This window comes from Pelecanus crispus, chromosome 1 (assembly GCF_030463565.1).
Source record: "Pelecanus crispus isolate bPelCri1 chromosome 1, bPelCri1.pri, whole genome shotgun sequence".
NCBI lineage: Eukaryota > Metazoa > Chordata > Aves > Pelecaniformes > Pelecanidae > Pelecanus > Pelecanus crispus.
This window is the reverse complement of record NC_134643.1, coordinates 121,073,561-121,217,739: the sequence shown is the minus strand read 5'-3', so window position 1 is coordinate 121,217,739 and position 144,179 is coordinate 121,073,561. Positions and strand designations below refer to the sequence as shown.

General features: G+C 41.0%; 1 protein-coding gene across 1 annotated transcript; it reads left to right on the top strand.

The window, feature by feature from the left end:
• The first annotated feature begins 28,933 nt into the window (after positions 1–28,933).
• Positions 28,934–104,427, top strand: GRIK1 (glutamate ionotropic receptor kainate type subunit 1). The gene is made up of 15 exons (XM_075721060.1): positions 28,934–29,021; positions 31,449–31,706; positions 39,163–39,344; positions 49,296–49,349; positions 51,041–51,214; positions 54,763–54,906; positions 70,095–70,202; positions 74,472–74,585; positions 75,785–75,988; positions 76,611–76,834; positions 82,093–82,211; positions 86,330–86,547; positions 92,373–92,598; positions 97,000–97,250; positions 104,272–104,427. The coding sequence occupies exons 1-15, from the start codon at positions 28,949–28,951 to the stop codon at positions 104,425–104,427; spliced, it is 2,505 nt and encodes an 834-aa protein (XP_075577175.1). The 5' UTR covers positions 28,934–28,948.
• The last annotated feature ends 39,752 nt before the right edge of the window (positions 104,428–144,179 follow it).

Sequence of the window (144,179 nt, the reverse complement as noted above, 5' to 3'; positions counted from 1 at the left end):
TCTCCATTCCAATATCCTCTGCTCTGGCAGGGCTCCCCAGCAGGGAGGTGGGCAGCCGCCCACAGCCAGGGCAGGCAGCACCTGGCCTGCCAGCTCTGCCTCCCCGCGCTCCTGGAGCTCAGGTCTGCCTGCCCTGCCTGCCCTGCCTGCCCTGCCTGGCCCTGCCCTGCCCTGCCTGCCCCTGCCTGCCCTACCTGCCCTGCCTGCCCCTGCCTGCCCCTGCCTGCCCTACCTGCCCTGCCTGCCCTACCTGCCCCTGCCTGCCCTGCCTGCCCTACCTGCCCCTGCCTGCCCCTGCCTGCCCTACCTGCCCTACCTGCCCTGCCTGCCCTACCTGCCCCTGCCTGCCCTGCCTGCCCCTGCCTGCCCTGCCCCTGCCTGCCCTACCTGCCCTGCCTGCCCCTGCCTGGCCCTGCCCTGCCCTGCCTGCCGCAGGGCTGCTGCTCTTCTCTCCCTGGCAGCTACTCCTGACAAAATTCACAGGAGAGGAATTATCTTGGAGAAAGCTGCTGTTTATTTGCGAGGACGGATGGAAATGACTGACAGATGGACAGAGGGCTGCTTCGAGTCTTCTTGTCCTCAGAGAGAAGCTAAAAAGTCTTGGTTCCATGTGGCATGTGTGAAGGATATTATGGCAAGCGATATGCTGGTGGAACCAGCACAGCTGTGTGAATTTATACCGACAGGACATACTGCTCACACCTATTTACTGTACCTTGTTACAGCATGTATTGCGTGAGGTGCTGGGCAGACAGGGGGTTAAAGCAGCACCAGCAGAGCTCTCCCTGGGTAAGGGCTGAGGAAGACTGTGCTGCTTCATCCTTCATCCGCTGCTAACGCTTGCAGTATTCTGCGTTCTGCTTATTTCTGAAAGCTTTCACGCGACACTAGCAGCAGCAAAACCAGATGAAGGGGCAGGAGAAATGGATGCAGTGTGATCTATCAGCAAGACGGTCACAGTTTGGTCGTCAGCCCCACAGACTGGTTTCTCCCTTTTTTACATCTGAGAGCAGTCTGCAGTTGCCCCATCACCAAGAGATTAGTTTTGTTTGTTTGTTTGTTTATTTTAAATTGTGGTAAATTGCATGCAGTGGTATCTCAACTTATAAAGGTTTTTGTGTACCCTTTTGAACACCAACTGTGCTGCGCACCCCCCTACCCTCCAAGACACAGCCCGTTTTCACCTGAGGAGCTTTCCAGACCCTTACGCTGCCAGCAGATGGGAAGCTTTACAAGTCCCTCTGGAAAGGTGGGAGTCCGTGGGTGCAGCAGGAGCAGGCGGTGCCCTGCCACCTGCTTCCCCAGCTGCAGGCTTGCATCCTGCAAAGGGGGCTCCAGCCCCCCCAACAAGGAGGTTGAAGAGCCCCGGGGGGGAAGGAGGCCATTGCCCTGTGGTGATCTGGCAGAGCCTTCCTGTGTTTTGCTCACTCTTGCCATGCAGTGTTTGCAGGGGAAGCTCCCAGGGGCACTTCTGACTGCAATGACCTCTCCAGCTCTTAAGACTGAAGAGTGGGAAATCAGGCACAGAGGAAGGCTTCTGCCAGAAACGCCATTAAGTTACTTTTCCAGGCCATTGAGTGACCTTTCTTTACTATTTGGGTAGGAAGCCTGAACACGAGTAACCAGCTCTGCTTAGGAAGAGCAGCTGAGCAGATGCGCATGCACTGGGAGAGGGAAGCGCAAGGGGCGAGAAAAGGAGGGTGGGAAAGGCATTTTAATTAAAACTCAAAACAAGGGGTCAGGGAAATCCGCCTGCATGACTTTGGATCATCACATAAAGACATGTTTGTGCCCCACGGTGCAGTACAGTTCAGCACACAGAGCCTGCGCTAATGCCACAAAGCTGAGCTGTGGGACTGGGTGCGGCAGAACCATGTCGGTGGGGTGCTGCCGAGCGGGCTGCAGCTCCTGGCCACCTCTGCGGAGCAGTGAACAGCAAAAATCTAACAGAGCTAAGGGAGCAGGCCTTTACTGCGTTTCTCAGTTTCATACCTCCATAAAATGGAGTTCATCCAGACCTATCTACGCTTTCTCTGTTTTGTTGCGGTTTGGTTTTTTTTCTAGTGCTGATAATATAATTTCATGTGCTAAGGGGAGAAAACTGTCTCACTAATAGGACATCAAAGAAAACCCGGGCCATGCTGGGTTTTAAATAAAAAGGCAAAACAGTAGTTTCTCCATCTCATTTTCCTCTTTGCTGTGAACCTGCATCAGCAATATTCAAAAGGTGGGAAACCCTTTTTTGGCAAATAACCATAATGCTGCTGTAATGTTAAATTATGCATATGGAAAATATGAGACCCTCAAGGCGACTGAGCCCCTGCCTGCATTCCCAGCAGTGATACCCTGCAGTCACAGCAAGAAATGCAGTGAATCCACCGAAAGGAGCCGTAGCCCTTAAAAGCCCCCTGTGGTTTACCTGGGTGTAAACCTAACTCCTTAGTGCTCTACTTGGGTTTGCTTTTTAAAGGCCTTAACGTTGACTGTAAATTTCTGTCAAAGCAGCTGCCTTCTTTAATGAAATGAGTTCCTATTTTGTGGATGGGCCCTTTGATCATTGAGACACCAAGAGAACATGCACAGTCAAAAATAAAAAAAAAAATGCTTGTAATACTAAGAGCTTTGCTATAATTTAAGCATGGGAAAAACCAACCAAGCAAATGTCCAGCCTCTGTGCATTTTCTTTGGGACAGCAGTGACCCAAAACTGAGACTCCAGAGAAAGAGTAGAGGGTAAACTGAATTTCACATGCATGTCAAAGAGGACTGTCGCCAGTCAATCCTATCACCATGTTTGCAGATGTATTTGTAACCCTTCTTGCTCAGTTATTGTCTTTATTTGAGGTACCTATAGTACAGTAACTCCAAACCTTTTCTTGTCTCTTTCTGGTTCTCTTTTTCTATTTAGAATGAAGTAATTGTTTTCTTTATCAATCTACTTCCTAATCTCAAGTCTACAGTCAGTGCTCTCCAAAGTATCATCTCCTGCAGTGAGACTGTAGTTAGGTCTAACTTTCTGAGCACTCAGTTTTTAAGGTAGATTGTTATTTCCATTGAACTGGGAGCCTCGTCACGCTCTTGTAATAGCCCTTTATAAAGATTTTCTCAGGCACAGACCTGAAAAAAGTGAGAAAACTGCCCTCCTTCTATCTAGAAAAAAAGTGGCTGATTTTACACACACATATAACTTCCGAGGTTTGGAGACCCATGCTGTGCATCCATCTGCATAAAATCTCTTCTACCAAGATGAGAATATTTTAGCTTTGTAACATCTACCATGCAAAAAAATATGCACTGGCTTAGTTTTAACTTTAGTCCCATTGAGCTCAGTGGGAGCAGTCATGTGCATAAGTTTAGGCATACGAGTCTTAGCATAATGATAGACAAAGAAAACATTTCTTCAGAAACCACGTATGAAATTTTCACTCATTTGGATGTCAATAACAAAACCTCCATGAGCCAGGTCTTCAACCATGACTGCTGTGTAATGTGTGATTCAGGCTTATTCTGCAAGTAATTTATAAATATGTCACCTGTCTTGTCTTACTAAGAATTAAACCTGGTAACAGGAAAAGAGTATCCCACCATTTTTAGATAGTTCTCACATCTCTCCATTTTCAGTGAAAAAAAGAGGAAAACAACAACAAAAAAGAATTAACTTGTGTTTGCATTGCTTTTGTGCAAAAACCTGGTTTTTAATTTTGAATTTGATGAATATCATAGAGAAATTTAGGTAAAATGCATGTCATCATTTCCTAAATTCATCTGGCTTTATGTAGGGCATATGGCAAGATTCCTTCCAAGACAAAAACATAATGAAATTACTTTTGACATGTTTTTGTAAAAAATGCAGAACCTTCACACTAAAACATTTACAAACATTACATGGGGCTTTCAGAAAGAGAGCTTCATTTCTAATTTTTTTTACTGCCAGAAAATGCCTTAAATGAGGAAGCTGTTCATTCATAGGGTACACATGGAAGAGTTAAAAGAGATCACTGCTGAAATAAAGCTTTTGCCACATTAAGCAAGGAGAAATAGGTTTTCTTACATCCTGGTGAGCTGGACATGATTAAACGTGTGGACTCCACGCACAGCTTTCAAGAGGAGGCATTTGCAGTAATAAGAAGAACTCTTAGGCAGCACAAGTGTGATCCATTTACACCCAAAAATGGGAAAAAGGGATCATGCAGCTTTGTCCTCAGGAGAAGACTCCTGAGGACACCTTGTCCCCTGACATGCTAACTCCTCCTTGCTCATTGCTCTAGAGGGAAACCCACCCAAGTGTCTCAGCTGGGACACCAGCTGGCCTATAGCTAATGCAGTGAGTTGCAGTGCTTCTCCTTTTCCCTTTGCTTTTTTCCTTTTCTTTTTTCCTTTTCTCTTTTTTCTTTTTTCCCTTTTTCCTTTTTTCCTTTTCCTTTTCCTAGGATCATAGAATGCTTTGGGTTGGAAGGGACCTTTAAAGGTCATCTAGCCCAACCCCCCTGCAGTGAGCAGGGATATCTTCAACTAGATCAGGTTGCTCAGAGCCCCATCCAGCCTGATCTTGAATGTTTCCAGGGATGGGGCATCTACCACCTCTCTGGGCAACCTGTTCCAGTGTTTCACCACCCTCATCATAAACCCTTTCACCACCCTTTTCCCCTTTTTGTTTTCTTTTCCCCTCTTCCTCTTCCTCTTTCTTTTCCTCTTCCTCCTCCTTCTCCTCCTCCACGTTCTCCTCCTCCTTCCCTTCCCCTTCCCCTTCCCTTTCCCCTTCTCCTTCCCCTTCCCCTTCCCCTTCTCCTTTTTTCCCTTTTTTCCGTTTTTTCCGTTTTTTCCCTTTTTTCCCTTTTTTCCCTTTTTTCCATTTTTTCCCTTTCCTGCTGTCTTTGGCGGAAGGCATGGCGGTAGGAGGTGTGGCTGCAGTGCCTCTGCAGCTGGCAGACAACCTGCTCCGGGCTGTCACCAGCTGGCAGAAGTTACCGCAGCCCCCTGAGGCTGACACATGATACAGAGCTGGGGCCGGTGTCACACCAAGCGCAGACACGTCCGCTTCCCTGGTTCCCCCCACCTGCATCTTCCTCCAGCGGCAGGGATATGGGGCAGAATAAAAGCAACCTCCAACATAGTAAGACCCCAATTTTCAAAGCCAAGCGAGGGTTTGTTATCAATTTCCAGGTCTGTTTGACAAGTGTGTGGAGGGACTCTCTGCCAAATAAAAAGAAACTTTCATTTGGGGGTGTTGCTGGATGAAAAACTGAATATGAGCCAGCAATGTGCACTTGCAGCCCAGAAAGCCAACCATATTCTCGACTGCATCAAAAGCAGCGTGGCCAGCAGGTCAAGGGAGGTGATTGTGCCCCTCTACTCCACTCTCGTGAGACCCCACCTGGAGTACTGCGTCCAGCTCTGGGGCCCCCAGGATGAGAAAGACATGGACCTGTTGGAGCGGGTCCAGAGGAGGGCCATGAAGATGGTCAGGGGGCTGGAGCACCTCCCCTTTGAGGCCAGGCTGAGAGAGTTGGGGTTGTTCAGCCTGAAGAAGAGAAGGCTGCGGGGAGACCTTATTGCGACCTTCCAGTACCTGAAGGGAGCCTTGAGGAAAGATGGTGAGGGACTCTGTCAGGGACTCTAGTGATAGGATGAGGGGTAACAGTTTTAAACTGAAAGACGGTATATTTAGATTAGATATTAGGAAGAAATTCCTAATTTCCCAGAGCTGTGAGGGTGGTGAGACACTGGAACAGATTGCCCAGGGAAGTCGTGGATGTCCCCCCCCCGGAAGTGTTCAACACCAGGTTGGATGAGAGTTTGAGTAACCTGATCTAGTGGATGGTGTCCCTGCCCATGGCAGGGGGGTTGGAATGAGATGATCTTTAAGGTCCCTTCCAACCCAAACCATTCTGTGATAATATGATTTTATGATTCTGTGTTTTCTTGCTGCCAGGAGCAGGGCTGGCTGCATGGGGGCTGAGCATGCCGTACACCTCTGGCGGTGGCAAGGTGCGTGCACCGGTGAGCACAGTGGCACCAGGCGCTTCATGTGTTTTCTGCGTATGGACGACAGAAAAGCTGTTAGGTTGGAACTGGTGTCCTGAGATACAAGGCTGCAAAACTCCCTGCTAAGGAGCAGAAGTGCTGCTGCTCTCGTTCTGGGTCTGCCCTAGGTGGCTGGAGCGGGCGTCCTGCGGAAGGGCAGCACGTGGTGCCAAGCAGGCTGCAGGGCCAGCCTCTGCTGCTCCAAGTCAAAATGGGGTTGCTCTCTGGTAACGATGCACAAAGTTGGGCTTTAGATACCACAGCAGCCAGAGGGATCTGTCGTTGCTTTTCTCAATCTAAAAAAATAGGGGCCATGGCATGAATTTGTGCCCTGCTGTGAGAGTGTTGCTACTCTGGTCTGTATTGCTTCTCTAAAACTCTTAACACTACTTGCTTTTTTGACTTTTGCTGCATGGTGCGCCAATATTTTCAAGGAAGTATTCACAGTAGCTTTGAGGTACCTTTTCTGAATGGCAAGAGTTAATGTAATTAGTTTAATTTTTAAATTAATCTTTAAATATATATAATTCAGGTTATTTTCATCAGCCATTTTATAAATTCCATATTGTAATTTATCCTTTCAATCGATCTTCCAGGTAGTGAATTTGCTAGTAATTCTCAACATCAGTCCCAAGCACCTTTTTCTAAAAACTAGTACAACAATGTTTGCTACCTCTGAGTCCTCTGGTAGTGATTCCTACACTAATGAGAAACTGCATATTTTGTTAGCAGCTCAGTGAGCTCGCTTTTCTGCTGTTTCCCCCCCCCCCCCCCCCCCCCCCGCAGACTTCTTGAATACATGCCATCTGGGCTCATTCGCTATTTAAAAAGTGTCTAGTTATCACAGAAGAAGATTTTAAAGATATACACACCTTTGAAAAGATCCAAATTATGCTCTAATAAGCTAACCAGATAACACTTGAAAAAAACAAACCAAATATTAAGGAAATAGGGATTTCTTAGTCAGGAAATTTTTTATGACCTTTTTCATTTTAATTTTCTTCTATTTTCTCCTGCTTTTCATTTTTGAAAATTCTCACACACTGAATGAAATGTAGCAAGCACCAACGGCAATTTCTCACATTAATAAGCTTAGTCAGCTTACTGCTGAAGCTTTATTGAATAAAAATGAATTCTAAATACCTAACAATGCATTTTTACTGCCTTTTCTAGAATTCAAACCTTCAGTCTACCTCCACTCACAAAATGATGTATACAACAAAAATTTGGCCACAATAGAGAAAAAACATCTGTCAGAGTTCACAAAGGACAAATTTAAGAAATCATTTCTTGGCATGCTAAGACCATATGTTGAAATCCTGTCAAGATCAACTGGTATTATTTTTGGCAGGATTAACCATATGAAGGCAGAGATTAAAAAGTAGAATATCCCATGATTATGGACAATGCATGTGCTATCTGAAAGAACAGGCAAAGCAGCTGAATTCCTGACATGGCAATTTTGTGCATTGTGTCCTTCATATAGCAAACAATCTGAAGAGGAGAAATTATTTATAAAAATAATTTTTGTAGAAGAAGAGTTATAAAAATGGCTTTATAGTTTTTTTTCATTCCGCATCTACACTCAGAACCCACTTTGTAGCTGAACTCTGCTTCTAGGCAAGTCAAAAGTCAGAACTCCAGTATGAATGGGAACAGTAAGATTCAGATTTTCATACCCACATCCCACCCCAAACCTCTTGCCTATGTTTGGGGTTTGGTCAATTTTAGGGAGCTGGATTTCGGATCCAGCATTTCTGATTTGCATAAATTTTTAATAATATTCTGGAGGCTAGTGTGATTATGGTTTATGTATTCAGCAAAATGCTCTGAGGAAGATATCTTTTTATTTTAATGGAATAATTTATTATACAGTCACTATTTATATGCAATTGACACTTCAGTTATACTAATTTCCAGTATTATTTCCTGAGACTCCCTTTTTCTTGATGCACATTGAAAGTCAGTGGTTATCCCTAGGATTACAAATTACTTTTCAAGGACCAGGACTGAGCGGAGCATCGCCTAAGGGGGTGCCCCCAAACTCCCCAGAAGGAACACTTCCACCAGCAACTGTCCAGGAGGTGCCATAATATAGTAACTTGCATTTTTTTTAATTGATAGTTAATACCATAAAACTATAGGCTGTAGTTTAACTGTCTGAAGCAATTTAATATTTCAAAGATAGTGTTTGCTACAGTGAATATAAAGTCACATGTGTGTCCCAGGAATACACCGTATTTTGTGAAAGGGAAAAATAATAATCATTAGAGAGCAAAGAAAAATCAAAATGAAGGTATACAAGATATCCACACACTGAAAAACATAAAATTTCACATGCAATGTTGTCCTGGTTTTGGCTGGGACAGAGTTAATTTTCTTCCTAGTAGTTGGCATGGTGCTGTGTTTTGGATTTAGTAGGAGAACAATGCTGATAACACACTGATGGTTTAGTTGTTGCTAAGTAGAGCTTATACTAAGTCAAGGACTTTTCAACTTCCCTGGCTCTGCCAGGTGCACAAGAAACTGGGAGGAGGCACAGCCAGGACAGCTGACCCAAACTGACCAAAGGGCTATTCCATACCATATGATGTCATGCTCAGTATAGAAACTGGGGAGAGTTGGCCAGGGGGCTGCAATTGTGGCTTAGGAACTGGCTGGGCATCAGTCGGTGGGTGGTGAGCAGTTGCATCACTTGGTTTTTTTTCCCCTGGGTTTTGTTTCTCTCTCTCATTGTTCTCCTTTTCATTGCAATTTTTATTACTAATTCCTCCCCCCCCCCCCCCCCCCCCCTTATTAAACTGTTCTTATCACAACCCATAATTTTTCTTACTTTTGCCCTTCTAATTCTCTCCCCCATCCCACCGGGGGGGGGGAGGGTGAGCAAGCGGCTGCGTGGTGCTTGGTTGCCGACAGAGGCTAGAACACGACAAATGTGTGCAAACTACTCTAACTATTTTTCTTAAAAAAGCTTAGCATTTGCTCTCCTCTCAAACTCATTTAGCTAATTTCTGTTTAATACTCTTTTAAATCACAGGCTTACGGTTAGGGTTTCAAGGAGCTTTCAACCTGTATTTTCCATCTTCTTTAGCCACACATTCCTGGACTACCTGCAAGAAATGTAATATACCCAGAAGACATGTATAATTAGCTTCAAGTCAGCATAGGGGACTTCCTAGTTCTGAGTCGGAGCGTTTATTGGTACATGGACTCAGATTGCAGTGATGACTCTGGCGAGGGGACTTGCAGTTCTCTGCAACCGGCTAGCACTAGTCCTGCACACTACCTGTAGAGGGTTTATGTGATGCACAGGGCTTAAGCTAGCTCACTTCCACCTAAGGAAAAAGAGTGGTTTTGGAATGTTTGTAGGCTAGTAAGGAGTGCAAACCTTCTCTGTACAGGCTGGGTTTTAGAAGAAAAAGGGTCATTGGCACAAACAATCTGATTTAGATGCAAAGTTCTGCAAGCTTTCTGGTCGTTATTTGGACAAGACAATGCAGCGCAGCACTTTGAGTTTCTGTGTTGCACTGTCCCGCAATGCCATCACTCTACCACAAGCGCTACCAGGTTCTTTCAATACAAGCAGCCAACAGCTGGAATTTTTCCCACAAGGAATTAAGGGACTAATTAATATGTGCACACTCCCCTTTGGACATTTGGAGAGCCTGTACTAATAGAGACCTGGAAGACTAACGCACTCCTTCACAGAGCTCCTAGAAACTAGAACAGAACAGCCAACTACCTGACAAATCTGAAGAGCATCACCAGCCATCCAGTTTTCAAACAATAATGAAATAACCATTGCTTCAGTTGCCCTCAGTCTTTTCCAAGCCAGCTGGCATTGTGCTACAGGGAAATTACACATTCATTTTGATTATTTACTCTCATCTGCACTCTGTATTCCCCACCCTCCCCCTGGATTTAACAATCATTACTGTTAATAAGGGCCAGACCAGTGAGTGCTGAGGGGCTAATCCAAAGGCCAAAAAAGTTAATGGAAGACCTTTACATTTTTGGATCAAAATCACACTTTCACACTCAAACAACTTCAGTGGAAGCTATGCTCTCAACTCCCATGTCATTCCAGCAGGAGATGCGCATGTGTATCTGCAGGTGTTTTATGGAGAGCGTATGGCTGCAAGACACTGCTTAGTGGAGTTTATCAACATGGGGAGATAATATCACAATGCACAGGGAAAGTTAGTGGTAGCTGCATACCTCACATTAAGTTACTACCAAATTTGATGGTGACACCTCTGCATCCAGAGGTTCCTACAGTCAGCAGTTCATTGATGATCAATGATACAGATACAGAAAAGTGGAGACTTGAAAAGCTTCTTAAGGGGGTGGATGACCAGTTCTTGCTAATTTTAATTGGAACTAGACATCCAAAACCTGTTTCCAAAGGAAATAGATGGGAATGCCTTAAAAATTGCAGACCTAATAAATAAATAAAAAGTCAGATACAAGAATTCATCAATTTTGTTCTCACATCTGATTTTACAACAATGGCTGATTGTGCTGGAAACTGGTTAAACACTATGTATGGAGAGAGAAAACTGTGGAAAAAGCCCATGGTTTAGATCCCGCAAGAGATAAATGAAATGTACATGTACTCAGCAGATCATCCTTAGCTGAACACAAGCTGCAGGGTAAAACATAAGCTCCAATCAACTCTTGCAAATAATTTGAGCCCGATGCCATAAGTGCCTTAAATTAAATCCCTCTCAACAGGAGCCAATCTAAATCATTAAACATATGTCACATAGAGAGCTATAATCACTAGAAGTGTCATCTACACAGCATTTAATTTACATAGAAAATGTATTGCGGTTGTTAATTTGACCATTTTTCAATGTTCAGTATCTCACAGAAAACATACATAGTTAGAAGCAATGCTTGTTTTGTCACCAAGTGAAAACCACATGTGCACATAATTCTGTTACCCAGTTTGTTGTGACATATATAAAAGCGAAAGAAAGCTTTCCTGCCACATAGGAGCATCCCCCTTCGTGTTTGAGATCTCTGGCATAATTTATTACTGCCTTTAGAATTTCATAAAGTTTTGGGTCAGGCAGGATCATTAGAGGATCCACACCTATCTTCCATCATAAGCAAGCAGCAGAATTTTGTCCCCTTACCTCAAAACTGAGCCCGTTAACTTCTGTGTGACTGTAGCACGTCTTTCAGAAAGGCACTCAGGGTTAATTTGAATAAATGACAACCTGTCAAGGAGTAGCATTCTGGCTTACAGTCTTTAAAATTGTCTCTGTTTTTTAAAATCATACAGCACCCTGTCAAGTGTCACATCATTGGGATAAAAACCAACCCGCTCTCTATGTGACTCATGTCCTTAGAAACTTTTGGTTATCTATGGGCACCCAGGTCTTTGGAGGCTTGCCCATCCCTAGGCGGCATGCCCATTGGCGATGTTCCAGCTTTGTATGTCAGGGAAAATAATAACTAGAGCCATCTCTATGTTCACTATGCTTCCAGCACCGAGTGCATCTTTTGCTACAATAATCAACAAGCCAGGCTCACTTGTTATCTTCAGTGTATGTTGGAAGTCAGTCATCTGGGACGGTGACTAGAGGTAGCCTGAAAAACTTCAGTGATACTGAGATCAGAGGCATGCCCAGCAGGCGCCAGCGTTTTGTAGGCACAAAATAACTAAGCAAACATAAAGGAGAGAAAGGATGCGTCAACAGAGTAAATGCGAGCAGCCACTGCCACATCTGCACCACTCAGCAAGTGTTTAAATAGCAGGGTTTTGCTGTAAAGCTTATTTCTTGAGTTACTGAGACCAATATGATAATACTAAAGAATGTGCATATGGGGTCAAATGCTAATTTTGTTGAATAAAGGGGGAAAAGTTGCATTCACGTCAGGGGGACAAGAATCACATACTCTGAGACAAACAGTCTGTTTCTTCCATCAAGTTCCTGACTGAATCTGAAGTGTATATGATATTCTGCAGGACAGGGCTGCCCCAGTTCAGAAGCCCCTTTAGTCAGCCCCTGTTTTATACCCTGCTTTCCTCGAGCTCTGCTGCATTCCCCTCAGAAGGCCTTCTTAAGTGACGTTGGGCATCTGAAAACCTTAGTCCAATATTTCTTTTAGAGCGGCTGTTCATGCTTAACAAGAACTGGTGAAGTTGCTTAGGCAGTTCTGTTTCTCCAGTTTCAAGAGCCACAAAATGCAACAGTTTCAGCAACCTGAAACAATCTCCATCCTCTTGTTATGGTAATCCACCCTGAGGTTTTCAAATGTGTTGACATGACGAACTCAATTCAAGCTCTGTTACATTTTCAGGGGAAGACTAGCCTTGGTGTCACTGTGAAACAGACTTAATACATAGCTTCCAAAAAAATGTAAGCCTGTTCAAATGTAGAAAATGTCAAGAAAACTCAAAGTCACAAAATGAATATGAATTTTTACACACAGAAGGGAAGAATGAGTCGCTGAGCAAGGAAAATAAATCTTGTCTCTCCTGAGCTGAAGTTTTAATTTTACTTTGAAACTTAAGTTTTTCTCTTCTGATTGATGGTAACGCATTGAAATTATGGCCGTGTAATGGGTTTCAAGCCATACTTTATGCACTGGACTAATTATAAGCAATTACAGTTTCTTCTTCATGGCAAGGTTATTTTATGGACTTTTGATCGAAATTTCTGACAATGAAGCTATGAGGCTAAAAAACCCCACATAATAGCTATGCCTAGTAGCCTCAGCTTTTATATTTTAAAAATCTGAGGAATGATTTAGTAACTCGGATATTCACCACCTGGAGCCCAGAGATATATCCAGTTTTTCAGAGAATTGTCTGTCTGTCTTTTATTTTTTTCTTATTAATTTAATATTATGCCACAGTTTTAACCCATTTGTAAAATTTTCCACAGCCAAATTTTTCTGCCTTTTAAAAAAAACAACCCCTACATATCTAACTTTCCTATCAGTAGCTATGATAATTGCAACGAATAATTATAAGAAATGTTTGATATCTGTAATAACTAGCATCTCTAACTGGCGTTAATAATTCCTGATGAAGCTGTTCCCACTGAAGCTGTTTGAGTGTTTAGCCATGAGGAGGTGGAGAATCTAATGCCGTATCACATCCTGTAAGAATTTTTCTTCTAAAATTTGGGCTTGATTTATGGCTCAGAGAAGTCAATGGAGAGACATGGGCTTCAATCACATTGATTGTCTATAACAAGTAAGGCTAGATCGGGGGGGGGGGGAGGGTGGGGTGGGGAAGGAAGAAAATAGTCCTGCAGAGACAGAATGTTGGATGAAACAACCAAAGAGATCTAAAATCTGAAAGTATATTTTCAGTGCAACACTATTTTAAGCGTGCATTGTGCAAGCATGCACAACTGCTAACATACTCAGTAAACATAACAACCAAGTTTTTTCAAGAATGTAAAATTTGCCTACATATGACATCTTTGTACAGGAAGCAGATAATGGCCAGTGGACTTTGCACATCTTCATGTTGTTTCAGCCAAATCACTCCTACTGAAATCTTTTCTAATGCAAGAACAGACTACCTAGGCTTTGCAGTAAAACTCCAAGGATCATTGTGTACAGTCATGCTACCATAATTTCATTTGCAACCAAATATAAACTAGGATATATTTTGAATTTTCACTTAACACTTGCTGGTAAGCAGGGATGTATGCACATTTGAGGGGTTTTGTTTGTTTTTAAGAATTTTACGAGCCTTTCACAGACCCCATTCAGCCAAATTGTATCTGTTGCATGTAGCTCTTGGAAAACAGAAAAAAGTGCTATCTGCCAAAACACTCTGGAGAAGAAACAAAGAAGAAAAATAGATGTAGCTACTAAAGGCTTTTCTACTCAGTTTTATACTGAATTCATCCCTGAGAATCGGGTAGTAAGTCGCAGCACTGGAATGCCTCAATCCGAGTATGATTGCTGGTGAAAGACATTTCTATGTATGCATCAGGTATGAATGTTAAACATTTCATGTTTGGTTTTTATCTGGTTATAACATTGCTGGCTCAGGTAACCTGAAATTTGCCTACACAGCATGGAAGTGGCTTACCTAAAAGATACCACTTTTACAGGTTTTGTGAGTGATTTGAGTAGGAGCCTCTCAAATCCCCAGATTTACAAACAAATGAAAAGTTTGGTTCCAAAGAACCTTTAGGGACAGTGATGATACTACCTGGGAAGTTCCCCCAAAGCAAGAATTTCTGGAGTTAAGGGTCTTACATCCCCTTTAATTTAGACCACATTATGCATAGGAATTTCAGCACCATATGCTTCTTCCTCAGATGGTTTAACACTGCTGGGAAGTCTTGGTTTCTTCTATGCATTCCAAGTATTTTCAAATCAGTCTCGCTAGAATATGGATTTTTGACGAATACATGTACTTTGGGTGGGGGGAGCAGTACAAGAATACAGTGTTCCTACAGTTCCTATAGTTGTTTGGGTTCCCATTCCAAATTTCTATTGAAGTTGCATGATTTAACACTTCATGTAAAGTTGTGATTAGGTGCAGATGCATTCTGTTTACACTTGTTACTCTAACATTTGCAAATGTAGATGTGAATAAGATATTTTTCAGACACAAATGGCCCTCAGTAGATTGAGGAGTGGAAATGTTCCAGATTGATAATTACCAAGAAAGCTTTAAATTGCAGGCACCTCAACTAAGTGTCTTTTCAAGAGCCAACCATCAGTATTATAAAGAAATATGGCAACTCAAAGTGCAGGTGCTGATTAAACATTACTCGTACGAGTGGATTGGTTGCAAAATCTGCAACCCCCACCCTTAATCCTCGATAAGCCTACTTAGACATTATACTTTCCAAACGTAAAAATGTGTCCTGGTATTTTTCTTTGAAGCACCTGCTATGCTGAGGCTGCAAAATAAATAATACCTTGTTTAGAAAAATGTCAGCTCATTGTCTGTGTGTTCCTTTTTGATACTTGAGGATTTAAGGATGAAGCTATGTTAATGCTAGTAAGAGAGGGTCAGAATAATCTAACAGGATGGAAGAAAATCTATTTTGATGAAGTTTAAAGAATAATAGGTAAATCCTGAGCAAAATCTGCCGATTTCCTTGTATCTCAAACTGTGGGGGACTGATAGTGAAGCATCCCATCCCAATGGTGTGCTTGGAGTTTCAGGAGAATCAAAACAATTGATCCATTGGGAAACCTGGTAACCTGGTAATTTGGTTTTATATCCTGACTTTATATCAATAAAAAATTAAGGGGGAGGGGGATTTATTTATTTTAATGAAAATCAATTCACTTTGATTCACTTTGCAAATCAAGACACTTAGGTCTTTTTTTAAGTTTCTCTGCTTAAACTTCAGGCTTATACTTTCTCAGTTACATATCTGACATGATCTGAGTGGCTTGTGTCACTCTTACCTGTATTTTGTCACTCTTTCTAGAAGTCTGCAAGTCTTTCTGTCACATTGCAACAGGCTCAGCTGTGCACAAGAGCATTAAAAGAGGCTTGGGAAAATCTTCCACTAGGTTAGCTGCAGCATGAACATGCTCTGTTCACAGAGGGGCTATGCAGGGTGCTGGTCCTTAGGCTTTTTTTGTCAGAGGAGCTCAAAGGCTTCTTCCACAGAATAGTCTTTTCCTAATAGACATGTTACATAGTTCCCCTGTAAGTCGAGACAAGCTCAGCAAGCAATATGTCAAGCTGTCTGTGTTTTATTAACGCACGTCTTCTGGGTTCTGAGCATCCACCTTTATCTAACAGCTATAAAACATAGCTGATGCCCTCCTTTGCTGAGATGTTACAAGAAATACCATCACTTCAGTCTGATGGGGACTTGAAGCACACTTGGCTCAATGGTCTGTTTCAGTAACAGCCGTATTTAAATGGCTGTTGGGCCAAACCCAGTTTGCATCTAAAGGAAGCTGAACAGACCTGAGGAGAAAAAAGGCAGCAAGGCTGGGGCTGCACGTTGAGAAGGTGCAAGTGAGAGACAGTGCTGCGGGAGGAGGAGCAGGGAATAACAGCTTCCCTACACTGATCCCCTTCCTCCATGCTCTGCTGGGAGCCTGCATCTCCAGGGTTAGGGGTGTGGACAACAGAGGAAGGTGCCAAGAAGTTCCCAAGTGTTGTCTCTGGTGTACTTCTGAAGCTGAATCAGGAAGATATCTGATTCAGTTGCTTGGTGTTAAGAGTACAGAACATGTTGCCTCATGTAGAGGCATTGGAAGACCACACAGGTCTTGGGCTCAAATTGGTCAGGAATATTTTTATTATGCTTTTCACAGAAACAGATCCATACTGTTACCATTTTGTTGACAACATTTTTGGGGGTATAGACTGGCATTTCCCACTGTCCTAGTCCCTGTTTATTGGTTGCCCTGAGCTACACAAGTCTCTTATATTGCCATAACAAACAAAAAAATGCTATGAGAGATCCCATTTTCCCCTCCGATGAGAAGGATAAAGACACCAGAACTGAAGCAGTTTTCTTGTTTTCTGGCTAGTCCTACCCCACTGACTGCATCTACTACCTGTAGCAGTGGGGCCAGAGGCTCCAGCCATGAGCTGAGACTTTGGCAGGGTTAGTGAAGAGCCCTGGGGATGCTACAGCCACCATGGAGGAAGGAAAGGGTGGTGCCTGTAAACACGTAAAGTCCTCTGCATTTTAGCTGAATTATTTTAAGCCTTTCCTCCAGAGTGAGAGGACCAACTTCAGACTCAGAAGTCTACCATAAACAGTAGTTGCATATTAGAAGAAAAGCAAAGTAAAAATTCACTGTTACTTCATGCACAGTGTGTGACAGGAAAAGCTAATGTAATCCTTGTATCCTTAATGTTTAAACCCTTGATTAGGATACTATTTTTTGCATGCTCAAAACATGAAATGTCTATAGTAATTTACAAATGAAGATCACTGCTGTATCTTGTTAGCTATGGGCTCCTTGGCATCCCCCATGTCAATCATTCCTGGATCAATAGGCAGCACTGCCTGTAGGGGAATTTTAACAGCTGGATTTCAGAAAGAAAAGAGCGATTGATTAAAATTAGAGTGTAAAATGTCCCCTCTACCAACTTTAACCTCCTTCCACCACCACCTCCTTTATGGAAAGGATGTACTTTTGGATAGTCTGTGATCTGAGTTTATCCATGCTTTTTCAGGATAAGCTGAGATTTCTTCAGCTTTAATAAAGACCTTATGTTCCAAAGCATCTTACAGATAATAGTGCTTAATGGGCACTTGTTTAAAGAAAAAGTATATAATTTTTAAAGATATAACCCTGATGTTTATGCCTAAAAATGCTGTATACTGAATAACGCACATTTCAAAGTATAGTCTAGGATTTTGAAATGTCTCTCTAAATAGAGAGACAATGCCTCTTTATTTAGAGTCTAACAGCTTGAGAAAAATGGCTAATCTTGAAGTAGTTTCATTGCATACGCAAACTCACCATTGCTTTATAGCAGGGCTATTTTCTCATGCCTCAGGACAGCTCTCCAGCTAGAGTGACTACTTCAGGACTTCAGTCAAATCTTTCTATGGGTCATCTGCTGTCATAGTGGAGAAAAAAAAGTAAAATGTCTGTGCATACTGTATTGATTGCTACTTTCCGGAAAGTGTATTATCTTGTAACCACTACCAAGGAAGATTGTAAAGCACTTTTTGCACAGATATACCTCCTGGTTTAAAAAGGTGCCTCCATAAAAGCAGATGGCGAAACCACTCTGAATTCTATTTTCCTTGCTATTCTTTTAGATAGTGTCTCCATTGCTCTGTTTGGTTCAAGGTTTCCTCAAACATAAGGTACAGTTGCTTTTTTTTCTGCAACAAATCTTACTATATTTTTGAAGCAATCTAATACTTTTGAGATGGAACCAGATAAAATCAGTAAATAAAACTTCTGCAAGTTCCACAGATCAATGTCATCAGTCTTTCAGTCTTTATTCAAAAAACTTTCTTTCAATTCTCGTCATCTGCTTTTTATTTCTATGAAATTCTTTTCCTTTCCTTTATTCCTTAATATAAACATTGGTTTTCTTCTATGATTGTTCTTTCCTTTCTACCTTTGTGTTGCCTTTCCATCCCTTTTCCATTTTCAGAAGCACCTTGTAGTCCAGCACATGATCAGCAATTAATAAGTCAAGATGTCTGGATGTCTCAGGGGGAAATCCTCTGACTCAGATAGATATGTAGGCAAAACATATCTGTGAAATGGCACTCTGAAAGATTTAAGACACCACAAAGTAAATTTCTCTTCCAGTGAGACTTTTTAAGTTGTTACATCATGGTGGGAGAAATGCTCAGCCGTGAGAGTTTGAACAAAACCTATTGAAATCAGTGGAAACACTTACCTCCTTCAGTAAAGTCTTATTCCTTTTGAACAGAATGATGGGGAGGGAAGTTTTAAAAGCCTGTTACTTTGTTGCTGGGGGTCTTAAAAAAACGTAATGAAACCACTGTTTCTGCAGAATCCTGGAGCGTTTTTGCCACACAAGTTAGGAAGCAGGAGGATTACAGCAAAAGGCACGGGACTATGCATGGATCCAGCCACATAGCTGCAGCCAATGCATGGTTAACAAACACATTCACCAAGATCATTTAATTAACTAAAAGAATGGCTTTATTGCTTTATACTCCTAACTATCCTTATGAGCATTTTGGCAGTGCTCACACTGAGCCCAAACGTTTGCCTGAAGCACTTCGCACAGGAGCTGCGTTGGGTGAGGGCTTCCTCGCTGTGCTGGAGGGAGTGCATCTCATGACAGCACTACCCTGTTTCACTGGGTTACTGGGGAGCTCTAAAGAGAGCAGCTCTGTACCACACATCCTGATTAAGATGTGGTTCTGTTGAAGGTGGAGGCTTGATCTGCCACATACTTTTGCAAAGAACAGCATGCAAGCCATGTTGTGCAAAGCAGGCCAGATCATATGCATAGGCAGAGGGAAAGCGGGGCGCCGAAACTCTGTGTATGCTGATTTAGTCAGTGTCCTGTTCCTGGGCAAAACATCTCACACAAAATCTAACCCTGGTCTCTGCAAGGCTCATCTGCCTAACTCTAACTCCAAGAAGAGAAAGGAAACAATTCTTATTCCCTCCTCCTTACTGCATGGCCAGTGTTAGCACCTGATGGGACCCAATGTTGCATGTGTAACTGGGTCATTAGAACCATTTTTCTCCCTCTCCTGTTTTTGTTATGTGTGAAATTAATGCTGCAATGCATGGAGAGCTAGTTTGCCCAAATAGGTATGGTTATTTGGGGGGAAGAACAGCAAACAATATAAATAACATGTATTATCCTGCATTTTCAGTATCTCCTGACTAGCCTCTGCATCAAGTGACAACAATAAAATAAAGGCAAGACAATAGTTTTTAAAATTTCTATCAAATTGAGAGTTTGCACCTCTAAAATGATCCTTTAATTTCTGGCTAGTACTGCCACCGTATTGCAAGAGATCCCTAAATCAGGTCAACCAGTTTTTCCCCTTTAAAAAAAGAAAAAGTTCATTACTTCAAAATTCTGTAACACAAATCATGCCAATTGAGCCTTTGGGAAATATCTCCAAACTCACAGGCTGAACTGAAATAAATCCCATTGGAAAAGGCAGATCTTTGTATCTGAATAAGCTCTACTTTTTATATATGTACATACACACATATTTTTATCCCTCTGCTTTCCAAAGGATAAAAGCATCACTGAATGCAGTACCTTGCTAGAGTGCAGGTAATTATAAAAACCTGGCCCTGGCTCTCATAGAGAATGTTTCGGATAAAGAAATGCTTTAGCATTTTCTATTTAAGATCTTTTCCCTCTTTTGTGCTCTTCATCTCAATATTTAACTAGGTCTTGTTTGCTGTAAGTTATGTATTCAAACCTGGTATAAGGGGTTGCAGCTCTTCAGCAGTCGCAGACCTTTCTGCACGAGGGCTGAAACCAAAATGTGATTTCCACTGGTTTCATCACTGTGTAATTAAGCACTAACCATGTTGCATGAAAATAACAGAAAGGCTGAGTCCCTGTGAGAGTTCAGTCTAAATGAAGCAAATTTTGAGTCAGACCACAAACCTTGACAAACCGTACCTCACCTCTTGTTAAAGCTGACAGCAAAATCTTCACAAAAGCAACTAGAATACAATCACGTCCTAAACACGTGTCCAGAGGTAGGTTTCAGATGTGCAGGTTTGAATCTAGGAGATACTCAATTTGTCAAATAATCAGTGACCTTTCTATGAACAAACCTAACCTTCTTAAAAACCAGTCCTCACATTTGCTGAATTTGACACTTGGGTTGCATCCCCTTCCACCTTTCTTTGTCAGGTTTCAGGTCATGAACCTGTCCCAGGTTTCAGCTTCCCAGTCCTACCATCCAGCCATGGAAAGGAAAACTTTCAGTAACCATCACCCCAAAACCTAAAGCCAGCCCTGCTCTAAATTATTCTGTTTGGTCGCAAATTTCTTGTAGTCTGGAGAAGCTGGCAATCTACAGAGACAGCAGAGCAAATAAATGCAGAGATGGGGATAAGGGAGGCAGGAAATCCAGGTGAACACCAGAGCGAGATATTTGCCTTTCTGTGCCCACTGTCTCTTCTTTCATTTTAGATTTGGATGGCTGAAAAAAATGAGGGTAGAGTGTAGAGGGAAAATGATCCAGGCCCAGGATCTGGCATAGGCAATGAAATGCCAGTGACATTTGGCAGGGTATAGCAATGAGGGATAGAATCGAAGGCATGCTGGACAGGAACCAGGCTGGGTGAATGCAAAGGTGGTGAATGCCGAGGTAAGGACAGGGGCTTGAAAAAGGGCGGGAATAGGCTGAAACAGAGCATAATGTATGGAAGGTTTCCAAAACAGCTTTTCAACAGATTGAAGAGGGAGTGATGGTAGGAAAGCCACTCAAGCTCTCAGTTTCACTGTCTATAAAATGAGGATGATAATAGCTGCCTAACTCAGAGGTCCCTGTTGCAACGCTAAATTCACCCATGCAAAGAATGCTAATGTGTTCAGTTTGCTTTCTGTGAGCCAAATGCAAACCCCCTGCATCTAGTTACACAAAAACCTAGGGGAGTAAACCCACTTTGGTCTGGATTTGTAAATGTAAAATGCAATTACTGTTTCTTATAGGATTGTGATTGTTAATGATTCTTCCTGAGAAACTTTTTTCCTTTTTTTTTAATACACACACACACCAGAGTAGTTTATAGGTCATGTATAAATTAGAGGTAATAGCCAATTTCTGAGCTAATCTCACACAGTCAGTGAGCTAACTTTAAAAAGAAAGATACTATTAAAATATCTGCTAAAGGTAAGCCTCTAAGTAATAACTCATTTGATTATTCTTTTCCTGTAAGATGAATGCCCAGACTTAGCTCTGTAATGAGTGCACTTGCACTGGCTCTCAGTTGGACGCCTCATGGCACAAGAGAATATGTCCTCTGGTAAAAGGCAAGGATGGAAAAAAATGCTTAGAGGGGGTTTCCAGTAGCAAGTGCTTTCACTCCAAGTGGCAAGCTCTTTAATCTGTAAGTGGACATTATCTGGAGAAAAAAATCTTCATAAGCACTGTTTTGCTCCGCTCTGCTCCTTTTCGAGCCAGCAGGTCTACCCTTACCACTCTGCCAGCCCCACTGAGCTTCAGAAGTGCGTGCGAGTCCATAGTCATCCCGGCAGCAGAGTGGTGTGAGTCCGTATCTATATTGAGAGAAAGCTAGGGCAAACTGCATGCTAATTTGGCTTTATGAATCTCCTACATTAACTTGGCATCAGCAACAGCTTCTCTTCCGGGAAACCAGTGGCACATAGCTGCACAGTCACCAGGATTTTAACTCTCATTTCTCTTCAGTGACTGACAGGTGGGTTTTAATGAGGTCTCATGGACCTCCTGGTGCTCAGATGGTGCTGTGGAAAGGAGGGGAGGCTTCTCAGAGCATAAATCCCTCCAGGAGACAGATGTTCAGACATTTCTGGAAATCCTGCTAGCAAATCACCTGCATGTCGTGGCACTGGATTGCTTGAAAGCCATCAGTGGCTCAAAGCTTCAGGGATGGAGGAATGATATCCAGCAGGCCCCCATGCTTTCACATTTCTTGTTCAATGTGCCATCCTGTGCAACAAACACCTCCCCAGACAGATGAGAAGGTGCATGTCTTACGCTCAGGCTATGAAACTAAGATATCCTTTGAGCAAGGAAAGGAAACCTGGACATCAACCATGTAGAAAGAGGGTTTTATCCTTAACTGGAAAGAGTCATAAACCATAGAAAGTCCCCTTTTTCTCTAGTAAAGGGAAAAATACCTGTGTCTTTATGAAGAAGATCTTAGTTGTTAGTCTTAACTATATTTTTCCTCTACCATCATTCTTAGTCTGTATGTTTTAATATTTCAAACTTTTTTACTGCATGGTCAGTACGTTTGTTTTCAGACAGCATTCTTTTGACATGTAGAACCTGAATAAGAATGTAAACAACACACAGATTTCGGTTTTTTTACCACCTCCTGTTTCCCCCTTTAATTTCTGTCAGAATATCAAATTCCTTGGTGTTAGTATTAATATGGCTGCTCCTGGAGTCATATGCATATATGAATAGCTGATCTATTGTCTTTAAGTTGCTGGTATTGCTGGATGTAGGAAAGAGATGGTATGCTGGGAGACAAAAATCTGGCAGCAAATAAAAATCCCAGCAATATATCTTTTAAATCTCATTGTATCTGGTGGCTCGACTTATGGTCCTTGAATACTGTATCCAGTATTCAGCAACACTGTTCTCTATTTTAACAGTACAAGCAAATTACTTCCCTTCCCTGCCAGCATGTTCCACTGGTCAAAAGTAGAGAAAATTATGTTAGTAATAAAAAATATTATTAAAAAATGTCTGGATGACAGTTAAATAGCTGATACACAGTGGAATCCCAGCATGAGAGGAAGGTTGACTGCTGGTGCACTGTGTAAGCATGGACATGGGCCTGCCATAGAGCTGCCTCACATAGCCACCAGTAAGCTGGAGAGACTTTTAACAAATTTAATTGGGAAATACGATATTTATCCACCAAGATAATGAACATGAGAATGTTCCAGAGTAAGATATACATTTGAAAAACAACTGCTTTTTTGGCATGTCTGTGATGACCACTGGGTCTCAGGCTGGCTTAAGAGCAGAACACATTTTTTCTCTTTCAGTCTCCTTTACGTGTCAGAAGGGAACATAGACCACCCTAGAGAAGCATGGCATTTTCCCACCTCTGTTTTGCAGGCTATCAATGCTGTCTTTCTCTGTAAGCCTACCTCCATTTCATCTGGCTTTCTGTAGTATTTTAACAAAGAGTAGCAAATAACAAAAAAAAACCCCAAATGCAATGCAGTAAGATGCTGTTCTTATGTTTGCTATGGAGTAGGTAAGGAAAATCTCTCCACAAGTGGGATATAATTTTTAAAAGTATTTTGAAAAGTTAGCATTTTACTTTGAAAGCATCAAAGTCATACCACTGACTGAAATCAGAGAAATTTCCTCAAGGCTACTCAGGCAATTCTATGTATATGCAGCTAAAAAAGTGTACTACATCTGCTGTACTGGGACTGAAATAAGTTAGTGAGATATTTTGCATTGAGGAAACATGACCAAAGAAGCCTGGAGAGACAGGTTGATAACTGCCATCAGAAAGGTCAACAATTTTTAGCTGTTGCTGTTTATGACTGGTTTTAAAATAGGGATAGAGAATTTTTCCAATAACAAGCTTTTGCGCTCTGCCTTGTCTTGAAGCGAAACGTTGAGATCCATTGAGAGGTATGGAAATTGATTCAGCCATGACCTTTTCTAAAACTTTCTCAGTCCATGATGACCCCTTTAAATAGAAACATTTGCTCGCTCAGAAGGACTGGAGCTGCTTTTTCAGGTGTGCCTACTGAGGTGTGCTTTTATATTTTTGACATTTTACTTGCTGTAGAACTTTTTTATCTTCTGAGGATGCATGGGGATGATGCTTTGTCATATTTGTCAGTTTGACTCACACCCTGCACTCCTCTCTGAAGAGCAGTCATTCGTGTGGCTCAGCCCTCATTTCTGTCAGAGCAACATTAGCCAAATAGTAATTTTCCTCTTACTTTCCACAGCTAAATTCAAAGTAGGGGCAGATATAGCTTTTTTTCCTTCATCCTCACAGACATCACTTTATAAAGTAAATGCTGAAAGTGAAAGGTTTCCTCACACACGTATGCTGAAGCAGGATTATCGGTTAAGTGGAGATGAATGCTGGGTTCTCCTACTGATGTCCTCACACATGACTGGCAGAGTTACTCCCTGCGTGCAATAGGATCAGGTAACCTACGTCTGGCATTGCTCCTCACCTCTACCTGGTGAGACAGTGTCTTGGAGGTGTTGACATCCATGTGAAGCAGAGCAACCCCTGTAGCTCTGACACTCACCTGGTTTCGGGTAGGCAGCTTCCTGCTGACTCAGGTGGACAACCCCACTCATCATGGGGGCAGACATATCGCCTGTGCAGAAGAAAGGTCTGCCACTGACCAGGATTAAGCAGCCTTTGGTTGGCCAAAGCTGTTGCACTGGATTCACTATCTGGCTGAGTAATTGGAGGAAGGGAGCGAGGTGAAAGGGAGGACTCAAAAAGTTAAGCTTTGTCCCATGTATGTGCTACCAGCAGGCTACCTTGAAAACCAGTGCTTGTTTTCATGCTTAGCAATAATAGCCTCATTTATATCTTGAGTTAACATCATTTTTTTTCTTTCCCTTGTAGAATCCTCTGGTTAATTTGTTTTTAAAATTTTGTACAGTAATTACTTTATTTAAATGAATCGTCTGACAAGCCGGTTCTTCATCAAACTTGTCACTTACTCTGCTATTTCTCTTTTAACCTGGACCTTACAATAAATTCTAGGCTTGACTGTCAGTGATCAGCAGAACACGGGAGAAGAGAAACTATTTATTAAATTGCTATATTTCATTAAGGACACATGGATGAAAACACTAGAGCACAGAACAGCCAGATTTTGTCTGCTGGCTTGTTTGTGATGCAAATTTATAGACTGATTCAATTCTTCTTTACACATATAGGTCCCAACAGAAAAATCAAGCTCAAATAGGTAGCAGTTCAAGCTTTTCACAATGCAGTGATTCCAAACTTCCCTCACTGTAAGCAACAACTTCTTCCATAAACTATCTCTTGGACTTTGTTCATGGGCAGCAGGGCACAACTCTTTGTTGGGTTTAATCAGGAGAACATTCAGTCAAGTAAACATTTGCTGACTTGGAAGAATGACTTTTGAAGTCTCAGAACTTTCCCATCCTAGCGGGGAAGGGAAGAACTAGCTTTCAGGGACTCTAAATGGCACCCTATTCAGCATCTCCAGTTCAGCTGAATGAAATTTCCTGTGTAAAATTATGAACCTCTTGACTAGCTGTCCCATTCTTACTCAGATTTATCCAGAGTACCTTACCAGAAAATTAAAACATGTAACCGAAGTTCTCTGTAAGTGTTTTACTGCTATGTTAACGTGTACAAAAGGAACCTGGAAAATATGTTGAAGGGGTACCAACATATTGATTATACAGCTGACTTTCAGAGACACCTATCTGAATACACTTGAAGTGTATGTGATGGTGCATATGCAGTTTTGATTAGTTTGCTTAGGAAATGCATCTGTGCAAACCTTTTACTCTTTCAATCACTCCTCCTTTCCCTCCACTCCTTCCCTCTGGCCAGAGAGCTTCTACTCTTTTTAAAGGGGACCAAGAAAAAATTCTTCTGCTAATGAAGTATAAATAGTTCATGGATATTGTTGTGGTTTAGCCCCAGCCAGCAACTAAGCACCACGCAGCCGCTCACGCACTCCCCCTACCCTGATGGGATGGGGGAGAGAATTGGAGGAGTAAGTGTGAGAAACACTCCTGCGTTGAGATAAGAACAGTTTAATAATTGAAATAAAGTATAACAACAACAACAACAATATAATAATAATAATAATGATGATATACAAAGCAAGTGATACACAATGCAATTGCTCACCACCCGCCGACCAATACCCAGACAGTTCCCAAGCAGCGATCACTGCTCCCCGGCCAACCCCCCCCCCGGTTTATATACTGAGCATGATGTCATATGGCATGGAATAGCCCTTTGGTCAGTTTGGATCAACTATTCTGACTGCGCCCCCTCCCAGTTTCTTGTGCACCTGGCAGAGCATGGGAAGCTGAACAGTCCTTGACTAGCATAAGCAGTACTTAGCAACAACTAAACCATCAGTGTGTTATCAGCATCCTTCTCCTACTAAATCCAAAACACAGCACTATGCCAGCTACTAGGAAGAAAATTAACTGTATCCCAGCTGAAACCAGGACAGATATACATCAATTAAAATTAATCTCCATTTAATAAGCAACTGATTAGAGGTCTGGAAAAAGTTCTAGTCCTAGAATGAAAATGCTTGTGTATGTATACATATGAAGGTTACCTCAAGGATGGTTGAATGATGTTGTTTTTTAGTTAAAAAAAAAAAAAGTAGAAAGTAATACAGGCACAGCACAATAATTGTTTCTAAGATGGAGAAGATTTTTTGCCAAGATCAAATGGTAAGAGACTCATGTTATTGGAAGTGGGGAGAGATGGCGGTCACCCTGTCTTATTAAATAATTATCTCAGGCTATCCACCATTATACTCAGTGACATCCACCTTGCCTTATGAAACAATGTTCTGCTAATTCTAGTAGGGGTCCAAGCAAAACACAACAGTTATATCTTGCTGGCCCAAGACCAAACTGGCATTATAGCTAACTGAAAATACTTGTCTTCCTCAGGTGAAAGGAAGGAAAGCAAATTTTGTTTAATCAGATTAGTAGTAAACTTGTTATCATCACTGTGATGTGGAATTATAAAATCTGAAAGAACAGGCGTTAGATTTTTTTCCTTCTGGTGATCCAATAATTTGCAAATCTGGAAAATCCTACTGACTCTTAGCATTCCACATGAGGTTTTAAATTTGGTTCCAAACCCAGCACTTAAACTTTTTCCAGCTATTTCTGTGTGTCAGAGACTCCTGTAATCATTTGTATGTTTTATGAGGGAGAGAAAAAGAAAAGTGGAAAGTCTTTAAGGTTCTAATACATGCATATAGTAAATGAGAAATACATATAGTGAACAAGAAAATTGCTTAAGTTGGCAAATAGCTTAAGTCATGTTAAGGTATTGTTATGTATGGGTTCAAGAGATAATATAACGCTGCGTATTCAAGAGTAACTAGAGATCACATTGCCAACTTGGATTTGACAGCCTCCAGTGTTTTCATTGCTGAGTTAAAATTTGAAACAGGTTTTAATTCCACTGTGTTCCTGTTTCCTGACTGTCAGCTAATGACTGCACTATTCCTACATTGGTGACATCAAAATTGCAAGAGATTGCAGTGCATTAGCTGAATACATTCTGATGCTCAGAAAATATAAAGCAATATCTAGGGCTTAAATTCCACATGGGGAAGTGTGAAAATATGTAACTGAGAAATCCAAAGTATTCTCTAGTGACTTGCACTAAATGAGTAAATTATACTTGCAAAATCAAGTACTGAAGCTGGAGATTGCTGTTTAAAGGAGCTATTTTTTTTCAAATTAGCTGTGTTTGTTATGCATTCATCAAATCCCAGTGCTTCTAGACAGTCTGAATGTGTTGTTGGCATAATAAAGTCTCTAGAGGCTAGAGGGAGTAGACATCCCAGTATAAGTGGGACAGCATGTTGACTTGAAAAACAGCCACCTTCCCCATCTCAGAATATGTGTCAAAGAAGTTCATTATGCTCCCAAAATTCAGATTGGTTATTTACAGGTCCTCTCTGGAAAACTTGCTTCCAGGTTAAAGCTCAGACTCACCTCATTTGTTTTAAAAAGGAGCAAGAAGTACATAAAATTTCAGTTTTAAAGGTAGAAAGTAAGTTCTGACAAATTGAACACCACTCAAAGAGCAGTTGCCCAGCTGGAATTACACTGAATGGGTTGGCATACCTCTTGGGTCAAATAGTTAAGAGCAGATGTTGGAAGAAGAGTCTAGAGGAATGATAGGAAGTTGAGAGCAATTGTGCTAGATCCGGCACTGTCTTTGCAAGGAGACTTTTGAACCAGTGCCATGATGATACTGGTAGACACGACACCACTGGAGACATCACTCAACACTTTGGAACAGAGGTGAAATCTTCTGTGGGAGCAGCATGTGGCTCAGCTATGTTCTATATCAACAAGTTCAGTTCATTCAGCAATGAGCTTTGAAAAAGTAAAAATATTCACCCGTCCTTGAGCAAACTGAGAAATGACGAACATTGCCTTAGGTTTATAAAAAAACAACGCCCTACTAAGACACAGACCTCGAGTGGAAACTTTCAGTCCATTTCTACTCAAGCTCCTAAGTCACTTCTAAATGTGGATCCTGTACTGCCAAGATCTGCAGAAACACTTCAGAAAACATCTCCAACACATCCAAGTTTAATCTCCAAACATAGATTACACTAGAGCAAGGGGAACAAGACCTATGGATGTCAGTACTTTCATTAGTTAGGAACTCGATAGAAGTTTTCACAAGCATTTAAAAATTTTACTTTGAAAGGCCTGAATAATAAACGTGCATCATCTTTCACAGATGTTTGTCTAAGCAACATTCATAATATTGAGTTAACCTACAGTGACATTGTAGATAAAAACTAATGATCCAATATGCTTTTGCTGCAGTGCTTTTAACAGCGATTTTAACTGTTCTTCTTTATGAACACTCGGATTATTATTTCTCATAATTTATTTTTCTCTTTTTATGTACAGTGATGAAGAGGTGAATAATACTTCTCATTTATCTCTGTTTCAACAGGAGGGATATTTGAAACTGTGGAAAATGAACCTGTTAATATTGAAGAATTGGCTTTCAAGTTTGCCGTCACCAACATTAATAGAAACAGAACACTGATGCCTAATACCACATTAACCTATGACATCCAGAGAATTAACCTTTTTGATAGTTTTGAAGCCTCGAGAAGAGGTAATTATCTCAATTACTGTGTCAGTAACATGTATGTTCTATACTACCTTTCCCCAGCTTGGTCTCCTTTTTTGCTCCAACTGTAAGATGTGCATATGAACAGTAATACAAAATTCATCTTTCAAAGTTATTTGAACTAAGAATCAAGCTGGACTTGGACTTGTCATCTAGTTTCTGATAAAACACCTACATCCTGTCTGCATGCTCAGAGCCCCAGATGGAAGGTGGCAAGTCCAACCCATTTTTCTTTCAAAAAAATAGATTTGCCACCTGGAATTCTGCAGAAAATGATCACGGACTAACAGGGAGCACAGTGGGATGTCACAACCCATAATTAGCACACACACGGGTATCCATTATTCATAATATTATTTCTATTGTGCTTTAAAGAACAGAGGCCAGTGGCGTCCGTGTCCTGAAATATTAATGCTTCAGTGGCTTAGAGACAGAAGTAAATTTCTTTGTTATAAACAACTATAAGAGTTGGAGTGGACAAGTTTGGAATTTTTTTGCCTATTCTTTTATTTTTCTCAGAGGGAAAATTATGGTCCAATTTACTTGCATCTACTTTACTTGCAGACCAAAACAGAAAGGGGAAAAAAGTCACAACTCTCCTTAAGCACCATGTATTCCTTCACCTCTAGGAGGCAACCTTGAAGTTTCATAAAATTTTATATACAGCAATCTAGTTCCTGGAATTACGTGGTGCGCACACAATCTTATGCAAACAAGCCTGGAGAAAGACACATAAGTCACTAAGACTTTGCAAGTGTGCTTTGCAGTTCACTATAACATCTGTAACTGTAAATGGTACGAGTTATGCTTGCAACAAGGCAAAAGATGTGTCTGCTATAAGGCAAATGAAGGCTGGAAAATAAATATGCTTCACATCATGAATCATGCTAGAATGCTGGTGAGCTGTCACCTTTCAAACATCTAAGTTACTAAATTCTCCTCATGGTACTTTAGTTTCTTACTAAAGATTGGAAAAAAGGAGGACACTTTCAAAGAACATCGAAAATCACTTTAAATTGTATTTATTGCATTCTTTTTCAAGTATCAGATATATGCTGGAACTCTATGCTATCAAAAATCATGTATGCTGGATTTCTAACACATATAATCCAGACTGAAACAGGATTTTAGATTCCCTGTAGAGTGAGAATCTCTTCTGTGACTACTGTGAAAGTACCTTCTCCATTTAATCTGTAGGAAGGAATTAATTCTAAATATTTTTGTAAATCTACATGCAAAGAATCCATGAAGACAGTAGTAATTTCTTCTCATCATGAATTATTGATATTATTTATGCAATTTGCACATTAAAACCTGTCATCCTTTAGGAAGGCTTCTGAATTAAACCTTGAAAGCCTGTGCATTTTATGCTGTCTATAAAACACTCATCTGTAGACTGAAAACAGAAAAGAATTGATTTTCTGTCATATTCTATTACTATCAGAGAGCTAAATATTAATTTTAAAAACCTCAGCTCATTGTAGATGTTTGTGTACTTAGTATTTCACCCAAACGCAGTCATTTCTAAATTTCCCACCGAGAACTACCTTACAAAGAGTACAGCATTGCAACTCAGTGCAGGGCTTTGTCCCAGTTGATAAACCTTATTAGGAACATTTGCAGTAAATTTTACTAACGGACAAAAAGAATTAATATTACTTCATCTTTTGTCTGTTAGCCTGAAAAGACATGGGAGGGAAAGAAAAAAGAAAAAACGCTTACAGGAGGCATTCTTTTGGCTGAGATATAGGCACAAGGAGAAAGAAACCTTTGTTGACACTAGCATTTGACTGATTTGGAAAGGTATTAAAATGTCAGTGTGTGTTGGTTTTTTATTTCCCTGTGCCATTGCTGAGGGCTTTAGGCTTTACTGCCTGTTTTGTAAACACAGATTATGGAGTGCCGTGAATCATAGTGCCCTTTACTGTTTATATTCCTTCAGTAGCCTGAAATTAAAGCAACTCACATTGGTAGAAGCTTGCCAGTCACGGAGGGAATCCGTATAGTGTCTGTTGTGACTCTATGAACATATTTCCTGACACGCTGCCATGAAACTTAATTCATGTGACATCCCTTTGACAAGCCCGTAGCCAGAAAGCTCCTGGTTTCACCAGAATAATGCCATTCTGAAAAGGCAATTCAGGAATCAATGTGATCTGAAGGTAATGAGCAGAGAAGTTTCTTTGGTTTTTTATTTGTAGCAAGCAGGTTCTACGATACAATGCTTATCAGTAAAACCATTTTCAGGAACCGTTTGCAAATCTCTCAATGGGTTTGGGAGCAACATGGTTACCCATTCTCACTTTGAAATGATGGGGATAGGTGGAGAATAAATGATCTCAGTACACATCACACAAGTTACTTGCTTTTACCAACTAACAGCTTTTTCCTCTCCCTTCCTCTCTTGCTCAGCATGCGACCAGCTCGCTCTTGGTGTAGCTGCTCTGTTTGGACCTTCCCACAGCTCCTCCGTCAGTGCAGTGCAGTCCATTTGCAATGCACTTGAAGTTCCACATATTCAGACCCGATGGAAGCACCCTACAGTGGATAACAAAGATGCGTTTTATATCAACCTCTATCCAGACTATGCAGCCATCAGCAGAGCAGTTTTAGATCTTGTACTGTACTACAACTGGAAAATAGTAACAGTAGTATATGAAGACAGCACAGGTACGTAGTACTGGTGCACTGCAGGTCATGTACTTCTATTAATGTATGTATATGAATAAATTCTGTGAGAGAGAGTGCCTGTGATAGTTCACTTTGGCATACGTACAGCAGTTTTCCTCAGCATATAGAAGAAAAACATTTTGTAAGGTGCAGCTGTCCTTCTGCTGCTGTGGCTTTTGGAAAGCTGTTCACTTCATCAGACCTTAAGAAGTCACCAGGTTGCTCCTGGATTCTGAATACTCAATCACGTTTTGCTTCCTATTTCTGGAACCAATAACATGGCTTCAAACTGATAAATATTCTAGTGAGGGGCTGATTAGGGATTCCCCTTCTCAATGAGAGTTTGATCTTAAAAGGGATGCACCTACAACCCAAAAGTTCAAGCTGCAGCATTTTTAATGTAAAGACTACCTTGTTCCTTGAAACTGTCTCAGAAACAGTCAACCCACTTGTCAGCTGGGTACCAAAGACTGAATCTGAAAGTTGCAATTAGTGTAAAAGTTTCCAGCCTGGGACTCTTAACTTAGAGAAGATCATGCATTCTTTGCGACAAGAACCTCCCCCTGGGGCACACCGTAGTCATAGCTGTCCAGCGACATACCATGGACAACCAATATCTGCAACACATCCCTTTTTATTCACGGAACAAGAACAACAAAAAAAGATAAAAATAAACTCATTCCTGGGAACAAATGATTTAGAGGCTTATCAGAGACTAAGACTTTTTTTTTAATACAGAGACTATGGAAGAGTGTTGATATTATAAGGAAGTGCAAGCCACTCTTGCATGTCTTTACATATCTAGGCTTTACATATCAACCCCTGTTGCTGATACCATATGTTGTACCAACAGCCAAAGTATTTCAGGCAGTGTCATTTCCCTCACTGGAGTGGGAAGATATTGTTTCTGAGAAACTTATTAGCTGCTCTGGTCATTGAAAGAACTGTGTGCCTAAACTGCTCTCAGAAGGAGTCCTGTCCAGCAGGATTACACACCAAAATTTATTCCAAGCATGACTGCAGAGAACATAATCTCTGCTACAGTGTAGACTCAGTCATGGATTAAGGTTCCATAATCTGGCTTCACAAGAAAAGGTTTGCATGTAAACAAACCATTAAAAGCTCAGAGAGGTCTATAGCTCACCTGTCAAAACAAGGAAATGCTAAGCAAGGCCTGCCAACTGATTGCTTTTTGCAAGGCACAAAGTTACAGGTAAGGGCAAATTCTAAGCAGCAGAAAAGATTTTCCCCAAGGTATCATATCTGTAGAGATGAAGAAAATATAGCCAACGAAATAAGACTTACACTGACAGTTATTCCACTGTAAACTCTCATCACCATCCTTCAATGCTATCTTTTTATGGTAAAAGTATAGCTGAACCATACACATTTCTGAAAAATCCTGTTGCACATTAGCCATCATTGGTGCAAGCTGAGAACTTCACTGTCAACCCCACTCTGAGACTTGCATTCCCCTTTCTTTGCCCATTGACCACAAAAATATAGCACCTTCTGGAGCTCTACAGATGTGCAGGTAACATTTAAATTGATTCTTTGATAATGGCATAAAACAAACCTAGATGAGCCATGACCTCAGGCGTCTGCCTAAGCCTTTAAAGGGAGAATGCAAAAAAAAAAAAAAAAAGCCTTTTAAAATCATATTGTAAAAACTTGTCTGAAAGACACAATTCTGCTAAAAAAAACCCCAAAACTCAATTTAAGGCTAAAAATGATGTATTTATTTCTGCACTGTTGACAGCACAAAAGGAGCATGTTTCCTCCTGGATCCAAGAGGCAGGTCTCAGTGCCAATATTCTGCTCACCTTGGACTCAGGGTACACCAGAGGGATGGAGGTAGAAGAGAAAGAACAAGTCAGGCTGGGCTTACTGCAGCGGTCTTCTTGCATTTCCATTACAGTGATCTAGCTCAGCAGGATTTCTGCTGGACTCCTAGCACTGTATGCTAAAATATATTCATGGGTAAACAAGTAGAGGTCTTTTTCAGCCTACTCTATTATCAAATCAGCATTCAAAAACACTAAGTGCTGTGTATGTGTTCAGTTGCAAAAATGACTGATATTGAAGAAACTTCATCTGCAGAGATATTTACAAAGTAAATTAATCATCAATCATCTTACTAACTTGGAGTCAGGAAAGTAAACAGGTCAACTTTGATCAATATAAATAGTCTTTGGATTTTGGGTTAGAGTGATGCTGTTTAGCTCAACCTCTTTTTATTTCTCATCTCTCATGTTTGACATTGTTATAGCACAAGAAGATAAACCATATTAACCCCATTTTTTTCTTAAAGACTAATTATATGTGAAGAGCAGCTTCATTCCCAAACAAACAATGAACTCATAGCTGTAACAGTGAACTTCCAATGATCCATACCCAGATTATTCAGGTTGACATTAGCCCTGCTCCAGGTTAAGAGTCTATTTTGAACTTTATGTGTGGAAAATCCTGCTTCATCCTTCCCACTACAGCACTGCTCCAAGCCCACGTGCCATCACGGCCAGCTCCAGCATAGAGGCCACATAATGCACCAGTTTGCTAAGCTGTAGTTGCCCAGTTCCTGTAGCTATGGTTTTCACTGCTGCATGGAAACATCCATCAACAGAAATGCAGTTACAAGTGTGGACTGAGCAATGTTAAGAAAACACAGTTCATCTGAGTGAGCCCATGTTTCCAAATGATCCAAATCACTTGCGCCTACCCTCCTTAGCTCAGACACTATTTACCATGCTGCCAGCTTTTGTTATCCAAATGTTCTTTAGCCATAACTTTTTTCCAGTCAATGATTTTGGAGTGCATACAGAGACAAGAGCACTACAAATGTCTAACGGCTTAGCACCAGCCTTCACAGACCTCCGCTGTTTAATGAGGCTTTCTCATTGACGTCTGCTTTTTGAGATCTGGTAGATGATTACTTTATAGTCCCACATTTTTTATGAGCAGGTTGTATGATATATGAAGATGGACAACTCCCAGGGGCAAGTGCTTTACATCGAGGAAGCTACCTGCGTCAACAGAACTTGTAACACCGAACAAAGGCACTTGGTGTGATACGGAGATATCTTCCTTTGTCATCCTTCCTTAACATCTCTCTTAATTATAGTCCCAATTTTTCATTCTTCAGCATTTTACCACCATATCAGCTTTACTTTTTGCTTGTCCAGTGCTTACATTGGGGTAAGCCATTCTATGTTATCTCACATATCGATGATATTGACCAATAGTGCTAAAAATTACAATTGGAATAGGAAGTACTTAGTCATCCTGCTTCTTATCAAATATTATATTAAATGGTACCAAATGTACCATATTAAACAACTTTACTGTCTCCTCCAAAGGGACCTACAGCAGTTATAATGCTTGCATTTTGTTCCTAAAATACATTTGCAAAATTTCTTCATGTTTCCTGAGTTGAGCTGATCAGATTTTTACCCTCTTGTCTCTTAGACTTCAATATAAATAAGACTATAATAAAGCACACTACAGCTGATTGTGATTTCTAATTGCTGTCCTTACTGTGTCATTGAAAGATGGACATTCAGCCAAAGACATCTTTCTTGATACTAAATTAATAGCTTCTGGCTAGAGAGTTAATATTTATTTCAACATCTCTTAGTTTTCTCTTTCTGAAATTCTCATCCCGCTCATTAATGCCTATAGCTTTCTAATGCTAGGGAAAAAAAAAGACTCCTAAGCAAATGTATTTATTTTTCAGGTTGAGACCTTTTTTCAATATTAAGCATAATCCACATTATGTTCAGAGTCCCCAGGCCATAATCAACCTTCATTCTGATTATTAATTCCTCTTTATTTTTCATCAAGGTGTTAAAAAAGAGTTAGTTTCTATCAAGTGCAATGTCTTTGCGTAAGGCAAAAAATTGTCTCCTGAAGTTTAAAGGCAATCTAACAAAGCCTTGCAATAAACTGCATGACACATCAAGCATGCATTTCCCAAACTTTGGTACCATAAATTATGGTTTATATTTCCACATGCTAGGACTGGGTAGACATGCTGTTCTCTGGTTTAATTTAGTGGTTTGTAATACATCCCTTCCAATATCCCACTTTTGCACTTTGTTATTTGGCACATTGATCTGTAACAGACACATGACTTTGTCTCAGTTGTCAGCAACTCAAACAAAAGAAATAACACTGCCTTCAGTGCAAGTTTGACTCTGCTTTTGATCTACCTTCCCTGAATTCAATAACTTTAACCTACCAAGTGCTGAGAAGGGCAACTACATCAAATTCCTCATCTTCTATAAGAATCCCTGACTTTCTCCACTTGTTAGCCTCCTCTCCCAGCATTTGTTTAAGGCTCAGGGGAACAAAATCTTTTCATCATTTCAGTTCAATTAGTTTGCACAGGGCAGAATTTGAGTTCTTACTGAATTTGCTTTCTTTGAACTTGCGCTTACAAGAGACAGCTAACTTTGCTAAACCTAACACAGTTTTCTAATAAAAAGGAGTACTTTCTCCCAAAGCAGTAAAAGCATTTCTTCAATTTTGTCTGGTTAATTACATATACGTCTTTTTAATTAAAAAAAAAGGAAATAGGGAGGTGAAAACTTTCTCCCAACACACACTACCATGTTTACTGCCAATGTGTATGATTATTTGCCTGCTGGAACATTGTGTTTATGTTAGGCATGTTTGAACTCTTAAATAAGTCACATAGAACTTGCAGTAGTTCTAGACATCATGAAATGATATGAAATATTCAAAGACTCACATATTTTAACATTTTACTCAAGTATCAGAGCAAACAATTTCTCTTGATCAAACCACTAGCTGAAGTTGGAAATCCAACCCCAAAGCTTACTGCATCCATCAAGGTTAGAGATTACAAGATACTTCCTCGACAATACAGAAAATTCCCAACCCTGTTTCCAAAGGAAAACAGGAAAGTGTTAGATGTCTGGGTAAAAGGCAGCAGAATACAGACAGTAGGCTAAGAAAGTTAGTGAAACAAGTCTGGTTTCCATCCTTATAGATTTTGTTTAAAAGCCTTAAATTTTCCTCCCAACAGTACTGGCTAACACTCTCTACAGGCCCTTCACAGTTCATGCTCAGCCACCACAGCTTCCACCTGGCTGGACTCTACAGCATCTTTCCTACCAAGTTCCTGCTCCAGCGCAGTGCTGTGTTGCTGTTCAGGTCACATCACCCACTTTGCAGAGAGGGGGCCGATGCCCAGGATATGTCGCTTCTGAGCCCTTCCCAGTTTGGCTGCTACTTCCTTCCCAACCTCATGTGCAGTCCATGATGCCTCCTGACTGTTGCAGGTAGAGCTTCAGATGGTCTCACCAAGCAAGAGAAAAGTGACGGCCCTAGGCACTGCGTTTGCCCAGGCCTTCCCCACTCCCCCCAGGAGTCAGACTAAGCACTTCACAGTTAAGATTTGTCCCAAATCAAGACTTCGTGGCATCATGTCCAAGGCTTTAGATTTGTTGAGCAGGAGGAAGAGGAAGGAGAGCACTGATGGCTATTCTCCTGTGCTACTAATTATGCTGGCAGTCAGTTGATTCAGGCTTTTGCCTGGTTCTCCAGAAAAATAACGGCAGTTCTTTTCACTACTTCTTTGATTTCTTCAGTACACTATAGCTAGGCTTTACCTTCATTTCATGTGGTGGTAGGAAGTGATGGGAAGTGCAAGGTCCAAGTCTCAGGTGTCTGAAGTAGATATTTTAAGGCACAGAGCATTTTCTTTCCCCCAAAAAAGAGTTGGAGGTGGGTGACCAACCGCTTCTGCTTTTTCCCACACTTGCACTTAAGTACTTTCTGTTGCTGGAAAGAGAAACTACAGTACTCAGTCTGCGGCTGTGGATAAGACGCAAGATTCCCTGCATGCTGGACTCTTCCTCCCAAATCTCAGTTTTCCCTCTTAGAGTCGCCATTTGTTATAGTGGCCAAGACACTGCAATCAAGGGCTGAATACTTGAGTGCATGGTACAAGCAAGCTACAGCTTTACAGCCAGATTACACAAAGTCCCTTACTTGTTAGTCAGTGTTGGAAGCATGTGCCCCATTCTCATAATAATGAGCTCAAATTGTTTCATATTTACACAGGCTGGCTTCCAGCCAGGCTCCGCTCTCACAGTGTGTGCAGTAATTTACATTTGAATACTTATAATGCTTAATATTCTATATTGATTGTTGATACTTGAAAACCTGCAAAGAACAGACCCAGCATTACAGGCGGAGGGAAAGATTAGTTTTTTCAAAACACATTGCCAGTACTTGAGTGAAAGCCAACAGTCCTCAACATAGCAATCAATCTCTAACCTCAGAAGAAATAGGGATGCTTCATCTTGCCTTATGTGTACCATTGGACCATTCAACCAAGGACATTCACTCACAAGACAAATATATACACACTCCCAGCAGGAGAGCAATGAGTTTTTTCATATTAAAAATTTGTTTGATTATTGTTCAAGAAGTGCTTCTTGCCTGTATTCTCTCTCTCTCCATGCATATTTTAAGACAGACTTTTACTTTCACTCAGCAGGAGATCACGAGTTTTTTGTAAGTAAATTGCATTCATGGATAATGAGAAAGAGACGGTAATCACACACCTCAAAGAACTCTTTACCATCTTACTTAGGTTTTGGAGGCAGTACAAATTACTTAGGAGTGCTGAATTAGCTAGTAGAATTGCACTGTGTTTAAATACTTGGGCAAATCTTCAACTGGTTGAGCTCCGCTGACTTCAAGTAAGCCATGTAAATCTGTACCAGCTGAAGACATAGCCTTAGAAATCATGTTCTTGTGTTTACAGACGTAGAGCTGAATCTCAAAATATTTCAGTTCTTTATAAGATCTCAGACTTGCTGAGGCTTTTTGTCTCTAAATTGATGATAAGAAAAATTTAAGGCTCCTCCTCTGGGGTATTGCAATGTATGCTGAAATGAGGACAATGAGAGCCATATGGATGGCTATTAAGAATAATTATTGGTAAGTGCCACTCAGGCTAACCACTGGCTTCTAAGTGAGCCACAATGGAGGTGCTGGCCATTGAACATTTTTCTCCCTCTGTCTCCTCTCGTCTGCTCATGCTTCACAGTAGTCAGGAAAGTTAGTAAAGAGGTTTCTTCAATTCTATGTGCTTGTTGTTTAATATTGAAATAATAATTAGCTGCCAAAGAAGAAGCATTATATCCTTTTTGTAATAAACTGTATCAATATAGCATCAATACAAACATAACCTATGGTCAACCAATTAAAAATATGTTTCAGAATATTTAGATGTTGAAGCCAAGTATAAGTATGAAAAGGAAAAGCTATAACAATATTAGTTGGGAGGCTGGTAAATATGAAGCTAACAACTACCCACTGGGTATGTGAAATATGTTGGGTCCGATAAGAGACCCTGTTTAAGTGACAATAAATGCTCATTGCACAGAATGGTTAGTTGTATAACTGCATATAATTTTTTCAGGTCTAATTCGCCTGCAAGAGCTCATCAAAGCCCCTTCTAGATACAACATTAAAATCAAAATCCGCCAGCTGCCCTCTGGGAATAAAGATGCCAGGCCTTTACTCAAGGAGATGAAGAAGGGCAAGGAGTTCTACGTGATATTTGATTGCTCACATGAAACAGCAGCAGAAATCCTTAAGCAGGTAAGGGGAAGGGGGTGAAAAAGCATGACATTCATTTTGTATCCTGAAAGTTTTCAGCCTCTCTGGTCTTCATTTTCTGGGACACACTAAAACTGAATGCATTTACCAATTAGGCCATAGGCTTGTTAATTCCAGGGACAGAAGTTGTTACAGAATGTGCAGCAGCATCTGAGCACTCCACAAGACTTCAGGGTTTCACAGAGCCATAAGGACCAGCAGCAGTATTGATGTCTGAAGAGAAGCCCATAGATATCCCACAAAAGGAAATATGCATTTCTTTGTAATACTTCAGGTTCTGCTTGACTATGAAGATTGCTGCATTTATTTTAGTTTGTCCTGGTTTAATCAATAGAGTTTGTATGTCTCCCCCACGAAAAATGGAAGAGCCCATTTTGGAGTGCTTAGGGAGTGGCTCGCATTGAGCTATTGCCTCCACAGAGGCTGCACATCAGGCTCAGTGCTGACTACAGTAACAACAGGGCATTAATCCACTGCAGACAAGAGTGTAAGTCTGCATTCACATTCCTGTAACAAAGCAAGATTTGGTCTGCTGGCACTACCTCATTACGTTTTAAACTCTGGTACATCAAGAAGATGAAGCAGAGACAGTATCAGAAGAAAAACGTATACTTTAAAATGGGAAGAGAGGTTATTGTACAAGGGTTGACATAGCCCTGACCTAAGAATGAGAGTTGGACAGCCACACAAGGCAAGGACAAAAACCACAAAGCCTGATGTTAATGGGCTGGGACATTACCAGGGGCACACCAAGAGTAGTGTAAATTGGAATTTACTGTTGTCACTTGCTATATATTTCTAGACAATCAAAGTCTAAAGCACTGGCTCCTGCAATTCATTGACCTACAGACAATAATTCCAAGCAAGTAATACATTGTGAATGTCATTTCCCTTTTTGCTACACCTGTAGGTGTGAGGGGTTGTTGTTTTTACTCTCAGTCAGAGAAATGGGAAATAGTGATCCCAAAAGACCACCAGAGAGTTTCCACTGATCTAAATGCACCCATATGGCCTGTCCCATAAAGGTTAAAACCTATGCTTCCATCCCAGAATGTTTTGCTGAAATATTAAGTTATGCAGAGTAGCATTCTATATCAAAGTAAGACAGCTTACAGGTTGCATTAGTCTGCGGAGCCAGAAACCATCGTCTCCACACTGGAGAATCTTGGTCCTGTGAATACAGACTTGCAGGATGGTGTCCTAAATCAGACACACTACGGCTGAGAGCAGCACACAAATTCCCATGAGCTAGTAGGGTTAGATTTACTGCTGTCAGGAAAGTTGGCCTGTACTAGATTTTAGGATTTTCTTTGTGCAAGTTATATATTTAAGCTACGGCAGGGCCAGGTGTGGGCATGATGTTGGGAATGTGAGGGAAGGGCAAGGGGAGGGTGTGCAATCACATGGCTGCTCTCTCACGTGATGGGGAGTACACTGTAGAAAGCGACATTAATTGGGACAGGGGGTGGACAGGAGAGCTGCTGCCCCCTCACTCTGCTCCCTGTAGGGCTGTCCAAAAGCATTAAAACATGACAGCAGGAACAAGCTGCTCCAAAATGAGATTTGTGGGGGAAGAGTTAAACTGACAACACAAATTTTCAAGGATCTGCAGGAAGAAAGTACAGATGTCTGCCACACTGCAGGAAGCACAAAGCTTCAAATATACCAGGCTGAGTATGAAAAAAAAAAAAATAACCTTAGTGTCAAAAGAAGAAGAGGAAGTGCTAAAAGATGCACTAAGACAGGGCAAAGTGGCAGAACAGTTGGTGTGGGGAATGGATCAGGGAGACAACCAACAAGCTGCAGATGAAGATAATGCTCTCCAATGCCTTAAGGACTCAGAGAAGGATAGTGAATGGCAGTGCGGGAGGAAACAGCAAAATTAAGAGAGGTACACCTGTGGGGCAGAGCTGCTGGAAAGGAAGCAACATAAATATAGGCTAGAAAGAAAGGAAAATGGCTTTTATAGAAGATAGTTCTGTGGCTGAATCTAGATGCTGGCAGCAGTAACTCAGGTGTTGAAGTTCCTCACTGTCAAAGGCAGCTGTGAAATGTGAAGGTGTGGAGGGCTCTGAATTCACATGGGACACATCTGATTGTAGGTTAGCTATATGAAGTACCATGGTTTGTATTCTCATCACTGCACACACAAACCCCTGTATAATTTTACACTGAATGAAAACAAGATGCTAAAGAGAATACTGTAGAAATTATTTTAAGAAAACTCTGCAATATTAGTAGAAAATATTTTTGACTTTGTGAATGACCCAATAGATATTATGGGAAAAATACATATCATTGTTTAATTATATAAGATTTCTGATAGGAGTAGGAATCAGAGCCAACAGTCACCTAAACCTGTCCCCAAAGTGAAAATTTCTTGTCTGCCTACAGTATTTGCAATAATGTAGTAGGTGTTTAGTAGCCCGTGCAGGAGAAGATAAATAAAGGAAGCGGAGATTTGTAGCGGGTTGGGGTGCTGAGGTTATTTTACAGGTTAAAAATGCAGCAGGGTCACACAGGGACATACCCACCATTGCTTATGCTTGGTTCTTGTGTCCTGGTCACCCTCCAAGCCTACACAGGTTTCCCCCCTCCAGGTTTTGCACAAGGTTCTGCATTCCCCGCCTCCTCCCTCCAAGCCCAAGGGTGCCCCCTCTGCACCAGGATCTGCTCCACCTCCTTTGGACAATCCCCCAGCACAGGTGGGCAGCATCCCTCACCTCCTTCAAGCCTCACCTATGCTGGGAAAGAGGCAGAAGGCCACCTCTCACCTGCTCTGGCCACGTTTGCCTGCTGGGGAGCAGCGAGGCATACGGCCAGCAGCATTTCTTCTGCCAGCCTGCCTCTGAGCTGAAGGCACAGGCAGGGCAGAAGAACTGCTGCCCTTCCTCCAGCAGTGCCCATGCCACCGGGGTTGGCAGCAGCAGCAACGGTTCTGCAAGCAGGGGCCACTCGTGCCAGCACTCAGGGGGCACCGGCTGTGGCACGGCTTGTTTCCCAGGAAGGGAGGGCAAGGAATGCCCAAAAGCTCTTTCTGGGAGCGAAAGGATTAGCACATCCAGAATTATGGATGAAAGGTCAGCATATGGATCTGTGAGAGTGTGGAGCTACCTGACCCAGCTGCATCACGGGGCTGTGGGACGAGGGCAGGTGACCTCTTCATTTGCCTCCTTCAACCTTCTGTTTACAAAACATCACAAAAGACAGATTTCTTCTCTTAAACGAGACCATCTTTTGCTTATTTATAGCTTCAACTAAAATACCATTGAGCCACACTTCTTCCTTGTGCACAACAAGACAGGTGAATCAATAACCTAATTTAAACAAAATACAAAGCCTGCACACAGCTGAATAACCTATTCCCTAAACTCACACATTTCCCTTTCTCTCTGACATGCTGCAGAGAGCCCAGGCTTTCACGGTCCCTGACCACCTTGATGAGGCCTGGCCCTCTCCTCACCTAGATCTGGAAGGAGCAAGAGGAAATTGTGATTATTAATTGCTGCCTTTTCCAATAGTCACTTTGAATTTTCTCTCCATATTCCCTCATGAGGGTTGGTAACCTCATGCGACCAGTACTCAGCAGCTAAGGGAGTTTTCCAGCTCTGTTGCCTGTACCAGGTAACCACTGTCCAAAGTGGGAGCTCCACAGGGATCAGGATATTCTGAAATTACTTGAACTAGGAGGTTATGCCAGCAGGGTTTTCAAACAAGATGTACCACACCAGCAGAGCTGATGGAAAAAGTTGCAGCTGGTCTGTCACTCCCATAGTCTACTTGAAAATCTTGGCTGCTGGAGCTTTAAAGCTCATGAAGACTGAACAAATCATCTGACAAGGAGTGAGATCTAGTAGAGAATTAGATGCCAAAAGCAGCGGCTAAGTGCAGCTGTGGCTTCTTAGGGTAAAATTGTGATCTCCAAAGCCCCGCTCAGGATCTGCTTAAGCTCTATAGGAACCACTCTGACTTCAGCATTGCCTTTCCTGCTCTGCTCCGAGGGTGCCTAACATCTCTCTCCTTTCCAAGCCTAAAAATAGATATCCCTGAAAGAGCGTGAGATAATAAGGCACCCTCCAAACTTGCCAAAGACCAGCAGGACTGAGTCCCTTACATAAGCAAGTTGGACACACTTTATTAAGGAAAAATCTGGTCATTACAACATTTACCTAAAATATTTTATCGGCAGAGATTTGGTGCTCTGTCTAGACTAGGTAAGAAATCCCACAAGTCAGCTGAACCTCGCTATTGCAAATTGCAGTCTGTTTTATTCACAAATCTTCCAATATGTCCTGTGCATACTGTATTTAGTCTGATATTGTCTTTTTGTATGAGGAGCTTAGTTCAAGAGGTTAAGTTTTTATGGTTAACCTTCAATTTATTCTTCTAACACACCAATAGTTGACATAGATTTTACTGCTAGGCAAACTTACCTCATAAATTATGTTGCTACTAGCCTTAAATTATCTACTTCTTCCTCCACACCTCTAAAATAAATTTTATGAAAAGCACTACATATTTAATCAGGTTTAGGACACTCACAGAGCATTTTATAAAGACTTCTACGTTCACTTTCACTATGTGACAGACAAAGAGCAAAATAATTAATTCAGTTCCTACAGAAGTATGAAAACTAAGTGTCACAATAGTATACATTCCAGGTACAATAATAAATGTGAGAATATAAAACTTCAGTTCCTGAGTATGCCTCTTCTGGTAATTTGACAGGAAGGCTGAAGTCCATTCTCTGCCAAGAAAAGGCAGGATTAGCTCTGTTCTCACTGCCGCTGGAGAAATACCAGTGGCAGACCACCCCCAGATGCCCCCAAGCCCCAGGGTGAGAAGCAGAGACATACTCACCTCACTGGTTCTCCTCTCTCTTATTGATTTTATAAAGGGGTTGCTGATCAGAGGCCGTCTTCTTCTGGCCCTCTGGTTACTGCTGAATGGTATCAGATGGCGAGAGCGTTGGTCCCTAGGGCATGCATGGGTTAAGACATCAGCAGACTGTGGGCACAGAAATGGTGCGGCAGGGGTAATTCATCCTGAAATTTCTCAGTGCACTTCAGTTCCCAAATCTAAATGTGGGTCTCCATAGAAGTAAATGTGGCCATTGCTTTGGAAGCTTTATTCTGAGATTAAATTATATACAGCAGCATGGGCTATAAATCTGAGTACAGTCTTTTGGGATCCTTGCTGTGTAACATCATAGCTGCACTATGCTGAGACCTCTGCTTCTCTGTTCTCGTTAGCTGTGCTGTCCAGATGAAAGTTAAACTAGTTACATAAGCTCAGTGCAGTGCCATCCATGCTACATCTTGCACATGCAGTTGTTCTTTGCTTCCTTGGAAGATTCACTGGGTGGTGCAAATGCAAGTAAACTTTCAGACTGAAAGAGTGCTTTCAGTCTTGGTACTGTGAGATGATGTCCATGCTGGAGTTTGAAAGGTAATACTACTGCCCTAGCTCTGTGGGATCTCCTCAGGAAGCAGAAGGAGCCAGCCACAGCTGACTGGGACCCTGGGCCAACACATTTGTCCTGCCCTATTGCTATGGCCCTTGCTTCCAGCTGGGCTCCAATACTAGTGAAGTACTTACAGAATACCTCTTGCTTCTTGACATGGCTCATGTCCATGTTGGAGGAGCTCTATAACACTCCAGCTGTACCCCTGCTGTGACTGAGTGGGATGCAGATTTCCAGTGAGTTAAGTCATGTCCAAGTAAAGCTGTCTACATAGAGTCCAGGGAAGCACTGTAAGCACAATATAAACCTTTTATCTTCAACACTTGAGAGGCAAGGAGGCAGAGGGGCTTTTGTTCATTATGGTGTATCTTGCTGATCTTAGAAAACAGTGGTGGTACTAATTAATTGGATAATGAAATGCATTCATTTAATGGTCATGAAATTAAATAATAGCATAAGTGAGGAAAAGGCAAAGTGAAAGCAAGCAAAATATTTGATGCAGTTCCCACCAATGTGCTTCACCATCATTCTGGTTTCAGCCAGCCTTGAAGGAAGACTGACAGTAGCTCTAAATGAGGTGGTGACTTTTTTACAAGATGAACAAACGCAGGTAGGAGCTGGGATATGATGCAAGGCAGGAACAGGGCACCCAATGAGATTTACAGACAGAAAAGAGATTATTTTTATCCAGTTTCTGTCAGTTTGCCATATATAATTTGACCACTGATACTTTTTCAGATTCACATTGCAGTTCATGACCCATAGGTAAAAGTACAGGTCTGTGAAAGACAAGGCCCAAACCTCTGATCTGAAATGGATAATTAGAGATGGAAGTCTCTTTATCTTATTTGCCAAGATAATCCATAATCCATAATCCAGCCATATCTGAGTTTGGCTGAAGAACAGATTTTATACAGGGTAGGATGGGTAGGAGAATGGAGAATATTTTAGCCTGGTTTCACTAGCTCACATTCATCTAAGTTCCACAGTAAGTAAAAGCTGTTATTATTTAAATAGGACATTTGTATCAGATGCATAATTATTTAAATAATTACATGCAAAGTTATTTAAATAGGAATGTGTAATGAAATCTCATTCTAGTTTCTTATGGGCAGCTATATATACATAAACCAATCTTGTTGGCCTCCCTTCTCTCTTCTGGGCTGCTGTGCTCATTTTCTCTAGTGGGGAGGACACTTGCTCTGTGGCAAGACACTGTGCAAGACACTGCTTTGCAAGGTACTTCAGAGGTGTCCCAACCTGAAAGAAGTTTTTGCTCCTAACATGCTTTTATTATTGCCTTGCTCCTGGTAGTTCCTAGAAGCTGCTTTCCCTGTATCTGCTGTGTTGCAAACACATAGCAGAAGATGAGTCCTTGCAGCTCTCCTATTTACGCTAATAGGAGCATCCAAACCATTAAGGCTTGGGAGTCATTAATGCTTTGGGGTCTCCAGCGTGATACTTAGCATTCCTCTTGCTTTTGCTTTAACTTTTCCCTGTCTCCTGTTTTCCTAACACCATCCATCAGAGTGGGTGTTTGGTACTGTCATTAAGTGGTCATTCATTGGGAATTTTACTTAGTGACCATGTTACCCTAAATCATAAATAAGTTATTATTACAAAGTCTTTATGATTCATGAATAAAAAGCACCCTATTTAGGTCAACCTACTGATCTAACTCACATGTCACAGTGAAGGCTAAGTGCTATATAATTGTTAACTAATTATCCTCCTTAATGACTGTTAGAGGGGAGGACAACCAGTTAAGGCTGTTCTTGTGACCTGTGCTAAGTGAGAGGGCAGAGCTCAGTGGCAGATCAGGGCCCAGCCTGGGACAGGTCCAACATCAACTCTTATTCCTTAACCAGACAAGGACATTATTAACGTGTGCGTGCCACTTGCAAGTTCCCTTCCAGCTGTCTTTATGTTCATATCTTAATTGAGTCATCATTAATATAGAAAATACAAAAGTGACATGTTGATTAAGCTTTCCCGGGCTGCTGCAATACTTTCTTTGGAAGAATTTCAGCGACCATCTCTCAAGGAGCCCTTGGGTGCAGGGTCCTTGGCAAATCCATGGCACACTTCCAGCAATTCCCACTGTGAACCTGTGTCTTGGTTATGGCAGATAACATTGCTGGCTGAACCTCGCTTTTTACATGCAATTGCCTTCGGTTTTCAGGGGTTTTGGTTCTGGGCTTTTTTTTCAAAGACAATAGTGTAGCACGACTTTGGAAATCATTATTATTCACAGGTATGTGTGTGTCCTGCCAGCTCTGTTTATAGCATATTGCTTGGGAATCAATATTCTCATAAAAAATTTTAATAAAAAAATGTGTTCAGGAGGCAAACACTCCTCTCCGGCTACTACCCTTGGATTTGTGAAGAAAGCAATAACTGGGCTTGGATTGACTAGCTGGTTACACATTAGCAATGTAGCTGCAGCAGCGCAAGCTAGGTAATGCTTCCCAAACACCCAGGCTACACACTTTATAATCATTCTAGTTAATGTATCTGTCTAGTTAATGTAAAGTTGTATTTTAAGGCATTATATGGCTTAGCATTGTCCTGGTTCTCCATTGTCTTATTCTTTCTGCACAGGCAAATTGCAGTTTGTATCTTCTGATAACAGAAGTGCAATGACTTGATGTCAGCTCTTCTATCTCAAACTAGAATTAAAACTGTAATGAATCAATAAATTAAATCTGGGTATTTGTATCCTCCTGTATACACTTATTAGTATGAACTTGCTTTCATAGTAATGTAACACCATGGACTAACTGCAAACCTCCTGTAAAGGACCAAATAAATTTAGGCGTACAGAGGATTACCTGGGCTCAAACCACATTTGTATAACCTAGCAGCTGGTCTGTGCCCCATATGAAGCAACTGGGTTATTTCAACACAGTTTCAGCTCAAAAAATACCTGTATCATAAAAATCCTGACTTGCACCTTCTTCCCATAGCAGGGATCTTAGACACAGAAATCCAATGGCTCCAGGGAGCAGAACCAAGTCCAGCCAGGCCAGCTGGGAAACACAACACACAAAAGTTTCCCTTGATGCTACCATATAACATTTTCTGAGTGTAAATAGGAAAGGAGCATCAGTCTCCAGGATTGTTAGATTGCTCATTTCTACAGGTAATAAAATAACTCTAAGAAATAGAATAGAAAAGGATTTTTAAAAAAAGAAATAAAAAAGGCAATTTTGACATGTAAATTCAGTGGAGCATTTCAATAAAATACTTGCCTTCTGTCTTGATTTGCAGTGGCTGGAAATGGATTGGTTGTTTGTGATTAACACTGAGCTGTTTTTATTATCTACTGCAGCTTAGAAAGTTTAGGTTCTGTCCTTTTTTGTGTGTGAGGAATTGCAGTACACAATTACACAACTGATTTTCAGAGGCTTTTGTCATAAAAGGGAATTTTGGCAAGCCAAATCACACTATTTCCCCCTGTCTTTCAAACAGCTATTCAGGCACTGCTAAAACTGTCATAAAATATTATTAATAGCAGATGCTTACATTACTGTGATCAAGACTGAATAACATTTAACCTTTGTCTGTGTTAATGAATTCTCCAGTAGTTTCCTAGCCAATAATTTCTCCTCCTCTTCACAAGATCCCAGAGAGGGCAAAATGCTTGCATCACAGTAATAGTGTGCGTGGACGCAGCAACAAACGTAGGTGATGCTGAGCTGAAACTGTAGAGCATCCTGTTATACACCATCAGGGATGTTTTATGTAAGCATTGCCAATGATTTTTGGAGAGGAACTGAGGGAAAAAAACACATCCCTCTCAAAGTTTCCTGCAACATGAGGGCTGGGAAGAAAAACTTCATCCTCTTCCATCTGAGGTGGCCAGTCAGTATGCCTTTAAATGCCATCCTTACCTTGCAGACCTTCAAAAGATCAATTCTGGAAAATTAATCCAGACCAGAAATCCTTTCATACTATTTGTTTTGACAACCTCCTGTGGACCTGCATTCCCCAGGTGGAACAAAAGGCTTTTATAGAAGCTTTTTTCTTTTTGTTTTTCTGGTTTACTTCAGTGAGCACTCTCCAGGTGTCTTGTTCTCACATGGTAATGCAGAATTAAAAAAACCCACATCTAAGCACTTTTCCCTACAAATTCTGTTGTCTGGCAGTAAATTCCTTTGTAACGCTTCTAAACTGCAGACTAAAGAATTTCCCTTTTAAAAAATCAGCTCCTCGTTATCGCTAGTCATTTTTCTTGTCCTAAAAGTTTTGCAATCTCTAATCTCTTTCCTGAGCAGAGGTGATAAAAACATAATTTAAATACAATATGATATTTTTTGCTCCTGAAGAAAAATGTAGGGATTATTGTAATCAAGTTTTCACAACCTGTAACGTATTGTTCCAGATTAACTCACACTTTTCAAAAGACAGTGCAGTACACTGAAAGCATCCAGTGTAAAGTACATTTACCTTTCAACCTCTTTCAACAGATTCTCTCCATGGGAATGATGACCGAATACTACCACTACTTTTTTACAACGCTGGTAAGGAACACGAAAGATTTTGGGGGTGAATTTTCTCCGTTACAGAAAAGGGAACTAAAAATTTACACTTTTTCTCAGAGATCTTTGCCATGGTTCAAGGAAACCCCTGGAGGATGAGTAGTAACACTCCTTAGTAATAACAGGAGTCACAATTTTGTAAGGAAGCTGTTTTGCAGTGTCTGTGGTGCTGGCTAACACTTTAATACAATGAAAATTAATTGCAGCATTGGGTTTAAGGAGGAGCCATTGGTAGAGGTGGATCAGAGTGAAACAAAATAATGAATGAATGGTTTTGCAGTGGAGCCAAGGGCAAGCACCGTGGGCAGTGTGGTTCATCACCAAAATGTGTAATTTACTAATAAAAACACAAAATCACCTATGTATAAAATCACTTGGGAAATGTTATAATAAAAGAAAAACCCTAAATTTTCTTTTATGGTACAAATCTATAAATACTTATTTCCTATATTTTAACTTACATGCTATATAAAAATATAACTCAATCCATGCTTAAGGTCCATTTGCATTGTAGACTAGAAAGACAGCAAAGAACCAATATTGCTAGAACAATCTTAGAGGGCTGGATTATATCTGTTAATGTGCATCAGCTTATTCTTTATTTCTTTTCCATATAAGATTTTATGTGGAAGTGAAAATTTGTTTTGAATCCAATAGTCAATTCATTAGTTGGAAAAGACTCTCTAGCTGTTTGGAACTTGAGGGAGTAGCTTGAAATAGTTCTCTTTAAGCCCATTTTAACATGAAGGAAAATGTGAAAATTTAGGATTTACTGTGGAACTTACAGTTTTAAACAAGAACAGTGAATCTAACACAAAATGGTAACCACCATCAACGATATGCATGAGATAGTATAGAGCAGTAACCAGTGCTGGTGGTATGTCAGCATTGTGGTATTGTAAACATTGACATTTTGATGGTTACTGTGGTATTAAACCATAACCAATGCATTTGTCATTTTACTGGCCTACTGGGATCAGCAAAAATTTGTTTTAAAAAACAGCCTTCAGGCTTTGAAAAGCAGTTATCATATTTCCACTGCCTGATAAATACAGCTGTGGAGTGTGCCACACAATTATTTCACTTAGAATATCCATTATTTTCCTGCCCTGTAAACACCAAGAACTGAAGCGTGTGGACTTACTGTGCATTGGTCTGACACGTCCATTAGACATACTGGCAGCAAGTCACCTGAAGGAGGCAAGGCAGGAGAAAAATGTGATTCATAAGTAGTAAAAGTGTATCGCTCTTGACATCTCTTGGAATTTTCCTTCCCTGAGAAGTTGAGAAATAAGCTTGACATTGGCCAGCTAATTCCTCATGTTGGTTTGTCACAGCTGTAACACTGTTAGAGGACTGCTGTAAATAAAAATTAGATACTGCTGTGCAGATCGGTTGCAAAATAGTGTTGTTGTGGGGAACTGATTTTTACGTTCCAACAAAGCAGATATGTGGTTTGTCATAAATTTCACACAGCTTTGGTTTATTCAGATTTATAACTGAAATGGTCATGACTAGGCTTTGAAGTCAAGCAGAGTGTTCACTGGGAAAAAAACCAGCACTCGATCTTTGGATTGAAAATCAAATACAATTTTGGCCTAATTGTACCTTCCAAATATTTTGCGTTAAAAATACTACATCTGGTTTTGTTTGTTTTCTTAATGGTGATTTAGGATCTGTTTGCATTAGACCTGGAACCCTATAGATACAGCGGAGTAAATATGACAGGGTTTCGCCTGCTCAACATTGAGAACCCGCAAGTTTCATCGGTCATTGAGAAATGGTCAATGGAGCGTCTGCAGGCACCACCGAAACCAGAGACTGGCCTCCTCGATGGCATGATGACAGTAAGTGAGCAACCACAGTGATGCAGGGCATCTACACCATGCTTTGCAATGCGGTTCTAGCAGATGTGAACCGATCCCATTGCTGCTTTATTTCACAATGCAAACGCCGAAGCAGCATCCCCCAAACAGATTTCCTTTTACCTGCTTCTACCCAAAAGGGCATTTGCCCCATGAACCAATGTTGTACTCATCTGTGTGACAAACCACTGCTGGGCAGCTCTAGAGATGAGTGACAATTCTCCACCATGGTGCCATCCAGCTAACACCATTCATCTTATTGTTGTCAAATGTATATACCGCTGCCTCGTTTCTCTAATAATGTTCTGGATGGAGTGAAGAACATAACAGGAAATAAAAACTTTCAGAGCAGGTATACGATTTATAACCTGCAGGGAAAGATATTGTACATGGGGACAGGTAATAACTTTTTTAAATTGGAAAAGTGCCCTTTCTCTTCATTTCCATCATCTACAGCAACTCTGGCTTTTAAGATATAATCTAAAGGTAAATGAAAGGTATCATCAAGCCAAGAAATTAGGATTTCCTCCCTATCACTCCCCCAAGAAGTAAAGGAAAAAGTGGGAACAATTACATGAATAGCGTGACTCCATTCAGTTTTGCGGGGTGAAGGGTTGCCATCTTTTTGCAATATAAGATAATGTATCTTATGTACTGAGTAGAGTTCGAAGTGATACGAAATAGACTTTATTGCAGATGATTGCAGGGAAAATGTTGAAACATCCTAACATCCTGAAGAGAAATGTATTATGTGTGCTATCTCTAGCATTTCAAAAAATGTTGCTTGTTTGGGCAGTGCCATTGTGCTCACTCATACGCAAAGCAGGGGAGAAAGCTGTCCCTGGGAACTTCTGATGAGAATATACAAGACCTGCAAGTGTACCTATTCACACATAGCTATTCACCTGCATTCACCCAGCTGTAAAACTAGGAAAAACCAAGTTCTTACTAGACTCGTGCTCTCCTTTGTGTCTCTGGCTCTTATTATCTGCTTTGCATCTCTATAATCTCTTAGTGTTCTTGGTGCTATGAAACAGCATGAGCACCAAGGAAAGCATCTTCCTAGTTGGCTGTGTTCATTTAAATATTCATAGCAAGTTCTGCTTATTCAGTTTGATGGAGAGCTGCAATACTGCTATATTTCATTAGACAGTAATGCTATGACAAGCTGCACAGTATAAGGAGATCAGGATTACATGTCCTGTTGTTAACTCAGGATTTCTCCCTTCTGGTTCATGCTATATTGTTTGCCCTGATGTCTGCCTGTGGAAGTCAGCTGGACATGACCAAGACAGTTTTGAGTTTGTGTCCCACTTTATCCCCAAACTGCACACAGAGGCATAGTTGTTCTAATGAGATCTTTGGGTTTCTTTGCAAAAATTTAAATAGAATACAAAAATCAGAAAGAAAAGTTCCAGGAGTAACTCTTAGTCCCTTTCTTCTTATGCACAAGTACAGACATTAATATAAGGCAGTTTGCTTCAGAAAATGGGGTGACCTTTTGTTCTTCCAGGCAACCTTGTGCCCTAAGCAGAACAACAGTGAGGGGAGAAATAAAAGGCTAAGGGAGGTAATATAACCTCCTAGTTGCTGCACAGCAGGATGGATGAGTAACAAGTTAGACAAGCGCAAGATTCAAACAGCCGAGTCTGGCAATGCTGCCAACATACAAACACTGTGGGATGCACCATGTTATCAAGTAAAAGCATCAGTGATCTCAGATAGGAGTGCAAAGTGAGGTGCACTGAGGCGTTTTCATCAAGTAGCTCCAGAGCGTCTAGGCCTGGGACGCAGGCAGATTGGGACTCCAGTGATCAAGTAAAATTCAATCCTGAATGGACATGTCCCCAGTCTGATGTAAAAGCTGATCTGAAGTCCATTGACATTGATGGGAATCTTTCCATTGATTTCGAGGGATTTTGGATCAGGCCTTTAGTCTCCAGGTCAGCTTGGAACAACTACCTCTTTTAAGACACTTGACACTGAGAACAGCTGTTATTGTCTCCTGATTGCCTCACCATTTATAATGTTTTCAATTTGCTCTGATTGTGGGAGCATCATTTTGGGCAGATCCTGACTAGCGTGTCAAGAGCGATTCCTCATCTGCAGTATATTAAGATTAGTTGATAAATTCAGATCACATTTGATTGCCAGCAAAAACCTCCAATGCTGATAAGACTGATGCTGTTGTAATTTACTTAGGTAAATGAAACAGACAAAGAACCAAATCTATTAATTTCCCAACGGAACTGCATGGGAAAGGAATAAAAAATGGATTAGCTTTGCAGTTCATATAAATGAGTCCGTTTTCTCATCTGCAGAGTTAGTACTTTTTTTTTAAGGCCCCTGCTTAATTATTTAGTAGCTTTACAAGAAAGGTAATCACTTTATTTTTACATCATCCCTGTGCATTAAGCAAAACATGGCCATTCCCACCTCACATATGAGAGCGCTGAAGCATAATGCAGGTGAGGGTGAGATTTTTCTAAAACCTCCCAGTGATAAAGGATGACAGGGTGTGCAATCTCAATTCAAAGCTTATTGGGCATGCTTTTACATCAATAAAACCATTCTTAAAAGAAACACAGACGCACAAACAGCATCCAGCAATTTTAGTAATATTTAATCATCTAAGGGCTGAATTCATCTGCCCAGTCTTAGACAACTAGAAGTTAGATATGTAAGTCCAACTTAATCACCAAAAAAGACACCTCAAAAGGACAGTTCACCTCTCTCTAAGACGGCATGGGAGGTATGGCAGGGGAACAGCCCCAGCCAAATGTCAGTGGGTCCATTTCACACATTTGCACCAAAAGCCAAGATCCTTGAGGGCAGTAGACACTTACAGACAGTAGATGCCTGTCTGGTGCGATACCTACCAGGTGCTCAGTGGGATTGACTTCCCTGGAAAGCAGACCCTGCCTACCCCATGGGGAAGAAAGCAATCCCACAAGTGCCATGAGAAGAACAGTGATGGGGAGCCAGTATGGGCCCCAGGTGGGCAGCCCTCCCACACACCCCCATGCCATGCCACCATGACATACCAACCTGAAGGCTGGGCAGAGACTGGCTTGAGCACCTGCATGGTGCTTTTGAATGACACAGCTGAGGGTGCTGAGAGTCTTTGGCAAATCCCATGAGGAAACTATAGGAGACTGAGTACTGCAAAGTGCTGGGCCTTAAGACGTGCCTGGAGGATGGGATCTGGGCTGCTGTATCACCTGAGGCTTCTTAAAACTCCTCTCTGTGCCACAGAGCTACCCACACACTCCTTCCTGCACTGGACCCATGGACCTCTCTCTTCCTTTCGCTACCCAGTGTAGTTTTCTTCCTAATGCTCACCTGAAAATACTCTGAAATTAATATAAACTGCAAAAAAAATGGATTTTGTTACACCTCAGATTTCCATGGAGAGCCTAGTAGTGGCCTTTTCCATAAAAACAGCCCAGGGAAACAGTTCTCAATAGAGAAAAGCAGGGACCAGGCACAAAGATGCACATTAAAGAAAGCCTTTCTGTTTTTTCATGCAGACTGAAGCAGCTCTGATGTACGATGCTGTTTACATGGTAGCAGTGGCCTCCCAGCGTGCCTCCCAAATGACTGTCAGCTCCCTGCAGTGCCACAGACACAAGCCGTGGCGTTTTGGACCCAGATTTATGAATCTGATAAAAGAGGCAAGTGTAGACCATCTGCTTATGGTCAGCATAATCCTTCCTTTCTTCTTTACTGCACTGGCTTGTGTTGTTGCTCCCTGCTCTCTGTCATATGCTATGCTCTGGTTTCTGGCACTCCGATATCCAATTCTTCCTCACCTTCCTAGCAGAGAAACATTCATTTACAGACACAAGGCTGTGGCTTGCATTCTGGTGGAGACTTTACCTGGTCTTTCAAATAAAAAAAACTGCTAAACCCTAGGTGTGATAAAATCTCAGACTAACACACCATAAGACTTAGCAGATTTTTTGCTTGGTTAATGTTTATTATGGATATTTATAATGTCTAAAAATATGAGATAACTAACAACAGCCATTCTAGAAATTGAAAGAAAAGTGACTCTGTATCTCTGTCTTTGTTTCACCACTTAATTCCAATTGTTTTGCAGATTGATCAGTAATTGATACTTCATAAGAATCCATCACTGAGCTAGCTTGATTCACAGATGTTCTAAAAAATACACATTTTAGCTGAAATGCCTTCACCATTCCAAAAATGCAGTTTTTATTATGAATTTCAAATGGCAACTTTTCCTTTAGGGGAAGAGTGTGGAAATGAAAATTGGAAAATATGTGGAGTGTCCTATATATACTTAATTTTTTCCCACAGTTCTTGCCCATGGCAGTGTGATTCCTATCAAAGCCACATTCATTAGCACTTGTGTAGGTGGAACAGGACTTGTAGGCTGAGGTACAAGGTAAGTGGTGGCAACATGTCAGGACATACACCTGAATCCAGAAATACAGTAGGAGCATACTGAAAGACAAGACATGTGGTGGTTACAGAACATGTAGAAGAGCTGTCATCACCTTCTCCAAACCTTTCCAAGTAAATTTTTTTTAAAATTGCCATAGGCAATATGCGACATGGTGATTCACCTACACAGAAAACATTGAAAGTTACTGAAAGAGTACTCTCCACACAGGGTGTTTCATGAATTTTGAGGTTTCCTTGTAAGCTTCTCTCTTCGAAAGTATAAAGAAAAGACAAGAGTTACCCCAGTACTCAGATGCCTGGCTTAAGAATTAAGGAAACTTTGACATACTTTCGCCACTGCAACACAATCATGGGAACACCCAGAGGAGTCAGGAAAGCAGCACTGGTAAAGATTATTTCTCTCTCACTGACATCAGCCATGCTGCATCCAGCTCCCCCACTGGGGGGCAGGAGGGAAGACTGTAGCAGGAACAGTAAAAGACAGGAGAAAATTGTCTCAGAAGTGTCTGTAATAAAGATGAACTTCTCCTTCCCTCCCTTCTGATTTGATCTAAGTGGGAACCTTTGCTCTTCTACTTCTCAACCTCAAACTAAACAAGGTAACATTGCTCCTTATACAATTTCTGGTGCATTTTAAGAATAATTGTAATGAAATTGAAAGCTAGCAAAAGACTTTGTAATGGTGAATGCACCTGCATAATTCTACAGTGGTGACCTACTTATATTGGGTGATGCTAAGTATATAATATAGCATAAGGGTCCTGAATCCTAAGCCAGAAATACTCTGACCACGAGTACCAGACGTATCTTGGCAGATCTGATTCAAAGCTTAAACAGGTATACAGTTCACATTTATCATGTGCAGCTAGCTTCCCTTGCACGGAGTGAGAGATGTGAACTAATTACTGATCGTTTTGCAGATAGTGTCTTTCATGGTCAGTAAAACACTGATTTAAATATCTTATCTTCCTGTTTCTGTTGTAGCCAAAAAAGAGGTTGTTAAAAGTAGACAATAAGGTTTAATAAGACAATATTACATTTCCTGTAAAGTCTATAACAGCTTTTGGAAACTAAACAGCAAAAGCATTTGGACCTCCCTAGTTCATGTTAGGATCTGGTTTGCTCAGCAAGGATAGATGAACTTTATAAATTAGGAATCAACTTCATAGGTATGGAAAAAAAAGTCAAACAGGTGGAATGATAGTTTGGGCCCACATAAATACAATTTAATTTTGCTATTTTGTGATATGGTACTGACAGTCTGCGAAGGCATTTTACAGACTGGTCTGAAGACAAATATTGTGTACTGCAGTCTAAATAAACAACTTTCAGACAAAGAGGTTGCCTGCAGTGAGTCCTGCAGGTGCTAGAGCTTAGTAAGTACTCCAATGCCTTTATGGTAGGTTTCTGTATTTCATTTTAGTGGTGATAAGAACTGCAGCCATATCATTTGCTTTGCGGCCCAATGCAATAAAATGCTAGGCTGATGGTAATAGGACCTCAAAACCCACCTGGACATGAGCAGAGGTTAAGATGGAAAGCCTCTGACTTGTATAGCAGCTCATAGGCTGCTCCTCTCTTCACTCAGGAGATGGTAAATTAATTTTTTTCAGCTTGTCACTGTCCTGTAGGGAAGTCAAGGTTCAGGTCATATCTGGTCCTCAGGTACACGAGTTAGCTTCTTCCTGAAAGCAACAGGAAAGTGGACATCTTAGGGCAAAATATTACCTTTTGACTCCTTGGAGAAGAAGAGGCTGAGGGGAGATCTTATCGCTCTCTACAACTGCCTGAAAGCAGGTTGTAGTGAGGTGGGTGTTGGTCTCTTCTCCCATGTGGTTAGCGATAGGACGAGAGGAAATGGGCTCAAGCTGCGCCAGGGGAGGTTTAGATTGGATATTAGGAAAAATTCCTTCATGGAAAGAGTGGTCAAGCGTTGGAACAGCCTGCCCAGAGAGGCAGTGGAGTCACCATCCTTGGAAGTGTTCAAAAAATGGGTAGACGTGGCACTTTGGGTTTAGTGGGCAGGTGGTGTTGGTCTGATGGTTGGACTAATGATCTTAGAGATCATTTCCAACCTTAACCATTCCTAGTTTTTACTTTCATTAAAAAATAATCCAGCCAGGAACCAAGCCAGGAAACATGAAATTATTACTCTACCCTTAACTGATTTAGTGGTGGACTTGGTAATGTTAGGTTAATGGTTGGACTGGATGATCTTAAAGGTCTTTTCCAACCTCAAGGATTCTATGATCCTATGATTCTGTGACTCATGTTGATCTGGATGCATGCACATTGGAGTCAGTTTCTGAATTTTCAGAGTACATGAAAACAAAAGATGGGTAGTTTAATGTGAGAATACTCCTCTCTTGACCTTAGGACTTCAGGTAAGTGTACCAGGCAACATCAGTAGCAGATCCACTGCCTGTTTTTCTTAATGACCAAGACTTGAAGTGTTCCTAGGGAGACTATAGGAGAAAAGCACTAACAAAAATTTGTGAGGTTACAGAATAATCAATTACAGCAACAAAAAGAGTAGTCTTCTATGCTCTAAAGATCTCATGAGCTAATGTTTATTGTAGGAAACATTTGGAAATTCGCAGAGAAAAGTAAGCCTTACCAAAGCCCCCCAGCCCTGAGGACGGCTTTAGGGTCAGAGAGGTCATCAGCTAGTTCCTGTGAAGGACGGTATTACACGAAATACAGCATGTGGGATCAAGAATCTTCTACAATAGTTCATTAAGGCCTTTTTAATGAAAAGTAAATCCTTGTCAGAAGGTTTTGTCTCTCAATGACCTAATGTGATTCATATCTAAATAATATTTTAATCTTTTAGCCCTTATGGAAGCATTTGCAGGGAGTACATCTTACCTGCACCCAGAAAGAAAAAAGAGGTCATTATCTCTCTTCACAGAAGGAGTAGGGAGAGAAAGGATGATTCAACCTTTCTTAAAAGGAAAATGTGTGTAAACATGAAACAGGTGTTTATAATTGAATGATCAAATTCCCTGGTCATGTCCCCTTTAAAACATGAGATAAGCCACAAAATAATGATTGTCTGTTATTCAGTTATCATCTAAACCAATGTGAGCTCCCCTCACTCAAATCCAGTAACAATTAAAAGAACGACTGCAGAGAAGTATTTCAGAAGATAGAGATGCAGACTTTATCTTGAGTGACTTTCTCAAATCCCCTCAAACAGAATCACACACACAAATCTCAAAGATTAAAAGAAATCTGAAGCATTTATATCTACATTTCAGTTTATGTTGTGTTTTTGACAAGACACGTTTCAAGCATGTCTAGTTAGTAGAAACCAGGAGTGAGAGCAATCCATCTAGATTCTGCATCAAGTAATTGAATACAGCCTTCCTTTTGTGGTGTGACATTAAAAGCTCTCAAGAATCATCTGAGCTGAAACAAGTCTTTGTGTAGGCTAATGTAATGACGACAGAAAGCAACAAGATAAGTGGACGTGGTCATTCAGGCATTACCATGTCTGTAAAACTTTCAAGCCTCTGTCTCAACTTATTTGTAAGAATTCTTCTGAGTGAAGATGTCCCAGTTAGACTGGAAAGCCCACAAAAAAAAAACCACAAACCCCACCTTATCCTATATACAGAAGAATGTAATTCCTGGAATCTTTTATTCCAAACTCAAGGCATTTAAGCAAACGATAGCCTTGCTCTGTAGAGAAAGAGGCCTCTCCATCAGCATAATTAGGAAGACTGGGAAAGAAGGAGGCTTTATAATTTCCAGTCACCACAAAAAGAGCTGGGAAGACCTACACCACAGAAAAAAGGTCCCGACAATCCTCTGGGCTGAACCACTTCTTCATGTAGACTAATGACCACAGAAAGCAACAAGATGGGTGGACTTGGTCATACAGGGAATTTCATTACTCTATATATTTCAAGCCTCTGGCTCAACTTATTTGTAACAATTCTTCTGAATGAAGATGATTCAGTATGTTAGTCACTTGCTAGCCCATACTCACCTCCAAAATCAGCTGCATGTCTACCTCACCTGCACTGCGAGTGTACAAATGATTTCAAAACTCCTGTCTGTCCTGAGGTATCTGCTATATACAAGCTTATTTTAGACCCGATTGATCTACAATAACGAAGTAGCAGATTTGTCTGTTTTCTCACATTTCTAGTGCTGTTTTGCAGCTCTCAGATCTTGGGGCTTTTTCAGCACATAAATATTTAGAAGTTTATGTCCTTTAAAGCTCTGAACTGTTTGACATTTACCCAGCACTTCAGATGGATGGCAAGTTCCTACTCTCATTCTGATCAACTGGTGCAGGTGAGATCCTGCCAGTTTGTTTTTCTCTTGGCACAGAGGAAGCAAGCAACCATCCTCAGGACTGCTAGATTTCCTGGGAAGCTCTGGTGCAGGGAACAGAAGACAGAATTAATGAGTTCACAATGGCACAACCACATCCCAATTGATTTTGTTCAAATTTGATGGGCTGATTAACATTTTGAGAAAGGGACAGGAATGCACAAAGTCTTGTTTAACTGGTAGCAAATCACAGGATGTAATTTTCAGAGGATATTTGATAATAACTAAATCCAAACAAACATAGAACATCACTTGAAGAAGAAGGAACTCAAGATTTTTCATTACAGGAAAAGCACAAATTTAAAATAAGAGAGAAAGGAAAGAAATCCATCTGGGGAGGGTTGGTTTTTTTTTTTTTTTGGTTAAAATTGGCAGCATCTCCAAACAAAGGAGCACAAAACGTCTTGTAAGAGAACAGAACATTTCTTTTGTTTCATGGTCTTTTATTACTACCAAATTCAACATGTAAGAGGATTTTCATGGGAATAAAGATCTACAGAGTGGAACAAAAAAAGAAGTGAGCAGTACAAGACTGGATGTCAGAAGACCCAAGAACTCACCATGTCCCCTGCTGTCTGAGGAAGGATCTGTGTGTCAGTCACCCGATCTTTCTGCTGCACAGAAATCTCTATGCATGTGACTGGGGAAAGATGACAATATTTCAGCTCCCAAACATTAAATAGCATCTCTTCTGCTGCATCTCTTTCATTGTGTTTTAGTGTTGAATCAATTACAGCATCTATAGATACTGGCTGCAGTTATTCTCTGGGTTCCGATGCTGCAATATTTAGTTAATTCAAAGAAAAACAGTTATTTACTTTGGTAGAAATTCTCTCACCAGATAATTTGATATTAGGATTTGATCCACTCTCATTAAACCAAACTTTTTTTTGTTTTACTTTTTAAAAACTTACTTTTAGTCCATGAAGTAACGGATGCATTTCTGATATAAGCCTATTACTGTCTGTTACTTTGAACTGAAAACTCTTAATTAAAAGAGCAAACAAAACAACTGCTAGACTTGTATCCCATGATGATTTATTAGGAAATAAAGGTCAGCTTTCCAAGAAGATGAGGTCTGGCTGAGGTTAATGCCAATAGGGATTCCTATTCTGAAATCAAATTTCAAGTGCAAAATCACTTAATTTTTGGGATGATCTATGCACAGATTGCAAAATAATGGTCGTAGAACTTGCATACTAAGAATAAGTACATATTGAATTGGCAAAAAATAATCTGCAAGGTTCTGATACTGTGATATCTAAAATTAAAACAAGAAATCTGACAAAAAGATTGTATATATTTGTCTTCCATTCCATTTTTACTTCCTTAAATATTACCTGGAAAGTAGATTTGTTTATAAAAAATGAGCAAGAACTGCTATAAAGTGATTTTATCTGGATACATGTAGGATATTTTGATATTTGCTACACAAAACCTTTTTTCAGAACATATTTTATATGTCCTGGCCTACCAAAAGTGTTCATGATTTACTCCACACAGATACTTCGATTTAAGTGTTAGTGCATGGCCTAAACTGGATGATACTTTTTTGTACTGGAAAAGCTCCCAGGAGTCCTAGTCACATCACCACTGAGCCATTCACTGTGCACAGTCTTTGCTCCAAAGAGCTTACAAGATAACTGTGAAATGCAGATTTAGGTTTTGGAGCAGTGTACTCTCATTGAAACAATCTGTTTCTGAACTACACAACTTCCTTCTCACTCATTCACGGATTTGTGAGCACTTAGGTCCCATTATCTCAGGTGGAAATGACACAGTGCTTTGCACCACACGAAGCCCCCACAGGCTTCTTGTCATCCCTGTTTTTCAGTGGGTCAATGTCACTGAAATAGGACAACAGCTCAGTTTGGGGAGGACATTTCCCACTCAAGATGATGGGTGGGAATGCCAGAGCTTTGGCTTGAATCCTGGCTCTGCCACGAACTGTGGAAAGTGCAACCATGAGCGAATCACTTCAGGACGGCTCCAAAACTTGTGCCGTGGTTACCTGCTAAGGCAAAACTGGTCATTGTTTGGTAGGCACTTCCAACACACTGACATGATCAGGCTGTTCACCATCCATGCTTATAGCTACCACATCACTCTAAAACAAAAACAGCAGGACCTAAAATCTAGGTGAAGAAGTCCTGTAGGTGGAAATGCTGTGATTCCCCTCTGTAAAAGATGGATGATGGCTTTTGTCTAGTTAGTGTATTTAGTCTGTTAGCTGTGTGGAACAGGATTTCCCTACATACTGTCTCACCTATACAAGTAGTGTCTGTTACAATGGGATCCCAATCCCCATTAACACAGTAGTGTAAAGTCATGGTTTCCAAGTTCATAGTCAACAGTAATCCCACTCAGACACTTCAGTGACAGTCATGTTTGTGCATGGTAAGATAGACTCTGCTCTTACTAGGAAGAATAACTGGCGAACTTTGACCTTCCCTTCCGATACTTCATGTCTACTCCCTCACCTCTGGTACTGATATAAAGCAATCTGGTAGGTGTAAGCTTTAAAGGAACTCAAAGGTTTTTCAAACATATGCTCTGAAATGAATCCACCTAAGCCGTCATCCCCAAGTATTCAGGGCTCATTTGTCAAATTTGTCACACCAAAAACCTTTCATATGACTACCCTGAACATCATTAAGCTCAACCACTGCTCTGGAAATGAGTGCTCTTGAGCGCCTCACTGAACAACCTGTGACTTTCCTAAGAAATCCCCCTTTTCTATTTACCCACCATTTCTCTCTCTTGTTTCAAGGCAGGGGTGTGCTCAGTCTTATAACTGCTGCGTAAACCCCTCCCTAAGAATAAACCTCCCACACGCCTCCTTTTTTCAATTCCAGTGCTGCTTAGTAAAATCCTGGACTCTTCCAGTCCTGGACCTCTTCTGAGTAAAAAGACTATGAAGCGTCAAGATTTTCAGTGGGGTAGATAAAACCCTGTAATGGTGAATGCTGAAATTCTTTTTATTACATCTGTTATGCTAGATTTGGACCAGGATAATGGAAAGGTCATACACTAACTCACTATTTTCCATAATCCTTGAGGATCTCTTTTAATAAGAGGATTAATTGTAAGAGCTGATAAGTTGATGTGTGGCTCAGAGCACATTACAATTTCTACTGCAACTAGAAGCAATATCACTATCACTTAAATCTATCAACTGTCTCTGCAATTCTGATAAACCAGGAGCTTTCACTTCCAAAAGGAAAGACAAATGAAGAAAAAATAAAATAAACTTTTTCCTTGGTCATTACCATTTTGTTCAGTATATAGTGGTATTGTTATTTATGGTTTTGGAAGATTTTGTTGTAGAAAAGTGATTTGTGGTATTCTGAGCATGTGGCCACAGTAGGTTTAAGTATGTCTATGTTTTATAAATTTTTCAGATATCTGATTTTGTAGTCAAGAAGCAAAAGTTTAGAGTGGGGGGAAAAAAAAAAACCATGAGAAAAAGAGCTCACTAACTGTCTTGTTCTTTGCCGTCAAACATCACAATCAATGTCCTCTTTATACATGCATTAATCATTATCAATAATTCTGTAACTATCAGAGTTCTGCTCTGTTAATAAGTCTAAGACCCAATGGAGGAGACATCATCGCCCACCTTTGCATTTGGATGTCAGTTAACACCACAGCCCTCATCAGAAATTTTGGATTATCAGTTTAAAACTAAAGTAGATGTTCACCTTCTTTATAAGCAGGTAATGCTGACTAAACAGAACAGGTTTGTCACTCTGGTACACCTGATACACCATCTGAGATCCCCATATGTACTCATCTGCCACCTTTTCTTAAAAGCTGAAGTGGCATGGAGACACTAGCACTTATGGAGGTTGCTTTGCTGTCATTCACTCTAGGTTGCTAATGCTTAACTGAAGTAAATAGTTCTAGTGAGATGGTGGCTAAAGGAAATTGTGATATAAAGTCTCTCTTCAGGACAAGACTGGTTTCCTTTCAAGGTGCTCATTTTGGTAGACCAGCACAGAAGCACAATGAATTTCCTAATCTCAGTCCAAACACATAATGTATTCATTTTAGAGGATATATAGGTCCAAAAAGGCTATGACATTAACATGTCTCTGGCACTGTGCAATAGCAAATGAACAAGCATAATTTGGGGAGTTAAATACTAATGCTTCCTGAATTCCAAGTCAGATGATTGCCAATATGTTTTTTCTATTGTTTCATTCATAATTTAAAAAAGAAAGAAAAACAATGGCACAATGATGGTGTAAGTTAATGCCTTTTACTTCACAGCTGTGGTTAATTAGAAATGTACATTAAATTAGTAACTGATGTTCAGTTTTGCCTAGTAACTTCTGATAATAAATAAACAGATTGTAACACCAAGAATTAAAAATAATTAAAATAAAAATAATTAAAACTAAAATATTTAAAATAAATTAAATATATTTGGCCTATATATACATCATTAAAAAAAAAAGAAAAAAAAATCAATCCAATTACTTGCCTTTGTAGGTTACCTTTAACATGCTTGGGAAAGCCACCCACCAAAGGTCACGATAATCCCATTGACAAAACTGAGTAGACAGGAAAATATTCTTATCCTCAATTAGACTTCACTCTAGCTTCTGAATGTATTTCTTCCATACTGAAGAGTCCAGCTAACTAATTTCTGTTCCAAGCTCCCATTAAATCTGTAGAAAAACTCTGCTGGTTGCATATCTTTAGGATAAGGTTTCAAAATGTTCAAGTTACACTAAAACAACAAGAGAAAGGAAAAAAAAGAGAGAGAGAGAAATAAAAAAACCCAGAGACTGTTTTACAAAATAAATGACTAAATATGGCCCATTGTCTACTTTGGGAATCTCTCAAGTCAATTGCAGTAGGGTTTCTTTTGTGTGCCCAGATGCATCTGTAAGGCTTTTGAATGAAGACGACTGTCATTTAGCATTGCACTTATATCCAAGAATAGTCTTCACATAAGATGTTGTTTATCATCAATTTGTGATACTTCCGTATTAAACAATAATTCAGGCTTCAGTGGCAGACGCAAAGTGTCTGAATATCTTGCACAAAGTCAGGCTTGAACCTGGATTGTGCAGGGTTTTGGAGCTGACCAACAGAACAGTTCATTTTCTGCCACAATACTGTGCTAAAATAGCTTTTCTTCTTGGCTTTTCGCTCAGAATTTTTATCAGCTCCTTTTGTCTATATATTTTAAAAATTTGTTAAGAGTTATGACAGCTTCTCCTTATACCATTTAAAGCAGATTCAATATCTACCCATATTTTGCAAGTGATATAGTCACAGTTTTATTTGCATTTGGGTGTGCATATTTGTGTCTCAGATGTTTTCTTCTAACATTAGCTCTGGGCATATGTTCAAAATGGGGGTGGGTCTTATTTTTTGAACAGGAACAATAAAAGGTTAAAACTTGAGTTTGAAACTCTAACGAGATTATTTGATTAATTACAAGTGGAGGTCTAAAGAACAGGTTCAGAGAAACTGTTTTATTTCACAGGTTATTGGAATAAGTGGAATAATAATAGAAGAGCAGAAATGCCTGCACATTATGAAACATTATTAAACATAAAAGTTTAAAAAGTTAAAATAGGCTTGTGCCTTTGCATTTTTGTATTGCCAGGGCACTTTGAACACTTTAAAAAGGACCTTGAAAAATTTAAGGTTTTCTAATCTGAAACACAACTATCCAGTGTCTGTCACTGCAACACTGGACTCAGGAAGAGAAAATACGCCATAGGCAGATAAATGGTTGATTGAAATATTTGGATAAACTTATATTCAGTAAGAAAAAACAAATACATAATAAAAACACAATCAATTTTTCTGAGAAAGATTGACACTTTTGTGTGCAGTAGTGCAATACAGTATCTACAAAATCGGCTATATCCCATTAAGGCTATATCATAAACCTGAATATTTACTCAGTGCATTCTCTACACTGTGCATTATGATTTCTTGATCTAGTTATACCTTGCTAATATAAATCTGGAAATGTAAATGAGGTCTGGTAGAGACAAAAGAAACAAAATATGAAATGTACCTGTTGTTTTACCTTAGTAAGTCTGGTAGCAGCTGAACTAATTGATTCTGTAATTGAACTGTTGATGGGCTTTGGCTGAAACTAAGGCTGCTATAGTAATTGATTCAAGATGATGAAGTAGAAATTGATATAAAGACTGTATGATTGTAGTTTGAATTGATAGCAAGCTGAGTCAGCTTTATTTTCCAGTTGTTATAATTTTCCATCAATATATTTATATGGAAACCAATATTGTAATTTGAATATTTAACCCCAGATTTCAGTTTGTAGTTTACTCACGATCTTAATTTTTTAAAGTAGTAAGAATAAAAAGTTTCACAGTTTTAATTAGGTTGCTTTGGATATTTTTGCCATGTCAGATACCTGACAGCCTTCAGAGATGACTGAAGACTTGTCTGTAATCTATTCTATCTACTACATTTTCAATGCTTAGTAAGAAAGGGTCTGAGTAGCTGCTGGTCCTGTATGGTTTGCTTCTCAATTACCAGTTGAAACCAACATATTGGGTTAACTCCCCATTTTGTTTAATAAACAGGAGAAAGTCATCAAATGTTTAAAACTTAGAAATAGGAATAATAGTTATCTGATAAAACATGGTATTGAAGAATGTCAGACCTTATTTTGAACATCAGATGAACACTGCATTGTCCTACTGCTGCAAACCAAAGTCCAAAAAGAACAGCATTTCCTTACGGTTCTGTAGTCAGAGGCAGCCTGCAACCTTGCATAAATGAGATCTAAGACAAGCAAAGGATGTTAGAAACAGAAGCCACTGAAAATCACATTTTTTAATTAAGCTGCAAGCTCTACTCAAAATTATACAAACAAAATCGAAAATACATTCTCTCCCTAAGAGTTTCAAATTGTGCCCTTAGTTCCTCTAATATTAAAGCAAGGACAGAGTGCAAAAAAGCAATTTCTTTTGATGAATTACATGATTAGGTTCCAATTCAACTTTTATGATATCCTGTAACATTTAACACGGAGTGTCACTAGAAACATTAAAATTGCTATAAAACTTGCGTATAAAAGCATGAAATCTCTTTGCTGTATTAAACAGTTGTGCGGTTTCTGACTATTCAGAAAGTGCTGCTTCATTTCTGTTCATTAATTGCATTTGAGAACTGTGCAACTGCTGCCTATTCTATTTGCCTGAACATGGTGCCTAATAGGCACTCGCATCCATGATTTACCTGACATGCATCTAGAAGTGGCAGTATACAGCCATGATTTCGAAGCAATGGCAATTTCACTTTCTTTGCATGCAGCAGGCAGTGGTGTTTTGGGACTCAAATCGTATTAAAAGCTTGGAAGTTTCACATAGACTTTGGAAGGCCTGTAGGTTCCTAGCTCATCCTTCCCTTTGTTTCTTAAGGAAAACTTTTGTTTCTGATCAGGCAAGAAACATCACTTGTCTGTCTAGACATGCTACATACACAGGCACCACAAATGTCTTGAAGTCAGAAATAAAATTATGCTCACTGGACTCAAACCCAAATGTTTTATTTTTATTTAGAGTAAATAAAATAAACCCCAGAAATTAAATTTAGAATTCAAATGGTAGTTGAAGCCTGTACCTCACAATTAGAGTCTGGAAAACCCCTTCAACATTTAAGTTTAACTCTTCTGAGAAATCCCCCCTGACTCCTGTTTATAATTTAAGTCATATTTGGGTCATTATTTGATGGTCTAAGTGGGACTTAAGTTAGACAAAGGCTATATGCACTTCTCTGCTACCTTCAAATTTAAGCATACACCTATGCAGCTTGTAACATCTTTTCCTTCCATTTTTTTTAGTGTGGGGGTAGAAGCACCACTAGCTATTTTCAAAAGTGAGCTAGCACTTCACCATAGAAATTTTTTTTACAAGAATGGAGATGCAAGCTCCTGATACCATTTCCAAAAATAACATATTGGTTCCTTTATTCAAGATCATATCACGTTAGCAGAGAAGCTGAGCATCTGATATGTAATCAATAAATGTGAGCATTTCACAGAAGCAAATTGCCCTCTGAGGAGGAATTGATCTCTAAAGATCATACTTTAAAAAATGTTCCATCTTTATGAATAAGAGATGGGGGTCATGTCAGAGTAATAAAAAGACAGACTAGAAAAGAGATATTATATAATGAAATGCATTTATATGTGTTCCCTCCTGCTATCTTAATTATATCAGCATACAAAACCACAAGTGTTTCACCATTTGCAGCTGAGATTTTCATATGTTCCCTCGTCATTAAGATGGAAAGTCTCCCAGCAAATTTGTTGCATTTGTGCTTTTCCATTCTTATTTTACTTAAGTATGCTTCAAAATCCTGCTGTATTTCCACAAAATTCTAGATGCACCAGATTTGTCTGAGACACATGGTGATACCACCCCAGCATCTCAGATTATATCCTGCTAGAATTTAGATTTAACAGGAAGGGGAGACACCATTGTGTAAGTCTGCTGACTTTTAATATTTTCCTTATGTCATCCGTCTACAACAAATTAAATGAAGCAAATAACAATGCACAGTAGAAAAAGCTTGTGATTTAAGAATTATATGGCTGACACATAAAGAAATTATGCCATCATTTATCATCAGCCTTTCTTGTATCTTTGAAGAATTTAATCTAATGTGGGAGCTCCCAAAAATAGGTTATAAAAATCATCTGCAGTTTGAAATCCATCAAATACTTTCTTTCATAGATAAGCTTCAGCTTTGGGGACAAAATGGAGGTTATATGAGAGACAGATATATCTCATTTAAAAGAAAGTGAGCTGGCTGGGAAGCTTACAAGATACAGAAAACTTCAATTGAGGAAGAAGTTAGTTGTGGACATTGATCCTGCTGCACTGTAGAAGCATTCGCCAGCACAGGGAATCATCATGGCTATACAGACTGATGTACAAAGTCCACCACTTTGACTCGCTCCTGTTGCTAACATTTAAAACAAGGAAAATGTGATTTCACTTAATAATGATAGAAGAGTAAAATGTTGCCTGGACCAAAACCGATCATATGCAACTTGTATGCTGTACTTCAAACACGAATGTAAGACTTGCGTGTACCTTATACTACAAAGTTTTTATTAGGTCTCTGTGACTGGGTGAATTTCTCCTGAAAGCCTGCTTTTAGAGCCATCATCATTGTGCCATCAACACCTGTGAGCACAGGCAGTGGCAGCACTCCTATGAGGAATGATACACCTCATTTGCTTACTTGGGAACTTGTGTCTTCTTCCTTGGGGATGCAAACTGAGTAGGGATTAGTGAAACAATTCCGCAAAGTCCAGGAGATTAGGAGTCCAATGCTGGTGGGGGACATTTAACCACAACCTGACCAGGAAATCAAGCAAGAATGACAAAAGCCCTTCTTTTGTTTATCTCTTCCTGGAAAAATCTGGGTTTCTGGACCCGAGTAGCAGAGGCAGTATCTGTCACATGAGACTTGGAAATGCATAACTGAAGTGTTGAAAAAGCTTTGGTGATTTGGGATGGTTAGCTACCTTCCTTCTTTAAGGGCCTTCTGGGGACTCCCATTCAGCCATTTGTTACCCATTCATCACAGAGAACTTAAAAGGTCCTGGGCTGGGGTAAAGAGGACCACTCCAGCGAGGCTGGTGGATTTAGGCTGTCGTACTCCAAGGTTCAGACCCAAAGCTTGGACAAAGCAGACTCCTTTTTTAATTTCTTAGTGAATCCTTATGCAGTGCAAAACTGCCCTGCCTTTGGGCACATGTAGTACATGTTTTATTCTCTCTTTGTCTCTCTTCAGTATATCTTTTTATATACAGTACTAGGCATATGTAAATCAATATATATAAACTGTCACAAACTTGTGCCTGATTGTAAAATGCAAAACATATTGAAGAGAAACTAAATAACAAAAAAGTTGAAGAAAGTTTTTTTTTTTTATCGAAGTAACAAAGCCACATATGTTTAAAAAGCTGTTTGGAAGTGATTCAATGTTACGGTTAATTTAAAATGCAGTATTTGTTACGGCTTCAGAGTATTTCCTACTAGTTGTTACAGGAAAGAGTGGTTTTGTGTTCACACAGGCACGGTGGGATGGCTTGACAGGGCGCATAACCTTCAACAAAACGGATGGCTTACGGAAGGATTTTGATTTGGACATTATTAGCCTCAAGGAGGAAGGAACAGAAAAGGTAACCAGATCTTTCATAAAACAATGACAAAAATCTAATCTGGCAGGGGTGTAGGAAAGTCCATTCTCCTCAGCTTGAACCTCCTGTGCTTGGGGTACAAACTGCTATTCATAAGATTATTTAAGTCAAAGTTAAAACAGAGCTACTAATATTTTTTTTAATTATTTTACAATGTGTACCTTGCATTTTTAAGTGTGGGATAGGAATTTGGGACTGGCAATAATTATCTGAATGGAAATAATTATTTTAAGTGCACATTATTGACAGTTCTTGCCACTGCAACTTGGTGTGGTAAATTCATATATATAGATAAAAGCTAGACCTATCTTACATGTACTGTTTCTGATAAATGTGGCATGAAGGAGAGAGGAAAGAAGGTGCTTGAGTAATAACCTCATCAAGAGTTGAGATATTAAAAATGCCTCATGTTTTTGAGATTAGATTGGTTCTTTTTCCCTAACATCCCTAACTGCTTGTCATAAATTGTGCTGATATGGTGAGACTACAGGGGACTGAGTGAGTTGTAGCATCTTTGTTTGAAAACAGAAAGTTCTGCATGATACAATTTCAGAAACTGGTTCTGTGTTCAAACAAAAAACAAATAAAATTCACATTCCTTCAGGACACTAAGGGAAGCATGCCTCTGGGAAAAACAAACAAACAAACAAACAAACAGAAAACTGAAAAACCCGTGTCAAAATATCTTGTTTTCCTTACTTTACCACTTATAAATTCTGCTGAAGATGCAGAGGTGTAAGGCAGGGAGTGCTCCTTGACTTGCGGAGACCACAGGAAGGAGCCCAAAGCTGGACGGCGCCGCTGCTGGCATCTGAACACTGCCACCACCAGCTGGGGCCCATGCTGGAGACTGAGGGGGACTTGGCAGGGTCCTGGAGGGAGGCGGGATGGCCTTGCCCCAACCCTCAGCCAGCAAACGTGGCCTCCCAATGGACACCGCAGGGCTCCCTCCACCACAGCCTGGGAGGTGGCTGCTGTGGGTGTCCAAAAATCCCTAACACAGGTAACACCACGGGCTCATGTCAGCTGGAGGCAGCATTGTCCCTTGCTCTCCGTACACTGGCTTGACTCCGAATGATAATTGCTAATGGGTTAATTGAGACTTTAAATGTAATTGCTCCCACACAGCTCTCCAGACTGGTTTTCTTTTAATTTTTAATGAAGCACTCTGTTTATTTTTCTCTGTACCAAGGCTGCTGGCGAGGTTTCTAATCATTTATATAAAGTGTGGAAGAAGGTTTGTACACAGATGGGTGATGCAAAAAACCTTTGGGCTGGGTCTTCAGACTCATCCTTTGGGTTTTGATAGTGACCCTCATATTGCAGTTTAGAGACAACAGTCAATCCGAGAGTATGAATTTTTCCAGTAGAATAAGTTTCATCCCAAGTCGAGACACTGGAATTCCAAATAGTAAAAGCATCTTGTCAGGATTCAGCTTTTTCACAAAAATTTTGTTTTAATTATTATTTTCTTTCTTGGGAGCTGTGCTTTTCTCCTTTTAGATAGAGGCTCCTGGCTACAGCAAAAGCAGTACTTTTCTCAGCTGTTATCATTTCTGATTCACCTAAGATTCACCATGAGTGGTATATTTGCACCGTTTTGAATGTGTATTAGCATCAGCAGCAAGGACCGTTTTAACGTGCACGGCTGGGATATTTTTGCCTCCCACAAAATGCGTACTGTGCAGGCAATGTTCAAGCATTGTTGACTCAAAATTTTGACAACTGTGTTATTAGCTCCTTACAGAAAATAATATAGATGGTTAAGTGGATACTGTCATTCACTAACACATGGAAATTGGAACTAAGCTTGTTTGTAAAAGTTCTAAACTATGCCAGGAATCTCAGCCCTCTTTTAATGAGGTGACTCTGCCTGGTGGATAAAGCACTGAAGTGGAAGTTGGAGACCAGCATCTCCATGTGCTGATCCCCACTGGAGGTACAACCCACAGTTGCCATTCTGTAAGGAGAAGATAACAACTGCATTTGCCGTGTTTAAAGTGTTCTGGAGTCACAAGATAAAAATTTCTATAACACTTAGAATTATATTTTTTTATGTATTTCACACAGATCTTATTATTTCCCACCCCCCACACATACACAGTTTAAAAAGGTTTTGGTTTTGTGTTGTTTTGAGAGGGATTTTAATGCTACAGAGTAGACCAGCGCAAAACATCCTATAGCACACTTTTTGTGTTCTTATAGAGCACATACTTAATAACCTTGTTTTAATCTTCAGTGAATCAGGCTAAGCCACAAAGGACCCCATTTCCCTCATTACTGGTGAATAGATCATCCTACCTGACATGCAGAACGCTATTGAACCAATCTCGCTTTTGACTCTAGGCATTTCGTGTTATGCTGAATTGATTTAAACCAAATTACAATTGGTTCAGAGCACAGGCTTGCTGAGAAGGGCATATGACACCTCTCAAACTTGTCACTAAACTGCAATAAATCCCCTGGATTCACCATAGTGATGTACTACCTTGGCCTCATTCTTCCAGTGCCCCTCTGACCTCCTCCATTGCTCTAATCAAGGTTGACCTGCGGTGTCATTCTTTTATACAGACTTAGAGTGGTCTCCTGGTGTATTTTGTATGCACTGTGACTGTGTCGCTCCATGTTCTTCATGGGTGTTCTCCTCTTCCCTGCTGCCAGCTGATAAAAGCATATCAAGTCAGTAACAATGAGCAGAACAGCTTTTTGATTAACTCAGCCACCTTGGTGCAAATTCAAGGACACTGCTTATTTACTATATTCCTGGCACAGGCTATCATAATATCCAACATTTTATTTCGTGTGTACTTTCCAGATCAGTTTCCCAACCTGATCTATTTTTGGAAACAAAGGGAATGACCGATAAACACTTGAAAAAATTATTAAAAAAAATGGCATGACTAACCCCATTAAGCACACTTTGGAAAAAAAGTTTGCAAAAGGCAAAAGCAATGGCACCCAGGGACACAAACACAAAGTCTGTTTGAAATTATACAGTTATTACTCCAAATCCACACTCAGCAGGCACAAACTAATCTGCTGGGTTTGGTACGAAGGCAACACCATCTCTGCCTCAGTTAACGACCAAAGAAAAAGAGTCCAGCCTGGGTCTGAAATGACTGAGCATCTTATGGCAGATAGAGACCTTCAGTACACAGGAGAAGTCAGCGGGTTTTGTCTTAGACTTACTTGGCAGCTTTGCTGGCAATCCCAGCAGAGAAGATCTGAAAGCGGATCCCTCCCGGGTAGAGCTGCAACATGCTGGCAGAGCAGCACGGCAACGTAAAGGGCTCTGTGGATGGCTAATGTCAGACCCCCAAGCCATCCGTCTGGTGCTCTCCACAAATGTTCAATACAAACTCCACTGCCTGAGCCAGCCCCTTGCCTGGAGTTTTCTCACAACAGCCCTCAGCCACACTGCATACGTAAATTTAAAGGCAAAAAAACCTGAAGATGCTTTCAGACTGCATTTATGTTAAGTAAATATATGTCTAAATAAATCAACGTGGTTACAATTTCTGCCCTCACAAGGTGTAGATCCAAATCCACTGAAATCGTGAAGATCTTTCCCTTGAGGCTTTGGATTGGGCATTAAATACTGCAATTCCTCACTATCTCTGGGGCTAGAAAGGAATTTGCCTTTGTCCACTTATATTTACTGAGCAAATACTGATCAGTGGGTGAAATGGTATCACGTTGCTAGCTCTGTCATATATAGTAGTCAAGAAATGACAGAATAATCTTTGCTAAACCTGCTGAAGGCACAGCGGAAGCAAGAGGCCAGTGTATCCATCAATCTGCTTCAACATACTTATTCAAGCTTTTAATCTGTTGTACTGGAAAAGAAAGGTCTTGCCATATGTTTCAATTCTACTGTTTACAAAAATAAAAAAAAAAAAATCATAAAAATAGACATTTGACACTTTTTAGCAGGAAACAAAGTCAACATGTTCCACTTTTATAGCAAATTGCCAATACACCACTGTATTGACATGCCTTATACTCTTACAGTTTATTCATTTCCACCTGCTTTTGAAAGGGCAGTATGTTCCCTGTGTTTTCTAAATCAGCCATTTGATGTTGCTGCCTTACTCAGACCTACGGCCATTTCCCTTCTCTAGCATTTTGTACTGCTGGTGTCTCTTTCTGTGGTGACTAGAGCCAGTGCACTCTTCCTAGGCGGTGAGCATTTAGGGAAATATTTCAGCTTGCTGCAGCCGGGCAGCTGCTCACCTGCTCTCTTCTGTGCAGATTGGGGTTTGGAACTCATATAGTGGCCTTAACATGACGGACAGCAATAAGGGCCAATCGACCAACATCACGGATTCCTTGGCTAACCGGACGCTTATTGTCACCACCATTTTGGTAAGTCTCGCTGGGCGGATGTGACACCATCAGCTGCGCTGATGCAGGCACTGCTGACGGTGGGTTGCGGGGCCTCCGCGGTCACCTTTGCACCTCCGCCCTGCACCCCACGGCTGTTTTCCTCCACACTAAACAATGTTTTGTTAAACTAGCCTGTTTTCAAGCAAATTTTTTGATTTAGACTCAGAATCGACATACACAGCCATCTATCCAAAAGACTGATTCAAAAATACCCCACTGCCGGTGAAAGACTCTCAGGAACCTCCACCTCCAAAATTGTTTAGCTTACTTCAATATTTCAGAGACGAACTCTGCATACTTTTCTTCCCAGAAGAATTAATACACACAAATACTCAGCTTTGTAGTCAGTGCTTATACAGCCTTCCTTTTTACTGAAAATGAGATGAAGAGGACTGAAAGAAAGTAGCAAACAGTGGATAGACAGATTGAGGTATGTTCTTACTATGATAAATGGAAAATATGCAACTGGGTATTCACGAGTTGTTCTGCCCTGTGGTGCTTTCTCCATGGCCAGTAATGCCACTTTTTTCAATTATTCTGCCTAATTCCTCAGGAGGAGGGAAAGAGCTCAAAGGCTCCCTTCACACTCCTTTTCTATTGCCAGAGGTCTTTTGCCACATTAAACAGGAGAAACCTGCTTGCCCAGACTGTCTTCTATCCAATATCCTTTAAAAAGAAAAGCAACAAGGTACTTCGCAACCTACCTATGATGTTCTCCATTCTATCATGTGAATACCTGCTCACCTCAGAGCTATTTTGTGCATTTGAAGATTTTTTTCAATAAAGATTTCTCACAGAATGTAAAAGTTTAGTTCCCCTTATGATTCTTTTTCTGTTATTTAGGCTTCTCTGTCCTTCAGTATCCCTTCCTGTCCCTTAGGGTTGGCCAATGTAGAGTACAGGTCTTGGGTGTGATTTTGGAGCTGCTAAGCACTACTTTAATTGAAGCTCCTGGGAGTTATGAATGGTCTGTTCCACTGAAAATTAGGGCCTTATGCTTATCATTAAGTGATTCAGTCAATTTGTTAACACACCTAAAACAGCTTTTAATGGACACAGTAAATTACTGGTTTCCATCTAACTGCAATCCATAAAATATTAACATAATTTAGAGAAACTGATATAATCTGAAACAAACCTCATTTCTATTGCTACATGTCTACTGTCTTTTTCTATAGGAAGATCCCTATGTTATGTACAAGAAGTCTGACAAGCCCTTGTATGGAAATGACAGATTTGAGGGTTATTGCCTGGATTTACTAAAGGAGCTGTCAAATATTTTAGGCTTCATCTATGAGGTCAAACTAGTTTCTGATGGTAAATATGGAGCCCAGAATGACAAAGGAGAGTGGAATGGGATGGTCAAGGAACTCATAGATCATGTAAGATTGAATCCTTCTCTCTTTATTCTCCTTTAATCTGTGGTATATTATATGAAGCCAGCCCAAATGAAATCTTTGCTTTAGTTTTCATTTTTTTAGAGCCACTGGTCTGTCTTTATTGCCATTTGTCAGAGTAGGAAGTCATGTCAGTATGTCTGAACCAACAGGCTGCGGGTGTTGGGGGCAACCTCCATCTGCGGTGGGGCAGCGGGCACTGAGCCAGCGCAGGTCCTGCCCACCCCTTGGCTACAAACGCCAACAGCAAAGGCTGAGCTTCCAGCTCACCTCTGCCCTGCGGCAGCCGCTGATCTGTGGACGTAGTCCCTGCCCAGACACTGGCAGTCCTCGCTCGCAGTCTGCCCTCTTGCACTGGACCAAGCCCCACGTCCCTGTCATACCTCTGCTACTCACATGCAAGTCACAAATACCCCTCTGCCTGCAGAAGAGGAAACAGATTGTCATGTACCAAACAATACCCTCACAATGTTGAATTTTGTCACACACTTCAGATATATAGTCAAATTTGGTTTAGTTTTTAATACTTGGGGGAAAAAATAGAAGGAATAGTAGTGCATTTGCTGAACATGAAAAAGAATGAGTATTTTCCCATTTGTGTTTTCAGAAAGCTGATCTGGCTGTTGCTCCTCTCACTATTACCTATGTAAGAGAGAAAGTAATTGATTTTTCCAAGCCCTTCATGACGCTGGGAATCAGTATCTTGTACCGGAAGCCCAATGGGACAAACCCTGGTGTTTTCTCCTTTTTAAACCCTCTTTCTCCTGATATTTGGATGTATGTTCTCCTAGCCTGCCTTGGAGTCAGTTGTGTCCTCTTTGTCATTGCAAGGTAAGTTGAAGACGTAGTTTTAGATGCATTCACATTAACTGCCTCTCCTCCCATAGGTAATGCATGGGGTCTGCAAATTAAATATAGTATAACACTATCCTAAGGGTTTTATCTGGTCCTAAAACGTAACATTCTAGAAAGTCTCTTGGTATTTTCACATCAAGACTGCTATCACTTTTATATATTGCAATGTGATGAAATTTTACTTTCCTCAAGGGCTGAACAGAGAGAAATATCCGATGAAATGTGTCAGCCTGTCTTTGTCAGTACACGACACCTCAGCAGACTACATGTTGAAAAGCAGTTTATATTACTTGCATGTAGGCACTTCTCTTTTCCACTAACAGTGCATACAGTTAAAAGGTAAGAAAGAGGATGTGAACATATTTTTGCTGAAGGATGTTAATTAGCTCAGCCAATTTCCCCTTGAAAATACAAGATAACGTAACTGGGAACCAGAGGGGACATTCGGCAAGATGATGTATACCGAAGGCTCTCTCCCAGTGTTGTCCTGAGGTGCACCCTACCTGTCAGTGGCAGGTTCCAGGTGATGGTCCTATTCAAAACCAGCAGGAAAGAAGCAAGTACACACCACTCTTCCAAATGAGGCCAAAGCTCATAATGTTCTCAAAGGGAGGTGTGCCACAAAGTTTCTGGACCAGTGGGCCACAGTCACATCTCCAGAGGGCCAGCAGAGCCCTCTATAGCCTTATCATTGAACTTTACCTTAAAAACTCTAGACAGCTGATATGGTTTCACAAACTAGATACAAGTTACTTATCATGGCCTCAGAGACCATGGACCACTGTCTGGGAGTCAGTTGCACTAGAGCTTTGAACAAGAGCAAACTAAACATGAAAGAAAATGAACTTAGAAACTTGACAGAGGAAATTGGTCATTTGAGGCATACTTTTTTCTATACTCCTGAATAAATCTGGACTCTGAACTGGCATAGTTATTGTCCTTTTCATCAGATAGCAGCCTTGGAATTTCATTTCCAACTCTGTTTATTTGATCTCATCTTATCCTTAATTTTTTCCTTTTTATAATTTAAAACATAATTTTTTTTATTAGTGCTTCACAGAGATTCATGTTTTGGGTCTGTTTACTGAGGATCCCTACTGAAACCTTTCCCCATTTCCATTATATATTGTTTTGCATATACAACAATATATCCCACCTAAATAAAGTGTATGGAAAACAGCCCAAGAAAACATTTATACTATGAAATACAAGAACCGAAGTGATGTAACACTGGAAGTCCATACATTCACATCACAACAAAAGTAACAGAAAAGCTGCAGTTTTTGTTGCAAATGATTACATTCAACTTTAAGAAGTCAGCAATAATGTACATTATCCAATGCATGCTTATATATACCTCATTCAAAGGTCATAAAATAATTGTAATCTGAATGATTAATTCTGATAATATAACACATTTATGCCTGACTTCCACTTCTGTGTGAGACAGGTCAAATTAAGCTCCTGCTGCTTTTCCTCCAATTTACTGTTTTCTTTTAATCAAAAGATGCAGCCCTGCAAAACCTTTATTCACATGAGCAGTTCTGCTGAGAGTGACTGGCCTCGGACATACATTTCTCTGTGGTCCACTGAACAACCCTTGTTCCAGGTGGACAACATATGTGAACACTTTGCTTGTTTGCATGTTTTTATACTGGTACCAAAGTACAGAAATTTGTGGGATTTGCTTTTGCCTTTAAATTGCTGAGAATGTGAAGAAGGAGGAGGGAATTAGAGGAGGAGAGGTCATGGGTTAACTTATTAGTGTTGGCCCTAGGTAAAAGAGAGAGTTTATCCACCCCTGGCAGCTATGGGACTGTATACAATTAGTCATGACTTCCCACAAGCTCTTGCAGTGGCTCACTGTACCATAAATAATAACTCTTACTGTACGCAAATCATGATCTCATTCATGACTAATATTAAATCTGCTCGACTGTGACAGATTGACTTTTCTGCAGTTGTGTGCCAAGACTAAAAACATCCCACAGTCCTCTGCACCTCAGAACAGGCGGAAGGAAAAACAAAGACCACGTTATCCTCTGTGCTTCTATTTTTTAAAATAACATCATCAAGTCTGCAAGAATAAATAAGCATCAGGGTCCTCTGTCTCCTCCAGAGCTGCCTACACGCAGACGCACAGCCAGGAGCAAACCAAATGGAAATGCACAGAGCTTACAAATCATCGGCTGTGAAACCTGTTTGCTTTTCTTTCTTGGCTGTTAAATATTACTCCAAATCACAGTGTAGCCTTTGGGTAAATTCATAGGTTCACCCTGTGTAACTGTGTTATGGTTTGTTTCTGAAATCTTTCTAAAAAGCAGTAGTTCCAGGAGCAGCATAACTAATGAAGCCTGATTTCCCTACAGATTTGTGTCTCATGGTGGATTGTGATCGCCAGTTGAAGTTTGTTTGTCTGTGTGTTTGCTTCCCCTGCAGCTGAAGGATTTATAGGTGATCTTTCCCATGCGCATTAACTGATACGTAATGAGTTGTGAGCTCATCTGCAGCTTCTCTCCTAGTGGGGCTACTCCTGCAATGTTTCACAATACTTGCATGAGCATAACAACCTCTAAGGCCTCTACCTATTTGTCAGATGTGGCTAAAATCAGCTAAAAGGCTTAAATGTCATTAGAGGTATAGACCCACACACATTCATAACACACAGCACAAAACACGACTTGTAACAAATATATCAAGTTTGCATATCATTCTTATAACCCACCTATTTTAGGAAAAGAGGAGAAGAACACACTAGTTCAGCAAGACCGTTAATACAATTCTCTGAATGTTTAATTTTTTCCTGCCATAAATGCTTTTTTTGAACTGATGCCTAAAACCACTGCCTAATTGGATCGTGACTATATAGGCTGAAGTACACAAAACTGTGTTCACATGTAATCTTAATTTACTTTAGACTTTATAAATTTTAATTTACTCCAAGAAGCTAAGCCATTCCTATAGTCCATACCTAGACCTGTTCATGTCTCCAAACATGTCAATGTTTCTGTAAGATTTGCCAAGTGTTTCAGCAAATAGTGGTTAGATTGGTTTTAAGAACCTCAGGAAGCATCCACTTAACACTGCCACAGTAAATTAAATGGTTAACAGTATTTTGACATCAGTTCCTGGAAGACAAATACCTGGGAATAATTTTCATAGACTGGGATAATCTTCATGTTATTTCTTCAGACTTTTCAGCAGCTGAATAATTTCTCATTTGTCTTTGAGCCTTACGTAGCCCTGTTATTGTTATATTAATTTTTAAACACAAACACTGACGTTTCTATCACTGTGAAGGGTTACAGACTGAGAAAGCTCTTTTCCTAAGTACACTGGCAGTGAATGAACAAGGCATTTTCTTCCCTTTACTGCTAATGCCGTATCAGCTGTGCCGTTGATGTCAATGATGGTGCAGATAGGTAGCTGAGATAACCATCAGTGGTGAATAAATTCACGCAGAGCCTATATAAAAAGGTGCTTATGAGACCTTGAGCATCTCATCTTTATCAGAAAACTCAGCATAGCTAGCTGAAGGTCTGACAGGGAGAAAACCAGGGGAAAATAGCCAGTAAAACAGAAGGCCTGAGCAGTGAAAGCAAGCAGAATTCTAAGCCAGCCTCTTCTTAGAGCTCAGCACAGCAGTAGAAAAACAATGAGAAAATCAGCTTTTCTTTCAAGGTGAAAAAGAAATATATATCCTAGTACAACACTAAAATATATACCCAGTGCTATAAAAATCTTTCCAGTCTGGCAGTAAGAGTTTTGCTGCCAGTGCTTCATTGCCACTTTCTAGCAACTTCATTTTTGCTCTTTTGGTGATGGAGGTATTTGTCTCCAACCTACTAAACACGGTTGTCTGAAATGATGCAAGGTCCCAGCCTTGGGCTTCCCACTGATGTCAGTCAGAGTTATTTGGACATCTTCTTACTGTCCCGTGTTAACAGCCTAGGACCCTGTGGGTGAACACTCAGCACGGGACCTCTTCACTTCTATGGTGGTTGGCAGCTCAGGCAACCTACAGGTCATAATTCTGGGTCTCTTGTTAAGGATGTGTTTCCCCACGTGTGCACAAACTGAGTTGGGAACAATTTTGTTACTACACAATGGTGGGTTCCATTATTCTAGCACAAATTTGAAACATATAACTTGGTGATTGCTCTTCTTTTAACTGGTGTATGCAGAACTGTTGTATTTTGAACCTGAAAACTGTGTCTTCTGTTATGATTCCTAACACTATCATGCTAGTAATGGTAATATTGTGCAGCTAATAGCATCCTAAGCTACATACTGTTTCAGTCAGCGGGTTCATTACTATCAGAGTTCATTACTTCAGCTAAGCAAGGCATTCTGCTTGCAACCGTGCATAAATTCGATGCTTAATTATATTGTTGAAACAGTGATTAAAATGTATTGGCATGACATTGTCAATTAAAGCTATATTCATAAACTTCATGAGGAAGTATGCAGCAAGCCACGCAGCAGCGGGAAGCAACAGCAGGCAATGTACCTTGGGGAGAAACAGTCCTTAACATAACTCTGCCACGTGTCGCGCAGAGAAGGGGCACGGTTTGCAGTTGCAGGACAGTGCATGGGGAATAGAGCAGAGTTCTTCTGTTAAAGGTAATCCTCTGCTTAATCTTCTCCCTGCAATGCCGACAATGTGACCTTATGGCTTTCAGGCACTGCGATTGCTCCTGAACGCCTCCAAAGGATCGGCAGCCTTTTCTTTCCACTGCCACGGCAGCCTTGCGCAAGGGAGAGCATGTTCAGCGTTCAGCATCTCAACTACAGACAGCTAACCATGGTTGCCTTTAGAGGGCTGCTACTCCTTCATTATTTTCTAAATGCTTTAACAAGGAGCAGCTATGTGGCTTCCAGTTGTCCCCAGCCCCTGCAAATGTCTGTCTGTCTGTCTGTCAGTGGTGCAGGCAGGGAAGCCGTGGGGCGTTGCAGCAGTCTCACCCTTGAGGGCTTTAACCCGAGAACGGGAAGAGTAAGGGAGTAGCCCTGTGCTGGATCCGGGACTGTGAAAATGGCTCCTGGCATCGCAGCGCTGCTCCACAGCTTGCACGAGGCAGCTGCGAGACGTCCTGCGGACAGCCTTTCAGCTGAGGTTTTCTTTTTCTTGTTTCCTTCATTAACCTCCTCGCTTTGTGCGTTGTTCAGCAGGTTTGCTGCCGCTGTGTGTACTCTATTTGATGTTTACAGATTGTTTCTGTTAACTGCCACAGGTTTACACCATATGAATGGTATAACCCCCACCCGTGCAACCCAGACTCAGATGTGGTGGAAAACAATTTTACTTTACTAAATAGTTTCTGGTTTGGAGTTGGAGCTCTCATGCAGCAAGGTACACCGGTTACACTTTGTTATCGCACACGTCCCACAGTCTGCTCAAGGGCTTCTGTGCTGGTAAACTCCACCCTCTGTAATTACAATATATATACTGTAAAACTGATCTCAGAAACTAAGCAATAGACAAAGGAAGAAAACAACGTGCCACTGCAACAGGGAACAGGCAGAGGAGGGGAACCTAGGAAACACAGAGTAGGGCTGCAGCAGGAGGAAGGTGGGGAAGCATCTGAGAGGAAGGGAAGCGGACAGGGTCACACGGGAGTTTCTGGAGCTGAAATGTAAAATAATCACAAGAGGGATATGAAGTACTTCATGCTGAAGTTGTGTTTACTGGTATAACAGGTTTGGCAACAGGAAAATGTTGGGCTCCATCCCAAAGGAAAGAGTAATAGCCTTAGCTACCCTAGAAAAACTGTTTAAACTGCCAAACAAAAAAAGATGCTCTTTCCTCAGAAGGGTTGTTAAGTTTGTTGGCACTTGTCAAACACTTTGTTGAAAACCAAAACCAAACCTTTTTTTTTATGGCTTTTCTGCAGGTATGAGTCCCATCCTTGTGTAAATGCATCCAACCCTAGAAGCATTAACTTAACCCAGTCACAAGTCCCTGTTGCTGATGATTTTGGAAACAGCTGACATTTTACTCAGTTGACAAGGAAGGGCAGTGAAGCTTACTCCATATGGGAAGTCAAACAAATATGTGTACTAAACACATTTATGGCATGTGTGTTCTAAGGTTTCCAATTAAATCACTATTGACCAAAACTGTGGTCCACTGAAAAGAATGAAAATATTTTCTGACAAACATTTCAAGATGAATCAAAGCTGAACAAAAAAACCCCACCCATGACAACAACCAAAAGGCAATCCAGACGAAAGCCCAGCAGTACCTTGGTATTAAATCCTTAAACATTTAAGTAAGGAATATAAAACCACCTCTGCATTCATCCAGGTACATTTTATTCTTCCCTCTTTAACAGACATGAGTAGCATTAAAAAAAAAAAGAGAAGTATTTTTTCCTACATATGGTAGAGAATGAAGTTTGTGTTGTACCAAAGATGCACTTGTTTTTATTGGTGCACTAATGTATTGACAGGATATAGAGCTTCCTCATAGAAATGACTTTGAAGGAGGTTGGATGAAGGAAGAGCTGTTCTGTTTTGCTTTTTTGTTTTGTTTTCCTTCCAATTTATCAGTAAAACACAGGCTGAGGTTTTACAGTATCAGGCAGGTGTGTGCATATAACTGTGATTGCCCTGTGTGTGAAAGTGCCCCAGGATTTTGTGTTTCAATGTACTGCCTTTTTTGGAGTTTACCATCATCCACAGCAAACTGTGGGATGCAGTGTCAGCTCGTTACCACTACCTTGGGTACATGACAGTCAGCCCCAACCAGACTCTGCTTGTCTTTCAAGAAGATTAAAAACAAAACAAAAGAAAGAAAGAAAGAAAGAAAAAAACATTTGTAAGGCAACACAAATGTTTCCGTGTACGAACTTGTGGTGCGTGTGATTGTAAGTGCATCATTGTTAACGTGAAGAGTTTGAACATGATGTGAATGGTTGTGAAACTCTGCATCTAGCGTTATGCTCTTTGTTGTTGGCAGCAGCTGCTTGTTATGCTTGATTGGAAGCCACTTGTTATTAAATTTTAAAATGTGATGATCAGACTTTCTCTTTTCTACAGAGCGTGAGCAAAGTCTGGATCAGGATTGGCTGTCATGTCTGCCATAAAAAGGCACTAGAGAGACTCCAGCAAGTATTGTCTCTGACCCCAAGTCTTGCTAGCAACGTTTTTATTTAGACGTTACTTCCCCTGTTTTTCCTCTGAAAGTCTCAGATGTCTTATGCATACTCTGAAAGCATCCAAACAGGGCACATTCCATCCAATCCATCCAGAGAAACGATCACTTTCAGAAAGGCAGGCTACCCATCAGAGCCCCAGTTCAGCCAGGTGATGGGTCAGACCAGAACTATCCCATTAAGGAGAGCGCTTAGGGCAAAGTCAGTAAGCATGGAGCATATATTAATGCTTTTTGCTGGAATCAAGGCCCTCGAAAAGGTGAACATTGAAATAATCATGGGAGTGATCAAAAGAGATGCTGGGCCCGTGTGGTTCAGCTGGGAGCAGAGTGTGCTCAGCACCTCACCAAAGCAAAACAGTAGCTCACTGCATAATTAATAGACTCTGGCATCTCGAGCTTAATTGACCTGAACGTATTCTGCTGCTTTTTCACAAACAACTTTTTGCTAGAGGAAATCACAGGATGTTTGGCATCTCACCCCACAAATTCAGCACACAGGGCTTCTCCGCCTACTCTCTTGTGCCGCTGTAAGGCTGCGTTGGCAGATTTCATGCTTGCTTGTTAAGATATCTGCAAGGTATCTGGCTATTATGCATTACTGGGATGCATGTGTCAGACCTAGGTATTACATCAGGGTCCAAGTGTAGAAATTATATTTGTATAGTTGTCTAAGCTTACAAAAAAATAATACCTTCAGGATGACCTGAATCAGCACTCCTAGAAGCCAGCTTTTGCAGGTCAACCCCAGCTTAGAAATAAACACACACTTTTCCTGAGAGCAACAATACATAAAAGGAAAAGGTTTCATTGTACTGAAAAAAAAATCTAATCTGAAAAGCAAGAAAGCACAACAGACCACAAACATAAACCCAGATAGAGCTACAGCTCTTGAAATGGGTATATTTGGACTTGAAAATTTCAAGTCAGAGTTTCTGCTTTTAGACTGCTGGCTTAATTTGAAATCTGTGCAGCACCAGGGCTGCACAGGCCTGCACAGGCAGAGCATCTGCTCTCGCAGTTTGGCAATTCTGTCAACCTACCCAAACCCTTGGGCTATGCTTAGCTTTGACCTTTAAGAAATGTGTCTATACATTTACAAAGCTAAGTTAAATCTGTTTGCTGGTTGTTTGGGAAGTTTTTACTTTTTTTGTCTTTGCCCCAAAAATCTCATTCAGAGTTTTTGCAAAGTCTGAAAATGTTCTCTGTAATGTTCAAATTTCTTACAGAAATCATTAAATAGCTGGGGAGAGATAATATGTCAACAAATTTTTCCAGTAATAGAAATATGTTTGTCATATCAAAAGTTTTATGTGCTGAGATCTCAGTTCACAGGCACTTAAGTACTTTCTTAAGTCCATCCTTCATCAACAAAATAATTATGCAAAGGCTTAACTTTGAAGTCAAAAGTATGCAAGTGGCTGCCTAAGTGCTTTGCTGAACCAGATCCTTGAATCCCACATGATGAGCTATGTTCAATGGGGATGCCTCTAGGAAAAACAGCACAAAATTTGCATCAGAATGCTTAGAAATACGAGTACCTGTATGGTTTAAATACAGTTTTTCTGAGCTGTTTAGAAGCCGAGCACTTAACACTGTGCTGTTCTGTGGGGTTTTATGACAGTGGCAGATCACTTTGATATTTGTCAGTGTGACATGCAGGCAGATCTGCTAAAACCTTTTCAGCAATAATGAGTGTTAAATACACTGCCCAAAACTTTGCATTGCCCTGTAGATCCAAAGGATATCTCCATTCACTGTCTGAACTTTCAAACGTAAACCACACATTTGTAATAAGACGTGTTCTGGTTTTTGAGCTCAGGTTCACACAGGTTGATGAGTTCACTGAAACCGTATTGATCACCCTGTTTCTGCTTAGGTATGTCGATAGGATGCACAGGGCAGGTTTCTCTTGTATTTTTGCCAGGTAGCTTGTAAGCAGAAAAACATTCTGCTAAATATCTCTGATTAAAAAATTGATTACAGTATAGTGGCAAAAAGGGATTGAGGAAATGGACAAAAATACTAGTGTAGCTTGCTGGGTAAGAGGTTAATATTGCAATGAGCATTAGCTCAGAGATGTAATGGGGCTTAGACCCAAGGATAATTCCATTTGTCATCTATCATGACACACATCCCCTTCACAGTGTGTTACCATTATAAATGTTAGCTGTGCATCTGTGAGATTATTGTTTAAATCATTTTATCATACTACAGCTCATAAAAGCATTCCGTGCCTAAAAACAGTCTGTGGTATCAGCAAAGGCACCTTTCAGCTTCATTTTAATATGATTGTTTTGATGATATTGTAACAGGATCAGAGCTGATGCCCAAAGCTCTTTCTACCAGAATAGTTGGAGGAATATGGTGGTTTTTCACCTTAATCATAATCTCATCCTATACTGCCAACCTGGCTGCCTTCCTGACCGTGGAGAGGATGGAATCCCCCATTGATTCAGCAGATGATTTGGCAAAGCAAACCAAGATAGAGTATGGGGCTGTTAGAGATGGATCCACAATGACCTTCTTCAAGGTAAGACGGCGTCAGCCAGCTCTGTACAGTCGGACTGACTCATGGCCCTCCAGCGATAAATGGTGAGGCAGAATCACAACAGCTGGAAGGATTAGCGTAATAGGTAAATACATCATTTGCCCAAATCCATAGAGGATTCTTCAGCAATATTAATGCAAAAGATGGGAGATTTTCCCCCAAGGCATATGGAGAAACAATCTGATGCTGTACTGCTGTGAGGGTCAAACCCATGCCTTTGATGGGAGAATCTGAAGAAAACCAGGGCATGGACATGGGGACATTCTACTCCAGGTTGTTTCTCAGGGCAGGATCTCAGCTTCTTACAGCCATTTGGCTAAGATCAATTCTGAAGGTCAGATTTGCACCAGAAAAATACTGCAGGTAGTCAAAATGCAAGGTTGTTTGTCCCTTTTTTAAAATGGGCCATGGTCAATATTATCCAGACTATTAATATAGCGGCCACATACACGCATGAACACATCTGTAAGTAAAAGATCATTTTCTGTGGCTAATTGCTTTGTAGAAACTGCATTCTTTTTTTTTTTTTCCCTATTAGTATTAATTGCATACAAAATGGGTTAATCTCATAAAATGTCAATGTAAAAGCCAACAAGATATAAATATAGGATATATACACAAAAATCCCATGACAATTAGAATTAATTAGCAGCTTCATCGGTAGTCTCAGCAGGGAAGTTAAGCACTGAATGAACTGGTATCATGCTTTTCACTGTAGCATCTAGGAATGGTGCTTACAGATAGTCATATATGCCTTTGAAGAGGATGAGGCACCATGAGGAAACAGCACGTGGGGCAAAATATCACTTGTGCCACACGTGTGCAGGAGTGAGCCGCTTCAGCCGCCCCTGCTGCTCCAGCCTGAACTTTAACCACAAACCCTTCTGCTTCCATACAAGGCAAAGTGCTTCCACACCCACAGACAAAAAGGGTCGTGGCTAAAGTATTTGGGTCATCTCTCAAAATGAATAATGCTCATCAAGGATGTTTCAATCATGTAACAGATCTGATGGTAGGCTCTCCCTGATGGAGCTGTCAAGGGTGAACAGCCCTTGTAATGGCTCTCCCGTGGCTGAATAGAAATGTTTCCGTGCTGAAAGAAATGCACAAACTACAGCATTTTTCAGAGCCTCATTATAGTCAGTTGTTGAAATGATGAGCTGACATTTCCATTAAGATATGCTGGGAAACCCATCTGGAGATATTCCTGGAAACTGCGTAAGGCAAGTACCAGCCTCTCATCAGGAATATAAGGCAGTAGGAGGCAGCCTGTGCCGCCTTCTGAAGGTCTCTGGGAAATTCCCTTGGTCTAAGAGCTCTTCACTGCCCAGTCACTGTCATTGCTATTTGGAAATCATATTCAGTGTCAGAAAGAAATCTTCAATACCTGTTGCTTGCATGGTTTTTCAGAGGAAATAGCTTCTTAATTTCAGCATAAGAAGTTCAGAACAAATTTCTAGAGTTGTTTCCAGCTTTAGACTGATTTTTTTCACCATTAATCCCTGAGGATTTGTAGGTTTAAAGGAATGTAAGCCTCTAGAAAAAAAGTTTCAGACAAGATGATTAACTATTTATATGCTGTATATACTATCTTACTTGTGCCTGAAATACACATGTACACAAACACAAGTGAAAGAACACTAGTTTTTGTACAGAATGGAGACAAATTCTCTGGCAGAGTGAAGGTGACATAGTGAAAGATGCATGAAAAATACAATTTATCACACTCATAAACCAGTGAGACACACACAGTGTTATATAAAAGGTGTTATTATTTTCATTAGAGAAGCCCTACAAGATCCTCACAAGATCAGCATTTCTTTACACTGTCCAAAACTTTAAAAAAAAGTCACAGAGTAGGTGTCTGTACAATAAATACAATAGATATTTATGTATGCAAAAGGAAGACTGTGTGCTCTGTGAAGGCATGACTTTGCCTCCCTTGGACTGTAAAATACTTCATATACTTCTTGAGTTAAGTAAGCGCACACACACACACACAGAGCCCTGCCCACCAGCGAGAGACCTGGGAATTAGGAGAAGGCAGGAGTAAGGGTTTCTGGGCAGCAGTTACTCCCATTCCTGCCCTGCATGTGCATTATGGTATAGTTTAAGAAAAAGCACTTTTGTCATAACAGTTCTAGAGAAGACATCTGAAATAACTCTGCCTTTTTTTGGGGAGCTGTGACATCCTGACCTGGCCTGGACTGTTTCCCCCAGGGCACCCCATGCCATGATGGACTCTGGGAGCACCCCAACGCCCAGGGGTACACCCCAACAGCCATACCCCTGCAATTCAAGGGCTGGAGGAGATGAGCTGGGGTGAAAGGTGCTTTTCATGAAGGGCAGTCTGTGCTGCAGAGACAGTCCTGCCACCTGGGAGTGCTGATGTGATGGGGACAGGGAAAGGGAAAGGAGGAATCAGCACAACTGTGTGCAACAGCAGTAAAAATGTCCTGCAGAAGTGTAGTGCAGGGCTGGGTTGCACTGAGGAAGAGTGATTATTTCAAGTGCTTCCTGTGTTGGAAGATTTGATTTATCTAAAGGCTACTTAAGCCAAGAAATGCCAAGAGAAACAGCAGGCTCTTTCAGACCAACATTTTTTTAAAGCAAAACCATGACACTCCGGGTGTTCCTTGCTATGGAGGAGAGAGGAACAAGACAGTGCCTGTCATGTAGGACATGAGATGCAAAGACCAGATCATTGTGATTTTCAGGACTATGAGAGACACACATGGCAAAAGGATTTCTGAAGACATCAAGTGCAGAAAAAGATCCTGGCACAAAGCAAACTCTGAAGAGCTTTGGTTTAGGACTTTCTGCTTAAGTAGAATCATAGAATTGTTTAGCTTGGAAAGACCTTTAAGATGATCAAGTCCATCTGTTAACCTAGTACTGCCAAGTCCACCACTAAACCATGTCCCTAAGCGCCACATCTACCCGTCTTTTAAATACCTCCGGGGGTGGTGACTCAACCGCTTCCCTGGGCAGCCTGTTCCAGTGCTTGACAACCCCTTCAGTGAAGAAATTTTTCCTAATATCCAATCTAAACCTCCCCTGGTGCAACTTGAGGTCATTTCCTCTCATCCTGTTGCTTGTTACTTGAGAGAAGAGACCGACACCCACCTCGCTACAACCTCCTTTCGGGTAGCTGTAGAGAGCGATAAGGTCTCCCCTGAGTGTCCTTTTCTTCAGGCTAAACAACCCCAGTTCCCTCAGCTGCTCCTCATAAGGCCTGTGCTCCAGACCCTTCACCAGCTTTGTTGCCCTTCTCTGGACACGCTCCAGCACCTCAATGTCTTTCTTGTATTGAGGGGCCCAAAACTGGACACAGTATTCGAGGTGTGGCCTCACCAGCGCCGAGTACAGGGCACGATCACTTCCCTGCTCCTGCTGGCCACAGCATTCCTGATACAAGCCAGGATGCTGTTGGCCTTCTTGGCCACCCGGGCACACTGCTGGCTCATGTTCAGCCGGCTGTCAACCAACACCCCCAGGTCCTTTTCTGCCAGACAGCTTTCTAGCCACTCTTCCCCAGGCCTGTAGCATTGCATGGGGTTGTTGTGACCCAAGTGCAGGGCCTGGCACTTGGCCTTGTTGAACCTCATACAATTGTAGCAAAACAAAAGTAGCAGCAGGAAGCCGCTGAAAGATGATATTACACAGTGTACCTACTGGATGGGATGCAGGTTGGGAACCATGTGAGAAAAGCAAGGTACTTCCACTGCTTTTCTGAAAACTCTATTTGCATTTATTCAAACTTACATCACTTTTTATTTAGTCTTGTTTATAATGCATATACTAACAGTTGTGTTTTTCCACTAATTTTGAATGCCTTACGCTAGTATCCTTGTTGTAATAGTGTCCTCATAAAAAATATTGCTAAAGAGGCAATATTTTCAAGAAAGTTTCTGGAGTCACTATGCCTTCTAGCCAGGTAGTGGGGGGAATGAAAACAAAGGCAATTGAGTTATTTGCGGAAAAAATGGGGTTCTGACTTTGAAGGAACCCCAGAGTCAGCCTCCCCCCTGTACACAGATCCTAGATCTGGCCATACCAGATGAAAATACCCAGGAAACAGGGCTTGGGCAGTTAAGGAGTGCTCCAGCGAGGGGATGGAGTTCTAGGCAGGTGATCCAGCAGGATCTCAGGCAGCATTCACTGTCCGTGTGCATGTCCAAATTTGAGAAAAGTCCAACTGAAGGCAAGATGTTTCACATCCACAAAACATGACATACACACATATTTCTCCAGACTGCTGTCCTGCCCTGTTTCCAATATGTCTATAAATCTTCCATTGTTTTCTTGCGCCCCTGTGATAATAGATCTTAAGCTCATGTTGCAACTCTTGCCAGCACTTACCTTCTGATGTGTAGACATGTTTCCACTGAAATCAATGAGAATTTAAAGGCCAGAATTTGACATATGATCTATCCTGAAAAACATGGGAGTTGGCAAGTCAAGAAGCTAAGATCTTTCTTTCAAACTTGTCTGAATAAGGAACACATCCTTCCAGTAAATTCAGTATCAGACTCCATCTACTACATAAACATCATCAATTTCAAAAAATATTCCCAACTAAGCAGTAAAAATGGTTTCTACTAATAAAGACCCTATAAACCAAAGATCGGCCCATGAAGGAAATGAGGCTGCCCCAGAACTGGAGAAACGTAAGTGTGTGGAGGACCTTCAACTCACATTTGTGTTAAAAAGTCAGTTTGTGTGTGTCTGGCTCATGCTAGGCTGCAGCACAGAGTAGGTTGGCTTTGCCATCTTCAGACAAAATCATATCTATTGACAGTTTTTAATGGTCCAGCTGTCTGTAGGTCTACCTTGATATTGAATCCAAAAGCAACATTGTGTGTTCAATGTTGTCTGAGAGCACACAAGGAAGAGAGAGATTTAATCATGTGAGTAACTGCGCAAGCACTTGAAGGTTTTTTGCTTTACAGGTGGCACAACTTGAGAGCAGCAGGCACAGGGCTCCAGCACATCCCTGAGCAGGTTGTTTTTCTTTTCATATCCTCCAACAAAGGCAGAAGTGTGAACAAGGGGGCACCGACACTGCCTTTCACTGCAGGGTACCTGGGTTCCTAGTGGGTTCCCATTGCACGGGGAAAGGAGCGGGGAGGAAGGGATGTTCAACACTGTATGGAGGTGGCTGGCACAGATCTGGGATCTGTGTACAGGGGGGAGGCTGACTCTGGCATCCTTTTTCCCTGTGCAGCTGGGCATTGACACAAGACATGTACACACTCCTCCTGGCAAACTCCCCCGTAACTTCGGCGGGAGAAGGATGGTGTCCTTAGTCTGATTGCAATGGAAAGCAGAAGTTTGCTTAGAAGCCACTTTGGGTTTGTTTCTCAAGCTTTATCCTTGAAATACATGACTTCTAGACAAGTGATATCAATACAAAAGAGCCAGTACTTTATTCATCATCAGGCTTTTGGAGTAGTGTTTGCCCTGACAGGCAAAAACACGGCTTCTGAGTGCAACAGTATCCAGCTGCACTAATTTAGCTGGGTTATGTGCCATAATCCATGTAACAGCATTAGCCCAAAAAACTTCAAAGCACTTCACAGTCGTGCCAGTAATGAAGTTCCTGGCACTGCAAAGGAAGTGAAAAAAGAGATTCCTCAACATAAAGCACAGTAAGAGAGAAAGGCTGGGGGAAGGAAAACCCTGCTACCGATTCTCTTTCATTCAAGATGTACTATTGGCATCGGTCACAACAAAAGGCTGAGGAACATTTTACAACTGTAATTTGGGTGCTAGTGTGATTCTGTGCCCTCATTTTCCCTCCTCAGAAATCCAAAATATCAACATATGAGAAGATGTGGGCGTTCATGAGCAGCAGGCAACAGACAGCACTGGTGAAGAACAATGACGAGGGAATCCAGCGTGTGCTCACAACAGACTATGCGCTGCTAATGGAGTCAACCAGCATAGAATACGTGACTCAGAGAAACTGCAATCTCACCCAGATCGGGGGGCTCATCGATTCAAAAGGCTACGGCGTGGGAACGCCTATTGGTAAGATGCTGTACAGCACAGGTGTTATGGAGCACACCCAGCAATGTCCCCTTCAGAAGTTTAGATGGCCATTTGAATCATGTCCTAGTCTTTTAGAAACCTTTCTCATTGAAACAGACCCTAGGAGCCTCCTTTTAGGCAAAACATCTACTCTTGCCCTGCTCATCTGCAAGTAGTCTCCGCAAGCAGGAGGGAATACAGCAGTGCAGGCTACATCTGCAGAATGAGGTCGAGTGACCTGCTTGCCTTCTAGAGCATCTCATTTGTAGCAAACTGGGTATCTTCTATGCTGCTTGAGATGCAAGTTGCTCTACTGAAATTCAGTTTAGTTTGAGAAATTAGGTAGTGTCTCTGGGAAAATGGAAGTGGGCAGGATAAATGTTATGTCCAATGTATGCATCCCAAAGAAAGCTGCATGAAAAGAGATGAATTTCTGATCTATTTCATGACCGCAGCGCAACACATAAGGACAGTGAGTAGCAATTGCAAGGTTCTGCATCTGCATGAGGGATTTCACTGTTTTGAGCTAAGCAGAGTCTTAAGACTCCCAATCTCTGTGAACTCTTTTCAGTAGACCTTTTTTAGTATATCCAGTGTCCTTTTCAAGATTTTCTAATTGTAGAGAATTAGAAAGACTGTCAGGTTTTTGTGCTGTGTTCTTGTGAATAATCGGCACTGGGCAGCCAGATCTTTTTCCTGCATAATATACTTCTCCATCCTGCTCACATATTCATTTACCATGCCATGCTCAGTTAACAGCTATGCAATTTTATTGTCTTCAAGGGAATTATTCAAGGCAATATCATTTTGCACAGATGCAACAGGTGAAGTATTTGGTCCATCGGTTGCTTTGTAGACCAGATATAAATAAGGGAGAAACACCACTGCACTTTGAACTGTGATCCTTTATGCTACTGAGTACCTCAGACAGATTGTCATATAGATAACATTTTAAGTATATTTTTCCACTAGTTATGTGAGAACAGCCTTCTCACCCTGAGGAAAATGATACAAAAGCTAAAATGCCGAATAAAGACAAATGTATGGCAAGAGTTTCATTGCAGTTATAAAGCTGCAACACTTTAAACCAAGAACAATGAAGGAATAATTGGAACAGATGGTAATCCTCAGAGAGAGTGCATCCATTTGAAATACAGCTGTGAAATATATTTATAAGATGTTTCTTGTATGATAAACGTGCCTTAATTTTTTTTCTTAAGGAAAACCAGCAAAATTCAGGGGAATAAGTATCTCCAAGCACCGTGGAATAATTCAGTGCCATCAGGCATCTTAAATTCTTAAATGATTGATTTCATAAACAGGATAAGCTGTGGAGATCCTTCCACTATTCAGATGGACCCCAAAGGCTCTGTTATTTTCCTCATAGCATTGAAGACTATTGATTGCGGAAGCTGTACAGAAAAAAAGAAAGAAGAGTTGTCTGTGACCCTTAACAACAAAGTTTCAGCAAGTCTTAACTGGTCTGCATTTGTTCCTTCAGGACAATGCACAACCACATGGTTAGGGTTTGCAGCAGCAAAAGTATGCCTCACACTCCAAAATTTCCAGTGAATGAGCTGAATATCATCACTATTTGGCTCCCAAAGAAACAGGAAGGAGAATTTTTAAAAGTTCTATGAATCCAGGAGATGTTCTATTTCATCAGAGCATCTTCTGCAAGTAAAAAACTGCAGATATAAGGCTGTCTTCCTACTTCTTTGCACTGAGTTAGGATAAAGGGGATTTAGGCATATCAACAAACATCTCCATTTAAGTTTCTTACGGAGCCGATGGGTCTCAGAGAGGAGGCCTTTCATCAGATTCTTGGTGAAGACCATTACTAATGAAAAATCTGCAGCGATGGTTGGTGGTGAACTTAATGCACTCTGGAAGTACTGCTGTAGCAAAGGCACCTCTAAGCAAAACCTGTGCAAAATGTCACCCTGGGAGGAATCCAGCTGAAGAAAGCAACATTATTATAGATGTCAGGACAGGTATTAATTCCAGCATCACTGCCAGTGCTGATGTTAGTAATTCTAACACTCAAGCTATTACCAGTTACTTGGGAGACTGCTAAGAAAGTAGACAGATGCATTTCTTGGACTGAGAGGTAGGTTGTTAATAGCTCAGAGGCAATAAATGATATGCTGAATATTCAAAGAGGTTTTGAGATGGATTTGTGTGTGGTTTTAGCACTCACCAATAAAATATCACCAATCCAACACTCCAGGCACACTTGAAAAACTTTAAAAGCACACATAGAAATATAGATGTACCTGCTACCCCCAAGATGAATTGTGATAAACCTGCTGGCAACATAAACATCACAAGAAAGAGTGAACATCCCCACAAATCGTGCGTTGTGACTCAGGCTGCTTCACTCTACCTAACAGCTATGTCTTCTCAGACAAGGGAAAATAGATGAGTCCTACAATCTAACAGACTCCAGCTATCTGGGCGACAAACCTCTCCTGAGGTAGAACCAATTTTGCTCTTTCTTCTGAGAGGCACTGCTGTTTTCAGTGGTAATAATTCACTTCTCTGTGTAAAGACAGCTTTGAAGGTGTTTCCGTTTTTTTTCCTGTTGTGCTTATTTTTGGTTCTTTAATAGCATGCATAGAAATCATCTATTCTTACAGCAGGTATATTTTCCTTTCAAAGCTGGCTACCTCAAGCAGTGGCTGCTGATTGCTGGCTTCCCAGATGGACTTTGTATAATCTGACACGTCTCTTGGCATCTGTGGTCACAGCATGTCCTAGGGCTGGCAGTAAGATACACTGAAAAATAGCAGAGTGTTGGCACAACAAATGAAGAACTGCAATGTTTTTCACACTGATTCTGCTCAGACAATGATGCGGGTTAAAGGAAATGGAAATCAGAGAGGGGGACGTGTATTCACGGTACAATTTTTTTTAATAATGTCCTGCATGGCAATATAAGAAAGAAAACTGAAGCTGTGAGGCGAAATTTCCAAGGCCTCATAGAGACCCAAAAGCAGTGCCTAGTGAGATTTTTCTTAAGTGTCCATGTCTATGTGTACCGTGCTATCACTGAAATTCTGGCACATGCTCTGCCATAAAAGTTTGTTTACCCTGATCACATTGAGAATTGCAACTGCTTTAATTTGCAGCAAAATGTGACTGTTGGTGAAATTACAGCTTAAGAAAATAGTCTTGCTAATGTGCTAAAGAGGAGGAAAGGATGAATGGTAGTTAGCTACATGGACAAAGGACTGGTGACACTGTATTTCAGCACAGACACTAAACACTTGCAACTGCAGGAAGTCCAACATGGCAGGATTTGGGGGCATATATATGTCTTTAGAGCCAAACGGTCTTTTTTGTAATCCTCTCCTGCTTGTTGTCATAAAAACCTTGCCCCATAAAGAAAAGTCTCTCTCACAATGCCAAAACCAACTCCTACTTGTCTATTATAATTAATAACAGGATTGCTGATATTACTGTTGATAACTTCAGCTTCTGGCAACACGGGAAAAGAAAAATGGTAGCAATTTCCTTTATCTAGGCACTGTTCCAGAAGCGGGGCAAGGGGTAAGTCTCTCCCTTGTCCCCCTTTAGGGCTACAGACTTGTGCTTCTGCAAGAGCGCAAGTTGGCTGAAGGGACTTACAGGCAGCAGAGATTTTGGAAGATGGAGAGCCAGAGCAGAGTGCGTGAGAAGCAAACCTAAACAGATTGAACTGCCCAATATGACCCTGCCATTTGCCAGATACTGTACAGGCCCATTAATGCTGCTGAGCCTGAAGTCACATCATTTAGCAAGCTGTTGGCCTGCAAAAAAAAAGCATGAAATAGTTGCTATTTTCAGCTTGCAGCGCCAATATTGTTGCAAGTCACAGAAAGAAAGATTTGGCCGCCTTGTGTTCTTATAAGCTGTAAGGTAGCTGAAGTGGAGTTGTAGGCTTATGAAGGTATAAATGAGAAGAGAATGTATCTGACTGACTGTGGGCTCTTCTTAGACAGCTACTCATTTTACATGCAGTAGGAAAGATAAACAGATGTTGAAGTAAATAGAAGAGACGCAAAGCAGAAAGTCTCAAAGGATGCTCAAAGCAATATTCAAACATGATATGGAGGAATTACTTAGCAAGAAAACCCACTGCCAAGGCTTAAATAAACCTCAGTAGGAGACCCTAGAAATTACAATGAATTCTCAAACAAATAACTGCACCATAGGAGCCTTCTGCTTTCCAGTCCCCGGGGCAGACACCAACAGATAGTCCTCTTCCCCCTTCCAGCTGAAGAGAAACCAAGGCTTTCTAGCTGGAATAATCAATCTTGCGATAAGGGACCACTTTTGCTTCAGTTAGCAGCAGCTTGCTCCCTCCCTGCCTTCACTTTGCTGCAGCCAGCACTGACCGGTCTTGCTCTCGCCTTGCAGGGTCTCCTTACAGAGACAAGATCACCATCGCCATCCTCCAGCTCCAGGAGGAGGGAAAACTGCACATGATGAAGGAAAAGTGGTGGCGAGGCAACGGCTGCCCTGAGGAGGACAGCAAAGAAGCCAGCGCTCTCGGGGTGGAGAATATTGGGGGCATCTTCATAGTGCTTGCTGCAGGGCTTGTTCTTTCGGTGTTTGTAGCCATTGGTGAATTTATATATAAATCAAGGAAAAACAGTGATATTGAGCAGGTGAGTCATCCATTTCCAGCTTGCTTATGTTTCTGGGAGGCTGAGGTTTGTGGATGTGGAGGCGACTGCATTATAAGTCTCTTTGCTGGAGTGCAGATTTTGTATTGCTGAACTCTCACCATGCGCTTCTGGCACTAAAGACAAATAATTTATTAATAAGGACAGGGAAGTACCTCACCCACAGTCCAATTAGCGCTGCTTAGTATGGCAGTGCAGAACAAGAGCAATTAATTTCTCAAACAGTTTCTGCTTGATCTTTAAGACTTCAAGTATAAATTACATTGGAAAGGAATAAAATACAACTGGATTTTTTTTTTAGATGGCATTAGCATCAGCCCTTTGAGTAACAACAGGAATGTACTTCCAAATCCCCAAGTGTAATTTTTCGCTTGCTCTAGAAAGCATTTTTTTCACAGCCAGGGGTTTACACACTGTGCTGACACAGGCACTTCAAAGCAGGGAAACCTACTGAAAGGTGATAGATGCCACAGTAAAGTAAGATTATGGAGCCAAAGAAATTTTGGTTATAGCTCCACTGAAGCGTAATGAGCAATTTAAAAGGGCAGAGGGAAAACAAAGAAAATGCTGTGTATAAATCATGCCTTGAGTATTAGAACAGTTTGTGAGATAGAATCTATCATTAAAATAGAGTGTAAACACCCATTTACCGAATCACCAGCCGCTGTAAAAGAAACAAGGCATGAGCAGCAACTCAGAGTTTGTTCTTGAATTTGTCTGCCAACCCTCTTACGCTGGCTGACTTCCCTGGTGCCAGTTTGGTTCTGGCCATGTCCTAGACCCTGATGTGGCCCTGTTTGGCTCAACTGCTATATCTGCCCTGATCCTTTTCACTTCACCACGACTCATTGTAGGGATGAGGGTCATATTGCACTGCAGGATTGGTGGCCCCTGATGCAATCACCAAGAAGCAGGTTCATATCACCTAACCTCAGGTTTCTAGACATGAGGCATCTACTTCAACGTGAGTTGTTTAAGCTCACTTTGCACTTTTAGATGGGAAAGACGGGAGATTTGCTGTGGGCATTTCATCCTCTTCGTCCAAGGTGTAATCCTGCAAGGCTGATGACATGAATGCCAGAAATGACTGTTAAGAAAAACAACATTAATGAAGGCAGCAGGGATGAGTGGGAGGAGAAGGAGAGCATTTTGAACTCTGTATCAGAGGTGCAGTTTACACTGCATACAGCAGTGGTGCTGGGATGTGAGAGGGATTGACACCTGAGTAAAAACAAGCATCCAGGGCTGAGGGCCTCGAGAGGACAACATCTGATTTTGGATAGGATAAATCACCTGTATCTCCTTGCTGCCAGTAAGGGACCACCATAAGCTAAGGCTACATGGCTGCTGTTCAGACAGCTAAAAGGAAGTGAGCTGAATCCTACCATGTGTCTACATTTTCCAAATGGCACTTGGTGTTATTTTGGGTCCATGACACCTAATGCCAATGTCAATGGACTTGGTCCTCACAGTATCCTGCAGGAGAGGGCAGCTCCTGACTGTGCAGGCATCTCCACCTGTGCCTGAGCAAGCCCTCATTAAAGGCAGTGGCACTGTCTACAAACAACAGATGCAGGTCATGTGGAGCAATTTTGCAGGCCGTATTAATTAAAGTGTCCCTGTTTTGGAATAAGTCAGAGATAAAGGATGATTGTATTTTGCACATATTGCAGCTTTCTAGTTAATATTTTAACCCTATAGAAGAGTTTTAGCACAAAATGCATAAAGAATGTACAGATATCTTTGTTTCATTCATGTCGCAGGAGATCTTCCATTCAAATATGATTTGGAGAACAGTTGCAGCTAATTAAAATGTTTAGTATAAATGCTAATATGGTGCAGAATATCCTGGAAACTCTTTAGGAGTCTGGGAAAGGCAACGCATTCCTGAAGTCATATTTAAAGTAGACCTAAAGCTTTACATCATGGCTGTTAATTTACTTAGCAATATGTTGGGTGAATAACATAGTATTCAGGGATATATATATACACATATACCACTTCTGAAACTGTACCACTGTTTCACAGCAATGTGTTGCTTATTATAGGCAGTCTCTTCATAATTAAGATCTTTAAGTGAGTTAGTGTGGCAACATCATACCTCTTTTCCAGAAGTAATTTTACAGAAAGTAGAATACCAGCAACTCCAGTGTTACTTTCTGATTTCTCTTAGTTTGTTTTATTTTTATTCTGGTGAAATAAGAAGCTTGGATGGAAAATGCTCTACAGTGTATATTATCACTAAGCTAATCCAAAGCATGAGCCAAATACAATCTATGACTTTTCTGTTTCCATAAGTAGAATCTCTTTTTATTTAAATAGCTTTTGAATCTCATTCTCATGTTTGTTTTTAATTTTATTTCTTTCATTCATTTCTTTTCTTGATTTTTCTTTTCTTGCATGCAAGGCCTTTTGTTTCTTTTATGGACTACAGTGTAAGCAAACCCATCCGTCCAACTCCACCTCTGGCACCACCTTATCTACGGAGTTAGACTGTGGCAAGTTAATCCGAGAGGAGCGAGGGATTCGAACACAGCCCTCAATTCACACTGTATAGTCAGGAAAGAAAAAAGGTGTGTCCGATGGAAAGCATTAAACTTAAACAGTGCACATAATGGCAAAGGTTGTACTTACCAACACATAGTTAATGACTTCAAAGTGCCTCTTGCTTCAGCAGGAGATAAGCTTATCTAACGCAAATTGTCCAAGTCCTGGAAATTTGGGCAGTTTAAATGCATATCACAGAAAATAATTACACCTACAGCAAAAAGTGAGTGCAATAGACTGTAGTAGATTTTAAGAATTATCACAGTCTCTATGTACAATTGTCATCTTGTCATTTCATGGGGTAATTCACCATTTTCAGGTAAGAAAAATTATTTACCTCCTTTTCATCTTCTACCAGACCTGAGTAAACCAATGGCAGTCCATTACTAAAAGCACGGAGAAATATTTTGCTTGGTCTTTGCCAAAGCATTCAGCAAGTGGGCGAGGCAGTTCTTTATAAACCTCAGAAAATAACCTGCAGGGCTCCATTAACTTTCTGAACCCCTATTATAAGCAGCCAGAGATTTTTAGCTGGCATATCTTATTCCCAGTGTCAGTATTTAATGAATTTTAATTCATCCATTTAAAATTCATTAGCCAAAGCCTCCAAGTAACTATCATAGCACAAAATCATATCTATCAGTTAAATTTTATGCCATGTAACCATTAACGTTTAAGAACATATTCAACAAAAGCACCCTCAGGCACTCCCAATATATACCTTTCACAGAATAACGCTGTTGACTTGGCTTGAGGAATTCATGATGTTCACTATTGTAAGGTTTTGTAACATAGAAAACTCCTTTATGGCAAAATCAGGATATCAATTTATAAAAAACAGTAAAGCCTTGGCATTGCTTTCCATATTGAAACAACACACAAGGAGGCTTTTGTGTAGGAGGTTGGTACTGGATGTTTTTTATACCCTGGAAGGATACCAGTTTGATTTTCTCTAGAGTTCAGCTAGTCTGGGGACTGCAAGGGCAGGAGACAATGGACTGGATCTGTTGTTGTCACCAAGAAACATATGACAACAATGTGAGATACACAAAATGTATAGAAATGCCAGCTGGTACAATGTCATGAACTATGGCAAACCACCATGTTTTCAAAACCCGATTACCTTTTATCTGTATTTCATTATATCCCAGTTTACCACCAGTTTCACCAATTCATTTCCCACCCCTCACACCTACTTTTGTGTTTTCTTGCCCACTGCAGTTCCTCCTCATCAAACAAGTTAATGATCTGTTTTATTGAGGGTCCATTTCTGGACTCTACCACAATTAGAAAACTTATTCAAGTGGATGCCTTCACACTCAATTGCTGAAGTGCTGTGGCGAAGTTTTGCTCTCCTCTCATGTTATAATTTTTGGTCAGCACTATTTATGCTGGTAGTAGGCTTAAGTATTTTTTGTGATGAAGATGTACTGCTGGTGGCTAGGCTATATCAATTCTTCTCTGGCAGTGCTTATGCATGTATGTTGAGTGTTTACGCTCAGCTCCAGATGCTGCAAGAAATTGTCTTGCTCAAAATGGCCTTTTTAACTTGTTTGAATAGGGCCTTGAAAGTTTTGGTTCTTCATAAAATGAGCCTTCTTACCAACAAAGACCTGAATTAGATCTTCTGTATCTTTGATTTAAGAAAGCACTTTCTTTTGCAGTCTCCCAGTAGAAGAGACTTAAAACTAATTAAATTCAGCTTCTCTCAACTCTCAGAGGAGAAGGAAAATTCCTAATGTGTTTATCTCCATCATTGCTCTACGCAAGAAATCCTCCGGGTTGCAGCTTGACCAGTTTTCTAATAGCTGTTTAGATGAACACAGAATCCAGAAAGTTTCTGTCACTTTTTCGGTAAACATTTTCACATCTGTCAAGGAAACAGTCACATTGTTACTAACAGTCATCGTGTCCCTGTGTCTAGCTGTCCCCACAGACAACCTCACAGACTTCGGCTTGCCTGTGGGAATTACAAAGCAGGTCCTCCTTTCCCTAATGGAGCTTCACCCCTAGGTACAGAAAGAGTTATTAAAAAGCCTTACTTGCTCCTTAGCAGCTACACCAGCAGCTGAGGCAGTGAAGAGCTGGCATGCCATCCGAGTGCTGACAGAACTATGCTTGTAAAGGCAGTCTTTGCAAGGTTTGCTGTGGTTCCAGGAAAAAGCAGGTGCCTTCAGGTTAGCAGCAAGGCTTGAGGAAGGCACAGCCCAGAGCATCTCCCATGAGGGGCGTGGCACGTGGGAGGACTCCTGCATAGACATAACAAGCTTCAAGGAGAAGTGTTAAAGCATTCAAAGGTTTTGTGCTTATCAGTGCTCTGAGCTTCTCTGATCACAAAACTTTGAAATTTGGCCACAAAGAAATATTCTGTTCACAAAAAGAGATGGTCACCATTGCATCTTCCTAACTTGCAGGCTTGCAACTGCATCTAGGGCCTGATAATCAAACAACAGGGAAAGAAAATAAAAATAAACCTGATCAATCCTACAAATAGTTGATACGATCCTTTCCTTATTTGCCATGGAGTTCTGGAATGACTTAATAATCTAGATTTTGAAAGCTCAATTAAAACTATGATAGCAGAGAGAAATTATCCATGCTAAGTCATGGATAATTAGAGCACACATTTTTATCAGTTTGGAAATAAGTGGTGCTACTCTCTAAAAAAGCCTGAAGCAGTGTAGAAATAGTGTGTCTATTAGGATGATACCTGCTTCACCCGCTGCTTCCAGAGGGCATGGGGCTGCAGCAGACACTCTGGAATTCCTATATTACAGTGTCAAAGGGGATATTTAAATTATAATTGCACCAGCAAATTCCTGGCTATTACTAGACAGTAATTTGAAGAAAAAGCAGTACACTGCCCTGGCCTATGTTTATTACATTTTGGGTCTGGAATGTATGAATAGTAGTTTAATTTAGGTATAATTAAGCATTTTAGATGAGCAAAAATTAAGCATCTCGGAGAAAGAGCATAGTAAACTATAGATTATAGATTTAACATACTATGGGATCTTAGTCTGTGTGCAGCCCATCCCACAAAAGGACATGATGGTATACGCAAGATCATACACATTTAAAATACACACACATGCTGATGCACTGATGTCTTGAGCTTATTTGCAGAACAAGGGTTACACATGTTATACAGCAGGTTTATACTGGAGAGGAAGAAGCACGCTGTGTGGAATTCATTTCTCGGGGATTCCTTTGCTACCTTAAATGATTTAACCTTCATCCAGGTTACTCTCATACTCTCTTTTGCATTTGAAAACATTCCTCTCGAACAGCTGGTACTAGGAAAGCTTGGGTTTTCTCCTTTTCCAATAACATGTCTGGTTTTACTTTTTTTAGCCCTGTAGAACTGAGGTCACTATTGGATTATTACTGGTTAAGAACTGAACACTGCTTACCTTGCATTCGTATCACTCTAGAAGGGAATTTGATACAGAAGAACCATGTCTGTGTGCTGTCGCTGTCATTTTACAATAACTGTAGTTTTAACCAGTTGTTTTAAAGCTGGTCATTTCTGCATTTCTAGAAAGGGTTTGGCAGGAAGGATTTGTTCAACTTGATGAAGGTAAGGGGATTAAAGCTTTGTTTCACACTGCTACCATCACTTTGTTTTATATATAAATAATCTATTTATATATATATTTGCATGGAACATTTTTTTTACATTGCTAGATATTTCGACTTAAAGCTTCTTTGTGGGTTTTTTTTTTTGCGTTACATGTTATTATTCCAGCTGGAGATTTTAAAGGAAGTTTCCACTTACCTGAAATGTCTTTGTTAATGTTGTGATGGTGGAAAGAGAAAAGATTTCTGCTTTCTTTCTAAACTATTCAGCTACCTTATTCTTGTGGCCATTTTCTCCTTTCTTCAACACACAATGTTTGAAAAAGATTCTTTCTTTTTGACTCTTTCTTTTTTAGAAGAGGATTGAGGACTGTGCTATATTTTAGAAATGTCTGTTAATTTCATGAGGGGAAAATAACTAAACCACAAAGAAATCTTCAAAAATGGTATTCTTTGTTTTCTCTAGTATACCCATTTTTTTGTGGCTAAGGTACATGTAATTTAAAAAAGATCTTTTTTTCATTTAAGGTCAGGAGGAAATTTACCTACTGAAAAAGGGTTTTATGATATGAAGCCACCAAAACATCGCAAATGCATCTATGTAGAATTTCAGAAACATTCATTATCAGCTTTAGTTAAGCCAAAGTTAAATTAAACTCAGTGAAAGCCAAGTTAGGCAAAAAACATGACTTTACAGACTCACCTATTATACCTTAGGGGCTTATTCAAAGCTGGCAGAACTCAGCAGAGAAGCTTTCTGAGCCCACCAGTAAGAGCTCAGGTCCTTGTTTCTAAAAGCCACCATTTGTGCAAAGGGTATATGGTTGAACTGTGCCTCCAACGAGAAGTGTTTAATGCCATTTCCGTCTTCCACCAGTGTCTTTCTTTTAATGCGATAATGGAGGAGCTTGGAATTTCGCTCAAGCATCAGAAGAAGTTAAAGAAAAGGTCGAGAACGAAGGGGAAATCTTCATTCACAAGTATCCTTACTTGTCACCAGAGACGGACACTGAGGAAAGAAACCATAGCATGAGCAAGAGAGACCCCTTTGAGGAAATATCAGGAACAAAAAACAAAGCAAAAACATTGCTGCCTACAAGTTGGTTGTGGTGGGATTTCTGGAATATAGACACTTACCTTGTATCCTCAGAAATTCTGTGTGGTTTCTTTTTTTAATCTAGAGGTACAACAGTTTAAATGCTCACATAGACTGATGTACGACTAATCATCTGGGAAGTGTCTCACTATTTCGTTTGAGATGGATTTGTATGCTCACCTGTTTTGCATCTCTCTTCCCCTCCCCATGCATTGCTGTATGTGCTTTCTAAATAAATAAATAAACAAGAGGCAGGGTTCTTTTTTCCAAAAATCTGGGAGTGGAACTTTTTTTTCCTTTTGAAGAGCTGTCCTTTTGAACAGCTGAGCACAGCTGTTTAGAAACCAGGACCCACACAACCAAAGTAAAAATGCATACAATTAACTCATAAACCATGACAATTGACTATGAACAATACAAAAAAATCTTAAATACAAAGGTATCCAACAGTGAGTTATTTTTACTTCCTCTGATATTGTAAGGAACACTCTTCAGGTCCTTTTCTGTGAGAAACTTGTTTTTCCTTATCTTTTCTCTTTTCATTTCTTTTAAAACATGATTATTAGGTAATGCCATGGCTCCAGGTGCTAGATGTTCAAAAGGAAAAACCAAAATCGCAAAAGTAATGATCAGTGAACAGGGAAAGGCAACACTGACATCATCACACTGCCGTATCCTCCAGCTTCTGACACCAATAAAACAATTCTTGACTTCAAAATGAAAATCCCTTAGAAATTAGAGCCAAGAATATTCAATTCATAACAAATCTTGACCACACAGATAACAGCATCTGACAGGAATACAGCAAATGCTCTGGAATTGAAACCTTCTCTTGCAACTGCTGGGGACACCAGCAAAGTCCTTTAACAGTGAAGGAGGAATTAAGTCTTTTTTTGTGAAGAAACCTCTGTCTGAAGAACAGAGATGCCTTATAACAGCAGATTACCCCCCACTCCTCCCCCCAAAAACTGTTCCTTTATATTGCAGTGAGGTGAAGCACATTTATATTTATTGCTATGTTGTCTCTGTGATTAATTCTGTTGTTCCTGGGGCTTTTATTGGTGCCAGCTGGTTAGCTCTGAGGATGCCTGCAAAAGGAAATGAGTGAAATACAGGCACATCCATTCCTCAAGGGATGAGGGTGGATGTAGGAGATGAATGCCCCTTGTGCCCAGTGGCTGGGAGCTGTACCCCTGCCTTCCTACACGCTGGTTTATATATATAGACCTGGTCTGTCCAGGGCAATCCCACCGCTATGACCGCCTCTAATCATAAGGCAAAGCTGGAAAAAGGGAAGCAGAAGACTACAGCCACCCATCGCTTTTCTGCGCAGCACATGGAGCTGGGTGAGATTGAGTTGTATCAACAGCATTTGTTTCAGCTTGTCATGATGTTCATTACCCGGGTGCTTCAGTGAAGTGTTGAGTTTTATTGTCCTTCTTATATTCCCCCAGGGAACTTACTGCTTACCATTGATTACCTGTGCCTTGTATCCATGGCCATTTCCTCTGCAAAAGGAGAAAGTAATGTGAAAGCCTTTGAGCAGAGAAATCTCTCCTCCACCTTAACCTCACACAACCACTCCCTGCAGCCCCCTGTGAGCTTTTGCGCTATGCTGCACGGCAAGGTCAGTCGACAATGAATGGTATTGCTTACAAAAGCCCTGCTTCATACATTGCAATATTATTATAGACTAGAAGACACCTCTCTTCATTTAGCCTTTCCACAGGGGTCAAGTTTCCTAAACCTCTCGCTATTACCACCGCTTTCCCCAAGGCTTTTTGTAATGACTCCATATCCTTCTCAAAACATGATGCCCAGAACTAGATCTGCTTTTCCACCCATGGTGAGTTGGGAAGAAAAATGTCGTCTTGTGTCTTGAGGGCCATACTGCTGCTCACACACCTTGTGAGGTGATCTTTTTGACTGAATTGGGTAAGGTGGGTGACCCCTCTGTGATACAGGCAATGACAAATTCAGCCTGAGTTTAGGGCTGTGGACATACGGAACTGCACATTTTTGTGGTGTTTTTTTTCTTACCAAACTATTTCTCCAGTTTGTCAAGATTGGTTTGTCCCCAGCCATGCTGGTTGCATGAACCAGCTTGGTGGTACCTGCAAATTTAGCAAACGTACTCACTAAAAACTATCCATAAAGAAGACTCAGATGGTGGACAGACCCCTGTAGATCCCCCCAGTTTTGACAGTGAAGATCTGAGAGTTAATAGGACAGTTAATAGCACTTTCAGCTACCTTACAGTATATGTCATCTGGTCTATTGCCCTACTTGTTTGTGAAAATGTCATGCAGGACAGGATCAAAAGCTTATTAAGGACCTCTTCCCTCACCCACAGGGCCTGTTAAGCTGTTAAAGAAGGAAATTCATCAGATTAACAAGACCTGGTTTTGACAGATTCATATTACCTCTTGCTCATTTCCTACCAATTACTTACAAAATAGTTATTTCATGCAAGTGTTTTCCAGGCAACTGAAGTTAAGCTGGCCAGCCCAAAACTCCCTGGATTCTTCTTTTCCTTCCTTTGAAGATGGCAATTATTATTGCTGTTTTCCAGCATTTCTTCTGGACTGTGTCTATCCTCCAGGAGTTTCTCTCAGGAGGTTTGGAGCAGTCAGCCTCTGGGAAAGGAAGTGTCCCTTTTGAAGTGACTGCAGTAGGAAGCTCTGAAATCAGTGCTTGCTTTTGGGAAGTTTAGTCTGCTACTTACTGCAGTGACACGTTGGGCTCATAAGCAATAATTAAGAAAACCAGCCCCTGGCTGTGAGAGCTCATAGAGGATCTTATAAAAAGGTGCTTTCGTACTTCCAAAGGTAGTTTCATTTATTTATGTCATCAGCAGGTTACAAAACAGGCCATTCAGACTACCAGCACCGTTCTAATGCCATGACTGAAAAGCAGGTTACTGTTTTTCCGTCTGTATAACTATTGCTCTGCCATCTACAGCCTTCAGCTAAGATACTTTTAAATGAGTAAGTTCAAAGTGATAAAAGATTTATGATCAAGCCTTTCTTTTTTTTTTCCAAAGAAACACTCTTCTTTGGCTTAGACCGTGAGGTTAAAGAATTCCAAGTTTAATTTTTTAAAAATCTACTAATGTTTTCCTGAAACTAAGAGAAAGTACTTTGATTACTTTTTACATTTCAACTTTCCAATAGGTATTAGTGGTCTACCACTTATAAAAAGGTGCTGGGAAAAAAATGAAGCTCTCTGCTGTCTGGGAAGAAATATGTGAAAGTGGGAAAACAATAAATAAAGCATATTTGTTTCTTCTTTGATTTCCTTTTTTCCATTTTAGTAGCTTGGAAGAGTCACAGTATATCAGGAAGTTTCTGCATTAAACTTGGATGGCAGCTTAACAAACTGTACTTGCTGCGAAGGAGCTAACTAGCCCGCTATGATTTCATGAATCAGCACATCACGATGTGTAGCTTTGCCAGCTCCAAGAATACAGCTTGGTAACTGGTTATAAAATCCCCCTAATATACCCACCCCAATATAAATTTTTCCCAAAGACTGGGTGTATTTGAGGTGTGAACTACCCCATGAAATGCGGGTTCCCTAAAACCTCCAAGCAGCCACAGACTGGTAGCCTAACTCATTGCTCTGCTTTCTCTCCTGACTTTTTTAGTGATCCAGAGACAGGCTACCCTATCAGTCTGACCTGTCCCCCCACCAGGCAAGATTGTCTTTGTCAGCCACTATACACACACACACACACACACACACATATGTATAAACTCAGCAGTACAGCGCTGCTTTGGTGGCCTGTGACTCTTGTGCTAATTGACCTCCTTTTAAGAAATGACAGAAAGGATTAAAATGAGACTATGCAGTTCAAAGGACACTGGCTCCCAGTGCTTGCTCCTGCCGCAGGCCAGCAGTGACCCACTGCCCCGCAGGGACCATTTCCCAGGCTCCCGGGGTGTCCCCATGCCCCCCGGTGCTGGCCATGAGCACAGCTTGGAGCACCTGCAGACCTGCGGGGAGCTTAAGACCACCGTGTCTCCCACACTGATTCAACAAAATATTTTATATTTCAGCTAGCTAAAATTGTAGCTAAGGAAAAACGCTTAGGGAAGCATTTAAATCCCACTGGTATTTAAGGATTCAGTCAAGTGCTGTCCTGATTCAGAGCTGTGACCTTTTCTACCCTTCTCCAAACATGTTTAAGTCACTGGCTAGGCTGCTCGTACGCCTCTCGGACAGGTCCCAGCTCCACACGTCCATGCATGTACAGTCCACTGTGTCTGCTATATTCACAGCCATGCTGCTCTTCGTATTTTCTGTGTTTAAACCAAATCCAAATCCTTTTCTAAAGCACCTTTCTTCCTGAAAACCAAGCTATGTCACTAGAAATGTTTTCCTTAGCTTCAGATGCTACTTGTAAATACACTCCATGACTGAGACAGCTACTTTGTCTTGAGGGAGGAGGGACAAGCACAGGGCAATCTTACGTATCGACGTAGTAGCAGATATGATTACTGTGACCTTTTCACTGTATCCCAACAAATATTATTTTCCTGCCTTTTTTCCTGCATGGCAGCATGTGGTAGCAGAGAGGCCTGATTAGACATTACCCATTAGGAAAGCCAATGTCCTCATTATATCTCTATCTTGGCAGCAGCAGGCATGCATCCTCATTGTTTATAAAAGAGAAATACAATACTGACAGATGCTGTTGAATGGCTTTAATGTGTTTCATTCTGGAAATGGCCTTGGTTTAGGCCAGGTGATCTTTCCTATACAGCTACCCAGCACCAGTCTGTGGGCTTAGTAAGGATTATTTAACATTCCTTAACTTTCTTGAGAAAGTGGGAATACAGGCTCAGTGGAAAAGAAGGAATACTGGAAATATATAAGCTGTGTTCTCAGGGCCCAGCCCAATAGCATGATCAATAAGCTACTGCAGAACAAACGAGGTTCAGCTTACTACCTTTTGGGGCCTTTGTCAGAGGACTGCATTTCATGGGTCTGCTGTGAACCTGTAATGCCGTGGGGCATTTATTGACTGCTGAGCTTGTCACTTAATTACTCTCTGTCAACCTTACAGGAGTCAGGGTTTCTCAGTGATCAGAACTGCCACTATTTAGAGATACATCACTTACAGCTGTCAAACAACCACAATTTTATTTTAGCCCCATCAATTGACAAAGATGCATATGTTTTTGCCTGATGATGAACTGTGACTCGAGCCACACTCCTGCTTGCCTCTCGTCACCTCCCCCAAATCCAAACTCCGTTAGCATTAGCACAAACTTTATACAGCTATCAGTGTTAAGACATGAAACTCTCCCTTGCATTTCTAGATTTTGATAGCAGTCGCACAGCCCAGGAGATGCGACCCACACTCAGGCAACCCATTTATGGCATGTATGTATGGCCCAGACCCATGTGCGGGCTCAGAGCCGGTAGCATGGAGCAGCCTCCCACAAAGCTGAGGTCTGGGGAGAAGCCGGATTTTCAGCCTGACTCTGAATAGTATGAAAACCACAGGTATCCTCAGTAAGGACTAAATATCCTCATCCTGGACCCCGGTGGCGGCTGCGCACCGCCAGGAGCATGTGGGCAATCATGCTCGGGGAGGATGGATAAAACTCATCACAGTGATCGTGCCCCCGCAGTCATTTAAAGGCTGCTTGAAACAGCACCTTCAGTGCTGCGGAGGCCAACAAATACATCACAAAGAGACCGCAAAAGGAGGAAAAAATGTGGAACCAGCCAGTACAGCCATATGTTTCTTATCACAGCTGAGAGCACTGACACCAGCCCAGCAGGAGCACACAGGTGCTAGCCGCCCAGCGCTGTGGTTATCCTAATGAATCACAGTTACAGGAACACCTGAACCAGATAACGCTGTGCTCATCCGCTCTGAAATGCATGAAAGCATGCAGCAGCCCATAACATTTCTCAACTCCCCAGTGGTTTCAGATAAGGTGCTGTCTGGAAGCTGCTGGGTTTTTTGCTTCAGGCAGACCTGCCTTGCATGATGTGGTACACACCTTTAGCCAAGGTTTTCAAAAGGAAAAGGCAGCTTGGATACATTTTCCAGGAGCTGGACTCCCACGAAGCCTGGAGCTCTCCCTCCACCCCTTGGAGGGTCGCAGCTAAGACCTTCCAAGGGGATGGCACCTAGAAACCTTACCCACTTTAGGGAAATGCAATCAGCAAACCAGCTTTATAGAAACCACAACTGGAAAGTAAGCAACTGCTGGTGTCTTTTTTGTTTCCTCCATCCTGAGCCCCCTGAGGGGGCAACATGTTCACCCCCAGGCAAGTGTGGCCAGCTGTCAAGCTCCCCCCTCCCACCCCAGATTGCTGTGCTGTTGGGATTTGGGGAAAGCCATATGTCTGCAATCCACTTTTCCTTCCCCAGACAATGCCCCAACTCCTTCCTTCCTAGGAATGAGGACAGGGCTGGCCTTGCCCACAAGGACTCTTCCAGTCTACAACCATCCTGCTTCAGTGCACAGCGTGTCTCCCCACCGCCACCACCAAAAGGCGGATCTTACGGGGCTTTGTGTTGCTAGAGGTGCATGTTGTACCCCCTTGGGTGTGCTACTGAGCATCAAGAAGTAGGTGTCACCCTTGGGAAAGGTCTGAGTGCCGCTGTCCCAGGGGTGCTCCCAGGGCCTCCAGGGAAAGGCTGACCCTGTGGACATGGGGGAAGCACTGCTGAGAGTTGCAGGGGAGGTCTCACTCCTTGCTTCGCCTCTCTGCCAGACCAGGGCAGCTGTGCCTCTCTCCATGAAGCCTTGTGTATCCTCAGGGCACAACCTGGACTGATGGACAGGGGGCAAAATTCAACAGAGAGGGATAAGGGTAGGTCTGCTTGTGGCAGTTTCCCATTTTTTTAGAGCAATGTGGTGCCGGCAGCTGCAGGCACACAACACCTGGGCAGCCAAACTTGTAGGGGGAGGCTGCTGTGAGACTCTGTGCGTCTGTAGCACCTCCGCTCACAAGCGCACTTGAACATCTGTTACAGAAATGGGGATTTTGTTATTAATAGCCCCAGAATACTTACAGCAGGGAGGACTCTTCACCTCGCAAACTGCAAGGAGACTTACAGGGATGGGTAAAGTGCTAAAAGCTGGGATGTTACTGAGCTTTGCAGAGGGGTAGGATAAGGAACACATACAGGGTTACTGGGTCTGCACTGTCCTCAGCTTCCAAATGAGCTCCAGCCTGGTGAGTCATCATTCAGAGTAGTAATTGGTTCAGATAACCCAATTACTCATCAGTTGACCCATTTTATCTCCCTTGGGGTCTGCCCACAACTGACATCAGACTCTGCTAGTTATAAAATATATAGTAAAGGAGACATTGTAAGAGGCCTAGATTTTTTTTTTCTCCCCCAGCACTGGGTTTTCTATAAAGCAATAGCATACAAACCTGCCATGTCTGGGGTTTTTTTGTGGTTTTGGTGCTTAGTTTTCCACTGAAAAGCACATTCCTGCAGCAAAAGTATTCCATGGTTTCTGAAAACTGTGAGGAAAAACCAACCCTGCTGCAAAAGCGTTAAGATGTTTTCAAGTGATTTCTAAGGATATCCTAACAACAACTATAGATTTCCATCCTCAAGCTGCCTACCATCTTTTCCTGGAAATGACAACACTAAGGAAATATTCTGATCTTAAAAACCAGTGAGGCAGGACCAGATGAGAGCACTGTGAATGATGTTTTAACCATGTGAAGGGGTGTAGCACACTAGCACAACTAGAGGGAGAAAAGCCTTGTATGGGGAGATTTGTCCCTGTTTGTTGCAGGATGGTATTGGAGGTGATAAAGACTTTGTAAAGCTTTGCTCTGGCAAGCTGGTTGTGAGCTCCTTAGTTCCCAAGAAGTGACAGTGGAACATTTTTAATGAAAAAGGCTTTCAGTTCAGGTTTCTACAAAGTATTAATATTTCCTTCATTTAGTAGTTACCACATTTTCAGGTTTTATGCATGTGTGCTTAGAGCAGTAGAGTGCTGAACTCTCACCTGGTACTTGGGAAGAGATGCAGAAATGTTTGCAGAAATATTTATAGTATGTTTTCTAAAGCTTCTGCTCGCCATCTCGAAACAAAAACTGAATAGCATGTCTATACTGAATTAAACGAGCCAAACTAATTTAACTGCGTCTATTAAAACATGTATCATATTTCAACAAATATTTTTTTGTATATATAATAGCTTTTTATATATAAATTTAGCTTTTGCAAGTACCACTAGAGGAGACTACTGTAATCTTCAACATCCAGTGGTAGATTTCCAGCAGGCAGCTCAGAAGATTGTGGGGAACCGTTTGATCTTTACAGCCACATCCTTCCTTAAAAGCTCTTGTCCCATACCTAATGAATGATAAAGCCAAAGAGAGGGACTTTTGCTCCTTGTTGTAGCCAGCACCGAATCCCTTTTTCTTCAAAGAAAACAGCATCTTTTGAGAAGGCAAAACCTTAAATGTCCAGAGAACGAAAAATGGGTTGCCTAACAAGCAAACAGCAAGAAATACTGCTACCAAAGTTATCTTAAGCTTCAGTCACCCTTCTGCAGGTCAGCACGTTCAGTTTCCTAATTGCTAGTGCGATAGTTTTTCCCAGACTACCAGCTCTAAATGAAAATGGAGGCTTTACATCTGAAAGAATGATGTCTTTAGCAGTTAATCTCTCTAATCACAAGGTTTCTTAACTGCTAATCTAGCATTTTGTTATCCAGCAGGGATTTACCCTGTTTCATTCAATCAGATTGCATGTCAGATTAATGGCCTGCTTAGAAGGCAGAGGCTGGGTATCAGTCCCCCACAGGCCAGGGCAGAGGGATGGGGAGAACATCTGCATCCTGCAAATCCTTGCAGAGGATTTCAGAGGTATCGAGTAGGCTGCCATTTATTTTTAACAAACATTGTGCACAGCCGTGAATCTGCATCTCCACCAGAACAACAAAATTAAGTGGTTCAACTTCTTTTGAGAGGAAAGAGAAAGCACAAGGACCAAGTTTCGCATGTGTTTGACAGATGCTTCTCTTGTCAAAAAGATGTGACCACATTAAGTCCCTAGAAATAACAGCTTTCTTTACAGACACACTTGTTTTCTGCTTCCCCAGCTTCCCTTTCAAAATAAATAGAAAATTACTTATCTTTAAAAAATTAAAACCCAGGTTCATGATAGATTAAATAATCTTTCTGTGATGATTAAATCAGTCTGAGTATCTCTAGGGGATGCTCTGAGGCTGGAGGAAAGCTTTTCCAGCATGCTGTCACTGTCCCTATGTTTCACAAATTATTACCTACCTTTCTTCATACAAAAATGTTACCCCAGTCAGAGACTGAACCCTGCAAGGTGATCTTTGCTATCTGCTAGACATCTAAGTTATCTACATATTTCAGTGCATATCTGGAGCTCAATAACTGCAATCCATTTAGAAGGCCCTCAGATAGTCCAGTGATATAAAGTCAGATATAAAGCTTTATCTGACTGTTTAATTGAAAACAGCAAACTTGTCCAATTATTGATGGCTGAATTATCTTTTCCAATTTCTCTTCTTAACATGCAAAGTACCCACATCTCCACAAACCTGCACAGAGCTTGGCTGTACACCCCAGAGCTAGCACACTGGTATTTTAAGGGTCGAGACTTGCTCGCCTATAAAAAAAAGTAAACTGGAAGACAATCCCTGACAACAGCACTTAGTGACAGCTGGCATTATCAAAATAAAATTGTTTTAAATAATTTCCTAACTAGCATGACCTATTTGACAATTATCTAAGGGCTAAATTCAGTAAATACATGTCCTTTTGTTCTGTATTCCTCCTATTGATTTCAATGAGACCTAATGCTAAGAAAGAGACGTTCAATAAGAGGAATATATTAATTATTTATATTGCCTTCAGCTTTATCTCTGCAGGTAGTTACCAGCGTATCACCAATATATCTATCCTCACATGCACAATTTTTAAAAAACTTAAAAGCTGGAAAAACATGCCCACAGTGGTCTACCACTGTAGGAAATACCATAGTGAAAGCAAATATTCATAACAGCAGTTTAGGGTATTCCCCACCACAGAGTAGAAGGTAGTGAAGTTGGAGGGGATTTTGCTCTTGGGCTTTCCTGTGGAGGTATGGGACCCACTAAGGCAACCTTACAGTGTTCAGCAGGGACACTGGACAAGGATGCCCATGCCACTGGAGAACATACTAGCACCACAACTGGGGGTAATTCCTGATCTAATATATCTAAGCTGTGCTGCATTATGCAGAGGCACCAGCTTGTTTGTTTCTGCATTTGACTCTATTTTGCAGGATAGACACATGCCCAGTATCAATTTCTATCAAGGCTTAAGCAACTTTAATTATATGAAATTCACCCGTAGGATTTAAATGTGGTAGATTTCAGGCAGGTGGACAGTTAAGTCTGATAAGTGGAATATAAATTGTTTCTATCTTGTGCAGACTGTCTGGATGGGACACATTCAGCTGTTCTGTGAAAAAGTTGAAGATGAAGTAGCTGATAACAGATCCAAAATTTTGTATAATGGCAAGCAGTGACTGTAAGAAGGATGGCAAGCTTACATCAAGAAATTAATTTTTAAGTTCTTCAGAACTATCCTGGCAAGATGACAGGCATTACTGAACCACTTTTTTATGCCACAGTGGCACGGCAGGCAAAAAGCTTATGGACAAATGATTTTTAATTATTGAAGAACCAACTCAGCCATACCCCTAATGGTTTATACTTCCAATAAAATACTGTTTGCCTCACCTTTACAACCCCAAGGAACTAGTTCATTGGAAATGTATCACACTGAACAAAATGTCAAAACGGAAGTTCAGTACTTTAGTATCAATTCACTGTTTCTGTAAATACTTTGAATGGTGGGAGACAATACACTTATTTGCAGAGTACCCCAACTTCAGAGTATCCACAAACACTCTGGAGGGCAGGATGATAAGGCAAAGTGATCTTGCCAGAGCAGAAAGCTCCTCTGACAGGGGTAGGATGCAATTCAGGAAGGACAAATGTAAAGCACCACCCTAGCGCATGAATAACCAGCTACCTATGTGCGAGACAGAGAGCAAATGAGTGTGCAGCAGTCCTTCAGAAGGGGATCAAGGGATTAAAAGTGACTGTTCATACTGCTGTGTGAGAAAGCAAACATGCCAGGCTGGATATATAGCAGTGCATGTACATGGAACATGCTGACACCTCTCTAACTAGCGTGCTCTACTTTGGGAAGAGTCCAGCTGGAGTACCATGCCCAGGTCTGGGTGCTGTACGTTGAGATTAAAGGGGGTAGAAGTTAGAGGAGAGCAGTGACAGCAGTCAGAGGTCCAAAAGCATCACCTGTGTGGCAGATGAAAGAACTGAGGTTGTTTAGTCCAGCAATGGCTGAGGGGAATCATGATGATTTTCAAATAGACAAAAGGTTCCTCCAGAGAGGAAATACTATTCCCTGTCTGCAGCACAGGGACAAGAAGCAACAGACTCAGCCTTTAGCAAGAAGGACATTAATGACACAGAGGCACTGGAGCAGGTTGCCTGGAGAGGATGTAAAAGGCCTGAAGCTGAACAGGCCAGACCTCTCTTAGGATTGCCTTAGTCAATGTAAACCTGCCTTGGGGAAGACAACTTGTCTCTAAACACACCATTCTCATAATAAAGGTTTTCTGAGTTGGCAGCGCCGCCTGGCACCCAACGAAGACAAACTTTCTGTCTGTCCCATGGTGGCCTGGAACCAATGGCATGTAGCCTCACTGGAGCATCGCTGCACCCAGTGACCTCCCGGGCTTCTACTTTTGCTAATGCCTGCCGCTCCAAAATGCCATTATAGAAGTGAAGTGAGCCCCCCACAAGGCGTGTACCTCAGACACAGTCACCTGAATATCCCCAGCTGGGCATCATGCCTCCCAGCACCCAGAGGGCCCAAGGGAAGGGCTCAGCTCAGGACCACTGTCCCCGGACCCCCTGCGTGTCCCTCCCCAGGGCTCTACAGAGGGCAATGGGGCCTGATCCAAGGGCAGAGAGAAGCAGGGAGAGGAAAGAGGCATGTAACACAACCAGCCAGAGCCGAGCCAGAACGTACTCTATGTATTTAGTTGTACACAGTAGTGCAATGCTTGTGGCACGCTGAAAATGCCCATAATCAACAGGAACAGATGATCAGTATCAGAAGTGCTAGAAAGCATGGGTAACATACATTGGCAAATACTCTGATCCCGACTACTTACATCACAAAGTAATGGGCTGAAATAAAAGTGTTTCCTGCTGATGACTAACTAATGACCATAAATTAGAAGTAAGACATGGAAAAATCTAAAGCACAGCAGAGGTTCAGAGCGCAGCGGTGGGGCACAAGGGTGGCAGGAAAAATGAACTGGAAAGATATTATAGATCCAACACCCACCAGAGGGCAAGGGACTTTTCCTCAATGCGATCAGAAATAAGCATGCTATTGAGAAGTGGAGATGCAAAGTGCTGGGAAGAGCTGCAAAGGCAAGGAAGATGTGAGGAGAGTCAGCATGGCTGAGCAGAAAATGTCAGACAAGAGGGAACCAGCATGTCAAGGGGGTGCCACGCTGCACTGCCATTGCACCAGAAAGTAATGTGCGTTCCCAATTATAAGTGAGCCAGAAGCATACTCTGAAGTCTGTTTCCTCCCTCAGAAAAATCCAGTAATGGGAAAATAAATGGGATAAGGTCCTTGGATAAAGATGGCTTAACACTATACTTCTCACCCAGCCTTCATCCCGCTCCACTGTGGCAGCCAGTGGATGGGTTTCCCTTTACATGTCTCCCCAGCTGAAACCACTTTCTCTCTGATTCCCAGGGGGGGTTGCTGCTTTGGTCCCCCCGGGAGAGCGTCTGCAGGATGGTGCGACTGGGGACAGGAGCTCCAGAGCCCCCATGAAACCCCCACCAGCGGGGTTGGTCCCAGAGCCAGGGGAAAGCACCATGCCAGTGGAAGAACCCTGGAGCGGTAACCTAGGCTGCTTAAAAGGCGCAGGAAAGAGAGAAATTACCAGCAAAGAAGCTGCAGTCCTGAACAAGGATCTGCAGGAAAAGGGAAAGACATTTAAAAAGAGGGTGAGTGAGACACAAGTTCAACAGGAGAATAAGAGGGGAGGAAATAAAGGAGGGAAGGGGCTGAGTGGGAAGAGAAAATCCTATACCTGCATGTGAGGGGAACAAGCTACAAAGAAAACTGCCCCTGAGTGAAAAGGAAGCAGCCTAGACAAAGCCGATGTGGCAGGAAGACGAAGGAGAAAGGAGCTGGCATGCCAGAATGAGAAAGGGAAGAAGGAGAGGGGGCAGTTCACAAACCCCCTAATTTCAGTGCAAATGAGAGGCGGGCTGGTCTTGCTAAGAGCTCAAGGGCTATATTTTGGCAGAACCAGACAACCCACACAACTTCCTACATGCCATTTCCCATCCTACAAAAAATGGGGAAAAATCAGGGTTATGGTAATTATGCAAATATTTTATTTTTCAAGGTTTGACCCAATGTATTCTCTAAACCAGTACACATGGATCTGCAAAGGGGCTGATTTTACGCAGCAAGGAACTATTGGCTAGAGCTACGAAGAGTACAGTTATGTTAATAAGATCAAATATGACTTTTCAGTATAATCCACATTTCTGAAATTATTTATATCAGAGCTTTGCCCAGTCTAAATCAGCCAAGGCAAGCATATGAAGTGACTTTCCATGAAAAATATTATCTACATTTAGCTGAGGTTAACAATTTCCCCAAAGTTTACATGAGAATCTGCATGCCATTTACAATTGATTAACTATTATTTGGCAGACTATTTGTGCAATGAATTGCTGACATTTTGAAAAGAGCTATTTGATGATTTAACATAGACTTAAAATGTAACTTTTGATTTATAAAAAATGCATATAAAGTGGGTAAAATGAGGTGTTGAACTTGCTGCATAAGTCTTGTCTAATAGCTATGCATCCTTTCTGTTTCTGCTTTCCTCACCTCTGAAGTTCTCTGCAGGAGGATGTTGGTGGATTTTTCAGGTACAGATTTGTGCATCATCCATTCCGCAGTGCTATTTCAAAATGTTAATAAATGATAGTGCTGATCCAGAGCCAAAGCAGCAGCAAGATGTGTCGTTCTTAATATTAGGACATGATCAATGTTTATTCAGCTTAGCCAGGGTGTTGGTTTTTTTGTTAATAAATGACTGGACTTCTACATTTATTAAGAAATCCATCACCTCTGTAGGTAGCAACTTACCATGGTAGTTAGTGATGTCAAACATTATTTTTCATCTGAAACTAGAAAAAGAGGCATGAGGGTTTTTGAGGTTAGCTTTAGCCCCTGAGATGAAAAAGCAGATGGGGACAATCTATTCTGAAGTGCCTGCCAGACTGACTCCCAGCTATACCATCTGAAGAAATATTGTAACATATAGCACTGGTGGAAAGGGGAGAAACTTTTGCTTTGTATGCATACAAGAATCTGTACACATTTGTTCTTCTACATGTTTGTCTTTATGCTTATTGACCCAAGCCTGTTATCCTTACTTCAGTGGTTCCATGTACTGCAGGTGGTCATAAGCAGAAATACACATTTCCTATCTATGAAACATTTCTGCACACTAAGACTCTGTTTCTCTCTCTGCTGTGCAAGAGCTCAAATTTCTGCTCTTGGTGAAACATCTGTCTGAGTTTCCTCATGCAACTGTCGTACACCTACTTTTATTCTGGTGCTTCTTGCTTTGTTGTGATCTTTAAAAAAACCCAGAAGATTAATGTAGCAACAGCAACATGGTAGTTAAAGGTTGCATGGGGATTTTCCCTTCAAATCTGACCTTTCCAGTGTTATTGAAAAGAGAACACAATAATGGAATGTGTATATATATATGCAGGATCTTTCTACTCTTTCTAGACATATTGCAATGCTACATAGGGAAGCCAGAAAATTGAACTGCCAGGAGTCTTGAGAGGTCACTTAGTTCCCCTGCACCAAAACACAGCTGCAGATATCCACGTATTCCTGACAGATGTTAATCTTTAATTCCTCCAATCAAAGAGAATCCTAAATGTCTCAGGGTGGTCCCCTTCTGAGGGAGAAGTGGGAACATTAATGGTTTCCTAAGGGTTTTCCTTAGGATATAAAAACAAGAAAGAAATTGTGACTTTTTTGTTGCTGTTGATTAGATCAATAGCAGATTAAGGAGACGAAATAGGGTGCCTGGGTCAGAAAACTAATCCTACAAACTAATGAAGGTCCACAGGAATGGAGGAAGATAACATCAACCTCAATCTGCTTATGAAAAGCAATATATGGAGGCAACTATCTCCAGTTTCCCAAAGAAGGCATTCCAGCCTTAATTTTGATTGCAAAACATATTGCAGCTTCAAGGCCAGATAGTTTTTGAACCGTTACAAGCCAAGAATTCTTCACCTTTACTCAAATCCTGCCCATCCCATCTCTAACTTCACGTACCAAATTGTTCTTTGAGATTTTACCTATAGAGCAACTGAGGAAATCAAACAAGTCTGCAATGCTATTGTGCAGAAAGAAAAGTGGAGGCTTCAAAGAAGTTTTTTTCACTAATACAAACAGATGAGACAAAATTTGATTTCACAACTCAACAAATGACCCAAGAAGGACCCTAAAATAGCTAATGGGGCACTGTGGATTTCTACAGTTATGTAAAATTCTCAGAGGTAATAATCATTGACAGGCATGTGGTTTCCCGTAAACTCTCAGAGGCTGAAAAACTGGTCTGCAAATTTCATGGAAGAGAGATTCCTACTGAGATTTTCTGTCTTATTTTGGCTAGATCAGAAAGACCGTGATTGATAACAACATCTTAGAAATTTGGTACTTTGAACCTGCAGACTGTTCCAGCTTAACTAGAAGCATGAATTTACAACTTTTTATTGATAGGTATACATTAAAAAAAACTTTCTCAAAGAGCATTAAAATGCATTTGTCACTCATAGCAGGTTTTCAAGCACTCATCATTTACTACAGCATTTAACCTGAACTGCCCAGTACTCAGTCTTAATCGTAGTATAAGACTACCAAAGGCTTCAGCTGAAGTCAGGTCACATTATGCTAAGCACTGCTCATGAGTAAAATATAGAACCAAAGTAAGCAGATGAAACTTCTCATCCACTTAAAATAGAAACTGCAAGTGAAAGCAGAGAGAAATCTATTACCACTAACTTACACAGAGTAACCCATTTCAGAGGTGTTAAGCAATTTGATCAAGGTCACATAAGACATCTGTGGCAGAGACAAGAACCAAAGTTAAGAATAGCAAAGTCTCATAGGATTTTCTGAACTCATTTGTCTTCTCATTTAAGTCCTTAAATAATAAGGACAAAAGAATAACTAACATGCCCAAAGATAATAGATACATGTTAAAGTCTGTATCTATAGGCTTTATGTCATACAGACAAGCATGGTTATGCTGCATCCATTGATGAAGTCATCTAGTTTAGACTGATGCTTCTTTAACAATTACATGAGCAGCACAAGTCTGAAAAAAAGTATATTGTCGCTCTTATTGACACTAAGCAGTACTCCCTTCTTCAAGAGCGATGGAGTACATGAATTCCTCCTAAAGAGCATCATACCAGTAGCAGACCTTACTTAAAATTATACAATACCCATTTAACAATACAGACTATACACACAAAACCACAGTGAGGATGCTCAGAGACTGATGCGCCCGATACATGAATCCATTTCCCCTGCCGGGAAGGAAGATGAACGATGGCAGCATGCATGCGTGCATGTGTGCATGTGTGCATGCAGCATGAAGACGTGCAACCCCCCCCCCCCCCCCCCACGCTGCAGTGCTTTATGTAATATAATTTTTATTTCACCTACTGATAAAAGAACAGCCCCCAGAAGAAAGGTAACTTAAGACACCATGCCGAAATGTTCATGATCTATGCTGGAACAATGGCAATGAGTCAGCTGTGAGACGCATGGTCATTATGCACATAAGTGCTTCTCTTTCACCCCCTGCTCCTACTATTGCAGCAGCATTAGCCTAGCTCTTAAAACCAGCTTTTTCAATTAAACATTTTTCCAGCTGTTACCAAAAAAAAAAAAAAAAAATTCAAAGAAATTTCATTTTAAAATGTTCTTTCTTTCTTTCTCTCTTCCAAGCTTCTCCCTTGTGCCAACACCTTTCCTGAGGATGGAGAATTTTTTAAGAGATGTAGGTAGGAAAGAGGTGGGAGGGGAAGAGAACTTTTCTAAAAACTGTGAAGAATGTGTAGGCATTGTTCATCTTGCTGTAGTTGAAAGGTATGACAGAGGTGAAGGGAAAGACAAGGGAAGGCAGAAAATAGAAGAAAAAGAAATCCAAGCCTGTTTTTAAAAAACAAACTAAATAACTCTGAAACTCAGTAGGTTCTTGTAAGACAAAAGAATTTGGTTCCTTTAGAGGCAGCTTTACCCTTGTGATTTCAGAGGATATTACAGCTCAGCACAGTCAATCCTGAGCCCCTCCGTGCTCTACAAGTGATAACTCCTTCCTCCTCCTCCTTCTCTTTCCTTACCCGCCTTTCCTGGTACCAAAATCCTCCCTTCTTCGTTACTTCTTACTTTCTCTATAAAACAGCCTAATCATCAACACGGTGAGTTAAACACAGAGCAATTGCCCCCAATTTGCATTTCACTTTGAAACTGGTTGTTTTCATTTCAGCAAAGGACAGTGTGTGCATCAGAAAACATTTTTACTTTTCCCAGCTGTAACAGTTCTTCTAATAAAAGACATTAAGTCTGTTTCCAAGTCCCACCTGGCTAATATTCTTAGCTCATGATAGCCAGAACACTAACTCTTCTCCCCTCCTCCCAAAATATTAGCAGGGAATCATTTATGTTAAAATCGAGCAGCACTTGAGAGAACACTTCACCATTTGAGGGATGTCTCCTGTTTATGGGTACAAAGATGCTGGGAAAAGACAGATTTGATCACATTAGTCTGTGACTGAAGCTCTGCTTCAAATATTAGAAGGTAGTATCTCTCTTTAAGACCCATCTGTCAACATTATTCATATGACACTGCTCACCCTACCATCTGAATCCCTTTAATGGATCACTCCCCGCTTTCCTGCGTAGAGCTTGGTCATTGAAAATGCACTTTGGGTTCAAATAATTTTTTCTCTGACTTTGGTAAAGATAAGGAAGAGAATTTAAAAAAGTAAAGACATTTAGGCACCTTCCAATTTATTTTTTGCTTTGTTTTTAAGGTGATTTAAGAAAGGCAGCTACATTGACTTTTGTAAAGGGGTACAAAATATTTTGCTTTGTCCATATGAAAAGGCAAAGGCAATGTAAAATTTTACATGGCAAAGGCGATGTAAAATGCCTTTGCCCAACCTCAAAGCTCCATGCATAAAAATGGATTTTGCCACCCAGCAAAGAGGACAACACTTTTCCTGTGGAAATATTCAATGTTCCTGGCTCTGGCTTGGGCACAAACTCTGCTTACCGAAGGCTACAGAACAATCCAGAGGTCTTGGAGAGAAGCTGCTGCCTGCTGCTTTAGCTTACTTTGCAAAATTTACTTTTTCCCAGAAAAGCTCCCCCTAAGTGCTGCTCACCCCTCAACTCCAACATGCAAAGCAGTGGCTTTTGTGCTGCTCCCTGTGGGTGACAGAGCCCAGGTTCACACTATATGGATCCACGCCTGGGCAAGCTCTAACCAGCTGTATTTTTAAAAACAGGAAGATCCCAGCTGACAATCTTAACACTTGATTTTATATTTTTGCAGGGATCTCAGGACTACAGAAAGTTGATTACTTTCCTTGAATTGGTTTTCCTCCATGTTTTCAGCATCCCTCCTCTTCCCCATCATCTTCGTGGCTTTATGTCTGTGAACAATAGCATGGTTAGGAGTAGCATTTCATCTCATAAAATGTGGGGAGTTCTTTTTGTGAGAAGATTGCACATATGGTATATGACACAGTCTAAAGATTCATCAGCCCCTGCTCTGCCAGTAGCTAGCAAAAGAAAAATCTTCCTAAAGGTAACAAAACGGGTAGGGAGCTCAAATTCTGGCCTTGGGAGAAGCCATTCTAAAATCCTGGGGAAAAATGAGCTTTAACATGCTCATTAAGTTTTGGTATCTGACCACAAATCTTAAGAAGCTGTGTCTTAGAGAGAGAAAAATGCATCAAAAAACACAGTGGAGATGAGAGAGTAGGAGAGCTTGTGAAAGTCACATACAGAGCTGCCAAATTAAATGTTACTTGGGGAAATTACTGCGCATTGTCCTACTACTCTGTCATTAACAAAAGCACCCAGAGGTGATGCCGACGACAAAGCTTCCAGCAACACCTGCAGCTCCTGAGCCCTGGGGCAGCAGCAGCAGCAGGAGGGCTTTGCTGGCACTGATGCCAGTCAGCTGCTTACACACCTCCTGCCTGTCACCCCCACTCCAGGGTGAGCACAGGGGTACCCCCAGGACACCCCCAGAGATGCACATCAGGATTTCCCAGTCCTGAAACACGTGTGGATGTCCAGAGTGATGGGCACATCACCAAGTCAGCATTGGGCAGGAAGGGCCAGCATTGCCCCACAGCCAGATTGTGCCCCATATTGTGCGGTGGGGTTTGCACGCATGCTGATGGAAAAACACAGCCTGACTCTGCAGAGGGAGTTCTTGAATGAAGATGCATCATGCACACACGTACGCTGGCCATGAACATGCCTATGCATATGCATACTCATGGTACAAAAATCTGAATGAGTAGAGCTGATACTTTGTTTCTCTCAAAAGAGGTTTTTCATGCAATAACAAAAATGATGGTGCAGGAAAAACAACTCTTTCTGGACTGAGTTAATTTGCTTCAATAGAAATAAGCAGTAGAAAACGTAGTCTATCTCCCAATGGGAATCCTTGTGTATTGTATGCCAATGTATGTATATGCCTTGCCCTTCTACCTTTCACACAGTTCTACATCCATGATTTTTCTCAGCAGCTATTATAAGTGTAGTGTGAGACATGCTAAACTTTTCACAACCAATAAAAATAAATGTGTTTACAGGTAATAGCTTGTACAGGCTCTATACTGTTACAAGATAAATCACAAACAAATACGCTTTTCCCCTCCAGGTTCAAAACATGCAGATTGCCACATGTAAACAAAACAAACCAAAAAAAAAAAAGAAAAAAAAGCAAAGAAAAAGGATATTGTGAAAAGCACATGATAGGTTTGGCTTCAACAGCAAGCTCAACCACATGCTTTCCGAGTGACACTGGGCAAGTCATTACTTCTTCCTGTGACATCTGATGGCAATGATTGTCTATTTTTGGTGTTCTCTGTGCTTTCTCCCCATTTAAATGTTATGTTTTTAAGAAAAAGAATTTCTCCCTCGTGATGACTGTCTGTGGCTTCTGGGGATAAAGTGGGGACTGGGAGCCTCCTACCCAAGAAAGACATAGATTTCCAATCTCAGCATAGGGTCCTGAGTAAGGCAGCACAGGCAATAAATCTTCCAGATTTAGTCTACAGCTAGTAGAACAGTGCTGTGTTTAAGTAAAATACAAAATATCCACATATTTAGGAGTCACTTAGGAATACAGAAGCTGTTCTAGACTCCGTAACTCAGCACAGCACAGGGAGGTCCCTGAGCCAGCTCCCAGGCAGCCTGGCCCCATAGCACCGTACAGCCCTGTGACAGCTACGGGTCGCTGCACTATGGCAGTTCGGCAAGGTAGAAATGCCCTCAGCATGTTTTCATGACAGAGAATGAGTCTGGATAAGCATTACAGCACAATTAGACATGTCTTGTTGAGACAAATTGATTTCAGTGCCCATATTCCTCAGCATTTCAGTCCTGCCAAGTCAAGTCAGATAGAAAAAAACAACAGAGAAACAGGCTGCAAGCTTGTGAGCAGGCATAGTCATTGCCTTCATTCCTAAAGAGGAACAAATCCACCCTTGAAAATTCAGTTTTTTGAGAAGTTAACAAAAAAGTAGCATCGCAAAGCCCTACACTTAGAGATGCTTCATCCATGACTTGCCCTACCTACCAACCCCGCCAGTAGAGCACAGGAGCTGAGATGTTTCCAGCACCAGCCCTGTCCCAGCAATGCTCTTTGGTTCCCCCCTGGTCGTGGAGGGTTGTCCCACTGCCAGGCTCCGCAGTCCCACTGCCCCGCTCCGGCAGAGACCTCTCCAGCCCCGAGCCTCTGTGGGGCCACGGCCCCATCGGAGCCGGCTGCCGCCGCCGGTGCTTACAGCAGGCTGACCCTAGCTGCCCAGCGGGGCAGAAATGCGCTGCCCTTACCATGCGTAAGCTGATGTAGCTTTGGATTTACACTGACAAATGCACTGTGTCTGGAGGTGTTTTTCAGGCTAGGATGGTACTTTCAGCCCGGCTTTCAGCCTGGCCCTAAGCAGCCTTTGGGGCCCACAGGAGGCAGGATTAGCATATGTGATCGGACAAGACTGCCAGCAGCACTTTGGGCAGCCTGAAAAGGAAAGTCTATTGATTTACTGTAGCGGAAAACGTAGTGCAGTGTCCTAGACCATTATAATCCATTCTGTCTTTGCTGAGGTTTTTAACCTTCCTCTCTGTCTCTCGCTCTTTTTTTTTTTTTTTCTTTTCCTTTTCTTCTTTTTTTTTTTTTCCTTTAAGCCAGAGTATCTTTATTCTAGGCACTGGGCTGAGCTGTACCCCCAGGATTTGTGTCCCAGGTCTGTGCTATTTAGGGAGGGGAGGAAACTGCAAACCTAGTCCATTGTACTCCTCCTGACTAAGAAAGGACAGATATTAGGATACCTTGTACCCCAAATATCTATTAACTATCCACTTCATTCCACACACCCAAAGTGAAATCAAGTATTTCTTACATGAAATGATATTAAAGTCAAGATGGTTTGGGAAAAATGATTACAAAACATTTAGGGACCAACTTTAAAAGTGCTCCAATGGCACTTCTGCAAAGTAAATTCTTTGTTATTCAAGATGTTACACGTACCTTGGAGGAACTGAACAAAGGCATCAGAATTCAAAGTGATCACTTTACTTCTGTGTTCCCTGTATTTTGCTGGTCATGAAGTTATTTTGCTTATGTTTTCTCAGAGGCTTAAGAAGAAAAGAAAAGATGGAAAGCAAAGAGCTGAGAAATGCAGATGTGATCTTGATAAAATATTATAAGAAATTCACATAATCTTCTTTTCCCATCACATATGTTTCCAGTTTGGGATTAATGTTTCACTTCCAATTTGAACTGTACATTTATTTTAAAATAATAATTAAAATATTAAGAAAAGTCATCAGAAAAATAGATTTTAAGGCAGCTTTTCTTTCTTACAAAAGTAGTAGTAGTCAAAATAACCTGACTATTCCCAGTTAGAGGACTTTACACTACAGCATATTACTGACATTTATCTAGCTATAAACAAACACCCACTGAAGAGCAGCACGTTCTGGTTAATTAAACAACAACAGTCGGGTGGGGGAGGGAGGAGGAAATAGTAGTCATTTAGTTTAACTGGAGAAACGTGAAGAGACTCGTAATGCAGCTACAAATTCAGTGAGTCAAAAATATAAGCCTCTAAAGTTAGTGCTCTAAGTACTACAAATAGCAAACAACGTCAGCATCCCAGGGCACAGTCTCAGCTAATTGATCAGTCATCTTTCCTTAGCGGTACCAGACAAAGATTTGTAGCATCTGTAATTTTAAGAGGAGATAAAATGAGTATATCTAATCAATATTGGTCTTTCCACTGAAGCTCTCCCATTTCTTTTTCTTCCAGATGCTGCAGGGTGGGCTCCCTTGTCCCCCATGCCATGCCTTTCTGCCCAAGGAGGGAGACGCAGCCCTACTGCAAAGTCGCCAATAGCCTGGGAGGAGAGCTCTCAGCCTCGTTTGGGGAAATAGCCTGGAGAAGAGGAGGCTGAGGGGAGACCTTATCGCTCTCTACAACTACCTGAAAGGAGGTTGTAGTGAGGTGGGTGTTGGTCTCTTCTCCCAAGTAGTTAGCGATAGGACGAGAGGAAATGGGCTCAAGGTGAGCCAGGGGAGGTTTAGGTTGGATATTAGGAAAAATTTCTTCACGGAAAGGGTGGTCAAGCATTGGAACAGGCTGCCCAGAGAGGTGGTGGAGTCACCATACCTGGAAGTGTTCAAAAAATGGGTAGACGTGGCACTTCAGGACATGGCTTAGTCTAGTCTACCCTTGATTGGTTTAGTGTGGACTTGGTAGCGTAGGTTAATGGTTGGACTGGATGATCTTAAAGGTCTTTTCCAACCTAAACGATTCTATGATTCTATGATTCTATATGAGATTTAAGTTCACATTCAAAGTTATTCCCAGGTACTGGTAGGAACACGGCTATTGCCCAGGACTCCTGCTCAACTTCCAGCTCTCTTGCCACGCAGTCAGCAAGGTCTCATTTCTGTGGGGGCTCAGCGTCCATCTGTGGATTGGCTGCAGTCTGGAGCCCCTGCAGCGGTGGGGTATATGGGTGGCATAAACCTGCTCTCCATGTGCAATCAGCTGGGTGCCTTTGGCGTGTTCGACTTCCTGGGGGGCCCCTTCCTGGCAGGATTTGAGGTGGCACCACCAGACTGCTTGGCCAGTCCCAGGCTCAGGGGATGCTGAGGATGGTAGCTGTCTTTTTTTCAACTTCAGCCAGCTCTGATGTAGAAGGGTAAAAGCAGCCAGAAACACACATATTTGCAGGATGGAAAAAACACTCCTACCCTGCATTTATTCTGAGCTCCTCTCTGCCCTTTTTTTTAAATAACACATTAAAGATACATTATATAGCAATTTAGTAATAACTCTTCATTCCTAAAGTAAGCAAGTATAATTTATCAGTCTTTTTGACACCAGTAAATAGAGACAGAGGGTACATATAGCCCAATGCTGAAAAATCAGCCCAGGTTGCCCTACCCTGGATTATGCCTAACCATTGTAGGACAACTGTACCTGAGATAAGATGCCTTAGCAGTCACCTCATCTCTTTTTTTGACCTTACCTCTAAATCAGGCAGGGAGAGAGAGGAGCAGCAGTGCAGACGGGGAGGCAGACACTGACACCTTGTGCCCATGGCACACAACCAGCTCTGCACCTGCTGCTGGCAGGCAGAGGGATGGCCTCCACTGCCATCTCCGGAGCTCAGCAAAGCTCTCGGAGCATCATGGATGATTTGGGTAGCAGGGAAACCTGGGAGAACTGTGGTCCTACTTCCCACCCAAAGCAAGGCCAGCTCTGGGATCACACCAGGCTGCTCAGGGCCTTGCTCGGTTGGGTCTTGGAACCCCTTCCAAGGATGACGGTTGCACTCTTGAGTTGGGCTGGGATGCTGCTGGGCACTGGTCTTAAAGAGTTTTTCAGCACAGATGCCCAGTGAATCAGTCCAAGCTTTAAAGAAGAAAAACATTAACTGGGAACCAGGGATGGTAGGTCTGGGTGACAAGGGCCCTAGATCATAACCCTACCTTTGCCAAAAGCTCCCTGCATGGGAGCAAGAGTTATGGGGTTTGGGTGCATCAGATGCTCCTTCTAGAAAAGATGAATAGTCACTCTGAAGTGACCATTTAAACTTCTCTACTTCGGTCATTAATGTGTGTAAGAAGTTCTTAGATTTCACAGTGAAAGGTGCCACAGATGAGAGGCAAGTTTTTACTCCTGTGATAATCAAACAAAAATATTGCATCTGAGCATTTCTATCTTCAGAGTCCCCTGTTAGACTGTATACTGCATGTATTTCATTTGTGGTTTTATGGAAAAATGTGTATTTTAGCACTTTTTCCAAAACTCATTAGCTCAATCAATTTTAATTCATGTTCTGTCTTCCCCCAGGGTGAACAGAGAAGGAAAACATAGATAAAGGGAAGAAATGTAAGCAATATCTGCAGATGACATCTTCCAGCAGTAGCACTTCTAGCATCTGATAACCTCCTACTGACAGTCTTTCTTGTGGTAAAGGCTGTAACAAACCGTTGCTGGGCAGAAGGAAAATGTCAAGTGCATCATAAAAGTCATAGAAAATGTATACCTCAAAATGCTTGAGGATTTATTGCAAGAGTGTATTTCTCCTTTGTATTGCAGTATTTTGAACTCCCTAGATCTTTCATTAACAAAAATTAAATGGACTCATAAGTATTAGACAAAATATATGCTTTTATGTATAACTTCTTCAATTACTCTTTTGGTGTCAATGTACCAGAAAGTGTAGTTACATATTCAATTACCTAAAAGAGTCTATCCAGGGTTAAATGCTCAGCACTGTGCTGCCAGGTAAGGAAGAGAACTTTAGACTCCTGTTTCCAAAGGCATAATAAATAACAAAAAGCTGCTTTGTCCTATATCTTTTTTATTCTTAAGAAAAATGAAAGATTTTTATGCTTTGTTCCTGCTTGTGAAGCTGTGCCACTGTTTGTATAGGAAAGACCAATATTCAATAACTAGGACTTTTAATATGTGCTGTATTTTTTGGTCTATGGTACATGATATACCTCTAATAATAAAGTGCAACGTGGTGGGTGCTGTATTCAGAATACAAATGAACTGGTAGTCTTTTGAAAAAGAGTAAATAAGAGACCTCTAGTGCCCAACAAGACTGCGGGCTCTAATGCACTTGAAAGAACTAGCACAATACAACAGCTGAATTGTATGTAGTGTGCAATTATTAAACTAATTCAATATAAAGAAATGCTTAATTCTAACATGTTTTTCTAACATTAAAGATATGCTAATAAAAACTACACTTGTAAACTGCTCTTTGAAAAAGGAACTCAAGTTCTTTTCTTTCATCACTCAGCTGGCCCACTGTGACCGACCCCGCAGTGAAGGAGAGCTCAGAGGAGAAGAGGGGAAAAAAAAAAACAAACAAAAACCCCCAAACCCAACAATTAGCTCAGGGCATAATGTATCATAAAGAAGGCTAAACTTATCTCAACACCAGGGAGACTGGAGGGCAACCTTGGTTTTAGATAAGACAACTGCACCAGTGAGTCATTAGGTTCCCTGAGACAATTAACAAAGAGCAATGACTTCCTCCGCCAGCCAGACCAGCGTGGGGCAGGGAGTGCGTACGTGGCTCAGCCCAACATAAAGTATAAAAACCAGACAACTAATAAAGAAAATTTTGAAGAGAAGAATGATTTGAGCTTGCTTCAACCCATGTATTCCTTCCAGGCATCTGGGGATGTCCAGTGTGGTGACAGTGAGAATATAGAGACTGGTAATGGAAACCACGTTTGTATTGTGATTCAACTGTATATTGTAATTGTTATATTATGCTTATGTTGTGATTTCAGCACTTTGCTGTATCACCCTGCTAAACTAAAATCCCATATAACACCAAATAAACCAAATAAGTAATTTGACTTTAAGTAAATTTGGTAATAAATAATATTTGATAATAAGTAGATTTGATGTACAACCCTCTTCTTGTGGAATATCTAGAAGAACTTGTTGGGCAGAGAGTATTTGACTCTGACATCCACTGGCCAAGTTTATTCTGCAGACACGTAAGCTGCAATTTTTGTGTCTTCATGGTCCGTATTGTAGATGAAGCTTTGTGACAACCCATTGTAGCACATAATGTTAACACATACGGATTTCAAAACAACATGCCAATTATTATCGGAAGCATCAAGATGTATGAATGAATAGAGCGATAGAAATTATGGTAATTTCTGAATAGACATGATAACTATGATCCCACTTTTTTTTTAATTCACATGAATTAATTTACTTTACCCTTAAGTTCAAACACACAGGAGTCCATGGACCACACTCCAGCACTTTTTCTGCCTTAGAAATACTCAGGATGAAACTGAGCCTCCAGCTACCCCTCAGCACTGAGCATCAAGCGACACAGCCTCATGGCACCACTCATGGTTATGCCTTAGCTTTAGCCTTAGCCTTAGCAACATCTCCTCTCCTTTTAAATAATGAGACAAAGCAGCATTGTTAATTGTGAGAAAGTAACGTCATGATAAAGTTCCTACACACAACGTGGCATGTCTACACCAGAAACAGAACATAAGAGCAGCTACACAGGGTCAGACCAAGAGCCCATATAACATACTGTCTCCAACAGTGGCCGTAAGCAGATGCCAGGGGAGAAGAGTCCACAAACATACATGATGCTTCTCCTAATACTCTCTCAATAAACCCCCTCCAAGTACTTGAAGCTAGGAAACTTCCTAATCTTCATGTGGTTGTACAGTAAGCTTCCATAGAGAGTTACTTCTCGAAGCACTTGTCCATGCTCTCTTTCAGCCTGTGTAACATTTTAGCACCTATACACATCATTTGAGCAAGAAGACCAAGCCACCCATTAAGTGAAGACCCACCTCTTGTTTCTTTTGAACTTGGTCCCTGCTAGCTTCATTTGATGGCCCATGGAAAAGATGTTGAACAGTCTCTGACCTCCCCATGCCAGTCACAATCCTGTAGGACCTCTGTAACATCATCCCAGGGCCTCCTCACCTCATTCATGCAGGAACCATTCCCACTTTTGATCCTCATAAGCGAGGCTCAGGGATAACAAGTCAATTTGTGCTATTCTTTATCAATTAGCTTGCTTTTCTCAACTGTAGCTTGTTTTCTCTGGTGCCCCTCAACAATTTACCTTGATTGTCAGATGATAAATTGAATGTCCTTGCTACAGTGGTGCTGAAAGGACATTTGTGGTGTGGGTCAAAGGTGGGGTCTTAGTCCTAGCTTGAGCCAGAAAGTAGGGTTAGGGTTATGGTTAGGGTTAGAATTCAGGTTAGGGTTAGGGGTGAGCTAAAGAGATCCTAGAGGTGTGGTTGGAGTGGGGCAACCACTGGCCAGGCCAAGTCACAGTGGTGACGTTGATCGTTCAAGGACAATCAACACAGCTAAGCAGATATATCCAGTGACTCCACTCTCCAAAGAAACTGCAGGTTTCCTCAGTCTCTACACATTGATACAGTAAAGATTTTGTATCAGAAATACAGAGATCATCTCAGAAAGTCTTGCTTTTTCTGAATTATGATTCCTCAGCTGAGCAAGGATGGATAGCAAGGTACAGTCAGATCACTTTCTGTGGATTATTCCACTTCCTATTTTCATTACTAATCACTGAATTTTCCACGCATACAAAAAAGAAAAGGTGCAAAGAAACAGCCGATTTCCTGCACCCTTTTTAGAAACCTTAGCAGATTCTGACATTGCTACGGCCTGTCAGTAAGACTGTTGGATCACTGGTTTCACTGTATCCAGGGTTTCACCCCAACTGCACCCATGCTGAAACCTGCCAGCTGCAGGAGGCCTAAGGGGCATCCTGTGCAGATGTTGCCTCCCTTTACAGATGAGAGAGAAGACACTTCATGCCTGGGGAAGCAAGGTGCCTATGGAAAATTCAGACAGACAGGAGTCACTGAATCACTTGCAAAGTCTGGACCAATGTTTTCCTTCCACACCTAAGCTACACAGTCTTGAGCTTTTAGCTTGGGTCCCTTTTCCCATGACAGTGCAAGACACTTCATGTCTTCCCCGGCATCAGTTTGCATGCAACGTATGCCTGTGCAAAATGTACACCCACCACACCTGCAGCCATCAGCTATTGTTGACACACTGCTGTTTGATAACCCACTCTCAGGTAGGACAGGCTGGCTTTTTCCACCCCCTGCTCTTAGCAACACAATTTCTTTGCCCTGAATGTGGACAGACAAGCTCCTCTGTACAAACATCCCCCCCGCCCCCCAGAGTCCCAGCAGCTCTCTCTGCCTGGTTTTGGGCCAGAAAACCACAGGGCACTGTCAGGCTCCCCAGTGTCTGCCAGTGTGTCCCCCTTTCTCTCCTTCCCTCGGTGTGGTGGGCTGGTGGCAGGGCCCGCAGGCTGGCAGTCAGCACCCACAGCAAAACAGGGCAGGACATCCCAACCCCATCGGCGCTGCCGCGTCGCTCCATGGCAGCTACACCCAGGGAAGCCAACAGATACCACAATATAAATCCTGCAATCTCCCAAGTGACTTCCACCATCCACCTGAAGCATAAACAGAAAATGAGGGAAAAAAAAAAAAACAACCCAAAACCCGAATCTGTGAATGCCCTTTTTGAAAGGCAACTTTCCCTTCAGCAGGCCCATGTGCCAGGAGTCCAGCAGTTGCTCTGTGAGTGAGACACACAGGACCTAATCCGAATACTGATCTGGATCTTGCCAAAAGTTCAGAGTTTAACCTCGCCCAGACTGGTTTTCTGGCATTTGTTCATCTGCTTGTTTCAACTGCTATGTGAAATCTTTATCTGTTCATGCTGCAACCATACAGGTCTGATAAAGAAAAGAGTACATTTGAAATGACATGTCAAACAGATATAAAACTAAAAGCAGTACCTAAAGGGCCCAAATATTTGCAGGCGATTTGAGAGTATATGAAGACAGTATATCAAGGCTTCAAACATAAGCATACCATGTATCAAAAAAGACTCTGAAATGTTTGCTGAAAATGTTGGTGTGGTCAAGCAGCAGAGTAAAGAAAGCTATTAATAGTAAAAAGGCATCCTTCCAGAAGTGGAAACCATGTCCAAACAAGGAAAATAGAGAGGAGCATTAACTTTAGCTAGTTAAATATAAAGCCACAATAAGAAAAGAAACAGCAGACAAATTTTTTGAAATTTTTTCAGAATTTTCGTATATGGAAAATCAAACAGCCTGTAGAACCTGGAAATGAAATAGATGTAAGAAAAATACACAAGGAAGTTAACGCCAGAGCAGATCAATTCTCTACATCTATTTTCACCGTGGGGAAGAGTGGAGTTGACTACTTTGGCTTCTAGCCATACAGTCAGCTTGAGAAGTTGCTAAATAGAAGCATCAGGAGAAGAGTTGTAGAATAAATAGATTAAAGTGGATACTAACAATTCATGCGGACAAGACAGTTTTTGTTCAGGTCTTAAGGTTCTCAAATATTAATTCTTGAAGTAGTTAAGTGCGGTGTGTCTCCTACCGCATGAGCATCAGAGAAAAGGAAAGTGATGACAACCTCCAAAGAGAGCTACAGGAAGATGTAGGAAGCTGCAGTTTAGTAATTCTGCCTGTAGAGATCAGATTGCTTGAGATGATAATAGGGGAAGAATTAAAAGAAACTCTAATAATATGAAGAGAAGGGGCAGTATGACCAGAGGAGGGAAGTTACATACCTGTCAGAGTTCCTCAAAGGGGTCGTCAAGCATGTGGCTGTGAGTGAACCATATTTGGGTTTCCAAAATAGGTTTGTGTAACACTACCTGAACAAAGCTCTTTTTAAGAAATAGGTCCTCTTGTGGATTAATATCAGGTTAAGGGATGGCAAATAAAAGGCAGGAATAAATTATTAGCCTTCACCATAAAGGAAGTTGCCACATGAGTCCCTTTACAATGAGAGAGGACCCACCTCTGTGTTCCAACAAGCTCATAAATTATCTGGAAAAGAAAGTGAACTATAGGATAAAGATTACTGATTATAATAATTCAGCACAGTAAAAAGATAAAATGGACTATGAAGAGTTGCAGAAGGAGACTGAGCAGCTGGATGGTAAAATAGGCAGATTAAATTCAATGCTGTTAAAGCACAGTGATGCATATAGGGAAAAACAACCTTAATTAACCATACACACTAATGAGCTCTAAACTAGCTCTGTATTACTAAGGAAAAAAAAATCCAGATCCATAGTGAATAGGTTTTTGGAAATAGCTCTGTGCTCAGTGGTGATCAAAACAATGAACAGAAGGTTAGAAAAGATTAGGAATAGAGAATAAAAAAGAAAGCATTCGTTACCAATATAAAAATACACTTCTTAAACAAGGCATGCAGTTCTGATCACCATATCTGAAAATGGATTTACAGCAGAACTTAAGAGGTAAAGTGAAGAGAGACAAAACAGAAAATATGAATAAGAAACCTGTTATTCTTCCTTTTTCATCATATGAACACTTAAGGATATCAGAAGAATTGGTCAGGCAGAAGATGTAAAAGCAAAATAAGAGGAATGATTTTTGGGGGGGGCACTTAAACAGTGACACTCACTATCATGTCAAGTGTACATTTTGTGTGAAAAACAAAAGGAACACTAAATGATTAAAGAGAAAAATTCAAATGCAATCTTAGGCTCAGGAAGCCCATAGCCTGCAGATCACTGGGAGGAAATAACAGGGGAAGGATGACACTGTATTTGTCCAAAGTGATTTAGCCACTGTCAGAAAGTGCACACACAGCCAGATGGGCCCATGTACAGTGAGTATCACTGTTCCTGCAGGCTACATTTTGAGAAAGAAAAAGTCCACTAAACAGCAGGAAGAAATTCGCACAAAATGGTGGGAGTCAGCTGCATTCTAGCTTTACCAACGCATGAATAAATTTACCCAAACTCTGCCCAATCTTTATCTGCTTACCCCTGAGATGAATTTGCCAGTATTATTTTCAGGAGATGGAGTTTGTTGTGAATACTTTACCTGCCATGATTGTTGTGGGTTGTAAATTACATTCTCCCATTTCCATTTCCGTCTGCAACTTGAATACCAGTAAGTAGGGAAATTCAGATATAAAATAACTGCAAGTCTGCAAGGAGCAGGATGGCAAGAAATTTGTAAGCAATAACTGTTTTCCCTCCTTCATGATCCTCCTTGTTCTTCTGCATTCATTTTTCTCTGTCTTTACTCAAAAGGCACATATTAAGTTGTTTCAGAAAACCTCGCTAATTTGAATTTTATTTGCTGAATGAAAGCATTTTCAGGTTGTATGCAGTATGTCCAAAACAAATGAGATTAGTAGGCAGTTTCCGAAAAAGATGATGGAAAACTATTACAGGGAAAAAAATCTAACTTTTTTCAAAGCCCAGGAATTTATCCCTTTTCTTCCACCATCCTGAAGAATATTTCTGAAAGATACTAGGTACTGACAGCAGTGTAGTACGTTCACATAGCTTGTATAGCAGTATTTTTCAATGTCCTTTCATAAAGGCAACAGCCTCAGAAATGATCACAAGATACAGAGCAGACAGGGAAGAGTCCTTATTAATATACAAATAAAGACACTATATTTCAATAAGGATCAGAAATTTTATTTCTTTTTCAAAAAAAGATGTAATTTAGCATATAAGTTTGATGTTTTGAATAAGACATTCTGCACAGGTATATATGAAAGTTAAATTGTGGGTTCAAAAAGCTGCATTGTTGTTCTTAACTCTTAGAGAAAATAGTAAGTCTTTAAGATGAAAATTTCAAAATAGATCACACAGTACAAGGGAGAATAACTTCAAATTAAAACTTTAATTAGTACAGCCTTTAGTAATGTTATTAAGTTATCTTTTGTGGTTACAATCCGGGAAAAGCGTAATCTTAATGTAGCTGAGACATCCCAAATTCTATAAATAAAAAATGGAAAGGACCCAATTTATTATACTGAAAACCAGGGAAACGTTTACTTTAATGCATTACAACATGGGCTTTAAATAACGTTTATGACAGTTTGTAAAATTTAGTACCAAAGTAGTTATTTGCATTAGCAGATTCCTGGATATAATCACTCTCCAGACTTCCGCCCTCCCCATCTGAGTTTTTCACTAATTTCAGCCGAAATGATTCGTGGTTCCAAAATGATGTGAACATCAATCATGGACTTTTAAAACTCATTTTCAGATACCCGATAGTGACAACCGTATTAGCCTCATCTCATTCTAGTTACTCATTACATTTTCCTTCTTCCCGGATCTTTGGAATCAATCAGCTGAAACGTACAAAGGAAGTGGGACATATTTATTTCCTGGAACTTGTAAGAATAGTCTATAATTATCCGAGTGTCTAAGACCTTTTTTCTAAAACAGCCACATTTACTAAGCTTTAATGCATTTCGTGACAGTGCATAATACAGAGCAGTACATTGCTGCTTGGGTATAAACTGCAGGTCACAAAAAAATGTCGGGTTCCTAGATTAACTGGGACATGGGTATAAAAAAAGAAAAAGTCAAAGAAGGATCTAGGTGAGATGAGCTCTAAATACAAGACAATAGCTGGTTTTATGCCGAGAGCACAAAACCGCAGGGAGAATAACATTGTTGACTGAAGGACACCAAATCAGGGTTCAGGGAAGCTTTGTACTAATCCTATGTTGTAATGACAGCTTAAAAATTTGGTACTTTGATGAGTTGGGAGATTGACTTAAACCTCTTTAATTTGGCTTGCTGGTATTTAATCTTTTAACTTTGCATTCTTAATCAAAACTCAGACCAGATCTTTAATCTTGTATATATAAAAAATGGAAGATTAGAGGCCCCTGACCTGCCTCTGGCAGACAGCTGTTTGCTTCCCCTTTTCCTTCTCCTTCTCACAGTTACAGCAAGTGAGAGTAATTTCAAACTGGTAGGAAGGTCTTAGAAGAAAAGGGAAAGTACAGAAATATTCTCTGACAGAGAAGAATCAGAACCCTTCTTTCTCTTCAGTGAAGAACTAAAACCCATCAGAGCCTCTGCATGTGTTCCTTTTAATACATTGTTAATGCGATAGGAAAATAATTCTGTTTTGTCCAGATTCCTCATTGAAAAGGGAGAGCTATATTCAGCTTTGCTTCTCCCCTAGAACACCTGAGACATCTACAGGCTTCAGTACCTACTCAGGCTTAATAACACACAATATGTAAGACAAGGGCAAGTCAACAAAATGCTTTGTACAAAGCTAGGAACTGTCTTTACTGCTAAAAAGTAAATCTGTGAATATACTTGATACTTCTACCAAACGCATCTGGTTTTATTGTAATTTTTTTTGTGGTAGGGACAGGTTTTTTTAAACAAGAAATGTGTACAGCAGCTCCTTTAAGATGGTTAGGTGCTCTTATATGCCAAGAAGTCCCTTTAAACCTATTCAAGTATTTGAAGGAGATCATGGTGGCATTAAGTCAGGACACCTTAGATGGCCCCAGCTGCAGGGACCTCATGGTGGGGACTTACAGGAGCTAACAGAGGACTTTGAACCAGCACTTCAGCAGACATGCAAGGCATCACAAGGTGCAGTAACACCTCCTTTCCTCTTCCTGGGTGTTTCTAGACATCTGGACCACCCATGCAACCCCCAGTGTCAGAGAGTTTGAAGTGGCAGAATAAAGATCCTGGACCCAGGCCCTTGGGGCACGGGGCTAGAGGCTTCCCACGCCACCAGGCTGCTCTTCTCTGTGACCAGTCTAGTAATTCATCTCACTTTGCCACAGCAAAGGCCCCACTCCAGGGTTTTGTCTCAGACTTGGCACGAGGAGAAGGATCATTATGGTATGGGTGATTTAATTAGTGCAAAAGCAAGCGCATACCAGGCAATGCTAATTGTAAGAGAGATCTGGGATGGAAGGGAAAGTCACCTCTCCTTTTGTGAACTTCATTTATTTCCCCTATGTCAAGTTCCCTGTCTGGTAGAGAAATCTCCATGCGTCTGAGTTGCCTGACAAAGCAGTTGTTGATTTGCACTGCACGTAGCTGAGCTGAAGTCATTTAATGTCATGAAAATCTTAATCAGCTGCATTAGGAGAAGAACAATCTTGATTTCACAATTCATTTTAAATTCCTTGCACTTTCCATCGTAGTTCTGGAAGCACTTTATTTTATATCATTCTTAGTGATGGTTATCCTGGTTTATCTGTTTCTGAATTATTCAAATTACTTAAATAGAGGAAAAGTCTATAGAAAAGTAATTTCCTGAAGTTCAATAAGAGTTTTGAACTATTTTCAACTTAGTTTGATGCTAGTGAGCTAGAATTAAACTTTTCTTAATCTGGATTGTTTCCTTAAAGAGCACATAAGGATGGATAGAATAGTAAAAATTATCTGGGGTTTTATTTAGAGGAGGAGGGAAAGGTCAAAAGGAAAAAGTCTTTTTCAATACAGACGAGCAAATAAACACAGGAAAAAATTCCTCAGTGAATAAAAAGAATGTTTCCAGTATGGCTTCTGACATCATGATTTTTTTGCAGTGCATTTGTAAGCATAAATGTTATTCACCTAATCCAAGGATTAAGATGAGATCTTCCTCCCTCCCTTGAGGAAGATAGCTCAGGATTAAGAAACTTTTTTAGAAACAACCCTGACCAACACAGGTAAGATCTTTCTCCACCACCTTCCCTAATGAAAGCATATATAGAGATTATTAAGTGGAGCTGTATTTAGCAAGAGGTCTATTACTATCACCAAAATTGTAAGATGGCTTTTTTTCTTGCAGTGGCTCCTGTTACAACTCTTGGTCTTTGAAAGGAAAAAGAAAAACTACTGTGAATAGCAAGGAAGATCTTTAATTGTCAAGTTTAATACTGGAATGGAAAAAGAATTCAGCAAAGCAGAAGTTGGTTGTTCAGCTTTTTGGAAGTTACAATTGCTGTTTGACTATATGAGAAATGAAGAAGTTGAAGTGTTCTGTAAATATTCAGTGTTCCCACATCCTTCTTATGATTTCTGGAAGCATTATCAGTGAAGTCAGTAAATCATCATGTGATCAGGCAGTCCCAAATAGGACCAAATATCAGCTGGTATTAAAAGTTTGTTATTTATTAGCTGTTTGGATGCTGTTATTTTTCTACTGCATTTTTTCTTAATTCAGATGAAAAGTATAGCTAGTCAAGCCAAATTTTTAGTAACTTTTCTTAGCATCATTATCCTCACACAAAATACAATATATATTAAAAAAAAAAATCAGTGGCTGCATATACACAAATTGATGCAGACACATGCAGTTTCTGAGGTGTGCTTGAGCAAAACAGACAGGTCATCTGCAACTTGATGGAGAAAGAAGGTGCCAATCCACCACGAAACCAGCCTGACACCAGTCACCCCCTTCCTCTCTCCTCAGTCAGAATTGGCAGGGGTCTTTCACCTTCAACTTCTGAAACAACACATTTTCCTGAATTCAAGTTCTACTATTCCAAAAATATCCAATACTCGGTGATTCTTTCTGGTCGTGGCTGTCATCTACACTTCCGTATTACCACTGGCTCTCTTTCTTGGGAATCTTACTAACTAGATTTCTTTGCAAAAAGGAGGGAGCAAAGAGTGAGAAAACATATCTTTGTTCCATTCCCTTTTAACTTCAAATGAAATAACTCTTTGAATTAGGCTTTCAGGGATATTTACAGTTAGACTAAAGGATTGGACTCACCCATTTCAAATGATTGCATGAACTTTCCTTCTCTCTACCTGTTTCTTGTCTGAAAGCCTACATTAAAACAGATCAAATTATAATAATCTTTTTTGTATTTTTTGTTTCTTCCTCTAGACATCATGCTGTGCACAGCCAACAGAGAGTAGAAGGAAGAAGTCAAGAACTGAACTGTGGGATTGCTCCCCACAGTCTTGCTGTGCTCAAATTCAGCCAAGGACCTTGTAGATAGAGACGGTGAGGGTCAAACTTAGAGCTTCAGCACAGCTTCTAGGCCCAGCTGACAATCTTTAAGGTATATTGGATATATAGGGCAGCCTCAAGTACTGAATCACCCTGTTTATAGGTTTAGTTTACTAATACATACAGTGGGGCTAATATTTACTGGTTCTGCACACTGTTGTTAAAAACCGTTTGCTAACATTTGAAACACATGCAACTAGTAACATTAACCTGATATCCAAAATCGCCAACTGGAACAAGACTCTACTTTTTAAGCGTTCAATTCAGTATAGATTTATTTGAAGAATATCTGAGAAATATAAAACCAGGAGACTTAATCTGCTCTTCACATTAGGTTTTGTCCCATTGTCTAACACCCTTAAAATATTTGATGCCCACAGTTACTATAATGAATAAAGCTTTAACTAAACGAAATATCTCCCTATGATTTTTCAGACTTTCTTTTGGTCTTTCTAACCATGCCAAGAAGGCTCTTAATGAACAGTCGTAGGGTGACTAGAAGCTCAGCAGACTTCTGATCCACTTATTTCATCCAATTAACACAGAAGTCTACGGGCTCTCTGGACAGGCCCATCAATTCCACTTGGCCTGATGCTGAACTATGGGTGTACTAACCTATCAAACCTGTGGAGGTACACTTGGATGAAAGCACTGCAGAACGCACCATCCAGCAGCTACTGAGGCCTGCTTCCAAGCTCACCATCTGGATAGGCAAGAGGTCTGGTGTCAAAGTGAGCTTTGCAACACCCTTTATAATGCAACACCAAAATTGTTCCTCTGTTGTATAGTTTGACATGGACAACTACTTCCTTTCAGCAGTTTGTAGGTTCCCCTAATTTCAACCTTATTCCTGATTCATTTTTCCTGAATCAAGAATTCTTGGTTACCCTCACAGACTTGTTTTGATTCTTCTGATTTATTTACTGACTACAACATGGTTTCCTGCCTATTTGTTTCACCAGTATAATTCCCAATTTTGCTCGGTTAGCTATTGGCTTTCTTTTAATACATAAAGGGTGATTTGTTGTCCAGTGCTTTAAAATGTCTTCTTTTAATCTGAAGTTCCCTTTGCCCAAGTTTATCTGATTCCTAGAATGAGAAGTCTTCTGAGAAAAAGGACCACCTAGCCCTTAAACTATACTACTTACATCCACTTCCAGCCTTCCCTGAGTGAAGCCGGAGAGCTGCCAAAGTTTTCAGTACCATCATTTAAAGTTATCTTTTCCAATTTTGCTTGGTTGCCTAGTGGCTTTCTATTGCAATGTCTAAAGGGTGCTTTGATGTCCAGTGCTATAAAAACCCTTCTTTTAATTATGCCTCCACTGTAAGTATAATAGTAAGTGCCATCAGGTATATAAGACATCACATGAGCCTAACAAGTACAACATATGGGAGATCCACATACCTGAAATGGTACTAAACACCTATCTTTAGGCAACCAAATCCCTCTGCCAGCACCACTGATGGCAGTAACAAAATTAATCACAATCACAGGTACTTTACCTTGGAGTTTACTAGGCATCTAGGGATATTTCTGTGCAGCGATCAAACTGCTTATTGCAATTACTGTTCCCACAGTGAGCCCCATTCCCTCCGAGTTTCTTCACCCTGGAAGAACACAGAATTTGAAAGCATATCCACTGAGCTCTTCAAGCTACCCTTAGTCTATTCAGTATATCTCAACAACAGGAATCCTTGCCAGCTAGCAAGACGCTTCAATTTGTCTTAATACTCGTTTTGCAATTTTGTTACAAAGCCTTGTTAGAACTTACATTTTTGTGCCCTCCTGCCAGATCCACTAACATTGCGGCCACATTACACTATTTAGCCATGGCACAGTTCAAGCCTCAGAGCAGAGCTGAAGAGACTACCTGACTTTATGATTTCCATGTTAGCATCCTTCTACAGACGAGAGCTGAAACCCACACATCGTGTGCACCAGGGGGCCAGATGAGAGGTGGCAACAACTCCTGGCCATTACAGAGCAGATCTGGCCTCGACAAGCAGAGGGATTTCAAAGTAGCCCGTGAATTTTGGCCACAGCAACAACTGCTGGCTTCCCTGCTTCAGATTATCTGTGAAGGAGGTAAAGGGTGGGGATGTTGAAGCCGTAGCTCTTGAGCTACATGTGCAATTTGCCCTGCCACAGTATTTTATCCATCCACTGACTGCTCAGTGCTAACGTTGAAGACAGTGGGAATAATGGAACATAACACAAAAGCACTTATTCTGATGTCCACCATTTAGTAAAAAGTAAGGATGTACCATACCTAGTCTAATTTACAGTTCAGGGTTACAGTTGTAAAAACCAGAAATGATTAAGCCATCATTTTAAAAATTGTGTGAGAGGAGTCACGACTAATATTACACCACTTTTTCATGTGTTTTACTTCCTATCTTAATAGCTCCAAATAGGTTTTAAAGGGGATAAAACAGCAGAAGAAAATCAGCAAAACCACAAGATTTCTCTTAAGTCTTGCACAATATCTTTCTGATTTATTAAAAAAACCCTCCACCATAAATGACATTCTAGTGAACAGGGAGGAGATTACAGTCCTGGATCCTACTGATTTATAGACTTGACTGGTGGTGCTGCAGGATGACAATCTTGCAGCACACACAGGGTTAGGATTCTTCTTTTGTATGACTAGTCACAAATTGGGAGGAAGAGAAAGGCAAAAAGGACATTACAAAACCAGGAGGCTTGTGCAAAGGGGTTTTTTTTTCCCTTAATTAGCTAGCTAACAACATTGAAGCAAAGTCTGTGATCTAGCTGACTTCTGTCAGTATCCCATCAGTGATTTTGAACATAAAGGATGTTGCAGTGCTGAGAGACATCAAACTTACTCATCAGCATTGCTCAGTCTGACTTGAGATTTAAAGGGAAAATTAAACCCAACATAGCTTATGAATAATTTGACTTTTAAAGTATTTTTGCAAGCATTCATAAATGCATCAGCTGGAGTGACTATGTCTCCAGCTGCTGCAACTTTTCTAATGGGAAAACAAAACCCAAGAATTGTTTTTCTAAGATATGAACTTAGGATAGATAGCTACAATGCGTTCAGCACTAACATGACTATTCTCAAGCAATAGGCCACCTGTAGAAGATGGCTATGAATGAACAATTTTGACAATGCGATGCCTACCGCAACATGTGAGATCATGTTTCTCCCCGAGGTATTTTCCCTGGAAGAATTTGCACATCAAAAAGTTGTAACACCAAAATGCCAACCCAAAGCAGCAGCTGTTGGATCTCTAAGCCTCAGCCTCAAATCACAGCTCCTTTGGGAAACAAACCCAAACTCCCAACAATGCACAGCAGCTGGGTTGTTGGCGTAACATTTTTTTTTTTGATAGAT

What these genes read in the sequence shown, in the direction of transcription:
- GRIK1 (XM_075721060.1), top strand. Translation starts at nt 28,949, where the DNA reads ATGCCTAATACCACATTAACCTATGACATCCAGAGAATTAACCTTTTT. An exon ending in ACTACTTTTTTACAACGCTG is followed by an intron (nt 49,350 to 51,040) that starts GTAAGGAACACG and finishes ATGGTGATTTAG; the next exon opens with GATCTGTTTGCATTAGACCT. An exon ending in CCACAATGACCTTCTTCAAG is followed by an intron (nt 86,548 to 92,372) that starts GTAAGACGGCGT and finishes TTCCCTCCTCAG; the next exon opens with AAATCCAAAATATCAACATA.